Below are 135981 nucleotides of genomic sequence, written 5' to 3' on the forward strand. Positions count from 1 at the left end.
GTAAGCACTAGCACTAGCAGTTATCTCTAGCCTAGCCTAAACCTCTATAAGCAAGAGAAGGCTACGTAGTTAACTATGCTAACCTAGTTATAATTATAAGAGTAGAAACGCGTTAAAAGCTAAAGCTAAAACATATTCTTTTAATTATAGCTAATAATTAACTAATTTCTAGATAACTAATCTTAAATTTATATAAACCTTTAGTTTTTAAAAAATAAATTTTACTAACTTAATTAAAGCTAAAAATTAGCTAGCTATTATAATAAGTAATTTAGTTATGTATAAGGTTTTTAGCTTAGCGCCTATATACTTTTTTAAAAATGTAAAATAACCTATATTATATAGCTATAAAAAGTGTAATAAGTAAAAAAAATATAAAAAGAAATAATTTTACTATCTTTATAGTATTACTAAAAATAAAGTAAGTTATTAGTAACACCTACTATACTTAATATATTTAAGTTTATAAAATATAAAGTTAAGTAAAATCTTTTTTTTAAAACACACTAGTTAGTAATAATTTTTTTAAATAAACTTTAGTAACACTATTTATTATTACTTTATATATTTCTTGTATTCTTTTTTAAAATAATGTATACTTAATATACCTATATTTTTATATTAATTTACATGTAGTTTACTCTAGTATATGTTATATAAAACATATTTAAATTATAGTTAGTTATGTTTATTCTACTTTTTTTTTAGCTATATTAGTGTGTTAGAGATTAGTATTAGCTACGCTTAGTTACAGGCTGTAATTAGTTACATGCTATAGTTAAATATTATTATTATGTGTCTATTACCTATCTAATACTAATTTGCTAAGCATTATGCTATAACTATTCTTTAACCTAAATAACCTACCTTAATGTACTAACTATTTCTCTAAGCAAGCTTTGCTTTTACAGATTATTTATAAACTGTTGTAGTATTTTAAACTTTATTTTGTTAAAGTTGTACATGTTATTATTTTAGATGCTATACTTAGCTTTAATATTCTTTATAAAGTTAAACTAGCTTTAAATTACTATAAAAATTTTATAAAAAGCTTTTTTATAGTTATACTTACACTTAAACTTTACTTTAAGCTTTAAGTAACACTTAATAAATATATTAAGCTAGTTTATACTAACATGGCCTATATTACGCTTAATATGTAAAGAATTAGCTATATTAGCTACAGCTGCTAGCTAGAGGGGAAATCCTTACACATTTAGCTTAAGTATGTACTAAATAATTACTTACTTTTTGTTATTATCTAGCTTTTATAAGTTAGCTATATAATTAGCTTAGAAAAGTTATCTAGTGTGTTAGTTACTTATTATCTTTTAAAAAACTTTATAGATAGCTGTAGTATGTTACTTAAAAAGTATTACATTTTATTTAAAAGCTTAAAGCATAAGCTGCATCTAATGTTCCTTTAACACATTTAAGTAGTGTTATTAGAAATGCATTAGTGTAAGAAAAGTAGTGTAGTAGGGTCTTAGTATAAGTAAGTAACTTAGGTGTGTAAGCAACTCGCCTATGAAGTACGTTAACATAAATATATTATGTTAGGCTACTACATTTCTAAAATCTATGTCTGCATAAGATACCTAGGATGCACTATGCAAATGCTAGATTAACACCTATTAGAGACCTCTAGACTACATTATGTATAACTTTAGTATAAACTTTACTTTAAAAGATTTTTAAGCTTATGTAAAAATTATAAAAGCTATATGTAGGCAGATGTCTATAAAAGCATATTAGGTAGTTAGAAAGGTTAAGCGCGCGCATATACCTCTTTAATAAGTGTTTAACATTCTAAAGACTAAGCTAGGTAACTATATTGTAACAATCCTCATGAATCGTTCCATCTCGGATGGCTCGGAAGGCCCCTGTATCGGCCCCGACCCCGACCTGGCCCTGACCCCTGCTGTTACCCCTATTCCCTCATGTATTTAGTTGCACCTCGCCCCTGTAGCTAGCTTAGTAGTTTTCTAATATCCTTTTGTACAAGGCCTATAGGTGTTAATAGTATTCCTAGGTTTAGAGTCCCCACGCACTTCTATATGCCTCTAAGTGGACTCCCACTGCATTTAGACCTATTGTCTTGCCTGTGCTGTTACATTATATTAGAAAACTTCCTTTTACTAGTAACAGCCTTATTAATAATATTGCATTAATTATTTGTTTAACTATGTCTAACTCTAAGAAGCGTCTAATTTAGTTTAGGTTATAGTTCTTCTACACTGTTACATTAAATTATTTAGTTATTATAGACTAGATCTTATTAACCTCTAGTTAACTAAAGCCTTTAGGTTTAGAACTTTCTATCCCCTGTAATTAAGATTGCCTTTAGAAAAGTTGTAAAGAATGCGCTAAAGTAGAAACTTAAAGACTACTAATAACTTATTAGAATTAGAGATAACTGCTAATGCCTAACTTTTAACCTCTAACTACTAACTACCACTCTGTTAACAGCTAAACCTGCGTCTGCAGGACCTAAAGCTAGACCTACCTAATTTAAAGTTAACCTTTAGTAGTATATCTATGCTTAATTACAAGCACAGCTTAAGCAGCTAATCCACTAAAACACTGCTAGGCAACTACTAACCCCTAACTACTAAATCACCCCTAATAATGCCTTAAATTATCCCTGCTACCCTAATAGCAGAGGACCTTTTATGCACCTCTAATAATACCTAAATGTCACCTTACTAAACGCACGCCTAAGATTAATAACTGTACAGATAGCTAGGAACAAATAGCAAGTCTTAATTAGTAACAGGCTGGACATCTACAGATCACTATTAGAGCAGGCGCGCACGAATGGCGTTTAGTTTAGAGGACACTGCTGGCAGTGCGAAGGAATACTTGGTAAGGACACCTAGCTAAATTAGACTAGTTTTAGTTTAAGAATGCAGAGGACATAACAGCAATACTTTAAACTATAACTACTAATAGAGACTATTAGTCTACAGAGGGGGGGGTAGTGTAATAATCCTCATGAATTGTTCTATCTTAGATAGCCTAGAAGGCCCCTGTATCAGCCCTAACCCCAACCTGGCCCTGACCTCTGCTGTTACCCCTATTCCTTCATGTATTTAGTCGCACCTCGCCCCCGTAGCTAGCTCGGTAGTTTTCTGATATCCTTTCGTACAAGGCCTATAGGTGTCAATGGCATTCCCAGGTTCAGAGTCCCCACGCACTCCCATATGCCTCTGAGTGGATTCCCACCGCATTCGGACCCATTGTCTTGCCTGTGCCGTTACAAGCATGTTGCAGCTGGTCGCGCATAGGGCTAGTGCGCGAGGGACTCGGACCGGAAAAACAAAGCCGAGCAACACGAGCAGAGCAGACAAAAAGAGAAAGAAACATCGATCAATCAATACAATCAATCATCATCCCATACATCATATCCAAAACCCATCATTCATCTCAGGAAGCCCAGAAACAGTGCTTCAATCTGACAATAATAGCTTTATAATATATAAAGTTTTTAACTTTCTTCTTAGCTTAGAGATTATAGCATAGAAAAAGAAGAAAGGCTAGACTAGACTATATAAGATTAAAAGTATTAAAGAAAAAGATGTTATTATTAAAATAAAATAGCCTACTAAAGCTCTAATATACACAGGTTAAACTGTACTATAAAGAAAAAGAAAAAGATAACCTTCTTATAATAAAAAACCTAGATAAACTAACCTCTATATAAAAGAATTCTTTATAGAAGAGAAAAAAAGAACAACTTTATAAAAATGCTGTAAAGGCAGAACTAGAGCCTACTATAAACTAAGCCCCTTAGGATAGCAATGCTGCACTAGTGCAAAGAGAAGATATAATTCATGCGGCAAGCGCCTCAGTCCCGACAAGAGCCCTGTCCGGTCCGTCTAAGCAGGAGTGGCAGGCAGTCACTAATGAGGCGCAATCGTGTTGAAAGAGATGGGATTGGAAGGCCTGTGGGTTGGAATTCATGCGGACACAACAGGATGACGCTGCACTGGTTAACTTGGTGGCTCCTACATTATGCATGTAGCACGCATCACCTTGCTGCTGCATGCAGGCGCCCTTCATCATCGAAAGGAAGCATGGGACCGGCCAGAGCGGAGTCTCTTTGGCGCCTCCCACATACTTTGAGTTGGTAAGAGCACTCACTGGCGACCCACTCTGCCAGTAGCCGTAGCACCTCGAGCAGGCAGTACGAGCCGTCGATAGTCACAGTGCACCCTATCTTAAGCGGCTTTCACATCTCGAACTCGCCCAGAAAGGGCAGCTTGGTCCCCACGTCCCCGGGAGGGCAGCGGCGCAAGCCTAGCTGATTGTTTCCTGATCAGCGATCTCTCCAAAGAGCCCCCCGCGGCCCGCCGAACCCACCGCCCCAAGCCTGAGAGTGTGGCTGAGCTTGGAGACGTACTCTGAGAGCTTTTGAGAACGCTGCCAAGCGGACATGTCGCCAATATCAGTAAGACGGAGCGATTCGATAGCGCCGGCGCGCCAGCGCTTAGAGATCAAATCTGGGAACTTCTCTAATTCTGGGTCTTGAAACGGCACCTCCGGCCTGCTTTCGGTCTTGTGCCGGAAGGGTGGTCAAATTGTGGTTCGGGAACAATCCATCCAGTGATTATGGAGGACTCATTCCGGAACCAAAATCACGGTTCACCGGATGCCGACCCTCAGTATCAGAGGCCCGCCTGATCGCGGTCATGTAGTCACGTCTCATTGGGAGCGAGACCCGTCCCGCTGACTTCATTTCACTTGCTATCGCTGCCATCATTTGGGGTTGAAAATGGTATAGAAGCGAATGACTTGTTGGCCTAACGTACAGGTAGAACAAAGTGAAGCAATTAAGGCTAATATGTGTCTGGGCTTATACTGCACGTTCCACCGACCATTGCAGAGTGACCTGACTCATTCCAAGGTGGACATCGGCGTGGTGGTACGACTGTTTGGTTCCTCTGGCCAGACGGTCAGTGATGAACCTTCACTGTACAGCGAGACTTACGTTTAACGAACTTATATCTGATGCCATAGTACTCCTCTGCCGGACCGGGACCGCTTGTGGCAAGGTTCTTAAGCCAGGTCTTGATGGAGGGCAATCCTAGGTTGACTGCCTTTTGACCGGAAGTCGATTGTGCCCAAAGGGCCATGGTCGAAGTCTGAAGGATCTTTTCTGGATTCGAGGTGACGAAGGTGGTTCGGTCCTCTTCTTTGTACTCATTGCCCAGTTGGGCGATGAGATTTTGGCACTGTTGGATGTCCGACATGTTGGCAGGTTGTGCGGAGAAAGCAGGTCAAGCTTATGCTGAAAGCGGAGCTGGGAAATGTGAGAGGGAGATGCTGGAGTTTCTCGATCGATCTCGCGAGAGCCGGCTGGATTTAAAGTCACGGAGCCACCGTGTCTGCGATTCCATTAAGCGCCTAACACCTGAGGCCGCTGGCGCCGAAGACGAGCTACGCCGCAATCCTCCTAAGGGAGCTTCCTTTGCGGACCTATCAAGCTTTGATCGTCATGATTTCATGAAAAAACGGCAAAATGTATCGTTGCTTCTTCCAAGTGTCCCATGCGACGGGCCGACACCGGATCCGAGAAGAGACTGCGGTTGAGATGCTTCCTCGGCAGGGCCTCAGGAACAGCGCTTAACCGTGCCGCAAGGAGGCTATGGATCCGACGAAAGGGTGTGTGTATGTGCCGCCTCCTTGTTTCAAGCAGCGTCACTCCAGAGAGTTTGTGTGGCGTCTGGCATGACGGTTTAACGCTGCGCTGGGCTCGGTAAATGATCTAATCGGATTGGCTAGAGGGTTTTCAGTGCTAGAGGCTCGTCTCCCGTGCACCCCTTCTCCTTCAGAAGGGCGGCTCGGTCATCCAGGAATGCCTGATACGGGGCCTTCGGAACGGTCTTCTCATCGTTCTCCCACACGTGATATCCGACTTGTTCCCAAACTTGCAGTTGCCGGGTGAGATTGGCACTGGGTTTGACTCTCTGTTTCGACTGGACAAATGCTAGGGCATCCTCTCGCCTTGCGCCGTACTTGCGCATGAGATAGGCAACGATGACGGTCGGAGAACGTGAGATGCCCAAGTCGCAGTGGACCAGGACGGCCTCGGACGGGGGGTCATTCGGCTTGACACTCGATTCCGGGGCGTGTCGGGTCGGTAAGGTGGTCGATGATCGTAGGGCCGGTGCAGCCATCTGGTCAATGAAGTCGCAGATCTCACTCAGACGGACAAGAAGGTCCTGCGTCGATGAATCTCCACACTGAACCCAGAGGTGTCGACGCTCGGGAACACCCGCCTCCCGTGTGCTGCTATTCCACCATACCCACCGGGCATCAGTGAGTGAGACTATAGCGTTGATACGATTCTCTCGAAGCATCTCTCGGTGGTGGGAAGCCTCGACGTTTCCAAGGAGGAGGCCCGGGACAATCTCCCTCATCCGGGCGGCATGAGCCTTCTCCCACTTCTTGATCCTGTCCTCTTGCCTTTCAGCCTCTGCATCAGTCTCCCCTCCCCTGCCCCTCTCTTCGTCGTCTCTTTCGCCTGTTCCTTCAGCATTTTCTCCTTCCCTAAGGCGCTTGTTCTCCATGCTGGCGGGAATTCTGAGTGACACGTTCGACTGTATCTTGTCGACTTAACCGCAAAGGTCCTCTGGGCAGCTTGTTGCGCGTACTTCGTGGATGAGAAGGGGGATGAAAGACCTTCCGTCGTCGCCTTAGGATGTGCGTTGTCGTGGTTTGGGAAGTGGGGTAGCCACCGGCCAAGGAAGCGAGTGCACGTGCGCTGCCTGCAACGCGAGGCCGAGGTCTAGCAATTCGGAGGGTAGGTGGCTGGTGAACAGAAATATAAATCCACAGACCGGTTTTGGTCTATGTAGCAAGTGGTCTCTCCGTGAGAGGACACGCTTCCGACTCATCGCACGAAGGCTAAGCGCTAGCTTGGCAGATTTCTTGTTTACGTGAGAAATTTACTTTGCAGGAACCAATAGGACGAAAGAGACCAGTGATTATATATATATATATATATATATATCTGACCACGATCATGCGGTGACACATCCAGTTCCAGTTCCGTTTCATTTAACCTGATTCTGGATCTCAGAATTCAGAATCTCGGATTTGCCATTCCCCAGCTCCAGGTGGTACGCCGGGAAGATCAGCTGGAGAGCTTCGCTCGCACAAATGGTTGAACAGCTCGGTACATCTCGGCTTGCCTCTCATCACTGGAATGATGAGATGATTGATGCCAAGCAATCGTTGCGGATGGAAATTCACTGGTGCGCTGCCTCGAATCCAAAATCACGTACGGTGATCGCACACGACATATTAGAGTTCGAATGGATCATTGCATGTATCCACCACTTGGAAACACGTATGGATTGGTCTTCGGAAGAAAGGAACATTAGCCCGAAAGACCACAGGAAAGAACAAGACAAGAGAGACGGTTCCATCATTCCAATCTCACGCAAACATTGTCGCTGAACGGTCAGTACGATGGAAATCTCGACTAAACCCTTCGTCGGCTGAGGACGGTCTGCAGGTGAGAAATAGACAGCCTCTCGTTCAGTTCCTGCTGGTGTGATAGCCTTCTCTACAAAAAGCAGGAATTGTATGGCTCCCACTAGAGCCACGGGTCCGTGGCGCTTACCGTATTTCATCGCTTAACGCACGGCCCCTCGTAACGCACACACAACCAAAATCCATCAACTTTTCAATTAAGCTTATCTCCACTAATATGGACCCAATTGAGGCCGCGCTAGCGTCATTTGAATTGCTGAAGCTTGGAGAAAAACCTAATTATAGTGCGACAGCAAAAAAATTTAGTTGTTGTCGCTCTACACTATTAAAGCGCCACTGCGGGGTGCAGGGCACCTATGCAGAGAAGCACAAAAATTAACAACTCCTTAACAACATATAAGAAAAGGAACTCTCTAAATACTTTAATAAGCTTTATGTAAAAAAACTGCTACCTATAAGGCTTATAATACATAATTTTGCCTTAGAAATAGCTAGAAAATAGGTGTTACAATCCTTGCTTCGACAAAATGGTATTTTCGGAAGCACTTGTCAGATTGAAGCACTGTTTCTGGGCTTCCTGAGATGAATGATGGGTTTGGATATGATGTATGGGATGATTGATTGATTGTGTTGATTGTGTTTATTTATCGATCCTTTTTCTGCTCTACTCGTGTTGCTCGGCTTTTTGTTCTGCCGATCCGAGTCCCTCGCGCACTAGCCCTATGCGCGACCAGCTTGCAACATGCTGCAAAATGCTGCAAAATGCAGCAATTTGCAGCAACATACTGTTCGAGCTTATTGCTCGTACTATGTAGCAGCTTTCGTCAAACGTTCCTCCTGTCTTGACAGTAGGTGCGCATATCTGACAGCACTACAGCCTATGTTGTTTTTAGCGGAAGGGGGAAGGACTTAGCTAGATCGGGTGTACAGTCCGTCCGGCAGAGTATAGGTAAGGCGGGAATAAAGAAGGCAGGTTGTAGTTTAACCTAGCAGCTATATAGGGAGCTAGTAAACTAATCTAGAAGAATAGGATAAGAAGTATATATAGTGCAAGATATACAAGGCAGTAATGTCCTTTTTATAAAGGTATTAATGCCTCTTAGTTTATTATGTGTGTAAAGACTAAACAGTAATTACAGCCTTCTAACTATAGTTATAATTAAGATTATATACATAAGGTTACATACAGTTGCATGTCTTTACATGCTTATACAAAGACTTGTTAGTGCGCAATCTGCTGCATGCCTATGCATGCAATTATATGTCTTTTTTTTTATTAGATAATGCATCTTTCTATGCATTTATCTAAAAGCTAAAGCTATTCTTTATCTGTCCTGTTACATAATCTGTCTAAAATAGGTTTAAAGGTTTTCTATCCTTAGTTGTTTAAACTATAGGGCACTGCTAACTAGTTACTTATAGTCTAATTATAAGTTGTAACACACAGCGTCTTTTTCTAGTTAGTGTTCTTACTATTATGTTTACACTATTCTAAGTGTTAGAATTTCTTTTTAATTAGTAAGTGCCTTTTTTTATAAGCTTCTTAGATATTTATCTGTTTTAACTATGCCTTATTAGCATTCTTATTCTTCTGCTGTTGCTTGCTGCCTTTACACTGTTACTTATCTAGATCCTCTGTACTATATAAAAATGCGCTCTTATAGTCCTTATTGTTTAAGCAGTTCTTTCTGCGTAATAACTCTATTATTAGAAAAGTACATAAAGTGCTTAAAAAAAGAGAGTTATTATAACATGTTTATTTTAAACACAGCCTAGGATTATTTAAAGCAGGAACATAAAAAGCTTCTAAAGAAAATAAAGAATGTTTATTAGAAAAAGTAAAAAAAGTGTAAGGGTTTTTTAAATAAGCAGGCCTACTATACTACTTATTAGGCTTTTTAGGTGTTAGAGCTTTAGTTCTTAGATGCTTATTAAAAGTAAGCATAAAAGCAGCTTAATTTACTAGTAGATTAAAAGGCAAAATATCTAGAAAAAAAACCTCTCTTTGCTAAATAAGCTTAAAGTGCTTAAGGTAAAGGCTGCAGGTCTTCCTCCTCTGCAGCCTATATTAAAGGGTTGCGGACCTCCTACATTGCAGCTAGGTGATGCTGCTGTGGTTTTAACTAATGTTAATGTTTTCTAGTCTAGGGAGCTTTCTCTAGAGTAGTTTTATTTAAAAGGGACTCTAAGTATTTATAAAGAATTAAAGAGGCATTTAATAGACTTTTAATAAGCTTTTAAGTACTTTTACTAGTAAGCTATTTTTTTTACTTAATTAAGTACTTATTTCCTTAGTAGTCTAAGATTTATTTAACTTTATATTCTTTTTTTTCCTTCTTTTAACTAGTAGTTACTAGTAGGATGCTCTTAGGCGTAAGTTTAAGCTTAGAGACATAGAACTAAAAATATATTTACATCTCTTTTAGTAGTTTAAGTTTATAAATGCCTAGGCGTGTCTATATAACCTAATAGAGTCTTATGCGTTTTTTAGTAAGCTTTCTAGATGGCCTAGAGGTCTTAATATTCTTTGTATCTAGGTATATATAGTTGTTTAGGTGTATTTCTAGCGCTAGTTGCTGTTTCTAGTTTGCTGATTTTTCTATAGCAAGTTATGCTATTAGTAGCTATTCTGCCTAATTATTCTGTTTGTTTAACACGTATTTGCGCAGGTATTTTTCTACTTTTGCGTTTTCCTGTTCTGTTTGTCTGTCTGTTTACAGGTAGTATGCTGTAGAGAGCTTATAATTAATCCCTAAATGCCTAACTGCTGCTGCCTAATACTTGCTTGTAAATAGTTTGTTACAGTTAGAGATAATAATCTCTAAGCAACTATAAGTAGCTAAGACATTCTTTTCTAGTTTAAATATAAATTCTTTAGCAGTTATGCTTTTTTCTAAGGGCTATAGATAAATAAACTTTATAGTTTTATTAATAACTTATGTAATTATATTACAGAGCCTTTCTATACTAGATTCTTGTAATAGTAGTAGTCTAGTAATAAAATCTATAGTTATTATAGTCTATAGTTAACTTAGCGCTGTATTTAGTTAAAGTAGTCTATAAGGTTTATGCTGTTACAGATTATTCTTATTATAAATATTACATTCTTATAAGACTTTAGTACATAGATGCTTTAGTTAAGGCACTTTTTATAGTATTATATCTTTAATCTTTTTCTATAGTAATTCTATTCTAGGGTGTCTAAATATAGAAGCTTTATAATATTCTTTTATTAGGTTCTTCTATCCTTGTTTAATAATTATAAGAGAATATAGTAGTTTTTTTTAGTTTAGTCCTTTATAGACTAGGCCTTCTAGAGTTTTTTTAAATATTATAAATTTTTTAAAATTTTCTTTGTTCTTTACAAAGTAGTTAGAACGTTAGCTAAGAGTGTCTGCTTACTAGTTGCTGCTTCCTGCTACATGTTTAATAATAAAATTAAATTAGGCTAACTCTATAGCCTATTATATATGCATTAGCAAAAGTTTTTTATGTGTAAGGAAAGTAACAAAGTTTATGTAGTTAGTAAAAATTATAAATTACTTGTTAGATTAAAGCACTGTTTCTAGGCTTCCTAAGATGAATGATGGGTTTGGATATGATGTATGGGATGATGGTTTATTGTATTGATTTATCGATCCTTTTTTCTGCTCTACTTGTGTTGCTCGGCTTTTTGTTTTGCCGATCCGAGTCCCTCGCGCACTTGCCCTATGCGCGACCAGCTTGCAACATGCTGCAATTTGCTGCAAATTGCTGCAAAATGCTGCAACATGCTGCAAAATGCTGCAACATGCTGAAAAATGCTGCAATTTGCTGCAACATGCTGTTCGAGCTTATTGCTCGTACTATGTAGCAGCTTTCGTCAAGCGTTCCTCTTGTCTTGACAGTAGGTGCGCATATCTAACATTACTACATAAAACTTTAAAGTTTAACTTCTTAGTTTCTACATATATTAACTATAGCTTTTAATTCTTTATTAAAGATAGCGTATTTTTGTTTTAATAGTGTAAACTTTGCTAAGTAGTATACTATAAAGTGCTATTAGCTGTTTTCTTATTTCTAAAATAGTGCTGCTGTCCGTACGCAGCAGCAGCGTCGCGGCCTGGATACGAGCGATCACGCACGAGCAGGATCACGTATCTATGTCACATGATGCTCGTGCGCGAACCTCCGTGCGCGAACATCTAGATATCCCCCTTTTCCTCTGTACAGAGGAAAAATAAGAAGCAATTAACACTAGTTACCTAACACCCCTGTGCGATGTTTACACTGTGCAAACCTCTCTGTCTTGTACACATTTGCTAACACTAAGTGCTAGCTAGCAGAGAGTCTATTTAACACTAATTAGTAGTTTAAATACTATAAAAAAGAAAGCTCTTCTTATACCTTTTTATTTAAAAGTTTATGTATAAAAAGAATCCTTTTTCTTACTACTTTAACTATAAATTAGTAAGAGTAAAGACAAAGTCTAATTTACATGCAAGTAGCTGTAAATCTTTATTTAGTTACTTAAGTAAAAGCAAGAAACCTGTCTATATAATACTATTTAAAAGTATTATATAAATAGTAGTGCTTATTTAACACTAGAAGGTCTGTTTTATCTTTTTACATAAGGCTGTTTAGAGGCAGTGTATAATAAGAAGTAAGACAGCGCGCAATAACACATAATTAACTACTATAAAGCAACAAGCAATGCTAGCTCTATCTATAACTAGCTAACATAATGTATTAATATATAACTAATATATACCTTTTATAGGCATCTTAGCAAAGACCCTAGCAAAGTAAATAAATATTAAAAATTAAGTAAATAAAATTAAACTATTAAATAACACACTTAAAAAGAAGCTTAATTTATATATAGCTAACTTAATTATAAAACTCTACATGTTAAGTGTAATAAACATATATATGCTTAAGAACTTTTAAGATAACTTTATAAAGTAAAAGCTTATACACTTTAAAAATCTTAGCTAACTATTTTTATAAAAACTAATTACTACTCTATAGAATAAAAGCATTAGCTTTAAAAAGGACATAATAAAAGCTACTACACTATATAGACTTATAAAAAAAAACATATGTTTACTATTTTACTAAAGCATTATATAAAACTATTACTACTATTGCTAGTTTTAATGTAATAGAGAATATCTTTATATAAATTACTTATAGACTTAATACTTTTTTTATAATTAGTATAACTACTTTATAATAGCTTACTGTATAAGAGTATAACTAGGCAGCTACATGTTCCTGTAGCTACAGCTCTACATAAGATTCCCTAAAGCTTGTACTTACTATATATAATTTAATTACTATACAATCTATACTAACTTCTACCTATATAAGATATTATAGTAGAGAACTTTATACCTAAAAAGGTTATATAATTCTAGAAGGCATAAAAAAAAAAGAATAACTACATAAAGCAACTATATAATATTTTAGCTAATAAGGCTATAGTATTTATTAAGCTCTACTAACACCTTACTATTTTTAAAGCATTATATATAAGCATCTTTCTTAATATTTTTAAAAAGCGCGTACATATGTTCTACCTTTATAATATTAGTCTAGAATAATTATAGAAGTTACTATATAAGTAGCTTAGTAATTACTTTAATACTAACATAAACTATAACTAGTATTAGATAAATTAGATAATAATAAGCTTTATATAAAGTAAGTAAAAAAACTTTATAAAAACTTTATATAAAGCTTTTAAAGCTATAATTAATAAACTTACTTTTATATAAAAAGCTTTTAGTTTATAATTTTAAAGTAAGATACTACTTTACACTACTATTATATAAGTATGCTAAAGGTAACTTAAACTTAAATAAGTAATGTTTTTAATTAAGCCTATATATAAAGCACTATATAGTAACCTCTATTTAGCACTTTAGGTTATAATTAATTAATAGAATAATACATTTATAAATAAATTCTAGAATATGTACTACACTAATAAGTAATATAGCTTACTATGTACATATAGCTATTAATAACATAAAAGAAGCTTAAAAAGATATAAAGAATTATTTAAACTATAGTTCTTTATATAATTAAAGTAATACTTTATTTATTATAAGAAAAAATATTAGTTAATAAATTATCTTTATATAAATTAATTTTATATAAAATGCTAATATATCTTTTTATATAAAGAATTTTATAACAAGACACTAATATATAAAAAAGTAAATATGTATATTTAAAAGTTTAAAAGTAAACTAAAGTAAAAAAAAAAAAAGTTGCATAATAATAATAACTTAAATAAAAAAAAGGTAAAAAGATTATTAACTACTTTACTAATACTACATTTCTTTACTGCATAACTACAGAAGACATCTACAGCCTAGAACCTAAAAGATACGCAGAATAGTTTATCCTTAAAAATTAATACTATATAGTATACTAAAGTAAACTATAGAATACTAGCGTAGTAAAAATCTCTACTATAAAGAAGTTATAACTTAAAGTATACTTATAAAAATTTTTTTATATAAAAGTAGACTAGACACTAAAGAAGAAAAGTATTAGCTTTAAAAAATAAAAATTAATAAAATTAATTAGTACTATATAAATTACTAACTTAGTTAGTAACATAACATATTATATTTTAAACACTCTAACACTGTTCCTACTGTCTCTAGCAGACATAGACTAAATAAGTGTATACTTTAATAACATTTTAAATATTATTATATGTAAAGACAAAACTACTATTTTTATTATATAAAAATAAAGACACTTTTTTTTAATATTAGTAAGAAATATTTATGTTTTTTTTTACTAAATTAAAACTCTACTACCTCTACTACTAATTTAAACACCCTTATATAAAGAGACTTTAAAAGATGCTAACTAGCGCTAGCTATAACATTAATGCTGTAGTGCTAGAAAAGATTAAGAAGTTTTACTACCTCTACTAATTATATAACTAGGCCTTATAAAGATTTAAGTTTATAATTAAAAATTACACCTACTTTAACTATAAAGTTATTATTAATATTATATAAATTAATAATAAAAATGTCTTATATGTTATTAATATAGACACATTATTTTAGGCTGCTACATTCCTAAAATCTATATTTACACAAGATACTTAAAATACACTGTGTAAATACTAAATTAACACTTATTAAAAACCTTTAGACTATATTATATATAACTTTAGTATAAACTTTACTTTAAAAAATTTTTAAGCTTATGCAAAGATTATAAAAGCTACATGTAGGCAGATGCCTGTAAAAGCACATTAGGTAGTTAGAAAAGTTAAGTGTGTGTATACACCTTTTTAATAAGTGTTTAACATTCTAAAGACTAAGCTAGGTAACTATACAGATAATAAGGCTATTCTATAAATAGCAGTTAAGGCTCTAAACAACACAGCTAGCCTACACAGTCTAGTACCTACGCTGCTAGTTTTTAAGGCATACCTAAAAATTAACTTAAACTCTTTACTATTACTAAATATTATTATATAAGTAAGCGCTATATAAAAAGTAATAAAAATACTTTAAAAAAACTATATAAAAGTAAACATTAATTATATAATTAACACTTATAATAGCTTTATAATATATAAAGTTCTTAACTTCTCTCTTAGCTTAAAAATTATAGCATAAAAAGAAAAAAAAAGCTAGACTAGCCTATATAAAATTAAAAGCATTAAAAAAAGAAACATTATTATTAAAAAAAAAATAGCCTACTAACGCTCTAATATACATAAGTTAAACTATACTATAAAGAAAAAAAAATAACTTACTTATAATAAATAACCTAAATAAACTAATCTCTATATAAAAAAATTTTTTAAAAAAAAGAAAAAAAAAACAGCCCTATAAAAATATTATAAAGGTAGAACTAAAGCCTACTATAAACTAAGCTTTTTAGAATAGTAATGCTGCACTAGTGTAAAAAGAAAATATAGATACTAAAAAAAGTAAAAAGTAAAAAAAACCTGTATAAAGTCTAAACTAAGTATTTCTAACCTAAAAAAAAAAATATAATTAGGCTTTATTTATTAAGCTTTATATAAATAGTGTAATTACTATACTTAAAAAACTATTTAAGAAATTAAACTATATAAAAATAAACACTTTAATTACTAATAGCACTTTTAAAGTTATAGTGTATAACTTAAGAAAGCATAAAAGTTAGATTTTTAACCTTTACTTTATATAAAAAGTAAAAAGCAAAATAACTTAACTATATAAAAAATCCTGCCTAGTGTTTACTAGCTACTTAAATAAAAAAAAAGAAATTCTTACTTAGTTACTAACTATTTAAAAAATAAGCTAGAAACTACTTTTAGCTATAAAAGTAAGCTTAAAAGCTATGTATAAAATGCATTTTAAACTATATAATATTATATAAGTATACATCTAATTAATAGATAAGCTTATACGCACACTATACATAAAGCTACTAAAGAAGATACGCTAGAGCTTTCTACTAAATATAATACTCTAGGTTGTATAACTCTTATATAAAGCTACTAAATTAGAACTATATTAGTTTAAAACATATTATAACTACTATAAAAAAAAAGCTATATATGCACATCTTTTTATATAACTTTTACTTTTTAATTACTAATAAAAGAGAGCACACTTTTAGTATTACTAGCTTATAAATAGATAATACTTTAAGCATTATAATAAAAAATTTTATATAAAAAAAAAAAACTATAAAAAGTAAAGTTTTATATAAAAAGTAAAACTATTCTAGTAAAAAAGCAACTTATTAAGTTTAATAGGAAAAAAATTAAACTTACATATAACATAGTAGTTTTTACTTAAAAAAAATAAGTAAGCTACCTTTATATAATTAACCTAAAAAACAAAAATGCTGCATAATAATATATTAAGTAATATGTAAAAAAGGTATACATTATATTTATATGTTAACTAAAAGTAGTATTTAACCTATTTATTACTACATAAACTATAGACCTTTTATATAATAATATTAACACACTTAACACATAAATCTAATAGTAGATAGATAATAGTAAGCACAGTTTTACTTTTTTACTATTATAGCTTAATTATATAAAGCTATTTATCTTTATAAATAAATTATTTACTAATAATAAAAACTTTAGCTTATAGCTAAAATTTTTAATTATATTAAGTAATAAAGACTATATAAAGTAAAGTAACTACTTTAAAATACTAAGTAACATTATATACTAGAATTTTACTAAGTATAAAAGAGTAACTAGAAGTGTCTTTACTAGTAAACTATATAAAATAGTTAAAAAGTTTAATAATATAATTACTTTTAGTATAACTTTATAGTAAATTATATAAATGCTTAAACTACTACTAATTTTAGTAGTAACTTATATAAATTTAAAGTTTTTATATAATTACTTTATTAAGCTAGGCACTACTAGTAAAAAGTAACTTATAATTAACATTATATTACTTTATAAATTATATAAGAAAAAGAAAATTACTAAAATAAAGTAAATTAATAGTAAAAATAACTTAGTAGATATATATATAAAAAAAACACTAAACTAAGCTTTTTAATTATTAGTTCTAACTAACTGCCTCTCTGTCTAAATAGAAGCATTTATAGACTAGCTAGATTCTGTGCGCAAAGATGCTTTAAACTAACTAGACTAATAACACTTTTATATAAGGCTTATTTTTTTTTATTTTTTTTATTTTTTTTTATATTATACGCACTTATTTTTTTTATTATAAGGATCTGTTACTGTTAGCACTATATAAAAAGAAAAAAGAGCTAAAGAATTATATAGTAGAGCTTAGAAAGTAAAAAGTAAAAAAAAAAAAAGCTATTTATATAGCATAACTAGCTTATTCTAACACATAGCATTACTAAGGCAAGTCTTAATAAATAAAGTAAAGTAAAAGTAGAATATAATTAAATAGACCTATATAAATAAAAGAGAGGTAACATGTACAAAAGGTAACTTTTTAGATAAAAAGAAAAGTTGCTAGTGTCTGTACACAGCAGCAGCGTCGCAGCCTAAATACAAGCGATTACGCACAAGCAGGATCACGTATCTATGTTACATAATGCTTGTGCGCAAACCTCTGTGCATAAACATCTAGATATCCCCCCTTTTTTTTATATAAAGAAAAAATAAGAAGTAATTAACACTAGTTACTTAACACCCCTGTGCAATGTTTACACTGTGTAAACCTCTCTGTCTTGTACGCATTTGCTGACACTAAGTGCTAGCTAGCAGAGAGTCTATTCAACAGCTGCTTCTTCTGCTCTTAGAGAGGCATTAGTATGCACTTTTATTTCTAGTGTAGGGTTGTACATTCTAAGAATAGGGTAGCTTGTTATAGTCTGTTTTAGTTCTTAAAAAGCGTTTTTTTATTTCTGTTATTTATAAGAATTTCTAGGTAGATCTTTTTTGTAATATAGCATCTATAAAAGGTAGCGTAATCTTTAAATAGTCCTTAATTATTCTTTGTATGTACCTAGTAAGGCCTAGGAATTCTTTAATTTTTATAATAGTTTCTAGTGTTAGCTATTTAAGTACTTTATTTACCTTAGTAGAATCTATTTTTATTTCTTTTTTATTAATAATAAATCTAAGGTAATTAGTTTTTTATACATTAAACTTATATATTTTTAGCTGTAGATAAAGTCGATATTCTCTAAGCTTATCTAGCACTAGTTGTACCTTTATTACATAGTCTAGTTTATCTCTTTTTATGTAGATAAGAATGTTGTCTAAATAGACTAGTACAAAGATATCAAGGTATAAGTTAAGTGCAGTGTTAATTACTCTTTAAAAGGTTGTAGAGGCGTTAGTTAGCCTAAATAGTATAATAAAAAGCTTATAAAGTGCTTTTAAAGTTCTAAAGGCTGTTATCTATTTATGTTCTTTTTTTATTCTTATTTTATTAAATCTGTCCTAGACGTTAAACTTTGTAAAGTGTGTAGTTCCCTTTAGTTAGTTTATAATATTTTAGATAATAGAGAGAGGGAACTAGTTTTTTATAGTGTTTTTATTTAGAGTCTAATAGTTCTAGCAGACTTTAACCTTTCTGTTCTTCTTTTTTACAAAGACTACTGCTAATGCTATAAGGCTGTTGCTTTCTTAGATATAGCCTCTTACTAGCATACAGTTTACATATTCTTGTAGTGCTTTCTTTTAAGCTGCTATAAAGGGGTGTAGCTTATGCGTTTTTAGCTAGAGATTTAGCTTAAGGTTAATTATATAGTTCTAAGGTTAATATAAGAGAAGTTCTTCTAGGTTGTCTAAAGTTATAAATATGTTCTTATAGCTCTTATATTTTTATAGTAATCTCTTTTTAAGTTCTTCTATAATTTAGTGGATTCTTACCTAGTCTAAGTCTTTTTTTTTAAATTTTTTAAAAGAGATTTTTTCTAGCTTTTTTTATTATGTAGACAGCATATGCTTTTAGTTTTTAGTAAAGGAACTTCTAAAGTTTCCTTTTCTTTAGAAAGTAGCCTAATCCTTGCTTAGCCTATAAGTATGCTAGGCAACTATTATTATAGCATGCTAACTACGTTATCTATGCGTGCTTAGATTTAGGTTGTATTATTATTATCTTTTAGTTAATCTTAAAGTTATGTTTATAAAGCTAGTTATATTCTAGTATAACTTAGTATTTTTCTCTAAGTAGTAGTATGTTTAAGGATAACTAGTTGTTAGTAGTTTTAGTTTTTATAGTTAGTTTTTTAGTCTTAAGCTAGGTTATGTATCTGTTTTTATGCTTAATTTATAGTAACTTCTTTTGTCTAAATTATTTGCAAGGGGTAACTCCTATACTTGCATTAAAAGTTGTTAACGTACTTCACAGGCAAGTTGCTTACACACCTAAGTTGCTTACTTTTACTAAGACCCTACTAAACTACTCTTTCTACACTAATGCATTCCCTACAACACTACTTAGACGCGCTAAAAAAATGTTAGATACAGCTTACACTTTAAGCTTTTAAGTAAGACATAAAACTCTTAAAAAAATGTGCTATAGCTATATGTAAAGTCTTATAAAAAATAATAAATAACTATAGCGCTAGACAACCTTTATAATCTAATTCTACAGCTAAATTATAAAGGCTAGGTAATAAAAAAAAGCAGGTGATTATTAAGACTATACTTAAGCTATATGCGCAAGGAATTTCCTCTTAGATAGCATTTATAGCTAATATAGCTAATTCTTTGCGCGCTAAGTGTAATCTAGGCTATGTTTACATAAACTAGCCTAGTATGTTTGTAAAGTGTTATTTAAAGCTTAAAGTAAAGTTTTAAGTGTAAGTATAGTTAAAAGATATTTAGCTAATTATAAACTCTATTTTGCTAAAGTTGTACATGTTATTATCCTAAATGCTATACTTAGCTTTAATATTTTTTATAAAGCTAAACCTGCTCTAAATTACTCTAGAACTTTTATAAAAAGCTTTTTTATAGTTATACTTATGCTTAAACATTACTTTAAGCTCTAAATAACGCTTTATAAACGTACTAGGCTAGTTTATGTAAACATAGCCTAGATTACGCTTAGCGCGTAAAGAATTAGCTATATTAGCTATAAATGCTATCTAAGAGGAAATTCCTTGCGCATATAGCTTAAGTATAGTCTTAATAATCACCTGCTTTTTTTTATTACCTAGCCTTTATAATTTAGCTGTAGAATTAGCTTATAAAGGTTGTCTAGCGCTATAGTTATTTATTATTTTTTATAAAACTTTATATATAGCTATAGCATATTTTTTTAAGAGTTTTATGTCTTATTTAAAAGCTTAGAGTGTAAGCTGTATCTAACATTTTTTTTAGCGCGTCTAAGTAGTGTTGTAGGGAATGCATTAGTGTAGAAAGAGTAGTTTAGTAGAGTCTTAGCAAAAGTAAGCAACTTAGGTGTGTAAGCAACTTGCCTGTGAAGTACGTTATGTTACTTACTTTTACATAAAATGTAATATCTATAGTTTTGTGTTACAATCCTTACTCCGGCGAAATGGTATTTTCGGGAGTACGTCGGCCTATGGTGATGTGTTAGCGGAGAAGGGAGGACTTAGCTTGATCAGGTGTACAGTCCGTTGAGCAGAGTGTGGGATAGGAGAAGAGAGAGTAGGCAGGCTTGTGGTTTAACCTAGCAGCTGTATAGGGAGCTGGTAAACCTGATCTGTAGGGATAGGAATAGAGGTATATATAGTGCGAGATATATAAGGCAGTAGTGTCCTCTTTAGAAAGGTATCACAGCTTCTTAGTTTAGTTAGGTAAAGACTAATTAATAAACTAAACAGTAATCACAACCTTCTAACTGTAGTTGTAATTAAGACTATATACATAGGTTTGCATGCTTTGCATGCCTGCATGCTAGTTCTAAAACTACCTGCATAGCCTGCAAGCCTGCAAGCCTGTATGTCTTATTAGATGATGCACTTAGCAAGGCTTTTCTCTAAAAGCTAGAGCTATTCCTTATCTGTCCTGTCACGTGATTTGCTTAGCGCAGGGCTAAGCGTCTTCTATCTAACGTTGTTTAGGCTGTGTAGGACAGCTAGTTAGTTTATTACAGTCTAACTGTTAGCTATAACACGCAGGCTTCCCTCCTAGTTAGCGTCCTTACTATTACGTTTTTTCTGTTGTAAGCGTTAGGTTTTCTTTTTAGCTAGTGCGTTCCCTTCTTTAAAGGCTAATCCTATGTTAATCCTTCTTAACTATGCCTCGCCAGGCTTCTTGTTTGTCTGCTGTTGTCTGTCGCCTTTGTACTGTTACTTGTCTTAATCCTCTTTATTATACAAAGATGCGTCTGTGTAGTGCCTGTTACTTAAGTAGGTCCTCTTACGCAATGTCCTTATTATTAGATAAGTGTGTTAAGTGTGTGCAAAAGAGCAGCTACTGCAATGCCTTTATGTTAGATACAGCCTAGGATTAGTTAAAGTGTGAGCGTGAGAGGTTGTTAGCAGAGGCAGAGACAGCCTAAGAGGACAGGATGCGCAAAAAGAAAAAGTTAGTAAAACATCTTTAATTAATTATTTTCTATAAAAAGAGGATTTAGAAGTAGTTAAAGGTACTAAAGAATTAAAAAGTAAAGTATCTAAAAGAAGACCTTTTATTACTAGATAAGCTTAAAGCGCTTAAGGCAGAAGCAGCTAGTCTTCCTTCTCCTTAACCTATGTTAAAGGGTTGCAGACCTCCTACATTACAGCTAGTTAATGCTGCTGTTGTTTTAACTAATAATAGTGTTTTCTAGCCTAGGGAGCTTTCTCTAGGGTAGTTTTGCTTAGAAGGGACTCTAGGTATTTGTAAAAGGCCTAAAGGGCGTTTAACAGGCTTTTAATAGGTTTCTATGTGTTTTTACTAGTAGGCTATTTTTTTTATTTTACTAGGTACTTGTTTCTTTTCTAGTTTAAGATTCTTTCTACTTTATATTCTTTCTCTTCTTCTTTCTATCTAGTAGTTGTAAGTAGAATAGTTTTAAGTGTAAGCTTAAGTTTAAAGACATAGAACTAAGAGTGTATCTGCATTTCTTTTAGTAGCTTAAGTTTACAAATGCTAGAGCGTGTTTATATAACTTAGTATAGTTCTATACGTTTTTCTGCTAACTTTCTTAAAAGTTGTAGTGTCTTAAGATTTTTTATGTCTAAGTATATATAATTATTTAAGTGTATTTCTAGCGCAGGTTTTTTTTTTATTTACTGCCTTTTCTATAGCTTTCTAAGCTAATTAGGCTTCTCTAGTAAGTTTCTAATATAATTCTAAAAGTTTTATTATGTAATCTATAGCTTTTAGGGGATTAGTTAATTACAAGCTATAGAGCTTATATTATAAAGAGTAACTAAAATTAGCTTTATATAGGGTTTCCTTAGTTATAGCTAATTCTAAGGTATTAATAACAAATTACGCTATTAGCAGCTATTTTGCCTAATCTATTTATTTATATAAGACGTATTTTTATAGAAATTTTTTAACTTTTATGTTTATTCTTTCTGTTTGTCTGTCTATTTGTAGGTAATAAGCAGTAGAGAGTTTATAATTAATTCTAAAGTGTTTAACTAAGGCTGCTTAGAATTTACTAGTAAATAATTTATTATAGTTAAAGATAATAATCTTAGGGCATTTATAAGTAGTAAAGACATTCTTTTCTAGTTTAAACATAAACTCTTTAGCTGTAATGCTTTTTTTTAATAGCTATAAGTAAATAAATTTAGTAGTTTTATTAATAACCTATGTAATTATATTACATAATCTTTTAGTACTAGGTTCTTGTAACAGTGGTAGTCTAGTAATAAAGTCTATAGTTATTATAGTCTATAGTTAACTTAGCGCTGTAATTGCTTAGAGCAATCTATAAGGTTTATAGCGTTAAAAGTTGTTTTTATTACAAGTGTTACACTCTTACAAGACTTTAGTACATAAGTGTTTTAGTTAAAGTATCTTTTAGAGTATAGCAGTTTTAATCTTTTTCTATAGTAATCTAATTCCTAGGTGTTTAAACATAGAGGCTTTATAGTATTCTTTTATTAAGTTTTTCTATCCTTATTTAACTATTATAAGGGAACATAGTAGTTCTTCTTAGTTAGGTCCTTTATAAACTAGTCCTTCTAGAGTTTCTCTAAAGATTATAAACTTCTCTAAGTTTTCCTTATTTGCTTTAAAGTAGTCTACACGCCTGCTTAGAGCGTTAGCCTGCTAATTACTACTTCTTGCTATATGTTTAATAATAAAGTTAAACTAAGCAAGTTCTATTACCTATTATACATGCATTAGTAAGAGTTTCTTAGTAGTAAGGAAAGTAACAAGATTTATGTAATTAGTAAGGATTATAAATTGCTAGCTAAGGCCTTAAAGCTTAACTTTCTAATTTCTACATGCATTAACTATAGCTTTTAGTTCTTTGTTAGAGATAGTATATTTTTATTCTAGTAGCATAAACTTTACTAAGTAGTAGGCAACTAGATGCTATTAACTATTTTCTTATCTCTAAGAAAGTGCTGCTTCTTTAGCTCTTAAAAAAGCATTAGTGTGCACTTTTGTTTCTAGCGTAGGGTTGTACATTCTAAAAATAGGGTAGCTTGTTATTATCCTTTTTAGTTCCTAAAAGGCTTTATCTATCTCTAGTATCTATTAGAACCTTTAGGTTGCCCTTTCCTTTAAAGTAGCATCTGTAAGGGGGAGTGCTATTTTTAAATAATCCTTAATTATTCTTTATATATAGCTAGTAAGGCCTAGAAATCCTTTAATTTCTATTACTATTATTAGTATTAGCTAATTAAGTACCTTACTTACTTTAGTAAAGTCTATTTTAATTTCTTCTTTATTAATAATAAATTCTAGGTATTTAGTTTTTTATATGTTAAATTTACATTTTTCTAGTTATAGATAAAGTCTATATTATTAGAGTTAATTAAGTATAAGTTTTACTTTAGATATGTAGTCTGTTCTGTCTTTTTTAGTATATATTAGAACATTATCTAGATACATAAGTACAAATATATCTAGGTAGGGGTTAAGTGCAGTGTTAATAACTTGTTAGAAGGTTGCTAGGGCGTTAGTTAGTCTAAATAGCATAATAAAAAGTTTATATAGTTCTCTAGGGGTTTAAAAGGCTGTTATCTATTTATGTTCTTTTTTAATTCTTATTTTATTAAATCTATCCTAGATATTAAACTTAGTAAAGTGTTTAGTTCCTTTAAGTTAGTTTATAATATCTTAGATAATTAGTAGGGGGTATTAATCTTTTATAGTATTATTATTTAGGGTTTAATAGTCTTAACATACCTGTACCTTACTATTCTTCTTTTTTATAAAGACTACTGCTAATGCTACTAGGCTATTACTTTCTCTAATGTGTTCTTAAGCTAGCATCCTGTCTATGTATTCTTACAGGGCGTCTTTTTAGGCTTTTGTTAATAGCTGTAGTTTATGCGTTTTTAATTATAAGTTTAGCTTAAAATTAATAGCGTAGTCCTAGGGCTAATGTAGCAGCAGTTCTTCTAGGTCCTCTAGGGTTTTAAACATGTCTTTATAATCTTAGTATTCTTTAGGTAGCTTAGTTGTTTCTTAGGTTATTTAGTAAATTCTAACCTAATTAAAGTCTTGTTCTTTCTTAAATTCTTTAAAAAAAAATTTTCTAGTTCTTTTTTTATTAGGCAGACAGCCTAAGCTTCTAGTTTCTAGCAAGGGAACATTTTTAGTTTTTATAGGTTAGTTTTGTTAAAGTTCTTATAAAATGCTAATTATACTGCTTCTTTATTATCCTAGTTAGATAAGGACATAGTCTACTAGTTAATTACTAAGTTATGCTTATAGAGCTAGTTATAACCTAATATTGCCTAGTATTTACCTTCTAGTAGTAATATGTTAAAGGATATCTAGTCCTTTGTACCTTTAGCTTTAGTAATAAGTTTTTCTGTTTTAAGTTAGATTTATCCTACTTTATATTCTATTAATAAGGCGTTAGCTAAAGATACTCTAAAAAGGTTTTTTTTTTTTTAAAAGAGTATGTTATTCTAGTTAACCTATCTTAAATTAATTACTATAAATGTGCATCTACTGTTAATTAGGGCAAGCCTCTCTTATTTCTAGCCTAGTTGTTTAAGGGTAATTTTAGTTATTAGGCTTTAGCCTAGTCCTTAGCCTACTGTAATAAGGACGCAGAGTTTATAGAGTGTTTCTTTATAATCTATTTTATTATTTTCTTTAACAGCTTTAGCTGCATCTTTGTATTTTGCAGTTTAGTCTAGTTATATTTTATATTCTTAATGTCCTAGTATTATGCATTCTGTTACAGTGCATTAGGCGTTTTCTATCTTATAGTAATATAGCATCTAGTTATTTTACTAATATGCCTTTTATTAGAAGTAATAGAACATGCACGTTGTTCTGTTATTGCATTCTGTCTATAGTTTTTGTTTATAGACTATACAGTTCTTGCAATAGAGACAGTGTAGTGTTTTATAGGTAGACGTTATACCTGTTAATGTGTTAGTTTCTGTTACACTTTCCTGCGTTCTGTGTAGCCACTAGCTAGCTCTGTGCTTAGTTAGCTAGTGTTTAATGCAATACTTGTTACTGCATAGGTACTAGGTATAAAGACATTTCCTTAGGTTATTTTATACTAGTATTAGCTAAACCTGTGTCTATTTAGAGTATTCTTTAGTTCTAATAATTTGTAATAAGTAACTCTAGTAAGTACATTAGAACTTGTTATGTTACCTACTTTTACAGAGAATGTAGTATTCTTTGTCCTGTTAGGTTTCTAAGTCTTTGCAGGTAATAGCTAATATAAGGGGAAGCGTGTTAGCTTGTTCTTAACATAGTTTAGGTGTTATTAGTAGCGTACACTACTAGTTAAGACCTTCTTCTTTATTAAGAATTTTCTTAAACATTTTCTATTATTCTTCTTTATTTATAACTATGTAATGTGTTTTAGCAATTTCTTTTAGTATATTGTAAGTTTTAACATTATTATTAATATATACTTTATACATTAATTTTTTGCAGTCCTTTAAATAATGTGTGTTGCTACATTTCTAGTAGTCTTTATAAGTAAATTAATATCTTAGCTCTTAAGCAGAGATTTCTGTTATTAGTTGTTCTAAAGAAAACTTTTCTTTCCCTTCTCTAATGTTTGCAATGTATGTTGCAGCTTAGGTATAGCCTTACTATTCTTTATAGGTGGCAGCTTGTTCTAGTGCCCTAAAGACTTTATTAGTGTCTTATACCTTAACTTTCTAGTATTCTATTAGGCACTCTTTAGATTTGTGATTGTCTCTGCATTACTAGTAGAGGCGTTTATCTAGCTAGTCTAGAATCTCCTGTTCTGTTAGGCCTTATTCTATATGCATTACTTTTATAGTTAATCTGCTATCTTTATTCTTTAGTTATTTAGAGTCTAGGCATTTCTAATAAAAGTAACCTACTTTTTTATAGTTAAAGCATGCTTTTTTTTAAGCTATTTCTTCTATTCTTTGTTTAGGGGTAGCCTTACACCTTTAGAGGTATTGCTTTTTTTTTTAGAGAAGCTACATGTATGTTTAGCGTAACTAAGGTCTATAGGTTTACTATTAATTTATAGAGTTTCCTTCTTTTTTTAGAACTAGTTAGGTTTTCTAGTTATCTAGCTTTTTTCTTTTTTACTACATTGTTTAGCATGTCTTTTATTATATGTAAGTGCTTTTTTAACGTAATCCTTAAAGCTCTTAGGCTTCCCTATATAAGTAAATTTGTCTTTAATGTTGTCTAAAAGCCCTTTATAGAACATTTATCTTATAGCTTTCTTGTCTGTCTATCTGCAAATAGCTAGCAGTTCTCTAAAGTAAGCTGCATATTGTTATACAGAGCTGTTGCCCTGTTAGAGAGCGTTTATCTTATTAACTACTTATTTTTCTTTATTAACTAGCTTATAGATTATAGTTAGAGCTGCTTTAAATAAATTAATGTTATTAAAGATTTTCTATGTTTCTAGTAGTAAAGGTTTACTATTAGTTTTGTAGTTTATCTAGTTATTAGTGTGTAGTTAGAACTAGATAGCAGGTAATCTTTCTAAGTGTAGGCCTATTTATAAAATTATTTCTTTGTCTGTTCTAAAAGCGCCTTTGTTATATTGCATGTAAAGGTAGCATCTAGTAAAGAAAGGTTTTAGATCCTTAGCAGAACTGTTAAATGCCTTAAAAAGGGCTAGGCGTAGAGTCTTTTTTAACTTAATACTAGTTTTTTTTAAGTAATATTTCTAAGGTTAGCTACTTCTAGCTATAAGGCTTAAATCTAATAAATGTTTAAAGGTCCTTACTATGCTTAAAGCTAGAGGTGCTGTTTAAGCTGTTTAAGCTTGTTTTAGAGGTAAAGTATTTACTAATTCTGTGCTTCTTTAGTTGCTATAAGGGTCTAGCTAGTGCCAGCAGCTAAAGCGCCTGTTATGCTGATATCTAAGGTGGTAGTAGCTATACTTTACAGGTGGTGGTGATTACTGTTATAATCCTTACTCTAGTAAAATAGTATTTTTAGGAGTACATTAGCCTATAGTAATGTGTTAGCAGAGAAGAGAGGACTTAGCTTAATTAGGTGTACAGTCTGTTAAGCAGAGTGTAGGATAGAAGAAAAGAGAGTAGGCAGGCTTGTAGTTTAACCTAGCAGCTGTATAAGAAGCTAGTAAACCTAATCTATAGGGATAAGAATAGAGGTATATATAGTGCAAGATATACAAGGCAGCAGTGTTCTTTTTAGAAAGGTATTACAGCTTTTTAGTTTAGTTAGGTAAAGACTAATTAATAAACTAAACAGTAATCACAACCTTCTAACTATAGTTGTGATTAAGACTATATACATAGGTTTGCATGCTTTGCATGCCTGCATGCTAGTTCTAAAACTACCTGCATAGCCTGCAAGCCTGCAAGCCTGTATGTCTTATTGGATGATGCACTCGGCAAGGCTTTTCTCTAAAAGCCGGAGCCATTCCTCATCCGTCCTGTCACGTGATTCGCTTAGCGCGGGGCTAAGTGTCTTCCATCCGACGTCGTTCGGGCTGTGTAGGACAGCCAGTTGGTTCATTACGGTCTGACTGTTGGCTGTAACATTTTGTTACTCTTTTAGTTCTTTTCTTATTACTGCTAGAGCTAGAGGCAGTGTGTCTGCTTATTTGTTTAATAGAGTAGAGGTCTAAAGAGGTGTTTAGAGCTAATTAAAACTTTTTTTTTTTGCTAGTATTTTTCTAAAGAACTTTTGTTATTCTTTTTTGTTTAGTATATTATAGTAGACTATAGCAATCCTTCTTATAACTTTATAAGTGTTATAGTTGTTATCTAGAATTACTTTATAAAGTCCTGTTCTATAAAAATTATAGTTATAAAATTCGTTACATTTTTAGCAGATTTTTTACTTAAATTATTATTTAAGCTTTTTTAGTAAGACGCTTATTCTTTCTTATTAGATAAAGTACTGTTCTTTACTTTTTTTACATTTTTAACATAGTTAGCTACTTATGTTAGATTCTACTATCTCTTAAAGACTGTAGCTTGTTTAATAGCCCTAGAGATACTGTTTCTCTTTTAGACCTCTACCTTCTAGTAGTCTACTAAATAGTTAGAGGATTTATAATTAGCTCTACATCTGTAGCAAAGTTATTTATTTAGCCTGTTATAGAGTTCCTCTATTATTAGGCCTCTATTAGCGTACATAGCTTTTATAGCTAACTTATTATCTTTATTTTTTAGTTTTTTAAAGTCTAGGCAGTTTTACTAAAAATAGCCTACTTTTTTATAGTAAAGGTATGCTTTCTTTTTAAGCTATTTTTTTTATTCCTTATTTAAAGGCAGCTTTACGCCTTTAAAGAAACTACTCTTTTTCTTAGAAAAGCTATGTGTATGTTTAGTATAGCTAAGATCTATAGGCTTACTATTAAACCTTAGAGTCTCTCTTTTCTTCTAGAACTATTTAAGTTTTAAAGTTATAACACCTACTTTTTTTTCTCTATGCTGCTTAGCATGTCTTTTATTATAAGTAAGTGCTTTTTTAATATATTTCTTAAAGCTTTTAAGTTTTCTAGTATAAGTAAATTTATTTTTAATTAGTTTTAAAAGCTTATTATAAAACATCTGTTTTATTACTTTCTAATCTGTCTATCTATAGATAGCTAGTTACTCTCTAAAGTAAGCTATATAGTGCTAGACAGTGCTTTTTTTATTATAAAAAGTTTATTTTCTTAACTACTTACTTTTCTTAATTAACTAGCTTATAGATTATAGTTAGAGCTAATTTAAAAAAGTTAATGTCTTTAAAGATTTTTTATATTTCTAATAGTAAAAGTTCTTTATTTATGTAGTAGTTTATCTAATTATCTGTGTAGGGTTAGAACTACATAGCAGGTAATTCTTCTAAGTGTAGGCCTATTTATAAAATTATTTTTTTATTTGTTTTAAAAGCGCCTTTATTATATTACATGTAGAGGTAGCACTTTATAAAAAAGAGTTTTAAGTTTTTAGCTAAGCTATTAAATGCCTTAAAAAAGGCTAAGCATAAAGTCTTTTTTAACTTAATACTAGTTTTAGCTAAAATTGCTAATTTTTTACACACTAAGCATAATTTAAGCTATATTAGCATAAACTAGTTTAGTATGTTTATAAAGTATTATTTTAAGCTTAAAGTAAAGTTTTAAGTGTAAGTATAGTTAATAAATATTTAGCTTATAATAAAGCTTATTTTACTAAAGTTATATATATTATTATTTTAAATACTATACTTAGCTTTAATATTTTTTATAAGGCTAAACTTACTTTAAATTACATTAAGACTCTTATAAAAAGCTTTTATATAGTTATACTACACTTAAATGTTACTTTAAGCTTTAGATAACACTTTCTAAACATACTAAGTGTTGAATAGACTCTCTGCTAGCTAGCACTTAGTGTTAGCAAATGCGTACAAGACAGAGAGGGTTGCACAGTGTAAACATTACATAAAAGTGTTAGGTAACTAGTGTTAATTACTTTTTATTTTTCCTTTATATAAAGAAAAAGGGGGATATCTAGATATTTGCGCACAGAGGTTTACGCATAAGCATTATGTAACATAGATACGTGATTCTGCTTGTGCGTGATTGCTTGTATCTAGGCCGCAACACTGCTGCTGTGTACAGACACTAGCAACTTTTCTTTTTATCTAAAAAGTTACCTTTTATATGTGTTACTTTTTTTCTGTCTGTATAAGTCTATCTAATTACATTTTACCTTTACTTTACCTTATTTATTAAGACTTGCCTTAGTAATGCTATGTGTTAAAATAAGCTAGTTATGCTATATAAATAGCTTTTTTTTTCTTTATTCTTTACTTTTTAAGCTTTACTGTATAATCCCCTAGCTCTTTTCTCTTTTTATACAGTGCTAATAGTAACAGATCCTTATAATAAGAAAAATAAGTGTGTATAATATAAAAAAAATAAAAAATAAAAAAAAATAAAAAAATAGGTCTTATATATAGGTGTTATTAGTCTAGTTAGTCTAAGGCATCTTTACGCACAAGATCTAGCTAGTCTACAGATGCTTCTATCTAGATAGAGAGGTAGTTAGTTAAGACTAATAATTAAAAAGCTTAGTTTAGTGTTTTTTTTATATATATATTTACTAAGTTATTTTTACTATTAATTTACTTTATTTTAGTAATTTTCTTTTTCTTATATAATTTATAAAGTAATATAATGTTAATTATAAGTTACTTTTTACTAGTAGTGCCTAGCTTAATAAGGTAATTATATAAAAACTTTAAATTTATATAAATTACTACTAAAATTAGTAGTAGTTTAAGTATTTATATAATTTACTATAAAGTTATACTAAAAGTAATTATATTATTAAACTTTTTAACTATTTTATATAGTTTACTAGTAAGAACACTCTTAGTTACTCTTTTACACTTAGTAGAATTCTAGTGTATAATGTTACCTAGTATTTTAAAGTAGTTACTTTACTTTATATAGTTTTTATTACTTAATATAATTAAAAATCTTAGCTATAAGCTAAAGTTTTTATTATTAGTAAATAATTTATTTATAAAAATAAACAGCTTTACATAATTAAGCTATAATAGTAAAAAAGTAAGACTACACTTACTATTATTTATCTACTATTAGATTTATGCATTAAGTATGTTAATGTTATTATATAAAAAGTCTATAGTTTGTGCAGTAATAAATAAGTTAAATGCTGCCTTTAGTTAACATATAGATATAATATATACCCTTTTTACATATTACTTAATATATTATTATGCAGCATCTTTATTTTTTAAGTTAATTATATAAAAGTAGCTTACTTATCTTTTTTAAGTAAAAACTATTATGTTATATATAAGTTTAATCTTTTTACTATTAAACTTAATAAGCTGCTTTTTTACTAAAATAGTTTTACTTTTTATATAAAACTTTACTTTTTATAGTTTTTTTTTTTTTTTATATAAAATTTTTTATTATAATGCTTAAAGTGTTGTCTATTTATAAGCTAGTAATACTAAAAGTGTGCTCTTCTTTATTAGTAATTAAAAGGTAAGAGTTGTATAAAAAAATATACATGCGTAGCTTTTTTTTATAGTAGTTATAATATGTCTTAAACTAATACAGTTCTAATTTAGTAGCTTTATATAAAAGTTATATAATCTAGAGTATTATATTTAGTAGAAAGCTCTAGCGCATCTTCTTTAGTAGCTTTGTGTACAGCATGCGCATAAGCTTATTTATTAATTAAATGTATACTTATATAATATTACATAGTTTAAAATGCATTTTGTATATAGCTTTTAGACTTACTTTTATAGCTAAAAGTAGTCTTTAGCTTATTTTTTAAATAGTTAGTAACTAGGTAAAGATTTCTTTTTTTTTTATTTAAGTAGCTAGTAAACACTAAGCAGAATTTCTTATATAGTTAAGTTATTTTGCCTTTTACTTTTTATATAAAGTAAAGGTTAAAAATCTAACTTTTATACTTTATTAAGTTATATGCTATAACCTTAAAAGTGCTATTAGTAATTAGAGTGTTTATTTTTATATAGTCTAATTTTTTAAATAGTTTTCTAAGTATAGTAATTACACTATCTATATAAAGCTTAATAAATAAAGCCTAATTATTTTTTTTTTTAGGTTAGAAATACCTAGTCTAGACTTTATATAGGTTTTTTTTACTTTTTACTTCTTCTAGTATCTATATCTTTCTTTTACACTAGTGCAGCATTACTATTCTAAGGGGCTTAGTTTGTAGTAGGCTTTAGTTTTACTTTTATAATATTTTTATAAAGCTATCTTTTTTTTTTTTTCTTTAGAGGATCTTTTTATATAGGGATTAGTTTATCTAGGTTATTTATTATAAGTAAGTTATTTTTTTTTATAGTATAGTTTAACTTATATATATTAAAGCTTTAGTAAGCTATTTTTTTTTAATAATAACATCTCTTTCTTTAATACTTTTAATCTTATATAGGCTAGTCTAGCTTTTTTTTTCTTTTTATGCTATAATCTTTAAGCTAAGAGAGAAGTTAAGAACTTTATATATTATAAAGCTATTATAAGTATTAATTATATAATTAATGTTTACTTTTATATAGTTTTTTTAAAGTATCTTTATTACTTTTTATATAGTGCTTACTTATGTAATAATGTCTAGTAATAGTAGAGAGTCTAAGTTAATTCTTAAGTATGCTCTAAAAACTAGCAGTGTAAGTACTAGACTATATAAGCTAGCTATGTTATTTAGAGCCTTAACTGCTATCTACAGAATAGCCTTATTATCTATACAGTTACCTAGCTTAGTCTTTAGGATGTTAAACACTTATTAAAAAGGTGTGTGTACATGCTTAACTTTTCTAACTGCTTAATGTGCTTTTATAGGCATCTGCTTACATATAGCTTCTATAATTTTTGCATAGGCTTAAAAATCTTTTAAAGCAAAGTTTATACTAAAGTTATGCATAATATAGTCTAAAAGTCTTTAATAAGTGTTAATCTAGCATTTATATAGTACATCCTAGGTATCTTGTGTAGACATAGATTTTAGGAATGTAGCAGCCTAAAATAATATGTCTATATTAATAATATATAAGACATCTTTATTATTAATTTATATAACATTAATAATAACTTTATAGTTAAAGTAAGTGTTATTTTTAATTATAAACTTAAATCTTTATAAAGCCTAGTTATATAATTAGTAGAAGTAGTAGAACTTCTTAATCTCTTCTAGTACTACAGCATTAATGTTGTAGCTAGCGCTAGTTAGCATCTTCTAGAGTCTCTTTATACAAGAGTGTCTAAATTAGTAGTAGAGGTAGTAAAGTTTTAATTTAGTAAAGAAAAACATAAATTCTTCTTTACTAATATTAAAAAAAAAGTGTTTTTATTTTTATATAATAAAAATAGTAGTTTTGTCTTTACATATAATAATATTTAAAATATTATTAAAGTACACACTTATTTAGTCTATGTCTACTAGAGATAGTAGGAACAGTGTTAGAGTCTCTAAAATGTAATATGTTATGTTACTAACTAGGTTAGTAATTTATATAGTACTAATTAATTTTATTAATTTTTATTTTTTAAAGCTAATACTTTTCTTTCTTAGTGTCTAGTCTACTTTTATATAAGGGAATTCTTATAAGTATGCTTTAAATTATAACTTCTTTATAGTAGAGATTCTTACTATGCTAGTATTCTATAGTTTACCTTAGTATACTATATAGTATTAATCTTTAAGAATAAACTATTCTATGTATTTTTTAGGTTCTAGGCTATAGATGTTCTCTGCAGTTATATAGTAAAGAAATATAGCATTAGTAAGGTAGTTAATAATTTTTTTACTTTTCTTTTTATCTAAGTTATTATTATTATATAACTTTTTTTTTTTTACTTTAGTTTGCTTTTAAACTTTTAAATGTATATATTTACCTTTTTATATGTTAGTGTCTTATTATAAAATCTTTTATATAAAAAAATATATTAGTGTTTTACATAGAATTAATTTATATAAAAATAATTTATTAACTAACATTTTTTTTTATAATAAATAAAGTATTACTTTAATTATGTAGAGAACTATAGTCTAAATAATCTTTTATATTCTCTTAAGCTTCTTCTATGTTATTAATAGCTATGTGTACATAGTAAGCTATATTGCCTATTAGTATAGTATATGTTTTAGGATTTATTTATAAATGTATTATTTTATTAATTAATTATAACTTAAAGTGCTAAATAGAGGTTACTGTATAGTGCTTTATATATAAGCTTAATTAAGAACATTACTTATTTAAGTTTAAGTTACCCTTAGCATACTTATATAATAGCAGTGTAAAGCAGTATTTTGCTTTAAAATTATAGACTAAAAGCTTTTTATATAAAAGTAAATTTATTAATTATAGCTTTAAAAGCTTTATATAAAGTTTTTATAAAGTTTTTTTACTTACTTTATATAAAGCTTATTATTATCTAATTTATTTAATACTAGTTATAGTTTATGTTAGTATTAAAGTAATTACTAAGCTACTTATATAGTAACTTCTATAATTATTCTAGACTAATATTATAAAGGTAGAACATGTGTGCACGCTCTTTAAAAATATTAAAAAAGATGCTTGTATATAATGCTTTAAAGATAGTAAAGTGTTAGTAAAGCTTAATAAATACTATAGCCTTATTAGCTAGAATATTATATAGTTACTTTATATAGTTATTTTTCTTTTTCTATGCCTTTTAGAATTATATAACCTTTTTAGGTGTAAAGTTCTCTACTGTAATATCTTATGTAGGTAGAAGTTAGTATAGATTATACAGTAATTAAATTATATATAGTAGGTACAAGCTTTAGAGAATCACATGCAGAGCTGTAGCTATAGGAATATGTAGCTGCCTAGTTATGCTCTTGTACAGTAAGCTATTACAAGGTAGTTATACTAATTATAAAAGAAGTATTAGGTCTATAAGTAATTTATATAAAAACATTCTCTATTATATTAAGACTAGTAATAGTAGTAATAGTTTTATATAATGTTTTAGTAAGATAGTAAACATGTGTTCTTTTTTTATAAGTCTATATAGTGTAGTAGCCTTTATTATGTCTTTTTTAAAGCTAATGCTCTTATTCTATAAGGTAGTAATTAGTTTTTATAAAAATAGTTAGCTAAAATTTTTAAAGTGTATAAGCTTTTACTTTATAAAGTTATTTTAAAAGTTTTTAAGCATATATACATCTATTATGCTTAACACGCAGAGTTTTATAATTAAGTTAGCTATGTATAAATTAAGCTTTTTTTTAAGTGTGTTATTTAATAGTTTAATTTTATTTACTTAATTTTTAATATTTATTTACTTTACTAGAGTCTTTACTAAGATGCCTATAAAAGGTATATATTAGTTATATGTTAATATGTTATGTTAGCTAGTTATAGATAGAGCTAGTGTTGCTTGTTGCTCTATAGTAGTTAATTATATGTTGTTGCGCGCTGTCTTACTTCTTGTTATACACTGCCTCTAAACAGCCTTATGCAAAAAAATAAAACAGACCTTTTAGCGTTAAATAAGCACTACTATTTATATAATACTTTTAAATAGTATTATATAAACAAGTTTTTTACTTTTACTTAAGTAACTAAATAGAGATTTATAGCTACTTATATATAAATTAAACTTTATTTTTACTCTTACTAATTTATAGTTAAAGTAGTAAAGAAAAGAATTCTTTTTATATATAAACTTTTAAATAAAAAAGTATAAAAAGAGCTTTCTTTTTTATAGTATTTAAACTCCTAATTAGTGTTAAATAAACTCTCTACTAGCTAGCACTTAGTGTTAGCAAATGTGTATAAGATAGAGAGAGTTGCATAGTGTAAACATTGTATAGGGGTGTTAGGTAACTAGTGTTAATTACTTCTTGTTTTTCCTCTGTACAGAGGAAAAGGGGGATATCTAGATGTTCGCGCACAGAGGTTCGCGCACGAGCATCATGTGACATAGATACGTGATCCTGCTCGTGCGTGATCGCTTGTATCCAGGCCGCGACGCTGCTGCTGCGTACGGACACTAAGCTAGTTTATGCTAATATAGCTTAGATTATACTTAGTGTGTAAAGAATTAGCTATATTAGCTATAAATGCTATTTAAAAGAAAATTTTTTATATAGATAGCTTAAGTATAGTCTTAATAATTACCTTTTTTTATTATTACTTAGCCTTTATAAGTTAGCTATAAAATTAGCTTATAAAAGTTATTTAGTGCTATAGTTATTTATTATTTTTTAAAAAACTTTATACATAGCTATAGTATATTTTTTTAAAAGTTTTATATTTTATTTAAAAGCTTAAAGTGTAAGCTATATCTAACATTTTTTTAGTATATTTAAGTAGTGTTATTAGAAATGCATTAGTGTAAAAAAAGTAGTTTAGTAAGGTTTTAGCAAAAGTAAGCAACTTAGGTGTGTAAGTAACTTACCTGTGAAGTATGTTGCAGCAAATTAGTTTGTACTAACTACAACTTGTAGTCCCCTCTGCTCCTCTAGTAATCGTATAATCGTACTAACAAACTGAGTCGTAGGGCGGTTGAAAACTCCGAGTCGAATCGTATTACTTCTGATTGGTTACGCTGCCGCTATCTCTGAAGACGTTGAATTTGCAGTTGTTCGGGGCGAGATGACAAGGACATTTTAGAACTTAGCTCTACTCCCTTCTTAGCTCTCGACTCCACTAGCTAGTCTTGTTAAGTAGCTGTAAATAATAAGGGAAAAGTACAAGTTTACTAAACAAGAAGATGCGCTACTTACCAAGCCGAAGGTGAAACAGAGTTCTACCTTGAACCGAGGTCAGCCGACGGTAGAGCATATCCTCTGGTATGATGAGTGGCGCCGCGTCGTTCTCGTAACCTTTGCAGTTAAGATGGGTCAAGCGTATGCCAGGTCAATAGAGTTGGAGTGCGTGTTGTAGAAATTTAAGATTGGGTGGCTTGTTTGGCCGAGCGAGGCAATACAAGTTGTTCTTTAGCGTGGCCACATCCAATCAACATCACTAGCCACAGCGCCTTCTAGTTAAGGTAAGGTGTGGTTTAGGTGACGAGTTGCTGAATCAACTAAAGAGATCTATCTCCTGAACCTTAACTAGTTCTCACAACAATTACCGCGGAACTTCGCGAGGTAGCTCCAATTTGAGGCTTGACGTACGGATATGTCTCCATTACAGGCTATTGAGAAGGATACTTGTATACAACACCGCCTTGGAGTTTGGTGCGCCTTTGACCTCCTGAGAACACACGAGAAAACCGTAACTCAAGCTCCCTAAGTCATCACGTTTTTCGAAGTCATCGAGGCTGGAACATATATCAAGCAACACCCAAGGGCCAAATTAACCCCATAACGAAAGGATTGGTGTCCTCCTACCTCATCCTCATCCCCTGAGTAAACCCAAATTAGAATGTTGATGGGTCGAACACTCAGAGGCGCCCCATTAAATCAAGCACAGCCACACCCTACATTAGACCCTTCCTTGAATAAAAGTACGTTACGGACCAAAAGGCCGTGAAAATCAGTGGGCAAATTCCTCGAAAGAGGCTAGTCTTCTCACCAATACACATATTCAGCCAGCTGTTTGGCTTCGGAGGGCTGGTTGTGGTTCTACTGTGTGTGGATCTTGGGAATATCCAACTTGGCAAGATATCCCGCCGCGGACGCGACGTTCACGTGGAGCTCGTCCTCATTCCTCTTCATTTGCGAGCCGTTGCACTCTTTCCGATCTGCCATGTTGATATCACCGAAGAAGAGATCGTCTGCGCTGTTTGCACAATAGCGTTGCGGTCATCTCCAGGAAGAGTTATGTACCAGAGTCCGATTGTCAGACTGAGGGCAACTGGCCAGAGGCTGTATAAAATAATCTTCGAAACCTACTTGGCCCCGAACAGGACAGCCCACGACAGCGGCGTCCGACCAGGTTTGGCTTCTTTCGACTCGGCGTCGACTCTGCCTTTATCAAGGAGCAGGTTGACGATAGCCTCATGCCCGTTCTCAGAGGCCCATGACAACGGCGTCAGACCATGTTTGGTGTCTTTCGACTCAGTATCGACACTCCCTGTGTCAAGGAGGAGCTTGACGCTAGCCTCGTGCCCATTTTCGGCGGCCCACGACAACGGCGTCAGGCCATGTTTGGTGTCTTTTGAGTCGGCATCTACTTTGCTTGTGTCAAGAAGAAGCTTAACGACTGCCTCGTGCCCGTTCTCGGCGGCCCACGACAGCGGCGTTCGACCGTATTTGTCCCTGGCGTCGGCATGAACTTTGCTTGTATCGTGCAATAGTCTAACGACGGATTTGCGCCCGAACAGGGCGGCCCACGAGAGTGGCGTCCGACCATTGTTGTCCTCAGCATCGGCATTGACTCTGTCTATATCAAGGAGCAGTTTAACGATAGCCTCGTGTCCGTTCTCGGCGGCCCGCGAAAGCGGCGTCCGGCCATGTTTGGCGTCTCTTGAGTCGGCATCAACTTTCCCTGTGTCAAGAAGCAGCTTGACAACAGCCTCATGTCCGTTCTCAGCGGCCCACGACAACGGTGTTAGGCCATATTCTGTATCTTTCAACTCGGCATCGACACTGCCTATGTCAAGGAGCAGCTTAACAATAGCCTCATGCCCGTTCTCAGCAGCCCACAACAACGGCGTCAGACCATATTCTGTATCTTTTGACTCGGCATTTACTTTGCCTGTGTTAAGCAGCGGCTTGACGACAGCCTCGTACCTATTCAAGACTGCCCACCACAGGGCGTCCGACCATATTTTGTATCTTTCAAATTAGTATCAACTCTACCTGTGTCAAGCAGTAGCTTAACGACAATGTTATGCACATTCAGGGTAGCCCACCACAGAGGCGTCCGACCATATTTGATGTCTTTTGAGTCAGCATTGACTTTACCTGTTTCAAGCAGCAGCTTAACAACAGTCTTGCGCCCGTTCTCAGCGGCCCATGACAGCGGCGTCCGACCATGTTTAGTGTCTGTCGAGTCGGCATTGACTCTGCCTGTATCAAGGAGCAGCTTGACGATAGCCTCATGCCCGTTCTCGGCAGCCCAGGATAGCGGTGTCCGACAGCTTTTCCTTAGATTCGGCATCAAATTGACGTGAATCAAGGAGCAGCTTAACGACGGCCTCGTGCCTATTCAAAGTGGTACACCACAGAGGCGTCTGACCATATTCTGTATTTTCTGAATCGACATCCACTCTGCCTATATCAAGCAGTAGCTTGACGACAGCGCTATATCCATTCTCAGCGGCTCACGACAACGGTGTCTGACCATTTTTGGTATCTTCGGAGTCGGCATCAACTTTGCCTGAATCAAGCAGCAGCTTAACGACAGCATTGCGCCCGTTTAAGGTGGCCCACCACAGCGGCGTCAGACCGTTTTTATCCTTAGCTTCGGCATCAACTTTACGTGAATCCAGGAGCAGCTTAATGACGCCCTCGTGCCTGTTTAAAGTGGCCCACCACAGAGGCGTCCGACCGTGCTTAGTGTCTTTCGAGTCGGCATCAACTTTGCCTGTGTCAAGAAGAAGCTTAACGATAACCTCGTGCCCGTTCTCGGCGGCCCATGAAAGCGGAGTCCGATCATATTTGGTGTCTTTTGAGTTGGCATTGACTCTCCCTGTATCAAGCAGCAGCTTGACGACAGTCTTGCGCCCGTTCTCAGCGGCCCACGACAGGGGCGTCCGACCATGTTGAGTGTCTTTCAAGTTAACATCAACTCTACCCGTATCAAGCAATAGCTTAACGATAGCCTCGTGCCCATTCTCGGCGGCCCACGACAGCGGCGTCCGACCGTAGTTATCATTCGTGTCAGGGTCGACTCTACTCCTCTCGAGCAGCAACCTAACAACTGCCTCATGGCCCTTCTTCGCAGCGGGGAACAATAGCTCCTTACTAATATTGTCCTCTAAATCAATTTGAGAATCTCCTTTGGCCAGTAGCTTAATCAACTCCTTTTGTCCACTAGAGAAGGCATAAGATAATGGTGTTCCTCCAATTTCATCCTTTAGGCCCGCCCGGGCCCCCGCCTTAATTAGCAGCTTGACCGCAGCTATGTTCCCATTCCACACAGCATATGATAATGGCGTTCGACCATATGTATCGACTGAGTCGACTTCGGCCCCCTTCCCTAACAGTAGGTTGAGGAATAGGTTGAAGTTTAGCCCGGTATAGGCGCGTTTGATCAATAGCTTGACCACGGTGTCAAAGCCATTTCCTGCAGCCCATGATAGCGCTGATCGCTGGTATGTATCATCCCGAGAATCCAGGTCGATGCCATCCATCTTAAGCAGATGCTTCACTGCTGTGCTCAGTCCGAAATAGGATACAACCATAAGGGTGGTGAACCCCTGGGGGAGCTCAGTGTTTGTACTTGTCCAATAGATTCTGAACCAAGTCAGGCAACGCTGTGAACTTACATCACAGATTCTCAATATTGATGGGGTAATTGCATCTTGTATCCCAATTTGCAACTCGCGGAGGTGAGCAGCCCAATGCTTAGCAGAGTAGTCAAGGAAGACATGGTCCTCAGTGTATTGGGATGGTGGTCCGTTTCTGTAAAGAGGATGCGTTTCAAATTCTGCGAGGAGTAGGTGCCAGATGCAGATCTCAGCAAGAATACGATGGGATTCTTGCGGTCTTAGTGAGTTTTTCCATTTGAGATTGCTGTGCACGTCTTTGGGAGAATTCACCATATCCTTCTGAACCAAGAATTCCTTCGCTGTTTGGTGAAGTAGGTAAATCCTCGAGTCAATGATTGTCACAAAGAGGCCACAGATGTCTCGTACATCCTCTCGGAAACGGTCTTCGGGTCTGAGATTGAGGTCATCATAGGACTGATGACTTTCTTGAAGAACTAACACCAAGGTCATCTCTCTCAGGGTCAGGGGCCGTGCTGCCGCCACAACGATGTATAGTAATTTTTGGGCCCTTTCGGAATCGCGGCTCTTAGAGAGGATCTTGTCGTATGCCTCGTCAACTGTTTTGGGGAGCTGGGAAGTGGCCTCGAATATTCCAGTTTTGTCGATATCGATATCGCTCTCGATCAAGTCAAGCGTAAGATGTACCCATAAATACGTTCTGTTAGGAACACGCATAAGCTCTCGTAATAAGAGGTCTTGCTCGTCATATGTAAGCTTCAGTCGTGCTCCAATATCCTGGACTCTAGCTCTGATAAAAACATTGATCTCTCGGGAGATCTTTTCCATCTCAACACCGCTTTCTCCGCTCAAATGGATCACCGGCAGCCCTGGAATCTCTAGAGGCTGGAAACCACGGCGGATTACACCATAGGGTCGGCTCGTGAGGAGAAACTTCAAATTAAAGTCCCTCCTAGTGCCATAAAGTTGGCATAATTTTCGAGCGAGCTGAGACCTCCCCTGATCTTCGCATTCGTCAATTGCGTCGAGAAGACAGATGATTTCGCCGGCATTCTCATCCTCTACGGCGCTGATAAGTATGTCCCAAAGGCCATTAAATGAACTAGTGAAGGTTTCTCCGTCGATGTCGAACTGATCGAGAATTGCATCAGAGAGTAGGATGCGTTTCTGCTTGAAAAGTTGGTGTAGGATACAGCAGAGAGCGCTAACCACATTTCTCTGGTCCTCAAAGTCGTCCTTGAAGAAGAAGTAACACACCGTTCTGGATTCTGTTGTCGGTAGAATAGAATCAACCAGGTATTTTGCCAAAACCGACTTTCCGCATACGGGATCTGCAGACACCCAAAGCATTCTCGATGACTTACTCTCCTGCCAGTCCCGGAAAAGCTTATGAGACACGAACCAGTCACATGTCCTGGGGACCCGACCAGGGTTTCGGTCTTTTCGATCTCGGTATGGTGATGCATTGAGGCACCTCAGAATCTCTATTTCCTTCTCCCTCCGGGCCCGGTCTTTCTGCGTGTCCCTAGTTCTGAGGTGGGCGGATGGTGATTGATCTTGCCGAGAATTAGTATGTAGTTTCAACTCGCTTTAGATCCCGGCGTGTGAAGTCAGCCAGATTTAACAATCTAGATGAATTATCATGATTTGTGCTAACCGTACCAAAATTTCTTACCGAAATGCACAGGCCCATTGAATTTAGGCCTATGAAATTGGTTGCCTGGGCCTGTATTGTTGTTCTGAATGCCCCCTGGAGCGTTGAATTTGGGCCCGGGGTCGTAGCTGTTAAAGGATTCACTCCTGGAAGGCCGCCTCGAGGGTTCCGTCTTACCATGTAATTGCGGACTGTGTTGGGTAGATGCGCCATTTGCTTGTGGGTGCTCGCTTTCCGACAGGGAGGCAGCATTCTGGGACTGCTGCCGCGACCGAGATTTCGCGTCTAGGGGTCTCTCCATTGTCTAACGTACGTTGGATTAATTGACAAAGTGCCGATTACGAAGTTGTGCTAATCAGAGTTGTGCTTGAATAAAGGAGGCCATCGGAATCTCGTCGTCTCTGCCGGGAGAAGGAAAAATGCGAGAAGATGTGAAGTTGCCAGTTAGGAACTATCAAGGACGGGGAAGGGATATTCTTCTGTTGCGAGAGTGTTGACACTCCTGCGAAGGCTGAAGCACCTTAGGCGTCAGATTTTAGGTGACGCTTGGAAAGCCAGCCACATTCTGCCCTGCAAGCTAAGACGAGATGTTTGAGCGCGGCACCCTCGGCAGGAACAGGTCGTAGAGTATAGATAACTGCTCTTCACCAATGATGCACTAACCGAGATGATACGTTGTAGATCGACTCATGAAGTGACTTGATATCTTCTCTGCGCCTCTCGAGGCTTCGACGGACATGCCAGCTGATCCAGGGATGGATGGGGTCCGTTCGTAACACGAGATGTGACATATGCTTCACGCAATTTGAGCACTCTAATGTGGCATATCTTCGCCTATTTCGGGGCTGACCAATTCAGTGAGGCGATTCAGCCGCACCACAACTGTGGCCGTCGTCACATCTGACTTCAAGACCGCGATCGGTCCCATCAAGGACAGGAATTTGCAGAGCGATGGAAGAAAAAAGGAATCACGGGGTCCAGAAACATCCTTCGTCGGGGTGAACAGCAGTGTAACGAGAAGGGAGTGCGAGGGTTGCATATTGGACTGATGATATCATGTGGGTTCCTCCTTGGCTCGCGACCTTGATGCTGCATTTGGAAACGATCCCATCAGGAGCAGTGGGGGCCAAATGGTCGGCTTGTTTCTGACGTTTCTCTTTGTTGGACTCTTCCGCAAAACTTGGTAACTTCCCCTTGTGGCTCACTGTAAACGCTCGGATGCCCTGGACCGGATAGGGTTAGGGCCTGTGCATTTTGGCTCGAGCTAGACGGATGTGTCTGAATATATCTGAGTAGAGATTGATCGATATGGCTATGAACCAAATCAGGTATGTATGTAGTTTGCTACACTTCATCATAGTATAATTTATTCACATAAGCCCAACACTGTCGAGGAAGTGACTGTTCTTGAACTATGGTACCAAACGCGCAATAATGCCTGCTTGCACTGCCCAGACATCACAGCCCAGCCAAAGAATGACATACCCTGTCAGGAATCCAGGCTTCGGTTCCTATCTGTTACCGTACCATGGGTAGTTTTCCAACAAAAAGTAGTCCTCATCACGAAGTTCTGCCAAAAGTCACACTCCCACTGAAAATAGTCCTGGAGAATTGGTTGCCACTGCCTGTATTGATATCCTGAGTACCACCAGGGGCATTGAACTGGCGCGAATCGTCGTAGCTGTTAAAAGTGTTGCCCGAACCCTCTTTCGGCACGGACGGCTCCATCTTTAACAATTTATCGATCGCATCACGCAATCCCTTAACTTGATTTTGCATTATTTCTTTAATTGTATCATTCTCGGCCAGCTCACATACGTCCTTCATCATCCACAACGTCAAGACCTCCGCCGTCTTTCCTTTGCCTTGCTGTTGCACGGCCGCTTTGTAACTCTCGAACCTCGAAGTCTCGGGTGCCTCAGCGACGTCCTTGAATATGCTCTCGGACAACGTTGCTTTTGTGTTGCAGGCCTCCAGTGAACTCATGGCACTCTGGGGGTCTTCGGCTGAGCCGCGTGCGTCTAGTTGAATTTTGGCAGTCTGGAGAGCCTCCTCGACAAGGAGCAGCCCTCTACCTGCTTCATGGAATGCCTCCCGTAGGCCCTTGTCATCTTTGACAATATTGTAATTTTTTGTAGTAGCCTTGAGAATGGCAATCGTGCTAGAAATCAAGTTGGTGACGTTGGTGCCTGCCATCCTTGTACAGAACACGAGATCAGGGATATCGATATGGGTGAGAGGTATCAGATCTGCTGATGGAACTCGAGAAGGAATTTAAAAACCCCGTTCACAGTGCTTAAAATAAGATATCTGGAGGGAGCTGACCACCTCCTGCAGTCTCTTTGCACGTGCATTCTCGATTCTCATTTGCTGAGACTGCATGCGTGGCGTGTTTGGGGCCTTAAATTGTTGTTTGCTGCGTTACTACGCTTAAGAACTTGATTAGACTGTTTGCGCAAGGATCCTGCCTCCTGCATCAAAATCCTAGCAGTTGGTGAACTCGGCAATTCCCAACAAGGATATAAGCGAGTTGGCCAGACAAGCGAGTTGGCCATCCCACTACTTGTTATAGATTACCTCTAGGGTATTCTAGCCCTTAGTCTAGATTGGGGGATATACTGGATGTAAGTCTAGTAGTCTAGGGACTTTGGCAGACTTCTTCAGCTTGGTAGGAATAATCAGCCAGCAGTTGATATCGGGTGCAGAATAGTATATATGCCTTAAAGTTGTGTTTTAGCACATATATATCCTTCCTTCCTTAAGGATTTATCTATTAATACCATTCTATACCCCCTTCTGCGCCTTATACATACTGCATACAGTGCTCTTACAAAGGGAGTCTAAAATACTTATGGGGTGCTAAGAACATCAGTGCAAATGTTGCAAATCTGCTCATATTTGCTAATACGCGGATATACGCAATAGAGGGAAAGGCAAGCAAATGTTTAAATATATGGGAACCGCGGATATCCATAGCGGTCGCAGCATTTTGTACACAAGTCGAAGTTCAGGCAGAGAGCTTAATCGCGGGTGGGAAGAACAATTGTCTTCAACTAGCTCTGGTGATACCAGTACTGCGCATGACCCACAATTCGTCAACAAGAGGTAAGAATGCAAGTGCGCAGCTACTGCAGAGTATTGACTTTGATCATAGTCAGTAGCACGACTATGGTCGATTTTGTGTCTTTCTTCGAATGTATGCTTCCAAAAACTCAAATCCTTGCCAATTAACACGACATGAGGGACAGCCGGAGAGCCTTTCCCCAGAACGTCGAGCGAATCCAGTCTTCCAAAAGAGGTACCAATTTAACTGGGATAAGCACGAGCGCTGTAGGCTTTTATCGGAAGAGCAATGCCTCCTGTGTCCTCACAGGGTTTGGGGTTACGCTTTAAAGCAGAAACAGTGGGCACAGCTCCTTGTGGGCAGACTGGAGGAACCGGACGCAGGTGAATGCAAGGATTTCATTCGCAAGTCGGTCTTAGCGCACCAGGAAGGGAAAAAAATGCAAAACAAGGCTAGCTACTTCTGAGCAATCGGAGACTTTGTCCCAGATAAAGGGAGAGGGTTGATCATTACCCTCTATGGTAAATATATACCATTCCACGCTCACATCACGTTTTAATACTGACATTTCAAGGATACCCCTTGTTGGTAAAACCTTGACAGCGGAGAGTGTGACGTTGGTTGCGCCAAATCATTGCTTTCCATCGGTGTGTTAGATATAGGGATTGAAGGCGATAATGTTGAAGAGAACTTGCAGAAGGCCTTTGGTCTTGCTGGGAAATGGGAGGCTGTCTTGCTTTTTAATTGAAACAACCCAGTTCCATCTGTAGGTTTCCTTAACGATCACCCAAGTGACGAGCCGGATGGATTTCTCGAAGCCTGGGGTGAGGGAAAACGACCTCAAAAGAAACGCTTTAGTCTCAAGTAACATCCGTTGATCCAGACGCTTCAGCCAGATATGAACTTATCTAACTTTAATAGTTCTCCTGCGAGTGCCTCTATCTGTCAGCTCCATAACGCACCATGCGATAGTTCGGACACTCTATCGGAGATAGGGATAGGTTGTGGAATTAAGTCAGTTACTTGTTTTGTGATTATCTGTCGCACATGCATTTTATCCGCCCATATTCTTCTAGTGTCCATGGTACTTGCAGCAATATCTAGTTTTGCTACGTGCATGAGGGGGAAACGAAGTATTTATTTCTCGAACGCGAAGGATGGAATACAGAAGATTTCAGCTAGGATTGGAATCTGAAGCATCGAGGAGGCAGTAAAAAGCAATCTGTATGACAATCATTCGCAAAAAAAAGAGTACAGGGGATTCTGGCAAGAGAGGATAACCTCTCCCCAAATTTACGCTTACAAACACTTGTCAATTGACTTCCACCTTTTCCTCCATTGCTCAGGCTCGTCTGGACGGTAGGCGAGCGACGATTCTCTGAATGATATCAGAATCTGTCGGAGATACTGGAGTCTCAGTGCCGAACGCCAAATTGGTAGCTCCCCGTGGCGTCGTACACGTATTATCTCTCGAAGTCGTCACGTCCTCTAACTAGTCGCTACAAACAGCAATAGCCGTAGATTCGGCGTCGATTTCAAACTCAGCTCTTCCTGTCCTAGTTACCACTATTTCGCTTCCTTGACTGTTCTCTCATCGACTTCCATTGTTATATAAGGAATCGGGTGAACAGTGTCCACTGAATAGAAAGTAGAGCCCTCGGGCTCACCATGAACAAATGCCACGGTAACCACATGACGCAGCCCTGCCGTGGGCCCAAGATTTGTCTTTTCCGCGGCGACGGCATTTAGGGCACAGGGGCGGCTGCCTGAAAGTGGCTTCTTTCCCTACTTGACTTAGTTGATTGCATACTTAGGTTAGAAAGCTTCCTATATAGGTTTAACGCGTCCTAAATAGGCATAGCTCTTCTCTCTGACTATACACTTGACTTGCTCATTGACAAGTCTGCTAGTTTTGCAACTGAGCGAGATTCAGCGCATGGATCTTTCTGTGGACGCTCTTCACCGTGGAAATGCTTCAACATGTTATCACGTCACAAGGAAGATGGCCAAGGGGAAGCCTACCTATTAAAAAACTTGCTAGAAGCAAAGAGAAGGTTATGGCGATACAAACTCCAGTCCGTTTCCATCCCACAATCACGCCAAAAAGCTGTAAATTCTCAAAGAAACTGTCTCCCAAATTTCAACTACGCATCCCTTTTCTCTTACAGTTTACCCATCATCCTGCTCAACCCACACACCATCCCCACCAACTTCGGCTTTAAACACGAAGCCGTCCCCATCCCTAACTCCTAGCTTAACCCTCCAACACTCAAATCGCCCTTGACTAACCACCTCCCACCGCTGCAGACGCTCCATCTCAGCCTCTTCTACACTAATCGCCGGGGCAAACTTATTAACATCAACCCTCCTCACCGCAAGCCGTGTGCTCGTCGTCCCAGACGGCCAGGACATTGGAAATGGCGTGCGGAAAGGATGGATCATCGTTATTGAGTGCGAAGACAATATAACGGCACAGGACAGCATGTGCGACAGCTTCTCCAAACCCGCGGTAAATTTGGAAGATTCAGACGCAACTTTCGCTATCGGGTTCGCAGACATCGTCTTCGACTCGGGTATAACTGTCTCAGCATCCGCCCTCATCGTCCAGTAAAACGCATCAACGCCCTCAATAATAATAGCATGAATTCTCCGACCTATAGACTGGTGCTTGGATCCTTCTCCGTCAAAAAGATACTCCGGAAGAGTCTCAAGCATTTCCATTAGCGAATCCCAGCTTTGTGGTCGGAAGATGTGGACGTGGGTTAAGGCTCTCTTTACGCATTGCTTCACCTCATTCTTAACAACCCCAACCCCACCTTGCCGATTCCCATCGGTAACCTCTTCAGCTTCCCGGAATTTGGAACATATGAGCGAAATACAAACCTGCGCCAGCCGTGAAACTGAGAAGTGGGAAAGCGGGTCTAGGAGCACGATCGCAGCGTTCTTACCCCCCAACTGCGCTGAAGAGAGGGTTGGAGGGAGAATAGCAAGAGCAGTGATTAGATAGATGAGCGATGTTTTCCCTGAACCTGAGGGGTGGTGGGATGGTGGTGGGGAAATGAGCTCGATGATTGGTCCAGGGCATTTCGGGGCGGAAATTTTTGGCACGGGAGAGTTCTGTGCTGGCGGCGGAGGAGGGCCTAGGTTTGGGGGAAACGGATTGGGTTGGCGGGATTGTGTTAACTGGGGTTGTTGTTGTGCTGGGAGGGAGGCTGGTGCTAGTGGATGTTCGGGTAGCAGAGCATCGAGTTCCGGGATCCCAAAATACGACATCGTCGTTCCTAAAGTACTTAGATATCGTAAAGAGCTCAGTAACTATCATATCGTCGGCTCAAAAGTTGCGATAGAGTTTTGCTGGTGGGTAAAATACCTCGCCCAAACCCTCAACCGTCACCTCCCCCAGCAACCTTTCTCCCAATCTCTGCGCACACATCTCTTCAACCCACTTCACCCCCTCTCACCGCTTCCACAACAGCCACTCTTTAATACCTAATGGCGCCCCCTCTCCAGCCCATCCCCCTCTCCGCCCTCGAAACAGAAATATCCCGTCTCGCCAACGGCAAACCGCGCAAACCCGCAGCGGCAATCTCCAATGTACGCGACTGCCCGCTGAAAGAAATGGTGCAATACAAATGCAACATATACCCGCCGAAGCCGAGCGAAGGGGCGGAAGGGGGAAAGAAGAAACAGAATAAGGCGGAACCGACGATTATCTGTGAGCCTGTTGTGCGGTTGTTCCGGCAGTAAGTTTGATTTATATATGTTTGGAAGTTGGGGTTGTGGATGGAAGGGCTTGGCGCGCGTGGGGGAAAAGTTAGAGGGGTAAATTGGGATTAGATTTGAGAAATTCTAGGGGATTTATGGCTGATGATTTGTGGTAGGTGTGAAGGGATGACGGTGGAAACGACGGCTTGGGAGGCGTGGAAGGATAGACAGGGTCGGAAGTGAGGGGGCGAAGGGATAGTCAAAGTAGACAAAAGCTTCGACTGGCACTACGACATCAAATGCTCAGCACGACAGCAGCGAAACGGTGTATAGGAGAGTGTGTTGTATGCCATATAGTGTGGTGAAGGAGACTCGGACATGGAGGGGCAGGTGGATATTTCAAGGCTAGTCGGTGTATAACTACTGCTACTCCTCACCTCACAAAGAACATGACAGAGGGGTAGTTCAGGACAGAAATTTTGGGCTCTGTTAGCCTGTTCACTAATTCACTCCAGAGGGGGGTTGAAAAATACCCCCTACCGTAGTTGCATTCTATGTTATGTAATAACGTGCTGTAGGGCCTGGTGATTTATCAACGAATCCATTTCTGCAATATCATCTGCAGAGTAGAAGATCAGATTGATTCTTTTCGGCTCCACGGCTCTGCTAGTGGCCAAAAGTGCAAGTGTAACTTGGAGTAACACTGATCCCCGCGCCGTGCTATGCCATCCAGTTCCGAGGTATACATGCAGTCTCGCCACCCAAAACGCCGTACCTGGGAATCGTAGAAGGTACAATTGTGGAAGTTAGCCACCTGCCACCAGCCATCTCACCTAAAACCCTGATTTGACTTCTCTAGCGGCCTTCCTCCAATACCGTTGATCATAATTCGCATGCACCCCTTCTTCCAAATTAACCTCGTTCCTCGGCCTCGGCCTCATCTCCAGCCCAATACAATCTTCATCCTCATCCTCGCGATATGCTGCATCGCGCTTTTCTTCCTCTTCCAGGAGGCTCTTCATGGCATCCTGCCACAGCGCATCGCTCTTCTTCCGCGTTGTCGCCCGCCTCTGTTCTGTCGCCGACTTCTTCTGCAACCCCGCCTTCTGCGCCGCCATGAGTTTCCGTAGCGACTGCTCCGCCTGAATCCCCTCCTCTGTTGCCTTCTCTCGAATCTTCCTAGGATCATTTTCCCTTTCGGTGAACACTGGTGTGGCTTTCCACGTATGTTTACTCGGGAAAGGGGGGAAATGCTTGGGGATCCATTTCCGGGTTTCCTTCTCTGCCTTCCCACTCAACTCGGGTCCTATCAAGCCTTCGAGATCCGGGGGCGGCGGCTCGGCGGGCTCTGGCGGGGCGAATCCGGGTTGCAGGAATGGCGGGGGGAGTTCGCCGGAGTCGAGGTGTAAGGCGAGGGTGGAGGAGCGGGTGATGTCGAGGGAGGTGAGGGCGTAGATCCAGTCGTGGGGGATGGTGGAAGTGCGACGGGCGCTAGCCATGGACTTCCGCACGCGCGCGAGGAAGTCGGTCATGAAGTTATCGACGAGGCCATACATCCTTTCCATAGCCTCTGGTCGCGCGGAATCAAATCCTACGGCCTTGAGCTCGATGGCGATTCCGCGCTTGAGTTGCTGGGTGAAGAAGTCTTTGTGCTGGCCGGTGGTGTCGCATTCGGCGTTGAGAGTCTCAACAATGTTCTGCGTTGGTTGGAGGTGCTGGAGCCTGTGTACGACCCTGCGCTTCTTTGCGTGCAGCCCACAGGAGGGGTCGGCGTCTCCCGCGTGCGCTCTCTTCAGGCCCGCGATGGATGTTGCGCCGGCCCCGCTGGGTGCATGGCGTATGCCCGCCATGTTGACGCCGTTACTCACGATGGCGCGAGGTGTGTCCTGTCGTTCGAGTCTTCGGGTGGTGTGGAAGTCGTCGGTGCGAGCGTTCGAGGAGAGAGAGGTAAGAGTGTTGAGCAGAAGGTAGTCCGAGGAGGTGCGACTCTAGTGGGTTTGCGCGAACAATACTACAGGTGGGTATTAGGTGAATAAGAGCCTTCACCGCGATGGTGTCTTTCATCTGGAGCTCCCATTGCGGCTCACAGTCGGAAAGAACGCACGTCCTACCATCAGCTTGGCACATTGCGGAAGTTGCCGGGGTTCACACCACCAGCCAGAGCCCCCCCCCCCCCCAGCAATCGCTCACATCAGCTCTTCACTTTCACATCCCGCATCCACTTACCACCACTACCACCTCCACCACCCGCGCTCCCACCCCACAACACTCTCCACTCACGAATACCGAATACTGAAACACACAATGGCCGTTAAACCAATTGTGGGCGTACGTGCTGCAATTGCGCTTCTTGAAAGAAAGGGATTGAGTCGGCATGCTGATTAGAGGATTGCAGATGCTCCGACGAGCCGCCGTGCTTGACATCTCCGTTGCTCTCGGTACGATCTCCCTTCTTCAGCCCTTCGGCTCAAGTTGCAGCTTCTAGGGGCCTTTTTATGTCGTTGGGCCGAGTGAATGAGCTTTGTTGACAGTGTGCATCTAGGCCTCGGCACAGCGGCCGGCTACGGCTTCTGGTATGGTACGTGAACACTCAACCCTTCGCCATCCATCGCACAACTTCAATCTCACGAGTCTAAGGCTATCACGTCCCCTCCGTGCGCCACCGTGATGCCTTCTACCAAAAGATTGAGGACGAGCGGGCCGCTGCTCTTGGCAGATAAACCTCTCTCCGCTCGCCCATCAAGATCTCTTTTGTGCTGAGGTGGAATGGACTTATAGAAGCAGGATCATGTGAGAAAGGGGAATTGTATCATAGGCGGCGAAGAAGGAGCGGATTTTTGGGCTCCGAGCAAGCTAGAGCAGATGAATCAAATCAAGTCAATCAAAGTCAACCAATCAACCAAGTCAACCAAGTTAATCAAGTCAGTCAAGTCGATCAAGTCGATCAAGTCAATCAAGTTGATCAAGTCAAGTCAATCAAGTCAATCAAGTCAATCGAGTCAATCGAGCCAATCAAGTCAATCAAGTCAATCAAGTCAATCAAGTCAATCAAGTCAATCAAGTCAATTAAGTCAATCAAGTCAATCAAGTCAATCAAGTCAATCAAGTCAATCAAGTCGATCAAGTCAATCAAGTCGATCAAGTCAATCAAGTCAATCAAGTTGGTCAAGTCAATCAAGTTGGTCAAGTCAATCAAGTCGATCAAGTCAATCAAGTCAATCAAGTTGGTCAAGTCAATCAAGTCTATCAAGTCTATCAAGTCTATCAAGTCTATCAAGTCTATCAAGTCTATCAAGTCTATCAAGTCGAGCCAACCAAGCCAGCCAAGCCAACCAAGCCAATTGAGCATCGGGAAGTCGGATTGCATTTCGATTCATGTCCGCCGTCACTTTTCTTCGTGAAGTCGTCTTGCTCTCGTCTGGAGCTGGCGGTCCCAAACAGGATTTCCGAATCTGCCTTCCATTGATGCGCCTCATGCCATCAGTATCATAACCCCAAGACCCACAGCACCATGCAATGCACCTACGGCAGTATCCAGACCTCACAAGCGTTCTAACGTCGACTCTCCACTCCCAAGCCTTCTAACGTCCTCCCTACTCCCAAGCCTTCTAACATCGACTCTCCACTCACAAGCCTTCTAACGTCGACTCTCCACTCACAAGCCTTCTAACATCGACTCTCCACGCCCTTCCTACTGACACACAGATACTTGACACCCTTATACGGCGTCACGCCCGCGCCTAGCCCTTTGCTCTTCTTCTGATCTACCATCAAACTCTCCACCCGAATCCCACTCGCCAGCCAGCCCTTGACCGAAAAGCTCACCGTCGCGCATGACGGCATCAGAACCTTGTTCTGTCTCACCCTCCTTGCATCAGCCTCTGGTCCCTCCTTTTTGGGTGGCGAAACTTCCGGCGCTTGATACGAAGACGCAGTATCATCATCATAGTCATACGGATTGGACAGTTCCCCAGCACCACCACTACCCCCACCATCCCCATCCTCGTCCACGCCCGCACTAACCACAGTACCCCGCATCGAAGCAACAGCCCCCAGCCCCGTCCCCCGGTCACCGGCCATTAACATACCAACCTCCCTCGCACTAATCCTCCACTCAATACACCGATCGCCAGCCGTATAACCCGCATCCCCAGGCCCCTTCGTAACCCTCAATTCCGCGACATTCCTCACACCCACCGGCAGCGGAACATGCACGACCAACTCCTCGATACTCGGCGACGCCGTCGTGCCCTGCGATCCGAATCCCGCACTGCCACCTATCCCTCTACCTAACCCCCCTGTCCGCGGGAACGAGGAGCCTGTCGCGGATGGCAGCGGGGAAGGTGCTTTTGCTTTCCCCATAAACCGCGGGTTTAGCGTTAATCTGACTTCGAAGTCCGCGCCCGTGGGGCCGAGAGATGGGATCACGGTTGCCGTTGCAGGGACATTGAGTCTCGGACCTGCAGCCCCTTTCGTGGCTGTGGAGAACGCATCCAGAGCCGAGGATCCGAGGAGATCGACTTCGTAGCCTGCGAGCACAAAGCGGCCATCTGGTGGTACGAATGATAATTCACCGGGCCGCTCTTTCCATCTGTTTAATCTAACGCAGGGGTGGAAAACTGGGAGCGCAACTGTGTTGGCGATGCCGCCGGGACAGCTTAGATGTAGGAGGAGGTCAGGGACTCCGGATACTTTTGCCGTGAAGGCGATGGTGCCGTGTGAGAGGGCGGAGAGGGGTCGGCCGGAGGGGGAAAGCGTTATGTGTAGCGTTTCGACGATATCGACGTAGAGTTCGTTGCTCGTGTGGCGGACGTTTGCGCGGCGCCAAGGGACAGGGGATGCGTTGTTGAGGTTTGCAATTGGGCGGGGGAGGGAGGGGCGTGATGAGAGGGAGAAGGTGGTGTTTGAGGGATTGAGGGGGGAGGGCGTTGTGCTGTATTCAGGTCAGCTGCGCCTTCACTGAACCCGACTCAGTCAAGGTCTAGGCGTTGAAGGAGGAGTATCAGTGGAAATAAGATGTACCTAGGCAGCCCCACACCTCCCAGTATACTCTTCATGAAACTCGGCGCCTCAACAACATCCCTCAGAGCATTCGGTTCCGTGCAATTTATGACCCCTCCATCCACCATCTCACTCAGCAACTGCGCAACCACATCGTAATTACCCTCAATCTTACTCGCTAGCAGGGGCGAGCCGAGGAAGTCTTCCAGCGCATCAGCAACCCGGTGGAGGAATTCCAGAACCTGAAGTGGCTCCGTGTCGGTCGAGCATGGGGAGAGATAGAGCAGCCGATCCTGAATTATCGAGTAGAGAAGTGTCGGCGGGGTTGTGTTTGGGAGATATATTAGCGACGGCTGTGGAGAAGGGTGCTGGAGATAGAGTGGGAGGATGGTGCTGCCAGGCGGCGGTCGGCCGGTATAGGTGTGTTCGAGGAGTGGTATGCTGCAATCTAGTGTTAGTTCCACCCAGCTGTGAAAAGCGTGTAGACTTACTTGTGCTCGTCAAAGATATATAGCGCTTCTACTACGCTCATACTGTCTAAAATGTCACCTCAAATTCGTATGAAGGCCCGAATTGGAGAGCCTGGTGAGGTGAGTTTAGCGGGGATCGGAGCTCTGAATGTCGGGGGGGATGCGATCTTACAGGGGGGGGGGGGGGGGGGGGGCCCTTGCCCCCCTTGCCTCGGCGGATTTTCCTCCGACCTTCAACCACAAGAGCAGCCGCAACTCAGCTTGCAACTTCAATCAGCTGTACCGTGACGTTTTTAGGGGCGCAAAGGACGAGTGCAAAAGAGCCATGGCCAGGGATCAGATATTTCAGGGTCCACCGGCCGTACCGACCATTAAAGAAGCGCTGAAAGAAGACAAAGCAGAATACGACGATTGCACTCCGTGTCGTGTGATGGGTGAGTGCTCTCCAGAACTTAGCAGGGCTTTCTCCAACAGTCTTCATTTGAACGAAGGAGCTGATCCATGTTACTGCCTCAGGCGGCGCTGCGTTCGTCGGCCTCGGCACATACACTTATTTCTCCGGACACTCGCAACTCAAGTTGCAGGAAGCAGCTATACTGAAGAGCAACAGCATGTTTAAAATGGGGTCCAGGAGGGCTGGCATCACGGGCATGGCGGCTACGCTGGTGGGAATTGGCATCTATCGGTGGCTTGCATAGACAAGCAGGCCAACCCAATTGCCTGGTGCAGGCAATGAAGAGGGAGGGGCGTTTCGACTGCTTGGCGTATGTGACAAAAAATAGCCCGTTGGCTTTGGGCAGCGCGGATACGATAGCAAAAGCGTTCCAGCGCTAATCTTCAGTTTTACTGCGTCTTATCACCTACCGCGGAGTATGGCGGGGGAAGTTGGCATGGAAATTCGCGTCCTGTTGTCTCTCTCCTTTATTCTATGAAGCGGTTTAACGGGTAGATTCTACCCAAGCCATGTTCCGCGTTATATGGTATTATGCGGTAGCACTCGGAGAGGGGTGTACGATCAATGTAATATCACGTGGCAGAGAAACAACTCAGATCAAAATACTCTCTATTCCAGTCACCAAGCAGTGCACCGAGAGATGCTAATACAAGTCTACAGTAGTAAAGCCCCGACTGATGCATTGGACCGTGTATGGTATCTTCCTCCTCGAAGAAATGAACTCCTGTTTATGCACCCCGTAAACATGCTGGCTCCGTCAAATGCTGAAGAATGTCCGCCCGATTCCCTAGAATGCACTGTCGCTCGCTCTGTCGTGTGAAAAGCCGTATCAGGACCGTCGTTTCTGTAGAGCAACCATGTGTCACAGCATGCGCCCCCGCTTTCCTCCACCATTCCCATCGCGTCGATCGCTGAAGTTGTCGATATTGAAAAATTCGCTCATCAACTTTCGCTTCTGGCCCGCGCCGTTTCCCAAGGAGAGTAGATTTGAGGCTGCTGACCGCTGGAGATTGCGCGATGACGAGCGAATTGAGGTGCGGCGTGGGGTGGCGAAAGCGCGACGGGCGGCCGCAGACAAGTCGGGACCAGCAGAGTCGTTGGCGCCATTGGCAGGGTGGACATGCGGTGACGAGAATTGGAATATGGCCGGAGGCGCCATGTCGACATCAGTTGCGGGGGGTTCGGTGTGTATGGGCGGGGGTGCAGAGTCTGAACGCTGGGGAGCCTCCACATGCGGCGGCTCCGATGTGTGGACGTCCTCTAGGCTGGAGTTTCGACCCAATACCGGGGAGGAGCTGCGGGCGCGTTTCTCTTCTGCAACGTCCTCATCGCTGTCGCTGGTGGCCGGACCGGTAAAAACTTTGTCCTGACGCTCCGTGACCCACTGCCGTATCCGCCAGCCCTCACCATCACCCACACCCAAGTTCTCCTTATCAAGAAAGCCAAGCAGGTCATCCAGCGCTTGCTGATATCCCTCAGCATGCGTGTTTTCCGAATCCGCCACCGCTGCCTTGTAGAGGTTGGTTACGGCTAAAGCGGCCATTCGGAATGTCTGCGATAGGTCTGGGGGCGGGGTTGGCTTCGGTTTGGTCGCTCGCGGGAGCGACGTGTTGAGGCTTCGCATTGAGTCCATGTTGGTATAGGGTGCAGAAAGGATGGTAGAAGGTGTGTCTATAGCATGTCAATGTCTCTGTTGTGGTACTGCATTCTGGCCCGGAAACAGGGCGCTCCGTACCTGGAATGGGCCCTGCACAGGGAAAAGAGCGTGACAGCAGTGGTGTTTCTGATGCTGGCAAAAAAAAGAAAAAAAGAAAAGAAAGACTGTTGGGTGCTCTAGTATGTGTGGTTATTTTCACGAAAGGTGCAGGGGTGGAGTGCAAGTGCACAGGTGGGGTGTGTGGTGTAGAGTGTTGGCTCGATCGGGGCCGCTTAATCCTTAAAATCGGGCATGTGCCCCCATGTCAATCACCATCATCGCCTCACGTGGAACATGACAAGGGTAGCTTAGGAGAGAGACATGAATCCTATTAGCCTTCTACCTAATCCTAAGCAATGGTTTTTACAGCAAAGCCGACTCTAATTACGTTCCAATTGATGGGGCAGCATGCTATATGGCACGTGCACCGCCACCCGAGAGCCACACTTCGACTCCTACTTGCTCGTTCCCAGCCAAGTGCTCCCCACCCCTCCTCTTTGACTACACCTCCTTCACCACGCTCACCACGCTCACCACACTTTCTAAGCCTTACAAGCAGTGGCGGAGTGGTGGACCGTCCCTCCTCCGTTTGTCCTCCCTGACAGATCTTGGTTTGCTTGATCTACTACTACTGCTCATTTCTGTCTGAGAGGGTCGGAACTGCCAGTTGATGGTACACCAAGCCCCGCTCCATGGCTGATTTTACGATAATTGGGAATCCTTAAATTACGCTCTCTCCATGAGATGCACACTCGGCTGTCTATCATGGCCTCCTTCATCGAGCGGCTCCCTGCAGAGCTCCTGGACCTCATCACCGCCAATCTGGAAGCTACACCATATGGCTCCTTCCGTCTCGCATCACGGCTGCTGTATTTAACCACGCTCCCCGAATTTCGGCGCAGATTCTTCTCAACGATCAAATCTTCACTGAACTCATCGTCCTTGACCATGCTAGTAGAACTATCGCAATCGCATCTAGCAGGAACCGTAAAAGAACTGTGCATCCAACCGCGCCGCCGCCCAAAACTTCCACTTGCTAAAACGCGCGAAAAGCCTTTCTTTAGGGGGAAATCCGAGTTTCTAAAGGCGCAAGAGATCGCCAAGGCGAGCAAAGAAAACGCAGAGCGTGAGCTCTTTGATGATTTCATGAATGGTACATCGCTCGAATTAAGAGTCGCACCACTTTCCACCGCTCTCCACGGGTTTTTTAACTTGACCCTCATTCGATTCTACCTGATCGATTCGCTTGCAGTCCAGGGCCAAATGTTCAAGAAGTCCTCCTGCATAGAATTCCAGTCGCGCTGTTTTCGATTGATCCTTGATGCAATCCTCACTAGCGGCGTCAAATTAGAAGAGTTTAGCATGGCTGAAATTGATTTCATGAGGGACAGCTGCGCAATTGTCCCTCACCACGCTTTCAAGCTACCGACCCCTTATCTTGTTACGTTGAGCGACGCCTTCCACCGCCTTCAGTCTCTCAATCTGTGTATCAGCGCTACATACAATGGGACTGCTCGCCTCCCTGGGTGGGAGGACGGTATATCTCAGTTTATATCAGCCGCGTCGGAGTTGGAAAGCCTATCCTTACACCTTGATGGACCGGGGGCCTATTCACGTTTCACCCTGCCAATCATGGATTCTCTCGCTCGCTCGACCATCCTTCCAAAGCTGAAGACATTCCAGATTCAGGGGAGCATGTTCCATGAGCATGACTTGGCTAGATTTGTCCTACAACACAGTGCAACATTATCTGACGTCTCTCTTGCATACTCCAGGCTTCAGAACGGGTCATGGAAGTCTCTCTTGACGACGTTTCGAGAGTCACTAAATCTACAACGCTTTAGCCTTATTTTCCCAATGCAAGGGGATGACCGACTTACGTTTCCGGACTTTGACAACATGTGGTGTCTTTACGTTGATACTACAGACCAAGAGGAGGATCGCACAATGTATGATGCGTTGACAATGGCCATCGAGCACCATGAAATTGGATTTGAGCAAGACCCGGAATGTGAAGCCCATTACGACAGTGACAAGGATCCACCCGATGCACCCTGGCCAACCCATCATCAAATAGAATCGGAATCTGAGTGATTGGAACCCCCAAGACTGTCTTTGAGACCGGAGAGAGAGAGAGTTGGTTGGGTGCATTCTTCTACGCCGAGCCTCAACATCGGGCGCTGATATGCTTGCTGGCATCCAGAAGAGCACTAGGGACAGGTTATGCTAGCCGAGACCCAACCAGGCGGTCCACTACAGCATGTTATCACGTACGTAGAACATGATTAGAGCAAATTGAAATCTGTTAGATCAGATACCAAATTCAAGGAGAGCGTCAAAAGCAAGGAAAATATCTGTCCTGAATTTCCCACTCTTGTCTTTTTCCACGTTGGGTGATATGAAGCAGATATAAAGGATTATTGGCGTGTGAGCTTTGTTGGCGGTCGCACGAATCTGCGCTGTTCCTGTGGATATCAATTCCCAATGTGCCTTAGGTCCATTGCTCGCACTTAGTATAAATGACATTCACGCCCTCGCACCATCAATCTCAGTGATCTTTCGGTCCCCGTCTACCTCGACGACTACCCTCTGAGGTGATACGTGTGCCTCGTATGGCGGCAAACCCGCAGACGTCGCATCCAAGTCCTCCAATTCCCATAGCTGAGCTTTCGCACCCACAGCTTTCGCCCCCGCAACTCTCGCCTTCTCTGTCATCCTCCTCTCTTGTCGTCTCCAAATGAGAATCGACAAAACCAGCAAACAGATGAAGAAGGCTATCACGCCCAGCACAATGCCGACGATCATGGGAATCTCATTCTTCGATCTGTCTTTTGGAATATTTGAATCAAAAGTCCGTTGTGCCGGCGATGTTGTTGATGTTGAGGTCGATCCTTCGGTATCCCGGACGGCCGTAGAAGCGATTGAGGTCCCGAGTCCCTGCGTCCGGAATCAGCAATATCCCCGATTCATCGGTGCACAACCTACCTGCGCGCGGCAAAATAGTGCTAGAAAAATGACTGACGACGCTGGTGGTATAACCACACCGGGGGAAGAAAGTGTGTATAGCGACATTACGAATATGGTCTGAAATCGTCCGATCTCGGGAGTGAGTGATCCTCTTCAGTACCTCATCCTCCGTAAGGCTCTTCTATTTCTACCATTTCATCCGCACCTACTGCGCGTTCCGCAATATTTGGAGGACTATTAAGTGTTCGATCACTGTTTCAACATCTCATACCTCCTGATAATGGTGGCCAGAGCTTCGAGGCACGAAAGTTGCTACGCCGGACGTCTGATCCCTCCATTCTGATTGGGCTATCCCCATCTCTGGAACTGTAACGCTTTGACGTAACTCACCTCTTTCCCAACCCTCGGTTCAAACCTGTCAGATATTGACATTACTAACATATCTCGGTTTCCTCAGGCACCTCTGCGACTTGACGCACAGCATAGTCACGCGCATGGGATTTGCAGGGAAGATTTAAATCGTTCAGCCTCTTGCTCGAATCATCGAGATACGATCTTCAGTTATGAACTACCCCTGCCGTGTCCTACGGAAAGCGGTGAATACGAGAGGAGCAATTGACTGAAGCGCAACCGTTTGATGTAAGTCGCAATCGCGTTTCTCGTTAATTGATTGGCTGCGCATCCCATTTAACCGCTCCTATTATATTTCACACTTCATAGCATAACATTTTACGTTTCTTTACAGTTCACAAGCCAAAATGCCTTCTCTTTGGTTTTCACGACGTTCTTTCACCTCGGTCATCCTCGCAAACTCGTCGAAGGATGTTCGTTCATGCCTAACTAAAACGGACAAGAGCACTACTGACTCGCGGGCACTCACGCTACATCACCTCTACAGCATGCTAGTATATCACATGGTATGCAAATGGGGGTATAGTTTACCCAGTAGATCTCTTGTTAGAATGAAATAGAAGGCTAACGTACTGTGTAGATTTCTCTCTTAGATTACCCTCTCGTTGTGTTCCACACTAGATGACAAGATACAATATATCCTAGAGTCCTAATTCAAATCACAGGGGCTCCGCAGGTTAGACAGCTTCCATACTTAGAGAAATATACTCCCTGGCCAGCACAATTGGGACTGTTTCAGCGAACGTTGTACTGTTTCGCTCCATGGTGAAACGTTTTTCTACCATCCCTGGGCGCTCGTCTCCTTACCATTCAGCCATAATTGCGCAAGCGGATTCCAAATTTGGGTATGAAGTTCTGACTGATGAGGATATGTTCCTGGATTTGGTTTCGACTGAGGTGGTGAAATTCGACGGGGCTATTGTGAGAATTTGCTACCATGGGGGTCGTAGTGTTCTTTCAATGCTGTTGTTATAAGGAGTAAGATTTTGACTATGTTTAGGTCCATCCGCTTCTTTATCTCCTACAACTGTTGCTGTTTTTATACCTCCTACCTCCTCGTCTACATATAATGCTATCCGACCACGAGTAGCTCTGACTCACTGGTGACGATACTTCTCGCTTACAGTCGAGTCTATGGATGGAGGGAAAGTCTACAAGTCTGTCAAATAACAGGAACCCCAACTCGTAGACCCAGGTGAAAAGCAGACGATCTAAACTCACCTCCACTATAGGTACCAAAGATGCTAGAGATGCCAGAATCATCCGAATTCAATACTGGTATATCCCCTGGGGCCATTGCAGTACACCATCCCATCAAATGGCAAGCGCATCCTCTAACAACTTCTCCTAAAGCACTCCGTGCCTGTGCTACGAGTAACTACGAAGCTACAGCCAACGCTAACGTCATCATCACCCGGGAATCTACTGACGCCGGCAGAATTTTGTCAAGATCCCTTCTGGCAACAATTTCTCCCTCTGATTCCCCATGACCTGAGCCCTGGACAGCATCTGGGCTCCCGCCCAATCCAAATACCTCATCCTTTGGACGTGCACTCACAAGGAAAATAGCTGTTATATCATGACCTCCTACCCTCCGACTTTAGAGTCTTCTCCATCGTTGAGAGATTCCTTAACGGGTGGCGTGATGGACGCTACCATCGTGCTCGGCGAATAGTTAAATACGTTCTACTAAAACAGCAAGATCCATCTAAACGAGCTCATCGAAGAATCTAAAGCGACGTTCCCCTCTGGCCCCTGAGCTGCGGTCAAATTATATTAGCAGTAGAGCGATTTCCAAGAGAGAAGACCTGTCAGTTTTCAAGGGTAGCACGGCTGCCAGCAAGTGGTACTTGTTTATTGATAATTATACGAATGGAATGAGGTATTTGCATTTTTAACACGATGGGTGTTGCAGGTGGGACGTGGACGTTGGTGAGGAAACGTTCGCCACCGAAGGGTAGGCATGGTAATACTGGTTAGATTACGGCGGAGGAGGAGGTTTTGGAGGAGTGAGTGAGTGTGATGGTTGGTGGCCAGACCTGGTTGGTACGGTGCGCTGAAGCTGCAGTCGTCGTGCTCGACCTGCTCAGTCTAACAATCTCACATGGTGCACAAGAGAAGTAATTTAAGACAAAAATTGATGTCCTGTTAAATCTCCTCTCAAATTCTAGCAGGAGGGTTAACAAGTTAAGTCTATTTAGTCATATTCTCTGATAAGTGATAACATGTTGCAGATATCGTATTGTCATCACTATCCTCACTAGTGCAAGCTTGAATTCCGTCTTTCACTCAATATGATGGGCAGAAACTATTCGGAACCGTTGATATACGTTGGCGTAGCGGTTTCACTGCAGCTACCCGTCACACCACGTCATAGCTGTCACCGTAGTGACACCGGAATCTGCTGGAAGTCGATTGTAAAAGCCAGCTCGTTTGCATTTTCAATGAGACCTACCTTCACTAAGCGGCTCATACCCATCGTCGCCTCCACCGTCAACAGCCCACCCTCCTTCACCTGCACTTGATTGCCCCACCTTCCCATCGACCTTCTCACCTCAACCAGGATGGATGTCGCAACGATGGACCCCGAGACTGCTAAACTAGCAATTGAGCTACAGCTCACCGATGTCGATGAGCTCCTCGAGGGCCTTTTCGATACGCTCCCAGGCCAACGAGCGGGCTTAGAATTAATGAGGGGAGATATGCAGCGCCAGCTGTCTCTCCTCGAAGGCCAAGTTCTCGCGCTCCACTTGCTAAAGACAGAGCACGACAACCGCGTGGAATTCGCAAGGCTCATGCAAGAAGAGAAGCAGGCCATTCGCGACCATGAGATGGCGATGCATCTTGCTGGCCTGAATCCTGGGGACAAGCTCAGCCAGGACTATCAGGAGAAACTCCGTGACGAGAAGGAGTGTGTGGGTGATGATGAGTGGACGAAAGTCAAGATGAAGTTTCCAGCTGTTGACATACGTACGCAATGCAGCGCTTGCTTGGAGCATGTGCCGAACAAGCTCACTATCAAGCTTGAGTGCAAACCGGAGGCTCATGTTTACTGTCACGAGTGTTTACTCAACTTGTTCAAGAGTGCACTGAAAGACAACGACCTATTTCCCCCACGGTGTTGCAGGGTTCCGATCCCGCTCGATACATGTCGGGCCATACTTCCGAAAGCGATGATCAAGGACTTTGATCTCAAGGTCGAGGAGATGGCTACGCCGAACCCGACCTACTGTCACAACCCCGACTGCGCAAAGTTCCTCCTGAGCCGGGATATTCGAGCCAAAGTCGGCACATGCCCGTTCTGCAAGAGCAAGACTTGCGTTGAATGCAAAGCGAAAGATCATGACCGTGGGCTATGTGAGGAAGATCCCCATGTCCAACTACTCATGGATGCCGCGAAGCGAAGCAAGTGGCAGCAATGCTTGCGTTGCAATAACATGGTTGAGCTGGCTGTGGGATGTTTCCACATGACGTAAGTCTTCTCCCTCGCCTCATTATGCCTTTACGTAGGCTCACTTGGGGTTAGTTGCCGGTGCTCCCACCAGTTTTGCTACTTGTGCGGCGTCCAGTGGAAGGAATGTCGGTGTCCACAATGGGATGAGAACTATCTCGTTCGCCCCCACCCGACTGTCGCTCACACCGCGGCTGTTCGAAGCGTTGGAGTTCTCGTTACCGCCAATAACGCTATTCAAGCCCAGGGCAACGCCCAGAGTCACGGAAACTGCGTCGACCATGACTGGTCCCGTACTTATGGTGAAATCTGCCAAGTCTGTGATGCCCAATATCTTCCCTGGATCATGAAGTGCGATACCTGCGGGTTCAGGAGCTGCTGGCGCTGCATTCGGAATAGATCCTAGATGTCTTTCAATGCAAGGTGCCAATATGGGTGAAAAGGACAGAATGACGGCGTTTTGGGAAAGTAACGGCGAACATGACTGAAAGGCTGCTAGAAATCTGGAGGAACAGATAAGTAACATGGAATGGCGAGGGGTATGTGGAGTAGCTCACTTATAACATGGGAGTAGTGAATCCACATTATCATGCAGCCATATCCTGAGAGGACTTCATCACAACGGGTTGAATACCACCGGAACGGGGTCCGCCTGCTGAAACTTTTGCCAGAATGAAGAAAAGCGTTAGCAGGATGTTAACCTCTATCCCCAATTTCGCCCCTGATATGTTCCACGTTAAATGGCCAAATGCATTAGAAAAGTAAAGCGAATAATGAAGGTTTGCTGGGTCGAAAGGGGTGAAATACTTTGGGAGCTCCCGGAGCACGTCCGCCATTGTTAATAGGGCCACCCAAAGCCATGAAATCAAAGACGAATTACAACCTGTGTCAGACAGCTTCCACACCTCGGAATATGCCGTGGGCGGTGGCGGAGAATAGAAAAAGAAGTCGATGCGGATATCTCCGCGCGGCCTGGGCAACTGCGCTGAAGCTGCGAGGTAGAAAAGCAAATTCTTCGAGCCGACGGGCCAATGATTCGGAATGTTCGCCCCAACTTCTGACGAAATTCGAACGGCCAATGGCTCCGAATGTGTCGTTGCAATGAGGCGCATGGATTTACGGGTTATGACATCTTGACAGTTGCGGATAGGACTAGTGAATGCAGTAGTGATCGTAGATAGCCAAGTGGAACAAGGCGCCCAAGGCTGTGCGATCAGCACAAATATGTCCAGTTAAGGAGGCCGTGCATGTTTCGAGTCAGAAGCCTGCCGCGACAAGTCCATTTCAGGAACACCCGATATTTTTGGGACGAATTTGTTCCCTTGACCCTGCTGATCCTTTCGCACTGAACGGATCCAACGCCATGGACAATGACATCGGCCAAAGGGGTTACCCCTAGGAAGCTTTCCAAAAACGAAGGCGGTGCCAGCAGAAACCTCTACGAACCGTGTGCGGTAATATTGAATTAGACGAACAAACATGTTTGTTTTGTTTGTGGAATCAAAGGCGCTAAATGAGAATTTGCTGTGGTCTGTGGACCTTTTACTCCCGGCAAGGACGGGTGGATACGATATGGCTGGCGTTTGTGGCGGGCCTCAGCAGGCGAGCGGTTGAGAAACCACGCGTAAAGTTTCTCGGCCCGTGCACGGTGAAGACAATGGCGGCGTCTTGTAAGAGGATAGGAATTGTGACTCTGAGTGCCTCATCATGGGGCAAAAGGGGTGTGAACGCTCTCGCGAGTACTCAAGTGTTCTCGGTGAGAATGTGAACAGCAGTAGAAAAGAGGGGCTTAGTGACAGTAAGTTTCATCAAAGGGGGCGTTAGTGATGAGACATATGTAAAGTCCTAAGCTGAGCCGCACTGCTCATTCGTTATCAGGAATACCATGTGTGGCTTGTTCGTAAGTTGTGGATGTCTCGGCGGTTCCCGGGGTGCGCTGATCATTGGGCCTTCTTCGCGGGGAATTGTGCAACAGTTGAGAAAACTCAGCCACCGATATATCCCCAATCATCCTAACCCTACCATGATCTGTCTTTTTTTTTTTGAGAGAGCCGACCAAGTCATGAAAACAGTCGGGAGGCGTGGGTGGCAGGTACAAGGAATCGGGATCGGCAGCAGGCCCCTTTTCTGGGTGCTGGCCTGTGCCGAAGCTTGTTTTCACGCCTCAAATCTCCATGCACCAACACCACGGCCGGCTCTCCGCTCCTTTGTCCGGATGTTTCTACCGCCCTTCTCTTAGACAGTGCCATTGAAAGCCATCGCCCGATTTTTGAAGTTCATCGTGGGTCGCTTTCTTCTTGTCAAAACCGTAATTGTCTAGTGCTTATCACTGTGCATACAACTTTGAACCGTTAGGCCCCGTTGGATTTTTTGAACCCAGGTGCCAGCTCCGAAGATGACATCTTGACTCGCATGAAAAATTCCTTTCAGAATGGCCCCTTTTGCCTCAAACACTTTCTGGTAGTTTTTGAAGGTTTCAATGGCCAATATGGGGGTGTTGCTGGGCATCATCGCTATCACATCTTGGCCCCAACTTTGTCTGGGGAAATGCTGTTATGTCAAAAAGCAAGTTAAGCCCCCCTCCTGTATCCCCTGCAGACACGTATTTTCTCGATCGATGGCTTCATCTCTTTCATTTCCACCATCAGAAGCCACACGAAGTCTGCTCTACTTTGACTCGCTCTAGCTCTTTGTATGCGCCGGTCTTTTGCTCGGCGCACAATCGCCCGTTTCAGCCGTTCTAAAGCTGACCTTCGTTCGCGCTACGTTCGCGCTACGTTATTCCGTTTCTGGGTAAGATGATGGCGTACATTTCTAGCCCGAGCCACTCGACCGGCGTGACCCGCTTGTAAGGCGTTCACACAAAGTTATTGCTGCCAAAGCAAACCTAATGCAGGTACAAGCACGAAGCGACTCAGGGACGATTCTGGGGGCTTGAGGATCTTTATATATCATACAATTCCCTCAAACATGCTCAAAGTATCGAAGCATCAGGTGTCTTGCCTTGTCACTCGTTAATCATTTCTTTCTTGGTGAATTTTTTTTGAGAGTCCCTACACTCGTTTAATCGCTGCTTATAATGGTAGCCATCGCTCCTTACGCTGCCTCGGTGGCGACAATCTCGTCTGCCGCTTATTATACCGCATCTTCCTACCTCCCTGTACCGCAGAACTACACCACGGCTGTCATCGTCAAGACCTTAACCATCTGCCCTTGTAATATCGATGGACAATGCGCGACGGGAACTTCAGTTCATGTAAACAGCTACTCTACATCGGCTCCTAAAGAGCATGGTGGCCCATACGACAACCCGTACAACGACATCCCTCTACCTTACTACTGGCCCGGAAAGCCCTCTAGTGGTGAGGTAACCCCTCCCCCACAGCCAACTGAACCATACTCATACGGAGGGCCGGCCAAGGGGAAGTACGACGCTCCTGCCTGGATTCCGAAGGGCTATGGGAAACTGAAGGGCTCCCTGCCAGAGGGAAAGCAAAATGGAAAGTCCTATTGGGGTGACATCGATTGCCCCCATTTGCCAGTTTCTGGTCTGCCGGGGGCCCCGTCCTACCCTCCTCTTCCGCCGCCTTCGTCGTATCCTACTTCCGTCAAATCATACCCAACTGCGCCGTATCCTACTGGCTCTGGTTCCGTCTCGTACTCTACCAATTCCACGAAGGTCACTGCATCCACGTCCTATAGCAGCAAAAGCACTAGCACCCCGGCCCCAGCTTGCCCAACTATGCCTGATACTGGTGTAACAAGAACGTATGACTTTAACGTGGCCTATCAGACAATTGCTCCGGACGGTGTCACGAGGAATGCTTTGACGGTTAACGGACAGTTTCCTGGCCCTCTTGTTGAGGCGAATTGGGGTGATTGGATCCTGCTGCGAGTTACCAACGACTTGACCAATGAAGGTACTGCTCTTCACGCACACGGTCTTTTCCAGCAAGCCACCCCCTGGTATGATGGTGTTCCGGCCGTTGCTCAGTGTCCGCTCACCCCTAACGGTGGTAAGTTGGATATGCTTTTCCGTGCGGACCGCTATGGAACTTCCTGGTACCACAGCCACTACAGTGCCCAGTACTCTGGAGGTGCCCAAGGCCCCATGATCATTCATGGCCCAAAGCATGCCGAGTATGACATCGATATTGGCCCGGTTCTCTTGACCGATTGGTACCATGCAGACTACTACACCCTAGTGCAAAACACAATGGCTGGGAATTTCCCACCGTCGAACAACAATTTGATCAACGGCAAGATGCAGTACCCTTGTGCCAACACGACACTACCATGCAATCCCAATGCCGGTATTTCTAAGTTCAGGTTCCAGTCTGGCAAGAAGCACCTCCTCCGTCTCATCAACACTGGAGCAGAAGGTACTCAGAAGTTTAGTATCGACAACCACACTTTGACAGTTGTCGCTCAAGACTTCATTCCGATCGAGCCGTACACCACAAACGTCGTGACCCTCGGCATTGCTCAGCGTGCTGATGTCATTGTTGAGGCAACTGGTGATGCTGGCGACGCTTTCTGGATGCGATCTCAGCTCGGCACGGAACGCTGTACCCTTAATGACGGCATCTCTCCTAATGCCGTTGCCGCTGTCTATTATGAGGATACTGATGAAGAGTCTGTTCCTGAGACTACCTCTGATGTAACCGCCGCGCAGCTTGCGTTCTGCGCTAACGATCCCCTCAACCAGACAGTTCCCCTTTGCAAGATCCCTCTGGACGAGCCCACAACCACCGAACAGATTGATATTGAAGTGCGATCAAACGGTACCAACTTCATTTGGTATATGAACAACAGCTCTTACCGCGGGGACTACAACAACCCAATCTTGATCCAGGCCAAGAACGGGGATTTGGACTACCAGCCTCAATGGTAAGTGCTATGGGAACTTCTCATCAGCGAGTTTAGTGTTGACGACCTTGATTTAGGAATGTTCACAACTTCGGTACGAACAAGACAGTCCGTCTTCATCTGATTAATCATGGTCGACTCGGCGCTCACCCCATGCATCTTCACGTAAGTCCCTTTTAAAGATGTACCATGCAACACTTGATTAACAGTTTTCTAGGGCCACGACTACCATGTTCTTGCCGAAGGTTTTGGAGACTGGGATGGTACGATTGTGAACCCAGAAAATACCGTCCGCCGAGACACGCATATTCTTCAGAACGCACGGAGCGCGACGGTGCCTGCTTTCATGGTCCTTCAATACAACCAAGACAACCCGGGTGTGTGGCCGCTCCACTGCCATCTTGCATGGCACGTATCTGGCGGCCTCTTCATGAATGCCCTCGAGCGCCCAGAAGATATTCAGGCTGAGGATTTCGACCAGGACATCTTTGATGGCTGCACGGCGTGGGATGCCTACACCGCGGGTAATCCGCCGAACCAGATTGACTCGGGATTGTAAGCCCCGGTCATCAATCCGCATTGCCCCGCTTGTGGGGAGGAATTTGTACGCTATGTCGGAAATTTGGGACCATGAAACGCCTTTCATGTAATTATTTCGCATGATACCGTTATAGTAAATTTTAATGGGCCTTGAGGTTGGGCCGTCAAAATGGGGAAGCTTTTGAAACTGAACAGCCGGTTTTCATCAATTATGTTTCGCGTGGAGCTCCTCTCATCTTTCATTACTTAACACTAGCTTTTGCCCTTGCTAGTTGTCCTGTTTCCTGATATTCTTCCCTCCTCGTAGGTCATAAATGATGATGGTAGATGACGCCAAACCTTATCCGTCTAGCACGATCTTCCACCTTGTCATCAAGTTTAGTCTCTAGATATGGACTTTGACATTAGCAGCCTCATAATTGAACTTACTCTGCAAACAGGGCTTTGGAATTCGTCTAAAGTTCACCAGTTCCATCGTCGAGTAGCTTCCGTCGTCTACCGGCAAGGGAGGCCCCCTGCTCAATACGAGGCTCCATCGCTTATCGATATGACTCAGGCGGAACCTCAGCTCTTCGTTCAACAGCTGTCAACATTCACTCTACTATTGACCTCTGCAGAAAATCGTCATGAGCGACACCTCTATGCATGCCAAGCGATCATACGGAGAGACTGGCCAGTCAGACGCAGAACCGCCCACCAAGTCGCGAAAACTTAAGGAAGAAGCCGAACTCCCGACACAACCACCACATTTTCTGCAACCGGAAAGGTCTGACTTGCAAAGGTATCTAGATGAACCGCGACCGAGTTTAGCGAGGCGTGGAATGAGAAGGAAGAATAAATCCTCCAAACAGACTTTGTGCAATGCATGTGAGAATATGCTTGCGACCACTCTCGGTGGAACAAAAGGCACCGGATATTCTCGAAATTTTCGCATCGCATCCGCACTCAAGTCGTTAGAGAGGGCTTGCCCTATATGTCGTTTGTTGCTCTTAATTCTTCGTGGGAGTGACGGTCTGGTACTTGAGTAGATAATGGCGTATGGGGATCCATCTTTCAACCGCACAGACCTCGTAGACGAATACGGTTGCACGACGATTGGTGAATTGAAGAGATTTGGCGACAATGTCACAGTCATCCTACGCGCTTCTTTAAGAAGCCCGCCAGTAACTAGACAGCAGTCTATTACCTCCAGTCGTCTATCGGTGCTATTTGATATCAAGTATCGCACCAATACACTTCCCAAATCGGCGGCCGAAAGAAGATTTGTCGAAGAGGAACTTGCTATTTTCCTCTGCCCTGGTATGTCCTTGAGACCCGATTCATTCTAATACCCCCTGACCACTTACGGGCAAGCAGGACCATGCACGGGATATGACCCACCACCAGCTCTTCTGTCTACCGACCCGAGGTTAGACTGTAACAAAAAATTAGAGCTATTTCACGAGTGGCTGTCAACAGATATTGGTAATTATCCCTCTACCTCAAGTGAAATCCGCCCCACTCGGCTTCTGGATCTCGGACGGGAGGGCAAAGTTCGACTCGTTGAGAGTGACCCATCCAAAAATGACTGGACATCTGGATCTAGGGTGGCTAGCGCCATCCTCGAATATGTTGCGTTAAGCCATCGCTGGGGTTCTTCCCACCATCTAACAACCACCTTACGCACTTTGAAGCAGCTCAGAGATGGAATCCCGATTGACCGCTTGCCTCAAACGTTCAAGGATGCTGTATTCCTCACGAAGCAACTAGGCTTCCAATATTTATGGATCGATGCCTTGTGTATCATTCAAGACAGCTTTGAGGACTGGCAAAAGGAGTCTGAGAAGATGGGAGATATTTTCAAAGCGGCTTCCGTCACATTAGCGGCTCACTGCGCAAGAGACGATTCGGAAGGGTTCTTACTGGACGCTTTTGCAGCACCAACCGCCATAGAGCATCAGGTCCAAGGGCACCCCATCGGAATATGCCGACCGCCAAATTTGGAACTCGATGTTACTAATAGCCGATTGTCGAGAAGAGGTTGGGTTCTCCAGGAGAGATTTCTCTCTACACGAACGCTTCACTTCACCCCTGGCCGCATTTATTTCGAAACTACAAGTGGAGTCTTCTCCGAAGACGGCCCATCTAGTGGATTACTACAGGCGGCGAGCGCTCGACGCAGAATGTATCACGGAAGCTCGCGACCCACCTTTTTCAGCCCTTTGGCTTCGCCTGAGCTCCGAGCAACATTTGGCCTAGGGGGCATCGGAGACGCGAGTTTAATAACAGAGCAGTCGCATGTCACACCTTTGGAGTGGCTAGATCTTGTTGAGATGTATTCACATTGTGGATTGACTAAGGAGAAGGACAAGTTAATCGCGATCCTAGGCATGGCACGCAAGATACATTCTCGGACCGGAAGTAGCTGGTGCGCTGGCATTTGGAGTGACCGGATCTGCGAAGGCCTTCTCTGGCTTCCAAAGAATGCTGATTTATTGGCACCATCAGCGAGTCGCGCTCTATCTTGGTCCTGGGCATCTTGGGATGGTGGTATTCAATACCCAACTAATGTGAAATGGTCTAAACTCCATCCTAGATGTACTTTTATCTCCTTACATAACCCTCACGATACCAGGAGAAAGGAAGAAGTTGCTTGGCTCAACGGACCTGGCTATCTCAGAGTCCGAGGCAGACTCATCAGCTTGCATGGGCTATACTTGGGTGAGGCGGTTCAGCTTGGGCCTGGGCCTCCTCGAAAAGGTCCTATCACCGAGGAATCCCATGATCTTCCTCGAGCGCCACTTCAACACTTTGTCCACGCTCGGAGGATCTGCGCGGGAAGTATGAGCCAAACCGCGGGCTGGATTGCATTCGACTCTCGTGGACGTCAATTCCTCTCAGATTCTGCCTCGCTTTCGGGATCTTCTAATGGCCAGCCCTTCCCTAGCCTGCTTCGGCCAGATGATCGTTACTGGTTTCTACCCGTGGGCACTTTTGGGAAAGCGATGCATCTCGGAATCTACGTCACCGTTTCGAAGGAGGAGCCAGACGTGTACGAGCGCGTCGGATTTGGCCAAATTACCCATTCGACTTTACTCGGTGTTTCCCCGCCGAGCGGGCCGGATGTTCGACCGCTCCCTTCGGATTTCTTTATTGATCACAACCTGAGGATGCTCACCCTTGTATAAGTGGTAGTGCGGGGAAAAAAAAGCAAATCATTAGTGCTCTAGAGTTATTAGCAGGGGTATGTGTCGATTGAAGACACTCCTCTGGCACTACTACTGTCTAGATCGAGTACACCTAAGTGGAACGCTGTGTACAACTTCTTCAATCCATTGGCCCTGTACCTTCATTCTCAAGACAATCGACTTTCCCACCACGAATTTCTGCCACGAGTGGCAGTTAGCACTGAAATCGCTAGCAGTCTAGCATATCGAGGGAACAAGGCTGAACTGAGACGGCTTACGAATATCGTTGTTGGCGGGCTCGAGCAATCTTCTGGGGGCTGTTTCTCTACTTTTCCTCCCCTGGACTCAATTTCATCGTCTTGGACTCAAATACAATCTAATCGGGCCACGTCTTAGAGTAAAAGTAAGCCTGGAATCTCCCGAAACACTATGACTTCGGTGGAGTGTAACGTAATCTGACTATGCAAGAGACATTGTACAACCAATAGTCTTCATTGAGTGGCAGCTTTTTAAGGGGAAGGTCGGCGGGCTCATCAAGACTTCCAAGTCTCCCCTCTCGCATACATGGAATGGAAGTAGAACTATGGAAATGACGAGGGCCGTGTGATCAAAGAATGGCATGGACGGATTGCAGTGGGACTAACCGCACTATCCCTAGTAGCTGACCATTCGTTACTCTTCTCACAAGTCTCAAGGATGGCTGGCCACTCGACTACATGATGATCGTCTTCTTAACCCGCGCCTGCCAATTCGAGGTAGACCATGACACATACTCGGCGACCGACGCTAGTATACTAGGCGTGTCGCAATCAATAGCCGTTTGTCTCGGTTACCGGAACAAGATTCGTGTGAAGGCCATCTTATGGGGCTGGATTGACGTCACGAACGAGACCAAACGCGCGGGCATCCAGAGTTTGAGGAGGGCCATGTGATGTTAGTCGGATAAGAGCAGTGACATCTCGCGAGGCGAGTGGGCGATGTTGAGTATTACCAAGGCTGTATAGTGTCTGGTTGAATTTGATTTAGTGACTAGACAAGAGAATATTGCCCACGAGGGTGTAAACCATTCTAAGGCGCTATTATCTAGAGTCGCAATCAGCCGCAGAGGGAGTTGTATGCTATGGGGAATATGACGCAGGACAAGTTGCGATAAGCTAGAGAAACGACATGCATTTGGAATGGCCCACCCACCCTTCAAAGTGGAGTCCGTCGACCACCTAACTAAGTATCTTTGTCACTCTAGGTGAAATCGCTTCTAACCTTGCAAACAACTCCTTGTTGAACCGTTGCTGGAGTAGCTGTCCTTTGGCGCTCTCGACGCTTGAACCGTTCCTACATGGTTGATTAGATTTGTTTTATGTTAGAATGATTCGAAAATCACTTACGGAACCACCCTGCAGTCCATCAGAAATGCACCATGGGCTTCATTGCTAAGATCTGGCCGTACGGCGTCCGTCAAGGTCCGACCGCCTACCTCGGTGGTTCGGGCGAAAATTGCCATCATAATTCTTTGGACCATAAAGAAAACCCAGGATAGGTCGTCTCGAAAGAGATCGCTCTTGCATGCACCCGGTGTCATGAAATTGATAATGACATCCGAGCCTGGCGTTGGCGGACTTCGAGCAGCCATCTCCCGGACAGCATACAGAAGCAAAAGCTTCGAAGTTGCATACCTTTGCATCAGATCGTAAGCTCGAGACAACAGTATAGATCCTAGAGACATGTAGCTCACCTATCTCCCATATTCGCCTCTTCCTCTCTATTCAACGCGTCGAACAATGATCCTGTTGTCCGTGCTTCTTTGAATTGGGCAACATATTGCATATCGGATCCAACGAACGAAAGCCTGGTCCTAACATGAAATCTCTTCGATGTTTCCTTCAGCTTTGGGAGAATCAGCAAGCCCAGCATTACTGCCCCAACAACATTTACGCCGATATGTGCTTCGTTTCCTTCTACGAGTCCAAATCTCTGCGTTAGAATACCAGCATTTTGAACTAGCGCGTCTAATCGGTCTAGTCTCGCTGCTTTCACGGCAAACTCCTTGATAGAACTAGAGCGAGATAAATCGAGTGGCCAAACTTCAATCGTGTTCTTGGTGGCATTGGTGGATTTGAGGATATTGGCCGCGGCGGCTTCGCCTTTGGAGATCGTGCGTACTGCAAGGATGACTTTTGCAGCACCTAGGCGAACAATGTGGCGCGCGGCCTCGAGACCAAGCCCTGTGTTGGATCCAGTTACGATCACAGTTTGCCCTGCGAAGGAAGTTGTCGGGTATGGGATGCTCCGGAGAAATTGAGAGCGGAGAAGCATGGGAAGGTAAGTCCCCCAGCTCATTGGAGTGGCCATTTTGCTCTAAATATTGTTTGAGGGCAAGGATCTGGTGTTATGAATATTGTTAGTTTCATGGCATCAGTGGGCGTTTAGTTATTTAAAGGTTAATTGTGAAGCTTCACATGAAAGAGTTGGGCAACATGCCAAGTGGAATTGAGACCGAATAGCGAGGGGCTTATAAATCTGAAGGCCAGAGGCAGCCATTTTGTAAAATGAGAGTTTGGTGTTTTGTGGCCGGTAAGGTTTCGAGCCGAAGTTTTGTCCGTTCGTTAGAGATCTATGACGAATAGATTAATTCCTGGTTAGGACGAACTACGGACGAGATCTGTCTCTCTTGCACATCGTCAATATGCATTCAAACGCGTTAGGACCACTGCGTGCACCGAATGGGGTATTCCCACCACGGCCATCTTATTGTTGATAGGAGATTGGTGTTGATAAAACGCCAAATGTGCACCATCGGAGGGTCGGCATTGCGCCACCCGACGACCTCCGATCTATTGTGTGCGTTGATCTGTGAAATGTCTTGGCATTCGCGTCGCGTCTTTTTCGCCTTACTAAATATATAAGAACTTTAACAAAGCAATAACTTGCCTGCAAATATGCCTAAATATCTACTATTTTAGTTAGATTTTAAAGATGTATGTGCTTTTTAGTTAGTAACGTACTTCACAGGCAAGTTGCTTATACACCTAAGTTGCTTACTTTTTTAAGACCCTACTAGACTACTTTTTTTACACTAATGCATTTCTAACAACACTACTTAGACATGTTAAAAAAAACATTAGATATAGCTTATACTTTAAGCTTTTAAATAAAACATAAAACTTTTAAAAAAACATGCTATAGCTATGTATAAAGTCTTTTAAAAGATAATAAATAACTATAGCACTAGATAACCTTTATAAGCTAATTCTATAGCTAACTTATAAAGGCTAAGTAATAATAAAAAGTAGGTAATTATTAAAACTATACTTAAGCTATATACATAAAAATTTTTCTTTTAAATAGCATTTATAGCTAATATAGCTAATTTTTTACATGCTAAGTGTAATCTAGGCTATATTAGCATAAACTAGCCTAGTATATTTAGAAAGTGTTATTTAAAGCTTAAAGTAATGTTTAAGCATAGTATAGCTATAAAAGAGCTTTTTATAAAAGTTTTAAAGTAATTTAAAGTAAGTTTAGCTTTATAAAGAATATTAAAGCTAAGTATAGCATTTAAAATAATAACCTGTATAACTTTAGTAAAATAAGCTTTATTATAAGCTAAATATTTATTAACTATACTTATACTTAAAACTTTACTTTAAGCTTTAAATAACACTTTATAAACATACTAGGCTAGTTTATGCTAATATAGCCTAGATTACACTTAGCATGTAAAAAATTAGCTATATTAGCTATAAATGCTATTTAAAAGAAAAATTTTTATGTATATAGCTTAAGTATAGTCTTAATAATTACTTACTTTTTATTATTACTTAGCCTTTATAAGTTAGCTATAGAATTAGCTTATAAAGGTTATCTAGTGCTATAGTTATTTATTATTTTTTAAAAAACTTTATACATAGCTATAGTATGTTTTTTTAAAAGTTTTATATTTTATTTAAAAGCTTAAAGTGTAAGCTATATCTAACATTTTTTAGCACATCTAAGTAGTGTTATTAGAAATGCATTAGTATAAAAAAAGTAGTTTAGTAGAGTCTTAGTAAAAGTAAGTAACTTAGGTATGTAAGCAACTTGCCTGTAAAGTACATTAGATAATAAACCTAATTTCTAGTAGTTTAAAAAAGCTCTTAGTAAACATTTTCTACTCTAAGGCTACAGCTAGAGCAGCTACGCATTTAAGAACTAGTACTAGCTGCTAAATGTTAGCTAGAGCCCTTGCTGTAGCAGCCTCTAAAGCACTTTCTAAAAGTTAGAGAGCTAGTAGACTAAAGAAGCTAACACAAAGAAAAGTTACCTATATAAATAAGTAGCGCATTATAGCTTTAATAACTGCTACTAAGATTCTATTATTACTACTAGTAGTAAAGCAAAAGCGTTAACTATTGCTCTAGTAGTAATTATCCCTACCTTCTAAAAAGCCTAACTATAAGATAGATATAAAGTATATTCTATGTATATAGAGAAACTAGGTAGTTAATAATAGTAATAACTGCTAGTAGCTAGTTGTTTTTATGTTACTTATAAAAAATAAAGTAGACTTAGTGCTTACTAACATAGCTTTTATAATTAATAGGTAGAAAGTTACTTAGCTTAGATACTTAGTTAGCTATTAAGCTAAGCACTTGTTATAGTATCCTCCCTAGATCCCAGACATAACTGTATTAGACGCGTACTAGAGTATTATTAGTGCACGTCTGACATAAACACAACACAACACAGACATAAACTTAAGCATAAACTGCCTTAACACTAACTAAACCTAAAATAGGCTTAATTTATACTTAAAGCGCTTAGACTTTTAAGCTAAGTATTTAATTACTAATTTTATTCTAAACTTTCTTATTTCTTACATAACATTTTATACTTACTATAATACTTTATATAGTAATTAAACTAGACTTCTATAAAGCTTTATAACCTTACTTATGCATAATTATAACATTATGTTATGTTAAAACTTTAGCTAAGAATAGCCTCTAAATTTAATTTAATAAGCTTAGTACTTATATAACTCTAAGCTATTAAAGTAAGCTAAAAAGCTTTTTAAAAAGCGCTTACTTTATAGGAAAGCTACTATGTTACAAGCTTAAAAGCTTTTTAAAAAAACTTTAAAAAATAGCTTTATATTATTAAGCAGTCTATTTCTACTTTAACTTTTATTATAGTAGTAGGAACTAAGAACTTACTAGCTTTAAAGCCTACCTAGAAGTCTAGAGATAGCTTAACTCCCTCCTGTCTAATGCTGCCTACAACTTGTAACTTTTCTAACTTAGTAATAAAATCTAACTAACTTTCTAATCCCCTGCTGTTTAATAAAAAATAAAAAAACTTACTTTTCTTTTTATATAAGCTCTAATATAAACTTAAAAAAAATATAGACTAATTTTTTTCTAAACACTTTTAGTTACTATATGCTTACTTTTAACTTAACTATAACATAACAGCCTTAATTAACTTACTAATAAATAAAGATATTATTAACTTAAATTAATTTATAGTGTTTCTATAAGTAACTTATAAAAACTTAAATAAAAAGTTAATAGCCTTAAGTTACTTAAACACTTTATAATAAAAAAAAAAGCTTTACTTTATACTTTACTAAGTTCTGCTAACTTACATTTAATATAGGCCTAAATAAAATAAGTTTAATTATAGCTTTATATAACTGCCTCTTAACTAAACTGTAACGCGCTATAGTAGAAGAACCTCTCTTAAACAACTTTAACGTGTATGTAAACTTAATTACTACTTATGTTGAATAGGCTCTGACAGCTAGCTGCTTATAGTATAAGCACTTAAGTAGCAAGAGTAAGAGTGGTGTACAGTGTGCACAGCGTACAAAGTAGGTAAGGTAAGAGCAACATGTTTCTAGTTTTATTACTCTTATTTTTCCTTTATATAAAAGAAAAAGGGGATATTTAAATGTTTGCGCATAAAGGTTTACGCATAAGCATTATGTAACATAGATACGTGATCCTGCTTATGCGCAATTACTTATATCTAGGCTATAATACTGCTGCTGTGTATAGACACTAGTAACTTTTTTTTTTATCTAAAGAGTTACCTTTTATACGTGTTACCTTCTTTCTGTTTGTGTAGGTCTATCTAATTATATTCTGCCTTTACTCTACCCCTATTTGTTAGGACTTGCCTTAGTAATGCTGTGTGTTAGAATAGGCTAGTTATGCTATGTAAATAGCTCTTTTTTTCTTTATTTTTTACTTTTTAAGCCCTACTGTATAATCCCCTAGCTTTTTTTTCTTTTCTTTTCTTTTTTTTTTTATACAGTGCTGGCAGTGACAGATCTTTATAATAAGAAAGATAAGTATGTATAATACAAAAAAAAATAAAATAAAAAGAAATAGGCTTTATATAAAGGTGTTATTAGTCTAGTTAGTCTAAGGCATCTTTGCGCATAGGATCTAGCTAGTCCACAGATGCTTCTATCTAGACAGAGAGGTAGTTAGTTAAGACTAATAATTAAAGAGCCTAGTTTAGTGTTTTTTTTATATATACATTTACTAAGTTGTCTTTACTATTAATCTACTTTATTTTAGTAATTTCTTTTTTCTTATATAATTTCTAGAGTAACATAATGTTAATTATAAGTTACTTTTTACTAGTAGTGCCTAGCTTAATAAGGTAATTATATAAAGACCTTAAATCTATATAGATTACTACTAAAATTAGTAGTAGTTTAAGTGTTTATATAATTTACTATAAAGTTATACTAAAAGTAATTATATTATTAAACTTTTTAACTATTTTATATAGTTTACTAGTAAGGACACTTCTAGTTACTTTTTTACACTTAGTAGAATTCTAGTGTATAATGTTGCCTAGTATTTTAAAGTAGTTACTTTACTCTATATAGTCTTTATTACCTAATATAATTAAAAATCCTAGCTGTAAGCTAAGGTCTTTATTATTAGTAAATAATTTATTTATAAAAATAAACAGCTTTACATAATTAAGCTGTAATAGTAGAAAAGTAAGACTACGCTTACTATTATCTATTTACTATTAAATTTATGTGTTAAGTGTGTTAATGTTATTATATAAAAAGTCTATAGTTTATGCAGTAATAAAGAGGTTAAATGCTGCCTCTAGTTAACATATAAATATAATATATACCTTTTTTGCATATTACTTAACATATTATTATGCAGCATTCTTGTCTTTTAAGTTAATTATATAAAAGTAGCTTACTTATCTTTTCTAAGTAAGAACTACTATGTTATGTGTAAGTTTAATTTTTTTACTATTAAACTTAATAAGTTACTTTTTTACTAAAATAGTTTTACTTTTTACATAAAACTTTACTTTTTATAGTTTTTTTTTTTTTTTTATATAAAATTTTTTATTATAATGCTTAAAGTGTTGTCTATTTATAAGCTAGTAATACTAAAAGTGTGCTTTTCTTTATTAGTAATTAAGAGGTAAAAGTTATATAAAAAGATGTGCATGCACAGCTTTTCTTTATAGTAGTTATAGTATGTTTTAAACTAATATAGTCCTAATTTAGCAGCTCTATATAAGAGTTGTACAACCTAGAGTATTATATTTAGTAGAAAGCTCTAGCGCATCTTCTTTAGTAGCTTTGTGTACAGTGTGCGCATAAGCTTATCTATTAATTAAATATATGCTTATGTAATATTACACAGTTTAAAATGTATTCTATACATAGCTTTTAGGCTTACTTTTATAGCTAAAAGTAGTCTCTAGCTTATCCTCTAAATAGTTAGTAACTAAGTAAGAATTTTTTTTTTTTTTTATTTAAGTAGCTAGCAAACACTAGGTAGGATTTTTTATATAGTTAAGTTATTTTGCCTTTTACTTTTTATATAAAGTAAAGGTTAAAAATTTAACCTTTATGCCTTATTAAGTTATACACTATAACTTTAAAAGTGCTATTAGTAATTAAGGTGTTTATCTTTATATAGTTTAATTCTTTAAATAATTCTTTAAGTGTAGTAATTACACTGTCTATATAAAGCTTAATAGATAAGGCCTAATTATTTTTCTTTTTTTAGGTTAGAAATACTTAGTCTAGACTTTATGCAGGTTTTCTTTGCCTTTTACTTTTTCTAGTATTTATATCTTTCTTTTGCACTAGTGCAGCATTGCTATTCTAAGGGGCTTAGTTTATAGTAGGCTTTAGTTCTGCCTCTATAACATTTTTATAAAGCTGTTTTTTTTTTTTTTTCTTTAGAAAATTCTTTTACATAGGGATTAGTTTATCTAGGTTATCTATTATAAGTAAGTTATCTTTTTTTTTTCCTTTATAGTACAGTTTAACTTGTGTATATTAAAGCTTTAGTAGGCTATTTTTTTTTTTAATAATAATGTTTTTTCTTTTAATGCTTTTAATTTTATATAGGCTAGTCTAGCTTTTCTTCTCTCTTTATGCTATAATCTTTAAGCTAAAGAGAAAGTTAAGGACTTTATATGTTATAAAGCTATTATAAGTGTTAATTATATAATTAATGTTTACTTTTATATAGTTTTTTTAAAGTATTTTTATTACTTTTTATATAGCGCTTACTTATGCAATAATGTCTAGTAATAGTAAAAAGTCTAGGTTAATTTTTAAGTATACTTTAAAGACTAGCAGCGTAGGTACTAGACTATGTAGGCTAGCTGTGTTGTTTAGAGCCTTAACTACTATCTATAGGATAGCCTTATTATCTGTATAGTTACCTAGCTTAGTCTTTAAAATATTAAACACTTATTAGAGAGGTGTGTGTGCGCGCTTAACTTTTCTAACTACCTAATATACTTCTACAGGCATCTGCCTATATATAGCTTTTATAATCTTTGCATAAGCTTAAAAATCTTTTAAAGTAAAGTTTATACTAAAGTTATGTATAATATAGTCTAAGAGTTCTTAATAAGTGTTAATCTAGCATTTACATAGTGCATCCTAGGTATCTTATGTAGACATAGATTTTAGAAATATAGCAGCTTAAAATAATATATTTACATTAATAACATATAAAACATTTTTATTATTAATTTATATAACATTAATAATAACTTTATAGTTAAAGTAAGTGTTATTTTTAATTATAAACTTAAATTTTTATAAAGCCTAGTTATATAATTAGCAGAGGTAGTAAAACTTCTTAATCTTTTCTAGCACTATAGCATTAATGTTGTAGCTAGCGCTAGTTAGCATCTTTTAGAGTCTTTTTATGCAGGGGTGTCTAAATTAGCAGTAAAGGCAGTAGAGTTTTAATTTAGTAAAAAAAGACATAGATTCTTTTTTACTAATATTAAAAAAAAGTGTTTTTATTTTTATATAATAAGTATAGTAGTTTTATCTTTATATATAATAACATTTAAAACATTATTAAAGTATGCTCTAAGTTAGTTAGCATTTACTAGTAATAGCAGAAATAGTGTTAAAGTCTCTAAGATATAGTATATAACTAAACTAATTAGGTTCTAGATTTATATAGTACTAATTAATTTTTTTAGTGTCTAGCCTTTAAAGCTAATATTTATTTAGCTAGGTATCTAATTAATTTCTATACATAAGTTTTTTTATATATACACTTTAAGTTAGGACTTACTAATAGTAAAGATCTTTACTGCGCCTATGTTCTATAGTTTACCTTAGTATACTATATAGTATTAGTTATTAAAGATAAACTGCTTAGCATATTTCTTAGGTTTAATGCTGTAGATGTCCTCTCTTATTACACAGTATAAATAAGTAGTAGAGGTAAAGTAGTTAATAGCTTTTTTAGCATTTTTACTCTTTTATTTTATTTTTTTATATTATGTAAATTATTTTTTTTCTTAAGGTAACCTTTAAAGTTTTAAATGTATAAGGTAATAGCTTTATATAATAAGGTCTTATTATAAAAATCTTTATATAAGGTAATGTACTAGTTCTTTGCTTATATATAGTTATTATAAAAGTAGTTTAATAACTAACATTTTTTTTTATAGTAGACAAAGCACTTCTTTATCTATATACAGTTGTCTCTAGATTATAGCCTAAACCTAAATAGAGATTTTTTATGTTATCCTCTTCTATATAAAAAGAAGCTTTTTTTTTATTATGCAGACTCTTATTATGCAAAGTTATATTAGCAGTCTATGTAGTATACATTAGGCAGTTCCTAGAGGTATTAGTTTACTCTTTAGTTTATAGTAACTTAAAGTAATGCCTATAAGTTACTAAATAAGGCTTTATATAAAGGCTTAATAGTAAACATAGCATGTTCTAGTTCTAGTTATCCTTAATAAGCTTATATAATAGTAGTGTGCAGTAAAACATTTTTTTAAAATTTTATTTTTAGTGCTTTTTATGTAAGTGTAAGCTTATTAATTATTATTTTAAAAACTTTATATAAACTTTTATTAAAGTTCTTTTATTAGTATTATGTAAAGGTTATTATTATCTAGTCTATCTAGTACTAGCTATAGTTTATATTAGTGTTAAAGTAACTACTTAAAGTGTTATATAAATACTTCTAGTTATGTCTAGAGCTTATATTATATATATAGTATATATTTACCTAACCTTTTAGAATATCTAGAAAAATGTTTATATACTAAGTTTCCTAAATATTTAGCTATTAATATAGATTAATAAAAAATTTTATTATATTTATAAAAATGTTATATAGTTAACCTATATAGTTATTATTTTTTTTTATGCTTTTTAAAATTATATAATCTTATCTGCTAAAAGTTTTTCTTTAGTAATTTCCTTTTAAAGTAGAAGTTTATACAGGTTGTAATGTAGTAGGGATTGTACAGGTAGCATTAGTAGTGCATACACTACTGCAGGCAGTAGTGTGTACAATTAAGGGTGTGGAGCAGGTGTTAGGTAGGGTGGCATGTATTGTTTATATAGTGATTAGTGTAGTGCTAGCTAAAGTATAGAAGTAGGTAATACTAGTATGTTTAGTGTTAATAGCAGTATTATGTTTAGTCTACTTCTGTGTAAAGCCTTATATAGTAATAAAAGTTATGTATAAAGCTTTTTTAGTGTAATTACTTTTTCTTATGCTATATTATACAGCTTCTAGGCTTAGGTACCTTTAGTGCCTAGCTATAGTGTAATTCCCTTATCCTCTAGCACTTATATAAGCTCCCTTTTAAACACGCAGCTAAGTGCTAAGAAGTTTTATAGTGTCTATTTTTTAAAATTTTTTATGTATACACTTAGAAGGGTAGCGCCTTTTTAAGTTATTATGTGTAAATTAGTAATTATGTAACCTATATATAATTAAGTTTATAGGCTTATTAAAGCCTTTAATATGTTAATCTTATTATTCTAGTACTCTAGGCTAGTTTTGTTTTATAGTGTTACCTCTAATATCTTTATATCTTTTATAAGTTATTTATATAATAGAAATTATTCTTTATTTTTTTTATTATTATGTAGAGTTGTTAGTTACTAATAGAATTTTATTATAATAGTATAGTTAATTACTTTTTTAGTAGATTACACAGGTACTGCTGTTATCTAGCTACTAGATTATACAGCTTTAATAGCTTTAGTGTGCGCTTTATACTATCTTCTTCTTACTTTGTACAGTAGCAAAGCTTGCTGTATAATATAAAGAATTAATGTGCTATTATCTAGCTGCTAGGTTATACAGCTTTAGTAGCTTTAGTGTGTGTTTTACACTATCTCCTCTTTACTTTATATAGTAGCAGAGCTTACTATATAATGCAAAGAATTAATCTGCTATTTTAAAAAATAAGTAACTAAATAAAGTACTTTGTAAGGTGTAAGTACTCTACTGTTACTTTTTCTAAGAAATAAGTAATAAAATAAAGTACTTTATAAAGTATAAGTACTTTATTATTACTCTTACTAATTTATAGTTAATTAAATTAACTACTAATTAGTATTAAATAGGCTCTAATAGCTAGCTGCTTATAGTATAAGCACTTAAGTAGTAAAAGTAAGAGTAGTGTATAGTGTGCACAGCGTATAAAGTAGGTAAAGTAAAGGTAACATGTTTCTAGTTTTATTACTCTTGTTTTTCTTTTATATAGAGGAAAAAGAGGATATCTAGATGTTTGCGTATAGAGGCTTGCGCACAAGCATTATGTGACATAGATACGTGATCCTGCTTGTGCGCGATCGCTTGTATCCAGGCCGCAACGCTGCTGCTGCGTACAGACAACTTATAATAATAATATAAGGTTTCTCTTTATATAAGCTTTAATACGCTTCTAAACTAGTGCAGTTATAAATAAAAACATTAATATAATAAAAATTAATTTAAATTATGCTTTAGTTAGTTCTAGAAAGTGTAAAGATTACAAAAAAAAAACTTAATACTTTAAGTGTAGTAAGTATAGTTATATTTCTTAAAACTACTTTATTTCTTTTTTTTAAGTCTACGTAAGTAGCGCTGCTAGCACTTATTAAAAATTTTTAACTATTCTAATTTTATTTTTATAAAAGCTTTAACTTATATTTAAGCTTTAATTCTCTTTACTACTCTTAACATAGCTGCAGCTATAGCAGTAGAAGCCTATAAAAAGGCTTGTTTTAGGGCTAAGTTGCCCTTTAGAACTAATTTAACACTAGATCTTTACTAACTTATAGGCTAAGTTCTCTACTAATAACTAAAAGTACTAAGTTAATATTTTTATATATTTATAATAAAAAACTATATTAGCTTTAATATAAGCTTTTATTAACTTAAAAGTAAATAGCATAGGTTACATTAACAAAGAACTAGTGTGTAAACTAATTTTTAATTAACACTACTTACTTAAATAATTTACTTAACTAGATTTAATAAAAAATAACTTAAAAAAGGTTTTATCTTTTATACTATAACTATTATAATTACTTACTAACACTATAAAAAGTAGATTAAGCTTTATGTAATAAATATAAAATATTATAACCTAATTTTAAAATAACTATAGCCATATTAGCATAAGGTTACCTTTAATTACTAAGAGTAAGTTTTAAACTTTAACTTTTTTTTTAATGCTAAAATGTATGCTTATGCTTACACCTAAACAACACCTAAGTAGCACTTAATATAAAAGGTCTTTAGACCTACTTTCTAATAACCTAGAGAAGAACTACTTAAGCTAGGCTAATAAGCTAAGCCTTTTACTAAAATAGGCTATATAAAATAATTTAACAACTACTTAAACTTAAAAAAAAGAAAGCCTTTAAAAAATCTTTACCTACTTAATTTAAACATAAACTAGGACTTAAACAGTAGATAGACATCTGCTATATAGAACCTGCCTTATTTATAACTCTAGCTTAATAACTAGATTATAAAATCTACACAGTTATAATTTCTAATATAGACTAAGCTTTAGCTCTCTAAAAACGCACTAACTTAGAGATAATAGTCTCTTAAAACTACTACAACTTATTATATGTCTTCTTTTAAAATAAGTTTAATAAGCTTTTAATATAACATTTATATAATTATTAAATAACTTTTAAGCCTAGTAAATAACTTAGTTATAGGCTACTATATAAAATGTTACTAAATAAATTAAAAGTGCTTTAAAAATACTTTAATAAGAACTTAGAAAAAGGGTTTATTTAAGCTAGCTTCTTACTAGTAGTGTTACTTATACTATTTATAAAGAAACTTAAAAGTAGGCTTTAATTTTATATTAACTACTAAAGACTAAACACTATTACTATTAAAAACTAATACTTAATTTTTTTTTATAAGAAACTCTAAGCTAACTAAGTAAAAAAAAGTATTTTATAAAGTTAGATATTATTACTGCCTTTAATAAGCTAAAAATAGTAAAAAGTAATAAGTAGCTAATAGTGTTTTAGACCTAATACAAACTATTTAAGTACTTAGTAATGCCCTTTAGCTTAGCTAACACACCTAGTACTTTTTAACATTTTATAAATAACTTGCTCTAACCCTACCTAGACATGTTCTACACTATATATATTAATAATATTTTAATTTATAGTAATAGCCTTTTAGAGCATAAACAGCATGTACGCCTAGTGCTAAAGGCTATAAAAGAAGTAGGTCTATAACTTAATATAAATAAATGTAAGTTCTACTAATTAAAGGTTACATATTTAAAATATGTAATCTTTATAGATAGCATCTAAATAGACCCTATTAAAGTTTAGACTGTGCTAGATTAGTAATACTTAAAGAATATAAAAAATATTTAAGCTTTTATAAGATTTACTAACTTTTACTAATAATTTATTAATAACTTTTTATAGCTAGTAAGCCTTATAATTACACTTACTAAGAAAAAGATTTAATTTAACTTTAACTTAAATTACTAATAGTTTTTTAACTAGCTAAAAAAAAGCTTTTACTAAAGCCTTAATACTCTACTACTTTAACTTTAAACTACTAATACTTGTAAAAGCTAATGCCTTTAACTATATAGTAGTAGAAGTTCTTTTCTAGACTAAGCTAGATAGGACTATTAAGCCTATTACATACTTTTTAAAAAGAATAAGCCTTATAAAAGGTAATTATAAGATCTATAATAAAAAATTGCTTACTATAGTACACTACTTTAAATAATAGCAACCTAAACTAGAAGGTGCAGCGCATCTAATACAAGTTCTATCTAACTATAAAAACTTATAGTACTTTATAACTATAAAACAACTTAGCTACTAATAAGCCTGTTAGTTTAAATACTTATTTTATTTTAATTTTAAGATTACTTATTATCTTAGTTAAAATAAAAAGAAACTAGATGCCTTTATAAAGCAATCCTAAAACATCTTTACTTAAAAAAAAGTGTAAAAGGCTTAACACTAAACTTTACTTTAACTTAAGCTATTTTTAAACCTTAACCTAAATAAAATAAATTAGATAATTAATTAAATTATTACTAATAAGTATCTAAATAATAAATTTATCTAAGAAACTTTAAACCTGCTCTAAAACAGCGCTAGTTAGTTAAAGAAGGTAACACTAGCTAACTATAAAAACTAAAATAGTAAGCTATATTACTATAACTAACTTATAATTTTTAATTTTAATAAACTAAGAATTAAACTACTTTAAATTATATATAACTTACCTATTAGAGAACACCTAGGCAGAGAAAAGACTCTTAACCTACTATAGAGAGAGTACTACTAGCCCTACATGTTCTATACTGTACACTAATATGTATTATGTTGCTATACTTGCTATAAAGTAAAAGCCTTTTAAAAAAAAGTATAATAGCCTACTTAAACTACTCCTAATTCTTAAATAAGCTTAAAAAGATATATTAATTAATTTTATTATAAACTTACTTTTATTTAAAAGGTATATAAATATTATAGTAGTTATTAATTACTTAACTAAGTATTAACACTTAATACTATGTTCCTTTATAACTGCCCCTAATATAGCCTACTTATTCTACTAATATGTATAAGTTTACTATAGCCTGCCTAACATAATTATATTAGACAAAGGTACACAGTTTATCTTAGCCTTCTAAGATAAACTTTATAAATAGCTTTAAATTATCTTTTATTTATTTATAGCTTTTTACTTAGAGACTAATAGCTAGACTAAGAACATAAACACTATAATAAAATAAGTTCTATAAGTGTACATAAACTACTAGTAAGACAACTAGGTAAAATAGTTAGCTATAGTATAGTTTAAAGCTAATAACATAACATCTAAATTAACATAAGTATCCCTATTTTTAGTAAACTATAAATACTACTTTTAAATAGAATTTAAACTACTTTTAAATACTTCTTAACTAACTTATTAATCTATTTAAATAATAGATGTAAATAAACTTATTAATAAAATCTAAAACATATTTAAATATGTTTATAAAGAGCTTATATAGGCTTAAGCTTTTTAATAAGAGTATGTAAACTAATTTTAAACTTTTACCCCTGCGTATGCAGCTAGCAAGAAAGTCTAGCTAGATACTAGAAATATCTAAATAAACTAATAATTAAAGAAACTTAATTAAAAGAACCTTAGCTTTTTTATAGTAGCCTATATAGTTTTATTACATGCTTACTAATTAATCCTACCTAACAGCATAAAGATACACCCTGTATTTTATGTATTATTACTGCGCTAAGCAGCCTCTAAATTTAACTATCTACTTAAACAGCTAAACTTGCTACTTAAACCTGTTATTATAAATAACAAACTAAAATATGTTATAAAAAATGTTAAATAAATCTAGTTTAATAAAAAAAAACATATCTATAAATACTTTATAAATAGACTAGATATAACAAACTATTATAAGAACCTATAAAAGCTCTATAAAAGAACTCTGCAGTAACTTAATTCTACGCCTAATACCTATTTAAACTAAACCTGTACTCTAATAAAGACAACCTAATGCTAGAACTGCTAATGTAAAGGATTCCCTTTTTAATAAAAAAGGGGGTACTGTTACAGTATCCTCTCTAGATCCTAGACATAACTATATTAGATGTGTACTAGAGTATTATTAGTGCATGTTTAACATAAACATAACATAACATAGATATAAACTTTAGTATAAACTACTTTAACACTAACTAAACCTAAAATAGGCTTAATTTATACCTAAAGTGCTTAGACTTTTAAGCTAAGTATTTAATTACTAATTTTGTTTTAAACCTTTTTATTCCTTACACAACGTCTTGTACCTACTATAATACCTTACATAGTAATTAAACTAGACTTCTGTGAAGCTCTATAACCTTACTCGTGCACAATTGTGACAGCACTCTAAGTTTCTCTAGTAGTATATTACTTTAGCTAACTTTAGTTTTATAAAGAGCGCTTACTTACTAAACGCAGCTAATTACTATGTTAAGCAGTTTACTAAAAAGATTAATTAAGTAAATTTTAAAGTAAAGCTTTATATTAAAGTTAAGGCTTTATAAAAGGTGTTTCTACGCAGGTAATTAGCTAATAAGCTATTATTAGATCTATATACTACACTAATAATACTAAATAGCTGTTGTACCTAGCAGCTGCTGTGTAAAGCTAGGGTAGCAAAGCAAGTAGAGGAGATATCTAAGGCAATAGACTATTACTTAGCAATTGTGTGTATGTGGAAGTGCTAGACAGAGCTTTGCAATACCTATAAAGAGTAGTTCTATACTTACCTAGACTAATTTTACTACACTATTTAAATTTAACTTAAGGTGTTAGCTAACTTTGTTAATTTAAAACATTTAAAGCTTCTAAGGTTATAGAAATGCTTTTTAACAAAATCTTTCTCATTTCCTCTTTTCTAAATGTAGCTGGCAATGTGCATCTAGTTTTAGGTGTTTGTGACGCTGCTTCTAGAGGCTAACTAGCTACAAAACCTCTCTATACTTGCTTAATAGGACTTAAAGGCACGTACTCTTTGGATTTCTATTCCTAATTACTGTATACCTAGTTACGCTATTGTGGAGCGCATCATTAGAGGATCGTTTCCTGTCCCCGCAACATGCTCTCCCTTCCACGCCAGCATAATGTCAACCTAAACCGAGGCCGCCCAGCCAATCGCGCATTTAAAGATCTTTCTCCCTCTCCTCTTCTCTAGACCCTCAAACAAGGATCGCCTCCGCTTCAGCCTGACAAGTCTAAGAGTTCAGTAGAGAACGTTGCGGATTGCAGACTCCCGGCAAAACGTTCTAATAAGCATTTGGAAAACTCGCCGACTCGGCGAAAGCGACGCAACGCTAATGTGACAAGCGAAAAAAAACCCTTGATACGGATTCCCTATTCAATAATGGGCGAGACCGCGGCTATGACCATGAAGGCTAAATATACGTGTGGATAGTGGCCGCATTAAGGAGCTGCGGTGTACTGATTTCCAAAAATTCGAGGACGAACATAAGCAAATTATCACCCAAGATGGTGCCCCGCTAGATCGCAATACAGTAGCCAGAAGTATATTACGATTTGAAATGCTAGCGCCAGTTCTCAAGACATGTCTCTCTATCCTCTAACTGCGTATAGCGTAGCGTATCTCTCCACAACATGGCCCCTTTGGCGGGGTCCTTGGCTTCTGGATTTCGAGCGCCCAGCTCCGAGCCGTTAAGGTATAGACCCTTCGGTCTTGCGCTGAGTGGTGAAGGTCCACCCTTCAACGCAGCGGTAATGATATCACTCGCTGATTTCCTAGCTGGGCGAAGGGGCCCATTAGGAAAGAAGTAGACCAGAATAGCTGCTACGGCTGGCAACAAGAACTGCCATAAAAGTACGCGCAAGAACCAGCTCCCGCTCCGGCGAACTATACCAGTATTAACTAATCCAGGATCGATTCCAAGGACGGAAATGTTTTTGAGAATTGAGTCCTGATCGAGACGACGTTGAAGCTCGGATCTGTATACAGAAAGGTCAGATGGTTGTAAAGATCAAATCGATGGAAGAAGGTGGACTCACATAGTAGTTACGCAGCACAGCTTAGATGCGCCATACCGCCTATATCCGGCAGCCCATCCAGTCTTATCATCCTTGCTTAAACTCCAGTTGCCTTTAGCAATAGCGTCAATGCTTCCGGAGTTGAAAATGGTGTTGTATTTAGCCTCTTTAAAAGATCCGTTCCACGAGTTACACGGGTCATGCGGGCTAAAAATGTTAGCTTATTGCCATCTTGAGACATTGGTGCTTGGAAGCTCTCAAGTAAACTCACTTGTGAGACCAGCTACTGATCCAGAGCACTCGCCCTATCTCCCGATCCATGCTCTGCAGCAGCAATACCGTGAGAAGCCAATGGCCCAGATAGTTGGTTGCGAAGGTCGTGTCCAACCCATCTTCAGTCCACGTCTGCTTCTCAAACTCCTCATAGCCGGCATTGAGGATGATAGCGTGGATGCGAGGGATTATACCAGCAGCGACGCGCTCGTTAATTTCGGCCGCTACCTTCCGGACATTATTGTCGTGTGCGAAATTCTCTGGATCTATTGTGTGCGTTAATCCGTGCAATGTCTTGGCAACACCTTAAACTTTGCTTTCCGCCACCAAATTTGTATAAGAACTTGAAATTTTGCCTATAAAACCCTACAACTACCTAACATCTCTTAATTTTAGTAAATATTTAGGCGCTGTACGTACTTCCTATTTAGGAAATAATAAGGCTAGGTTTTAATGTTTAAAATAGCTTTCTAGCTATGTTTTAAGCTTATAGAGTCTCTTGTTGCCTACTACCTACTTAGCAACCCCTAGCGCTTACTGTAAGCGCCTGTAGCCTATCTAATTATACATATATTAATATATGTTATTTTTTACTGCTTAGATAGAGGCTATAGGTAATTGTTAATTAAAAAGGGTGTAGTAACTGCGCAGTATATAATATAATAGATAATCTAAAGACGCACAGCAGCGTAAGAGCACCTATCTAAGGTAGGCTTAGTTATTTACTAGTAATTAGTAAAAAAGATGTAGATGCTCTTTTTAGTAAGCTTATTTACTTTAGGTAGATGTACTAGAATAAGATTACACTCTAGTTATAAGTAAAAAAAGGCATTTAAATTAATTGCTTAAACATATCTTAGTTTCTCTTTTAATATAAATAAAGTTGCTAAACACATTAAGCATTCTCTATTAATTAAAATAAAAAACTTTATAACTTATATTATAACTTAATAAAACGCTTTGCAGCAGAGGATCTAGTGTTTTTTAATAAGTTAATTTTTAATAAAAAGACTAGCTAGTAGCACTACATGTATAGCCTAGTTAGCTATGTCTTTTAGTATACTTAGAATATTACTTAAGGCAGTACTTAGTTAATTCTCTCTGTGTATATAATTAACAGCTATCTCCCTTATACAGCTGTAAAAAAAAGGCTACTGTTAAATAAGCTCTGACAGCTAGCTGCTTATAGTATGAGCACTTAAGTAGCAAGAGTAAGAGTGGTGTACAGTGTGCACAGCGTACAAGGTAGGTAAAGTAAGGGCAACACATTTCTAGTTCTATTGCTTTTGTCTTTCCTTTATATAAAAAAAAAAGGGGATATCTAGATATTTACACATAGAGATTTACATATAAGTATTATATAACATAGATACATAGTCCTGCTTATGCGCAATTGCTTATATCTAGACTGTAACACTACTGCTATATATAGACACTAGCAACTTTTCTTTTTATCTAAAGAGTTGCCTTTTGTACGCGTTACCTCCCCTCTGTCTATGTAGGTCTATCTAATTATGTTCTGCCTTTACTCTACTCTATTTATTAGGACTTGCCCCTAGTAATGCTGTGCGTTAGAATAGGCTAGTTGCGCTATGTAAATAGCTCTTCTCTTCTTTATCCTTTGCTTTCTAAGCCCTGCTGTACAATCCTCTAGCTTTTTTCTCTTTTTATACAGTGCTTGTAAGGACGGGGCTCCGCACCACTCCGCTAATACAACTAAAAAGGTGCGAATAATTAACCAACGTTGATTTTTAGGTGCAGAATAGTATATATACCTGTCGCACGTAAGCGCCATCTTGGCCTTACATTATCTCCCTTCTTAGCAGACGCATGTCCCAGGCGTCACATAACCTACCCGCAGCTTAGAGGTAGAGTTGGCAACAATTAAGTTAACTTAATAACTTGACTTAATTAACTTAATTAATAGCTGTTAATTAAGTTAATTAGCTAGGCAAAATTTACTAAGTTAATTAAGCAAATTGTGCCTGCTTAATTAACTTAATTAACAGACTTAAATCCCTAGGATCTTAGGTTTACTAGGAGATACAGGATCCTTTAGTGTGCAGGAGTAGTAAATATAGTATAAGGCAGCTTAGCTTTAAGGGACTTTAGAGTTGTAATAGTTGCCTAACTAGGCTTAGCGCTATATATCTAAAATTCCTTAACTTCTACTGCCCACTAACTTACCTGCCTCTACCACGTATACAAAGGCTGGCTAGACAACTGCCACCTTAGCTTTTAACGCTTGTGGGCAGAGTTTAAAGACACCGCCTCTCCTGTCAGTACTCTAGAGCCTCCGCCAAAGAAGGCACGTACAGGGCTAGCTGGGAGCTGGTTAGATTTTATAAGAGCTGCTCTATAAGGTGACAACGCCTGCCTAATTGCGCACAAACAGGGACTTCTTTAGTACAGGTGACTTAATTATCTAGCGCTTAAACTTATTACAGTAATAAGTTTAGAAGCGCCTTAGCTTAAAGCCTACAAAGTTAGCAAAAAGTCCACGTAGTAATGCTATCTCTCCTAAAGACCTAGAGACTATCTATAAGATATATAGCAGTTAATTTACTACGTAATCTATTAATTAAGTTAATTAAGTTAATTAAGTTAAGCCTTATTTGTGCTATTAAGTTAATTAAGTTAATTAAAACGTGCTAGATCTGTTAATTAATTAAGCAATTCACCCTAACTTAATTAACTTAATTGTTGCCAACTCTGCTTAGAGGCGCCATGCGCATGTCTTGGTTACCGGCTAGAGGCTGACCACCTGCGGCCTAGAGGCGCGGGATAAATAACAACACAACGCTTAGTGGCCCACGCCAGCTAAGCCATATACACTAGACCTCCTAGCAGCGACAACGTGGCGCTAGAAGAGGCCGCCTTACGTTTTAGTCTAAAAAACTAGCTAAGCTGTCTAAGGTGTGGGTCAAACGCGCGACTGTCCTTGTTGTTAGTTAATTATTATGTAAGGACAGGGCTCCGCACTACTCTGCTAATACAACTAAAAAGGTGTGAATAATCAACCAACGTTGATTTTTAGGTGCAGAATAGTATATATACCCGTCGCACGTAAGCGCCATCTCGGCCTTACAGTGCTAGCAGTAACAGATTCTTATAATAAAAAAAATAAGTGTGTATAATATAAAAAAATAAAAAAATAAAGGGAAATAAGCCTTATATAAAGGCGTTGTTAGTCTAGTTAGTCTAAGGCATCTTTGCGCACAGGATCTAGCTAGTCTATAGATGCTTCTATCTAGACAGAGAGGCAGTTAGTTAGGACTAATAATTAAAGAGCCTAGTTTAGTGTTTTCTTTATATATACATTTACTAAGTTATTTTTACTATTAATCTACTTAATCTTAGCAATTTCCTTTTTCTTATATAATTTATAGAGTAACATAATGTTAATTATAAGTTACTTTTTACTAGTAGTGCCTAGCTTAATAAGGTAATTATATAAAGACCTTAAATCTATGCAGATTACTACTAAGATTAGTAGTAGTTTAAGTGTTTATATAATTTACTATAAAGTTGTACTAAGAGTAATTGCATTATTAAACCTTTTAACTATTTTATACAGTTTGCTAGTAAGAACACTTTTAGTTACTCTTTTACACTTAGTAGAATTCTAGTGTATAATGTTACCTAGTATTTTAAAGTAGTTGCTTTGCTTTATATAGTCCTTATTACTTAATATAATTAAAAATTCTAGCTATAAGCTAAGGTTCTTATTGTTAGCAAATAATCTATTTATAAAGATAAACAGCTTTGCATAATTAAGCTGTAATAGTAGGAAAGTAAGACTGCGCTTACTATTATCTATCTACTATTAGATTTATGTGTTAAGTGTGTTAATGTTGTTGTATAAAGGGTCTATAGTTTATGCAGTAATAAATAGGTTAAATGCTGCCTCTAGTTAACACATAAATGCAATGTATGCCTCTTTTACATGTTACTTAACATATTGTTATACAGCATCTTTATTCTTTAGGTTAATTATATAAAGGTAGCTTACTTATTTTTTCTAAGTAAGGACTACTATGTTGTGTGTAAGTTTAATCCTTCTGCTGTTAAACTTAATAGGCTGCTTCTCTGCTAGAATAGTCTTGCCCTTTACACAGAACTTTGCCTTCTGCAGTTTCTTCTCTTCTCTTTGCGCAAAATCCTTTATTATAATGCTTAAGGTGTTGTCTGTCTGCAGGCTAGTAATACTAAAGGTGTGCTCTTCTTTATTAGTAATTAAGAGGCAGGGGTTGTACAAAGAGATGTGCATGCGCAGCTTTTCTTTGTAGTGGTTATGTACAATTAAGGGTGTGGAGCAGGCGTTAGGTAGGGTGGCATGTATTGTTTGTACAGTGATTAGTGTAGTGCTGGCTAAGGTATAGGAGCAGGTAATACTAGTACGTTTAGTGTTAATAGCAGCATTGTGTTTAGTCTGCTTCTGTGTAGAGCCTTATATAGTAATAAAGGTTGTATATAAAGCCTTTCTAGTACAATTGCCTTCCTTTATGCTATATTATACAGCTTCTAGGCTTAAGTACCTTTAGTGCCTAGCTGTGGTGTAATTCCCTTGTCCTTTAGCACTTATATAAGCTCTCTTTTAAACGCGCAGCTAAGTGCTAAGAAGTCTTATAGTGTCTATCTTTTAAAATTCTTTATATATAAACTTAAAAAAGTAGCGCCCTTCTAAGTTATTATGTGTAGATTAGTAATTATATAACTTATGTATAATTAAGTTTATAGGCTTATTAAAGCCTCTAACATGTTAATCTTATTATTCTAGTACTCTAGGCTAGTCTTATTCTATAGTGTTGCTTTTAATATCCCTATGTCCTTTATAAGTTGTTTATATAATAAAAATTATTTTTTATTCTTTCTATTATTACACAGAGTTGTTAGTTGCTAATAGGATTCTATTATAATAGTATAGTTAATTACTTTTCTAGTAGATTGTGTAGGTACTGCTGTTGTCTAGCTGCTAGGTTGTGCAGCTTTAATAGCTTTAGTGTGCACCTTATACTATCTCCTCTTTACTTTGTATAGTAGTAGAGCTTGCTGTATAATGCAAAGGATTAATCTACTATCCTAAAAGATAGGTAACTAAATAAAGTACTTTATAAAGTGTAAGTGCTTTATTATTACTTTTTCTAAAAAATAAGTAATAAAATAAAGTGCCTTATAAGGCGTAAGGTTAATTACTTGTGCAGTAAATTGCGCAGGTACTGCTATTATCTAGCTACTAGGTTGTGCAGCTTTAATAGCTTTAGTGTGCGCCTTACACTATCTCCTCTTTACTTTATACAGTAGCAGAGCTTGCTGTATAATGTAAAGGATTAATGTGCTATTGTCTAGCTGCTAGGTTATACAGCTTTAGTAGCTTTAGTGTGCGTCTTACACTATCTCCTTCTTACTTTATATAGTAGCAAAGCTTGCTGTATAATGTAAAGGATTAATCTACTATCCTAAGAGATAAGTAACTAAATAAAGTACCTTATAAAGTGTAGGTGCTCTGTTGTTACTTTTCCTAGAAAATAAGTAACAAAATAAAGTACATTATAAAGTGTAGGTACTTTATTATTACTCTTACTAATTTATAGTTAATTAAATTAACTACTAATTAGTGTTAAATAGGCTCTAATAGCTAGCTGCTTATAGTATAAGCACTTAAGTAGCAAAAGTAAGAGTAGTGTATAGTGTGCATAGTGTATAAAGTAGGTAAAGTAAAAGCAACATGTTTCTAGTTCTATTACTCTTGTCTTTTCTCTGTATAGAGGAAAAAAGGGATATCTAGATGTTTGTGCACAGAGGTTCGCGCACAAGCATTATGTAACATAGATACGTGGTCCTGCTCGTGCGCGATCGCTTGTATCTAGACTGTAACGCTGCTGCTGCGTACAAACAACTACTTTAATTAAAAGCAGTTTCTTAAGTAGATTAAAAAGAGTCTAATCTCTACACTTTAGGTTGTGTATAGTAAGAAGCACTTAGTAATTATTCTAGATAATGTCTTAATTTATATAAATAATAAAGTAACACAGATTATTAAGGCTAGCAGGTATTTAGTAAGGTATTTGCTTTTATACTTGCTTAACTATAATCTAATAAAGCTTACCTTTACAGTGCTTAAGGCGTAGATTAAGAGAAACTATTTATATGTTTAAAAGTGTTTTAGTAGTAACTTTAGTGCCTTTTTAAAAGCAGCTATTTAAAAAAGTAAATGTAACTGTTTTACCTAAAAGCACTTTAAGTACATAGTAAGAGGGCTATATATTAAGCAGGAGGAGCTAAAGCGCGCAAGGAGAGAGCTAAAAGAGCTTAAGAAAGTAAAAGAGTTTAAATTTAAATAAATTATTTAGCTATATTATTTCTACTACTAGTTCTGCCTTACTTACTACTACCTATCTTAAGCAGGCTGCTAGCTGTATAATATATTAGCTTAAACTAATAAAGATCTTTATAGAGATAGTAAATAAGCCTATCTTTAAGCCTAAACTAGGTAACAGTAATAGTATACAGGTTACCTTTAACTCTGCTTATCTTGCAGAGATCCTTTATAGTCTATAGCTCCTTAGTTGCTACCTTTTACATGTAGAGGTAAAGATTTTTTTTATCCTCTAGCTATTGCTTAACTAACTACTTAAAAAAGTTTTTTACTATTTTTTAAGTATTTTATTTACTACCTTTTATTATAAGACTTAAAGAATAACCTAAAGATTAAGGCGCTGTTAAGGTAATAACTAGTAGAGCATATAGCTACTAGTAGTAAGAGAGTAGAGCAGCTCCTATAGAAGAGATACTAGCCTGCGCTTAAAGCTGTTAGAGATAAAGCTATTAAAACTCTTATTACTTTACTTAAGCAGCTTTTTTATTACTTATTCTTACTATTTAGTTAAGCAACTACTGCTAGCTTATTTACTTTACTAGCTTCTTAAATAACAGCTTATTTAATAATAATAAGCTTAGCCTTTTCTTTTTATCTTTCTGCGTGTAAGGGTTTACTTAGAGCTTATTACTTTCTTACTACAGCGCCCTAATAATCTTATAACTAGGTACTATAACAGAAGACTCTTCTATAACTATAAACCTTCTCTATGCTTTAAAGTTAACTAGTTTAATAGCATAGTAAGATTAGTCTAGGTAGATATAGCACTACTTTTTATAGTTATTGCAAAGCTCTGTCTAGCACTCCTATGTACACGTAATTGCTAAGTAGTAGTCTATTACCTTAGATATCTCCTTTACTTGCTCTGCTGCTCTAGCTTTACGCAGCAGCTGCTAGGTACAACAGCTACTTAGTATTATTAGTGTAGTATCTAGATCTAACAATAGCTTATTAGCTAATTACCTGCGTAAAAATGCCTTCTACAGAGCCTTAACTTTAACATAAAGCTTTATTTTAAAATTTACTTTATTAATTCTCTTAGTAAAGCGCTTAACATAGTAATTAACTACTTTAAGTAAGTAAGCGCTCTTTATAAAACTAAAGTTAGCTAAGGTAATATGCTGCTAGGTAGATTTAGAGTGCTTAGCTTAATAGCTTACTAAGCAACTAAGCTAGGTAACCTCTTACTTATTAATTATAAAAGCTGCATTAGTAAGCACTAAGTCTACTTTGTTCTTTATAAACAACATAGAGAAGACTAGCTGCTAGCAGTTATTGCTGTTGTTAACTACCTAGTTCTTATTTACGCGCAGAATATACTTTATATCTATCTTATAGTTAGGCTCTTTAGGAGGTAGGGACAATTGCTGCTAAGGTAATAGTTAACACTCTAGCTCTACTACTAATAGTAGTAATAATAGTATCTTAATAGTAGCTATTAAAGCAGCAGCGCGCTGCTTATCTATAAAGGTAACCTTTCTTTTTATCTGCTTATTTAATCTACTAGCTTTTTAACCTCTAGAAGGTGCTTTAGAGGCTGCTGCAGCAAGAGCTCTAGCTAATAGTTAACAGGTAGCACTAGTACTTAAACGCGTGGCTGCTCTAGCTATAGCTTTTTAGCTAGAAATTGTTTGCTAAGGGCTATTTTAAACCTCTAAAATTTAGCTTTATTATTTCCTAATTAGGAAGTACGTACAGCTTTAAGATCTAACTAAAATAACAGATATTTAGGCATAGATAGGGGCAAATTGTCGCTTTGTTAAAGTTCTCATAGATTTAGTGAGGCGGAAAAGACGCGACGCGAATGCCAAGACATTGCACGGATTAACGCACACAATAGATTCTTGGCAATGCCAAGTAACAACTTTCCCCTCACAAATCTCATAGAAATGCAGGTCACTGCACATATCGCTCCATATAATCAACCACAACGCTTTCTACTGTAGGTGAAGCTTTTTAAATGTATAGATAGGGCCTATCCTACTAATTTAACAGAGTTTTAGATTATAGATCTAACTGTAGGCCTCTTACAGGCCCCCTAGGGGACGTGTTTTATAGAAGCGCGCATCCTTAATCTAGAGGCCTTGCTACTAGCCTCCTCCTACTTAAAGCACAGCTAGAAGACTGCTTATAGTTGTTCTATTGTGTATTATCTTCTTATGCTTAGCGTCTTTATCCTAAAGGTTATTACTTACTTGCGCGCTAGCTGTAGTACTGTCTATGCAATTTATTAGAACCTTATAAAGTATAGTACTATTACAGCTCTGCAGGTGCAGCAGTTAGGGCGTCCTCTAAGACTTACCCTAGCTAATAGAGAGGCTCTGTTTAATAAGCTTGTTGCGCACAGCTAAATGTACTAGAACAAGATAAAGTAGTAGTTATTTACAAAGCGTAGAATGCTTATTAATTAATTAAATATCTCTAAGATGTTAAAGAAAAAAGGCTAGAATAAAAAAGTAATTAAACTACTATTAGTTAAACATAGTAAAGATCTTTATAATAACTATTACTATATTATAATAAACTATACTATAGATTAATTAGTCTTTATTAATAAGTTAAATTTTAATAAAATAACAGGCTAAAGGCGCTACGCATATAGCCTAATTAGTAACAATAATTAATACGCTAGGGATAGAGACTGCAGGCGCGCATGGTTAGTTCTACTAGTGTACACCCTTCTTTATAGATATCTTAATTATACAGCGTTTTAGTAGGGATACTTTAACACTAAGCTTTTTATTAATTAGATAAAGAACTAGCTTCTACTAACTATTAATTATTAGTTTAAAAGGCGCATAATGTATATTATTTTAAATAACTGCTTTACTTACTGTAACAAGAGAATACTAGACACTGTTTAAAAAGAAGGGCATATAGTACAGTTTCTGCTACTGTACTTGCCTAACTATAATCTAATTAAGCTAACTTTCTTAGTGCTAAAGGCCTAAGTATAATATTACTACTACTATTACTAACATAAGTTTAACACATTTAAAGACTTTCTAAGATTTGCTATTAGTAAGAGTTGCTGTAATTAATTTACTACTAAGCACTTTTAGCACACTAGTAAAGAAAAACTATATATTAAGGATAAAGTATTTAATAGAGTAAACGCGTAGATAAAGGCGTATAAAAGAGGTAAAGTTAATAGGTAGCAGCTGCAGTAGTAGTCTAATTTTATAGTACTATTATGCACTAGGACTGCAATAACAAGCTGCCCTATTATTATATACTATCTGCTATATAAATCTAAGATTTATTATTTAAACTAACTAATGTTACTTTTTAGAAATCCCTCTTTACTAATCTGTAGATTAATAAAAGCTTCTGCTGCTAGCGCAGCTTTTCTTTAATAGTGCTTTAGTTTAAACTTACCTAAATAGCATCTAAAACTACATATAATTCTATTAGGCAGATAATAATCTGCTGTTGCTAGTTTATATAGTTTAAATGCTAAATTTTTTATGCCTTTAAAGTTATCTAAAGTTTAAAAGTTTATAGTTACTGTCTCTTTTATGCATTTAAACTAAAGGCTTTAAGCTTTAGTTTTCTGCTGCTTAATTATCTAATTAAAGAACTTTTTCACTAGATTATATTTATTTTATAATAAATTTATAGGGCTTAAATTTTTAGTAGGTAATTAATTAACAGCAGTGTTTACATAAAAGGCGCTAGGCAGAGGATTATACAGTAGGGGCAGAGGCAGGTTAACAAGAGGAGCTGCAGGAGCTGCTAGAGCTGCTAGAGCTGCAGTAACTGCAGCAATTAGTAGAGTAAAAGGTAGATAGCTAGAGGCCTAGTTATAGTTAGAATTTAGGTATAAATAAGGCTAGCGCTAATTAGCTACTAGCTTTTTATTAAACTCTAGTTTCTTAAGCTTTTTATAATAGCACTGCTTTTTTTTCTTCTTTTTATTATAGCACTACTCTCTATCCTTAATTTTTTTTGTATACACTTAAGTTTTTTTTTTATTATTATATTTTAATATATCTTTTACGCCTTCTTTATATAATTAGCTATAAAGTTTACCTGCGCGCTATAGCGCTAGGCTAGTGTCTAATAACTAGGTGTTAGGCTCTCTTAATTAATTACGCCTTTACTATAGTTAATAACCTTATAGCTTATAAACTTAACATTTTTAGCACTATATTTTTTAAGAACTATTTTAACTACTATCTTTTTAATTTACAACTAGACCTTAGTAAGAGCTGTTTAGTAATTATTACTTTTTAAATAGTTAAAAATAGTAGCCTTATTAACCTAAACTTATATAAAAGGCTGTATAATATAGTGTTGCGTTTGCCAAAAGGTCAACCTCCTAGCTAGCACAGCAGAAGGATATATGTAGACGGATAGCTGTACGCGACACACCCCCCAGCTCAAACCGTGGAACAAGAGAGGTGAAACATGGTAAAACAACCTTAACACACCCTTCCTCTTTAGCCTGAGCAACAGAACTTAGAGACGGATCTAAATGCAAGGTAGCCTCTGTAATAGACGCACTGCCTAAATGCTCTTTGCTGAGCGTGGGAATCGAACACGCAGTGCTCCGGGATAATGCGATCCTACTAGTGGAGTAGAGAGAGCAGGGATGCGAAAATTTTCGTGCGCTAACCATCTACACTACGCTGCGAACTGGGCTTATAACTGTTGCGTTTGCCAAAAGGTCAACCTCCTAGCTAGCACAGCAGAAGGATATATGTAGACGGATAGCTGTACGCGACATATAGTTAAATATAAAATTATAATTAACATAGGCATTAACTACCTTCTTCTTTATAAACTCTATAGTATTAAAAGAATTAGGCGTTTTTTTTATGTAACACTTTAACTTTTACTATAAGTTTTTCTTTATAACTTTAAGTTACTAACGTACTTTACAGGCAAGTTGCTTACACACCTAAGTTGCTTACTTTTGCTAAGACCCTACTAAACTACTCTTCCTACACTAATGCATTCCCCACAACACTACTTAGACACGCTAAAAAAACATTAGATACAGCTTACACTCTAAGCTTTTAAATAAGACATAAAACTCTTAAAAAAATGTGCTACAGCTATATGCAGAGTCTTATAAAAGATAATAAATAACTATAGCACTAGATAACCTTTACAAGCTAATTTTATAGTTAAATTATAAAGGCTAGGTAATAAAAAAAAGCAGGTAATTATTAAGACTATACTTAAGCTATATACACAAGGAATTTCTCTTTAAATAGCATTTATAGCTAATATAGCTAATTCTTTACGCGCTAAGCATAATCTAGGCTATATTTACATAAACTAGCCTAGTATGTTTATAAAGTGTTATTTAAAGCTTAAAGTAAAGTTTTAAGCATAAGTATAGTTAAGAGATATTTAGCTAATTATAAACCTTATTTTACTAAAGTTATACATGTTATTATTCTAGATGCTATACTTAGCTTTAATATTCTTTATAAGGCTAAACCTGCTTTAAATTACCTTAAGACTCTTATAAAAGGCTCTTTTATAGTTATACTTACGCTTAAATGTTACTTTAAGCTTTAAATAACACTTTATAAACATACTAGGCTAGTTTATGTAAACATAGCCTAGATTACACTTAGCACATAAAAAATTAGCTATATTAGCTATAAATGCTATTTAAGAGGAAATTCCTTACGCATATAGCTTAAGTATAGTCTTAATAATTACCTACTTTTTTTTATTACCTAGCCTTTATAATTTAGCTATAGAATTAGCTTATAAAGGTTGTCTAGTGCTGTAGTTATTTATTATTTTTTATAAGACCTTACACATAGCTGCAGCATGTTTTTTTAAGAGTTTTATGTCTTATTTAAAAGCTTAAAGTGTAAGCTGTATCTAATGTTCTTTTAGCACGTCTACGTAGTGTTATAGAGAATGCATTAGTGTAGAAAGAGTAGTTTAGTAGGGTCTTAGCAAAAGTAAGCAACTTAGGTGTGTAAGCAACTCGCCTATAAAGTACGTTATATTTTTTTTAATAAAAGCTAACTATTATATCTGTGCGTTCTAGCAGGTCTTATAGTAGACACGTTGTAATAATAAATAACTAGAGGTGTCTGCTTTTTATATGCTAGCTTCTTAATATTTTTATTATTATTATTATTATTATTTTTACTAGTAACACCTTTTTTACACAGTAATCTACGCAACTTAATAAGCTTTTAGTAGTATATAGCCTACACTTCTACCTTTTCTAATTAAGCTCTTAAACTACTTATAGAAGCTTTTTTTTATATAATAAATAGATTTAGTAACATAGGGCGTTTAGTAGGAGCTTTAGTAGGTGCTTTTAGAGGAGCCAGAGTTAACGCAGCACGCGTGCTACCTTGCGCAACTCTACTAGCCCTCCCACTGTGTGCAGCGTTCCTACCGCGCAGAGCTAGTGCTAGAGTACTTATAGCGCGCTCTTTAAACATAATAATACTCTAAGTGTTACTTCTTTATTTATTATAAGTTAACTAATAAGTAGTAGAAGTGTTTTTAGCTATTTATTTATATTAATAATAAAAGTAAGTAATTTAGGGTATAATTAGCAGTAACTACTCTACAAAAACAGTTAGATAGGGCTAATAAGGCCTATTAAAAAGCCTTACTTACTATACAACGTCCTTCTTCTATTAGGCGGATTATATGGAGCGGTATGTGCAGTTACCTGCATTTCTATGAGATTTGTGAGGGGAAAGTTGTTACTTGGCATTTGTTAGGACAATAAATCGGCGTTTTCTCTTAGCGCGCATCGCGTAATTCCCTTACTACTTAGTTTTCCTGCCTAAATCTGTAACTTTTGTAAATTTAACTATAACGCGTTAGTATCCACACCTACACTTATAATTAACCCTAAGTAAGTTAAGGCTATAGTTGCCTATATAAAAGCCTTATCCTAATAATTTTTTAGAGTTATAGAACTATAAGTATAGGACTAAATCTGCTAGTAGCGCTGCCTGCTAGCTTAACACGTTTAAAGACTGTTAGGGCTCTAAAGTTAGCTATATAAAAGAGTAAAAAAAAAAAAAGCAGCGTGTTATAGGTACATATAATTATAATAGTAACTAGTTGCTTACTAGCCTTTAGCACTGCCTAAGCCTAAGACTGCTCTAAAGCTTAAAGTTTTAAGAGTTGTTGCGCCTGCTCCTGCGCCTATGCTTATAATCCTTAAGCAGCTATCTTCTATCTAGGTCCCTTTATTACTGCTACTGCCGCCTTAGGTTAAAGTTAACATAAAGCCTAAAATAAAGCTATAGTTTAACATAAAGATGCAGTACACCTTACAAGTTAACAGCTTAAAAGTTATAGAAAATAAAAAGGCCCTAAACAGCTACTTATTTATGCTATTTTTTATAAAGGATAGATTTATAGCTATAATTTTAAAGCCTATATTAATAATTAAAGAGTAGCTATATTACTAAGTTAGCTATATAATTAACTTTAAAATAAACACTAATACTGCAACCTAGTAGGCTAACATAATTAATAATTTTAGTAACACTTTAGGCGTAGTAGTGCTTAATTAAATAAGTAGACTGTTTAAAAGTTATCTTAAAGCTACTTAAGTGCTTATAAAGGTAGAGGTGTAGCTTACCTATAAGCCTTTATAAAAAGCCTTTTTTTATAAATCTACTAACAAGCCTTTATCTAATGTCTCTAATACACTAAGTAATCTAAGACATATATAGTAGCTGCTTAATAAGGCGTGTAATTATAAGCACGCTAATGTAATATATACTACTATAAACTACATTAATTTAATTTATAAGCGCTAGGTTTACATAAAGGCATTATGTAATAACTATAGTTACTAGTACTAAGTAAATCTATTAACATATTATTACTATATTATTAAGCCTTATAATTTAGAGATATAAGTAAATAAAAATTTTAAAAGTCTTAATAGTGTTGCTGTTAAATATCTGCCTACTTAGTTAAAAAAGTATTTATATAGTATAAGTAATAAGCTCTGCGTTAATCTACATAATTATTAAAGTAAAAAAAAAAAGTAAGAATTATTATTATTATTATTTAAAAGCAAGTCTATAAGTAAGATAATAAAAAAGATAGAAAAGTGTTAACTACATAAGTGTATAATAAAAATAAAAAAGGAAGCTAAAGAGCATATAAAACGCGCAGAGCAGCATAAGCTTAATTATAAGTAGCGCTGTAAGCAGCAAACTCTTTATATAATGCCTACTAGCGTTAGTTATCTTTTTACTTTTAAAAAGCTGCTGTACCTACCTATTTAGCAACAGCTTTATCTATAAGCTCTATTTCTTAGCGCATTTGCCTAGCCTTTAAAACAGCCTACTAGCGCCTCTACTTTAACTGCTTAGCGCATAAGAAAGCTTCCTATTATGTTATTAAGTCTAGTAATAAAAAAAAGGATATAAAGTTAATAGTAAAGTAGTTTTTTATATAGCTAATTACTTAGTAACTAAAAAAAGATATAAATAACTATGCTACAGCAGGTAAAGTAGCAATTATAAAGAAGTAGACTGTAAAAGATCTGCGTAAGATAGCAGATGTTAAAGGTAATTTATACACAGTTACTATTAGCAGGTTTAAGCTTAAAAATAGAATTATTTAACACTTTTATAAAAATCTTTATAAGTATAAGCTAGTTATACACGCAGCAGATAGGCTTATTTTAATAGGCAGAGGTGTGTAAAAGTAAGGTAGTAGATGTTATAAATATAATGTTATGTAAGCTACATATTAATAATATGTGCCTACATTATTTGTAACAATTCTACGAATCGTTCCATCTCGGGTCGCTCGGATCCTATCCAAAGGGTCCCTGTATCGGCCCCGACCATGACTTGACCTAGTCCCTTGCTGTTACCCTTATTCCCTTATGTATTTAGTCGCACCTTGCCCCTGTAGCTAGCTTAGTAGTTTTCTAATATCCTATGTACAAGGCCTATAGGTGTTATTAGTATTCCTAGGTCTCTAAGTCCCTACGCACTCCTATATGCCTCTAAGTAGATTTATACTGCATTTAGACCTATTGTTTTGCCTGCGCTGTTACATTATATTAGAAAACTTACTTTTACTAGTAATAGCTTTATTAATAATATTACATTAATTATTTATTTAACTACATTTAAGTTCTAAGAAGTGTTTAATTTAGTTTAAGTTATAATTTTTTACACACTATTACATTAAATTATTTAGTTAGTATAGATAAGATCTTAAAAACCTTTTATTAACTAAAGCCTTTAAGTTTAAAACTTTCTATTCTCTATAATTAGAATTGCCTTTAGAAAAGTTATAAAAAGTGCGCTAAGGTAAAAACTTAAAAACTACTAATAACTTATTAAAATTAAAGATAACTACTAATGCTTAACTTTTAACTACTATTAGATTTTATTGTAAAGACTGTAACCTATTCTAGCTATAGCTAAGGCAAAATGCTTACTTTTAGAACTAAATAACTACTAACTTTAATAGCTAAACTTTTTTTTATAGGACCTAAAGCTAAAAACCTACTAGATTTAGAGTTAAACTTTAGTAGCTTAGCTCTTAAGAACTAAGTTGCTTAATTAAAAGTATAAATTAAATAGCTAACTAGATTAAAAACTCTTAGTCCTAATTATCTCTTACTAACTACTAAATTACCTTTAATAATGCTTTAAATTACTTTTACTACTCTAATAGTAAAAAACTTTTTAGGCACCTTTAAGCTTTTTTAAAGCTACTTTACTAAATGCACGCCTAAGATTAAAAACTTTATAAATAGTAAAGAACTTATGTTTAAATAATAGCAAGCTTTTATTATAAATAGACTTAATATTAATTTAGATTACTATTAGAGTAAGCGCACACGCATAGCGTTAGTATAGGGACACACTACTAGTATTGCAAAGGAATACCTAAAGCCTAGATACCTAGCTAAATTAGACAACTTTTAGTTTAGAAACATAAAAAAAATAATTAAGCTTTTATAAATATACTTTATTACTAGTAATAAAGAGATAAAGGTGTAACAGGTGTTTTAGACTTTAAGAATAAGTAAAGAAAAAGCATTTTCTGCCTTTAAAGCTTACTTTATTAGTGCTGCTGTTAAAGAGTTTATATTAAAAGCAAAATAGTTTTTTTACTTATAAGAAAAGATACTACTTAGCTTAAAAGTACTAAACTTAGGTTTTAAGCACACTTAGAAAGGCTTTTTTAAGTTAATAGTATCTTACCTAATAGCCTATAACATAGAAAGAAGAAATACTTTTACTATTTTAGAATAAACTATTAATCTTACCTAACAGTCTATTATTAGACCTAGTATAGATTAGTCTTAGAAAGTTTCTAGTAATATATCTAAGGTAGTATACTATTCTAGCGCACCCTAACCTGCACCTTTGTTAGTACTCTAGTCTACCTTAATTACCTATAGACAATCTAGCTAGACACCTGCTCTAGAAAGATAGACAACTTCTAGTAACTATTATAATTATAAAAAACTAAAACATTTTACTAGCAACTGCCCTATCCTTAGAGTATAAAAAATAAAGGTAGAGTAGTAAGATTTTAAAAAAGAATTTATAAACATAAATAATTTTAATTTAGATGCTTTTTAAATAAAAAATAGTAACACTTAGAGAAACTTTTTATTTTAAGCTTAAGTAAGTATAATTTATTAAATATTAATTTATTACACTTATTTAAAGAAAAACACTTTTAAGTCTTTACTATTTTATATTTAAAAAGCATTAAAGTCTATTTAAATCTTTTAGTTAATACTAGCGCTTATAGTTTTTTATTTATTAACTTACTAACTACTAAATTATTATTTTAATGCTTTTATGTTTTTATTTAACACTTACTATTTAAAGTTATAGTTAAAGGCTTTTAAGATTAAATCTAAGTCTCTGTCTACTAGTATATCTGCCTGCACATGCAAATTAATAAAAGAAGCATCTAAAACTGCTTTTTTATTATTATAAACCTTAGCTTCTAAGATTGCATTATTAGTATTAAATAGTTATATTATTTTAAACTTTATTTAGATATAAAAAGAAATTAGATTATATAGCCTAGCAAATATCTACCTACTTATAAACCTTTGCTACTCTTACTTATGCAATTAACTTAGCCTACATGTAATAAAAAAGTAGAGCTAAATGTTAAATAATATAATATACTATAAAAAAAGAACTAATTTTAGTAGTTATACAGCTTAATAATTTACTGCATTAAGGGTTTACTAAGGCTACTAAAATTATATAGATCTTCTATTATCTATAGTCTAAAGACACTTAAATTGTTTTTCTACCTATTTATTAAGAAGTCTAGAATAAGTCTAAAGAAGGTCTATTTAGCTACTATTACCCTAATTTTAGTAAATGCTTTTTATTTTAATATAAAAAAAAACAAGTTCTTTTTAACTTTTATCTATAAAATTAAGTAACGTACTTCATGGGCGAGTTGCTCACACACCTGAGTTGCTTACTTTTGCCAAGACCCCACTAAACTACCCTTCCTACACTAATGCATTCCCCACAACACTACTTAGACGCGCTAAAAGAATGTTAGATACAGCTTGCGCTCTAAGCTTTTAAATAAGACATAAAACTCTTAAAGAAATGTGCTATAGCTATATGCAAAGTCTTATAAAAGACAACAAATAACTATAGCGCTAGACAACTTTTACAAGCTAATTCTACAGCTAAATTACAAAGGCTAGGCAATAAAAAGGAGTAGGTAATTGTTAAGACTATACTTAAGCTATATACACAAGGAATTTCCCCTTAGATAGCATTTATAGCTAATATAGCTAATTCTTTGCGCGCTAAGCGTAATCTAGGCTATGTTTGCATAAACTAGCCTAGTACGTTTGTGAAGCGTTATTTAGAGCTTAAAGTAATGTTTAAGCGTAATTACAACTATAAAAAAGCCCTCTGCAAAAGTCCTAGAGTAATTTAGGGCAGGTTTAGCCTTGTAGAGAATATTAAAGCTAAGTATAGCATCTAGGATAATAACACGTACAACTTTAGCAAGATAGGGTTTATAATTAGCTAGATATCTCTTAACTATACTTGCGCTTAAAACTTTACTTTAAGCTCTAAATAACACTTTACAAACGTACTAGGCTAGTTTATGTGAACATGGCCTAGATTATGCTTAGCGCGTAAAGAATTAGCTATATTAGCTACAAATGCTATCTAAGGGGAAATTCCTTGCGCATATAGCTTAAGTATAGTCTTAACAATCACCTGCTTCTTTTTATTGCCTAGCCTCTGTAATTTAGCTGTAGAATTAGCTTGTAAAGGTTGTCTAGCGCTATAGTTATTTATTATCTTTTATAAGACTCTGCACATAGCTACAGCACATTTCTTTAAGAGTTTTATGTTTTATTTAAAAGCTTAGAGCGTAAGCTGTATCTAACATTCTTTTAGCGCGTCTAAGTAGTGTTGTGGGGAATGCATTAGTGTAGGAAGGGTGGTTTAGTAGGGTCTTGGCAAAAGTGAGCGACTCAGGTGTGTGAGCAACTCGCCCATGAAGTACGTTAGTTAATTAAAGATAAGTAAGCTTTATAGTTAGATACTAAATATAAAACTAAAGTATTAGTAAACCTTTAATTACTATCTAAATACTGTTAGTACTAAGATGTATTTAGCCACACTACAGCTTACTAGCTACTAGTACATTGTCTATATAACTACAAGATTGTCCTTATAGAGCCTCTCTCTAACAGTTACAGTCTGTTGTACAAACAAAACCTTAAAGAGCTAGAAGTAATAAAGAAATATATTATAAATAATCTAAAATATAGCTTTATTAAGTAGAGTTAGAGCCTTTTTATATCTTTTATCTTTTATGTACAGAAACTAAATAGCAACTTATGTATCTATGTTAATTACTATAAACTTAACACTCTTACTTGCAAGAATATGTATTTAATACTATGTATAAATAAACTTTTATTAAAACTTACTAAAGTAGTAATTTTTACTAAGTTTAATATTTACATAGCTTTTAATAAGATTAGAATAAATCTAAGCTTTAAAAGTGTACTACCTTTTAAACATAATATAGAACTTATAAGTGTAAAGTTTTACTTTTTAGATTATATAATAGTCTAGTAACTTACTAGCGCTATATAAACAACATATTAATTAACTATCTAGATAATTTTTACATTACTTATCTTAATAACATTTTTATTTACTTTAAAGACAAAGTAACTTATATTCTTTATATTAAGAAAGTCTTAGAAAGGCTCTAGTAAGCAGAATTATAAGTAGAGATTAAAAAAAGTAAATTTTATATTACTTAAATAAAGTATCTTAGCTATATACTTTTAAATAAAGGACTAGAGGTTAACCTACAGAAAGTAGAGGTGCTACGCAACTAGCAGGCGCCTACTACTATAACAGGTGTGAAATCTTTTCTAGGCTTTACTAAATTTTATTAGCAATTTGTTTTAAAAATTTTTTATATAGTAAAACTAATTATTATGCTTTAAAGCTCTACTACTTTTTTTATATAGACTTTAAAGTGTAACATAGCTTTTAAAAAGCTAAAGTTTATGCTACTAAGTATACTTACACTCTACTATTTTAACTTTATATTATAAACTAAAATTAAAACTAACACTTTTAATAAAGTAGTAGTAGGAGTCCTTTTTTAGAAACAAGTAGATAGAAATTAGTGCTCTATATTATTCTATAGTAAGGTCCTATCTAGTTTAGAGCTAAACTAGGAGATACATAATAAGAAGCTATTTGCAATTGTTACTATGTTTAAATAATAAAAAGCTAAGCTTACATCTATAGTAATAAGCACTCTAGTATATACTAATTATTATTTATTAAAGTACATTATAATAATAAAAGTGCTAAATGCTTATTAGGTCTATTAAGCTAAAAAGTTAGCTTAGTATTGCTTTTAAATTAAGTACACCCTTAGTAAAAATAACACTAGGGCAGATATTCTTAGCTATTGTAAATAAGACATAAAGAATTTAAAAGCAGCTTAAACTAATAATAAGTTAAGAGTTTTACTAGAACTGCACTAACTACACCTCTAAATTAACTCTAAACTAGCCTAGTACTATATTACTTAAATAACAACTTAAGTAGCTACACTAAACATTATAAAAGAACTAGACTAAGTTATGTCTTTAAATTCTTTAAAATTAATTAACATATTACTTTAAAAAAATTAAGCTTTTTTTACATAAAAGTAAAAACTTTTACTTTACTATTATTAGATAAGAAACAGACTACTCCTTTATGCTAACTACTTATATATGCTAGTAGACTTATTACTGTGTACCTAACTTATCTAAAAAGTTTATAACTAAGTATCCTTAGCACACTTAAGTGCTACTAAGACTTATTAGTTACTAGCCTAAAAGTACTACTAAAAGAGTATAGAAGCTACTTATAAATAATATATATAAAATTATTTTCTTTATTATAAAGCTTATTTAAAATAGACCTAAACTTTAGAGTTTATCTACTCTTTTTTAATTCCTAATTAACTAATGCAGCACTTGTGTATTAACTTTAAGAATTTTTTTAAAAACAAGTCTAGTTATAACTAGATTATAGTTATAATTAATTATATATTTAAATAAGCTATTTTTATTCCCTACTATAAAATAATTAACACCTAAGGAATAGCTGCTTTATTTATTTAATAAGTATACTATTTTAGCTATACACCTAAAACTATTATTTTTAATTAAGGACTTTAGTTTATATCTAGTTTTTAGTCTAAATTCTGTTAAATTTTAGGTGTAAAAGTTAAGCTTTTTACTACTTATTATAAAGAAATAAATAGCTAAATAAAGATTATAAATAAGTATATTAATTAAAGACTAAGGCTTTTTGTATTTTTTTACTAAGACAACTAGAGTTCCTTACTGCCCCTAATTAATTAGGCTTAGATAACCTTACTTTATGTAATAATTAAAATGTTTTTATATTAAGTTTTATATAGCTCTAAACTATGTTAAAGCTAGGACTAGAAACATTCTATAGAACCTATTACAGCTATAGACAAGCTAAATTATTAGGATGCTCTAGCATTAGCAACCTACATGCATGCAGCCTAGAAGTTAGCTAAGACCTATATAGAAAAGGCCTAGGATTAGATGCAAACTGTAGTTAACTGCTACTACTAGCTAGTTAACTAGAAGGTTAGCAACATAGTCTACTTAAACACTAAGAACCTTACTGTTTAAAGACCTAGCTAAAAACTATCTAAATAATAAAAAAGCCCTTTTAAGGTACTTAAATAAGTTAGAAACTTATACTGCCTAAAGCTACTTTTAGAGTTAAAAATACATAACATCTTTGCACTAAATATGCTTTATAAAGACCTTTAAAATCTACTTCTAAAACAAAAACTTTTAAAACTCCCTAGAATTACTATTAATAGAGTAGAGAAGTAGAAAGTAGAGGAAATACTTACTAGTAAGCTCTACTAGAAAACACTTAAGTACTAAGTAAAATAAGTAAAACATAACTCTAATCTAGTCTAGTATAAGGCTTTAAATTTTATAGGGTCTTTTTATAAACTAAAGGCTTTTTATAATAAGCATCTAAATTAGCTAGGACCTCTAAAGGCCTTATGTAAGTAGATTAAGGCTTTTAAAGCTAGTGTAAAAGGTATAGATTACTTAGTAAATAATAAGGTATAAAAGTAAGAAGTTAGATTATATTTTTATATAATATTATTATAACTTTATAGACATGTTACTTAGAAGGTCTAACAGTAAGCTATTAGACACCTCTAGACTTTTCTTTTCCTCCTCCTCTGCCCTTCTTTCTCTTCTTTTTCTCCTCCTCTCTTCTCTTTAGACTCTCTTTAAACCCCTTTTACTTTATCCTTAGCTACTTAAAAGCGCTGCAATGTCTGCCTAAAGGTTAGACACTAAAGCCTCTAAGGCTAAAACCTATTAAAGCAGCTTAGTATTCTAGTAGAATAAGGCTACCTAAACACTAGCTATAAGAAGCCTAGCCTTCTAGCTCTTTACAACCTGCGCTACCTGCGCTAGGTTCTAAGTAAACTTTAAAATAGCTTTAAAGGCTCTTTTCTTATTTTTTTTACTTTCTATGTTTTAGGCTGCTGCCTATAGCTTAAGATAGCTCTAAAAAACTAAAAATTTCTCTTTATAATATAAAAGGACTTACGCACGCATTAGTAAACTATACCCTAGCTATATTAGACTATATTTATATAAAGTTATATTTTTTATTATGTAAAGTGTAATACTTATATTTCTTTAATTTAAAAGACTAAAAGGAAAACTTAACTTAAAAGCTGCAGGTAAGGGCGTAGGCAGCCTAAAAGCAGATAACTTAAAACACCTCTAAAAAGGCTCTAGGAGGGGGGCAGAGCAGCATAGTAATTTTCTTTAATGCTATAATTAGTTAGCAGACTAAGCTATAAGATGTTAGGTGCACAATAATACCTATAAAGTAAAGATTTAAATAATAGCTAAAAAAGAAACTAATAATATTAACTAGACTATATAAGTAAGGCAAGTAAACACTTATTGCTATAAATAATAAATTTGCTATATTAATAATAACTACACTACTAGTTACTACTAAACAAAAACATTATAACAAAAGCATTATATTAGTATTAGGTTTTTAGTTTATTTTTTAGTAACAGGAAATTTTAGTTAAAATAGTTATACTTATTATATTTTATTTAAATTAGTTTTAAATTAGTTCTAAATATTTTTTACACACTGCAAATAAAAACTATTAGCCTATAGAAAAAGGGGTAGTGTAACAATTCTATAAATTATTCTATCTTAGGTTGCTTAGATCCTATCTAAAGGGTCTCTATATTAGCCCTAACTATGACTTAACCTAGTCCCCTGCTGTTACCCTTATTCCCTTATATATTTAGTCGCACCTTGCCTTTATAGCTAGCTTAGTAGTTTTCTAATATCCTACGTACAAGGCCTATAGGTGTCATTAGTATTCCTAGGTCTCTGAGTCCCTACGCACTCCCATATGCCTCTAAGTGGATTCATACCGCATTCAGACCTATTGTCTTGCCTACGCCGTTACATTATTAAGTTAAAGTGCCTGCAGTAATACCTAATTATATGTATATTTAGCTGCTATAGAGATCTATAATAGCCCTTTTACTACTTATTATTTAGATTATTTAAATTAAACTTTACTTTATTACATAGGTTGTAACATGCCTAATTAAGCACTTTCTGCTTAATGTAGAGGCCTCTAGCAGCGTGTTTAAAGTGCTTTATTATAAACCTATTACACCTGCTTTTGCGTAACGCTGCTTTTAAAAAATTACTAAATTTACTAGCAGAATATTAAGACTATATGTACATATAATTTCTCTTAATCTAAGCTTTTAGAACAGTAAAGGTAAGTTTTATTAAGTTATAATTAGGCAAGTAAGGTAGTAAGTAGCGCATAATATAGCTAGCTTACTTAAGAATTTTAGTAATCTTATAATTTATATAAATTAACATATTATTAAAGACTATTACTCTAAGTTTTTTACTATATATTACTTAAAGTGTAAGGATTAAACACTTCTCTATTTAAACTATAAACTCCTCTTAACTATAGTATTCTTTCTTAATGCCTGTGCAAGGGAGATACCTATAGTAGGTATAGGCAGGCAGGATTGCCTATGTGTCCCCTCTTTTTAAATCCTGCGCGTAATAAGCTTTATAGCTAACTAAAGCATATGCATAGTAACACTAGCCTATTTTTTTTATTAAATATTAACTTATTTAAAAACACTAAATTATTAGCTGTAAAGCGCTTTATACTGTTATAATAAAACTTTTAAAGCTAATTATTTTAAGTAATGTAGAAAAGCAGCATTATATAATAAAACTAATTATTATTTTTTAAGTACTTACTAATAGTTAATAATAACTTAATCTGCACACCTTTTTTTACTTCTAACTACTGCTATATCTTACTGCAATACATCTAGCCTAATTAAATTAGCTTATTAAATAGAGCCTTACTGTTTTTAGGAGTTATCTTAGGCCTAGCACTAAGGGCGCGCTGTACTAGTTTACGCACACAGCTATACTTTTTTAAGTTCCTAATAACATTACAAACAGCTGTTATACTACAACCCTCTTAGTCTACTATAGCCTCTAGGGTCTATCCTAGCTGTACAAATTAGTGTATATTTATCTAGGTACGCGTAGAGAGGCTACAGGAAGTGAATTAGGGGGGTACAGGAGTACTAGGAGGTGCTTAACAAGGTAGGCGTACAGAAACACTATATAGGCAATACATGCTAGAATTGCGCTTCTACAACTCTAAAAATTTGTTAAGATAAGCCTTTTATATAGGCAACTGCAGCCTTAACTTACCTAGGGTTAATTATAAGTATAAGTGTAGATACTAATGTGTTATAGTTAAATTTATAAAAGTTGCAGATTTAGGTGGGAAAACTAAGTGGTAAGGGAATTACGCGATGCGCGCTAAGAGAAAACGCCGATTTATTGTCCTAACAAATTGCCAAGAATCCAGAGAATTTCGCACACGACAATACTGCGCCGCGACAAGTCAAGCGAGATCTTCTCGTGCGAATGTAAAGAGGCGCTGTTGTCCTGCTGCGGGCTGCGGAGTGAACCTCGATCGACAAGGACGGCATCAAGAGAGTCTGCAGTGGCGACATTACGGACCGTATACACTCCGTGGTAAGATGCGTTCAGCTGTGGCGATGAAACGATTTAGGAAACCATGGCGCAGCCAAGACCTCCATTTGCCCCGGTCAGGATAATTGTACCTTTCCGATCAGTCATGGTTGATTTAAACGAGGCAGAAAGGTTGCTGTTTAGTAGATGGGGAAAACAGGAGGGTGCAGATTATTAAATCTATGCATCTACTAAATCCACCCCAGGGAGGCAGCGGGTAAAAACTACTTGTACAGCCCACGCGCCGTGTTTCTCGGTACCGAACATATGGTCAATATCGACCCCTCACCAACGCTATACTGTCGTATCAGATGGATGGATGTCTTTATTACGCCCGGCTCTAGCCTAGAGGGCACTAGTAGTTTATTACATAAGCAATTCCTTAGTAATAGCATACCTTTTAATAGCCTATACATGTAAAATATCTATCTCTCTGTATTTTCCTAGTAAACTTTTTTATACCTCTTATATTTAGTAAGTAGTAAGTATTTTTAAGGCTCTCTTTTTTAAGTGTTTAGTGTCTTTTTATTAGTAAATAAAGCAGAACCTACTAGCGTATAAGTGTTAGTATAGTGTAGAATTATTCTTAAAGTTATAAGATCTTAGGAGTTTTGCAATTATGTGCAGCAGCTGTGCAACAGCAGCAGTAGGCCTTGTTTATAATAAGTAATAATAGTGTAGGTTTTAAAAAAAGTTCTAGTTACTCTAGAACTAGAGTTCTAGGTTGTAGACAGAGAGAATAGGCAATAATTAATATAGCAAGCTACAGTAGGGCAGCGTAGTTTTTAAGCTTAATGTTCTAGCTTTTAGAGTAAGAGCTAGTAGTTTAGATGCTAAGGGTTAGAAAAGGTAATATAAGTGTAAGAGAAATAGTAGTAGTAAGGTGTTTTTACTAGTGCTAGATAACATACTAGTAGCCACACTTACATATAACAGCTAAAAAGGTATATGTAATAATAGTAAGTAGAATAGCAATAGGCATAGTAGTAGTTAGTGTAGTAATAATAAGCGCAGCAATAGTAGGTAAAGTAGTAATAAGTGTATTAGTAGACATAACTTAGACTACTAAGATAAAAATAAGTTAAAATAAAAAGTAGATAGTAGTCTAGCTATTAGTGTTATTTAAAGGCTTTAAAAAGTAGCAGCAGAAGCAGTGTTAATGTCTTAGTAGCTAAGAAAATCTAGTATTATATCTACTAATAAATAGTCTTACTTATAGAACTTAAGTAAATCTTTATTACTTAGTTTTACAGCTTTATAGGGTAACATAATCTCTATTTTATAGATTAAGTAGGTACATATATATTCTTAATTTTTATTCTTTTTTGCGTATATAAAGCTGCATGTTGCTAGCTGCGTTAGAGATGCAGCTACACATTTCTATGTAGATAGGAATGTAGTGTAATGTAACTAAATTATTTAGAAAAATTATAACATGTTAAATAATAATAGTAAATTAGTTTAGCATAGGTAAGACAGTAACAGTAAAGCAGTTTAGTGTGTATACGTGTTTAATAGCAGCGGCGAGGTAGGTCGGCTTGATGGAGGTGATGCAAGTGACAATAGAGTCTTAAATATATTTGAATTTGCTCCTGCTGCCATTTTTCCTCCGGGAGAGAGAGGTAGGGGGGGGGCGCAAATTCTGAAGTCGTGGTCGACAGCCGGGCTACTGTCGTATCAGGCATAAGCAGTGTGCGTGGTCGGTGCGGTGGCTAGGCAAATCAGCAGAATATCGCCCATCCATTGTTGAAAGTACTCGACAATAGCCTTTGTTTATCTCTGCGCCGCATCGACCAAGTACATTCACAGTAATCTCCAGTACCTTAAATTAGCACTATCTAGATTTAGGGGTGCTCAATTTCCGCAGACTTAGAGTACAGGCCCTTGTACAAAAAATAAAGCTAAAGAAGATTCAGGTGAGTAAAGAGTTTGAACCCGCCTGGAACTTGGTGTTGGAATGTCCCGTGAGGGTCCCACTTGGCTGCAATCTCACGCAAACGGCGCATGTTGGCATCTGTGTAACTAGATAGAGGATCCTGGTACGGTGCCGCATAGTTCAAGGACAAGTATGGATCAAATGCGTCCAACTTCTTCATATCTTGGCTGATTGCATCCATGAGTGAGTGGCCATATGTCTTGATGATCTGGTCATCATTCGCGAATGTGTAGCTGATGCTCAATAAGGCGATGACTAGCGACTGGTTCAGGTTCTCTCTATGGCCGAAGCCAAGGGAGTTGGAGGCCTGGTGACGCGCATAAAGTGCTGGTGGGAGGGGCTCCAGGGTGGGCGACGAGACAATGCCTGAAACTCGTGCTATAGTTGGGAGGCTTTCATTGAAGCGGAAGAATGTGGCGTTGATGGCTGCCTCAGTAGACACAAAAGTAAGTGTATTCCAGAAAATACCGGGGTCAACACAGTCAGAACCGAACAAGGAAATGTAACACAAAGCGATGATTTTGAACACTTACCGTTGGCCACTCGCCGCCTGATCCCTCAAGTCCTTGGAAAGCTGCGTGACGTTGGAGATACCATCTCTACGAAACAATACGGGCAGGCTCCTTGTCTTCGCAAAAATGGGAGGATCCTCTATAGGCTTGGTATATTCCAGCTGGTTTGCAACAACAAGGCCAGCAGAAGCGGAGAAACCCCAGGTCAATGTCAGGTGTGCGAATTCGTCGTATGTCACTGGGTCGTTGATCCTAATAAACTCGTGGACTACATCGACCCAAACATCTGGCAGATAGTACGCAAAACCACCAAAAAAGGTTCTTGCTCAAAAGTTTGCATGTCAATGCGGGTGACGATGCCGAAGTTGTTGCTACCGCCCCGTAGAGCCCATAAAAGATCTGAATTTTCGTTCTCATTAGCGTTAACAATAGTCCCATCTGCCAGCACCACCTCAAAGTTGAGAACGGTATCTGCTGTCCAGCCATAACGAGTCCCGAAATAAGAAATACCGCCTCCGGTACTCAAGCCCCCAATGCCCACGCCGGCCGTGCGGCCGCCATTGACGTTGAGATACATAGGGTCCAGCTTGGAGTAAACCAGGTCCCATGTACCGCCTGCGCCAAGTGACACGGTCGCCGTAGCTGAATTCACTTTGACTGTGTTCAGCTTTCTTAGATCAAGAGTTACACCGCCTTCAATATTAGCAGCGCCCGCCCAAGCGGTTTGCCCTCCTGAGCGGATGGCGAATTGGCATTCCTTTTTCGCCTCATCCTTGAGATCCACGTAGAGGCCTGTAAGAGTTTCAACTAGTGACGACTCTATGATCGTCTTTTCAACAGGTGGTGGCTCAACCTTACCTAGCTTCTCCCACTCACTGAGAGTCTGCAATTCATTACCAGGCGCAAATGCAAAGGGAGCTGAGAATGGATATAACGTTTGGAACTCGGCAGCCAACCGCATAGATAAGCGAACGGCCACCCGAGCCGCTTTTAGATCGTCCTTGTGGCCGAACATCGGATGCGTTATTCTGGGATTAATAAGGGGGTCCGTACTCGTTATCTCAAGGCGGCCTGGTAACGGAGCGTTAGTGATTACTAGTCGTTTGCCTCTATGGGAGTGGATTTGAAACTTTACCTGTGGCCCGAGGTTGCAGTATAGTGGGATAGATAGAAAAGAGCGAGCGCCCTAGCACAGCGCGTTCAAGTGAGTTGAGGGGTATGATCATAATTTCGATATTAGGAACTTCATGATTACATGATGAGTCCTCTATGTGTGATGTCGTAACTTGCATGGCTGCCTCGTCGATTGAGTCTGTATGGAGGAAGATGGCAGCTGGCGCCGAGCTGAAGCTCATCCATCCTTTTCCGGTGAAGATCCATAAAAGTATATGCCAAAGGCCCCATATTGCGCTCTCAAGAAAGTGTAGTGTCTCCTTCTTGGGTAGCTCGAGCATAATTGGGATGGCGTAGTGGTCAGAAAAGTCAGCTCCTACGCCAGGCAGCTCCTTAATGAGGGGAATGCCTAGACTTGACTCAGTCGAGTTTTCCCCACCGGGTCCAATGCCACTCAGAAGCAGTAACTGAGGAGTATTCATGGCTCCGCAAGTTAGAATGACCTCTCTTTGGGCTTTGACGAGATAGTGTTTGCCTGTTTTTGGACCAGTGGAAGACCGAATATATACCCCAGTGACGGCGCGCCCAATTTGTTCATCGCCAGCTATTTCCAAGCGGGACGCAACTGTGCCAGTGCACACGCGCAAATGCTTAATCCTCTCTCGAGCAATAGTTTTGCTCAGGTACGCCGTCAAGGCTGAAACCCTTTCCCCATTCTTGTCAATGGCAGTTTCGAGGGGAAAGTAGCCGCATGAAGGGGCGCCTGGGTCGTTGCAATCGTCCAAAATCGAAATACCAATGTTTCTAGCCGCTTTCTCAAGACTGCGGGATGAATATTAGTTTAGTTTCGCGTTCGTTCTAAGCTCCAAGGAGGCTTACTACTTTAGCCACTTGAACGGATACGGTGGCTTGCGCAACTTGATGGGTCCACCACGGCCTCTCATATGAGACCGAGACTTATCTAACGGCTCAGTAGCATTCTCAAGTCTCCTAAAGTATGGCTCAACCTTATCCCATGCCCAATCTTTCAACCCCATATTGCTCCACATGGTATAGTTTCCTGGGCTGCCTCGAGTCCAGAGCATGGCATTGAGACGAGAAGCACCACCAATGCCGTTGACTGTCCAAAGCTGATTGCTCCTCCCGTGGGCGTGATGTATCGGCTCTGACCAGATCGTGCTTTGGACCTGCAAGGTATCCGTCCAAAACATATTCTGACTTAGTAATGGTATTCGCGAAACAAGATTGTTCTTCACACGTCCTCTTTCAATTAGAAGAACAGAAACGTTTGGGTCCTCAGAAAGACGTGAAGCGAGAACACAACCAACCGTTCCACCTAGAATGTTCGCGTTTCCGCAGTTAGAGAAGGACCCCCTGTAAAGTGAGTCCAACCTTACCTCCAACAACAATGTAATCGTAGGCTTTTCCGTCAACATCTTCCGGTGAGCACTCTGGGTATGACACAAAAGGCCACATCATGGGAGGTTTCTCTTGATTTTCGCTGCTATTGTCCTGAAAAGGGCGAAAGAGCTAGAAGGAAAGGGAATGACCGCGCCGATCCGTAGGATCGCGGTCTCACGCGGTGGAGTGGACTGGTACCGTTAGGCGGTGACTGTCTCCGGGCTTATAAACTTAGCTACGTAAGGCCGTCTTGAGATACTACAAAACAATCTCATCCAAGAGCTCTCCAGTGCCCAAACGTTGAGGGGCAGGGTAAGGAATAAAGGCATTGTAATATCAAGGCAACACACATATGATTGGCAGAGGAGGAGCGCCAACTCCTGGTAGGATTGTACTGCTGTGCCACGTGGATGCATTCACCAAATCACAGCACGGCCTAAGATAGAGACTGCAGCTGCAAATCGAGGGTAGATTCGCACTAGGCAACGAGACCTGCTCCGAATGCGTTCGCGACCCCATAAGATATTCAGGTGTCTTTTCGGGACTAGGATTATTGCCATTTACTATTGTGTCAATAAAGCTTCACACGGCGTTCGGTCTCGCCGTCGTGTTCCTGCTATAATACATTGGCTGACGCAAGGGCTGGAACCAATAAGACATAATGCGCAGGAGCTGAGTATCAAACCCCCAGGACTTTAGTCAGATCCCTTATTATCCAAACTGCGGCGTAGTCCACTACCATTATTAAAAGCTTGCCATAACAAGTTTAGTTGGATATAAGCAATGTCAAAGTCCGCTCTCTGTCTTGTCTCCCTTCCTTATGAATCAGGAAAGCGCCGAGGCATGATGGAGGCACAGTTCACCGAGATGAACAGCCCAGACTGAGTCTGCATGCTTCAACATCCGAAATTTACGTAGCTCACTAAATTAAATATCCTGTGCACAAGAGGGATCTGCTGTGGTCAACGTCATCCGGCTAGACAATTGCCCTATTAGCCATAGGCTTTAATGCTCTTAGAGGCCTATAAAAATATGTTTAATAAAGTTTATTATCTAGTTTACACTAATCTAGCGTAATATAGCTTAAAATATAATAGCTTATAGATTAGAAGCTATACGTTTTAGAACTTAAAGTAAAAAAATAATCTTATAAATCTCAGTACATGCTTTATAATAACTAATTTTTTTTAAGTTAGTTATATTATTATGTTATAAAAGTTTTGTCACATACAGCTATCTATCTATATATATCCTTCTGCTGTGCTAGCTAGAAGGTTAACCTTTTAGCAAACGCAACAGCTATAAGCCTAGTTTACAGTGTAGTGTAGATAGTTAGCGCATAAAAATTTTTACACTCTTATTTTACTAATAAAAATGCATTATCTCTAAGCACTATGTGTTTAATTCCTAAACTTAGTAAAAAGTATTTAGGCAGTATGTTTATTATAAAGACTATCTTATATTAAGATCTATCTCTAAGTTCTATTGCTTAGGCTAGAAGAGAGTATGTTAAGGTTGTTTTACCTCTCTTGTTCTATTGTTTAAGCTAGGGTGTGTGTCGCATACAGCTATCCGTCTATATATATCCTTCTACTGTGCTAGCTAGAAGGTTAACCTTTTAGCAAACGCAACAAGTTTACTATTATAGGTTTTAGTTAGTGTAGTTTTAAAAACTCTATAAATTACAATAGTAGCTTAAATTACTTGAAGAGCTAAAAGTGTTTAACTTTTTCTAGTAGTATAACATACTCTATAAGCAAGTTGCTTACACACCTAAGTTGCTTACTTTTGCTAAGACCCTACTAAACTACTTTTCTTACACTAATACATTTCTAACAACACTACTTAAACGCACTAAAAGAACCTTAAATACAGCTTACACTTTAAGCTTTTAAATAAGACATAAAACTCTTAAAAAAACATGCTGTAGCTATATATAAAGTTTTTTAAAAAATAAAAAATAACTATAGCACTAAATAACTTTTATAAGCTAATTCTACAGCTAACTTATAAAGGCTAGGTAATAAAAAAGAGTAGGTAATTATTAAAACTATACTTAAGCTATATATATAAAGATTTTTTTTAAATAGCATTTATAGCTAATATAGCTAATTCTTTACACGCTAAGTATAATCTAGGCTATATTAGCATAAACTAGCCTAGTATGTTTAGAAAGTGTTATTTAAACCTTAAAGTAATGTTTAAGTGTAGTATAACTATAAAAAAGCTTTTTATAAGAGTTCTAAAGTAATTTAAGGCAGGTTTAGCCTTATAAAGAATATTAAAGCTAAGTATAGTATCTAAAATAATAACATATATAACTTTAATAAAAATAAGCTTTATTATAGGCTAAATATTTATTAACTATACTTACACTTAAAACTTTACTTTAAGCTTTAAATAACACTTTATAAACATACTAGGCTAGTTTATGCTAATATAGCCTAGATTATGCTTAGCGCGCAAAGAATTAGCTATATTAGCTATAAATACTATTTAAAAGAAAAATCCTTACACATATAGCTTAAGTATAGTCTTAATAATTACCTGCTTTTTTTTATTACCTAATTTTTATAAGTTAGCTATAGAATTAGCTTATAAAAGTTATCTAGTGCTATAGTTATTTATTATCTTTTAAAGGACTTTATACATAGCTGTAGCATATTTCTTTAAAAGTTTTATATTTTATTTAAAACTTTAAAGTGTAAGCTATATCTAATGTTTTTTTAGCGTGTTTAAGTAGTATTATTAGGAATACATTAGTGTAAAAAAAGTAGTTTAGTAGGGTCTTAGTAAAAGTAAGTAACTTAGGTGTGTAAGCAACTCGCCTGTAAAGTACGTTATAAGCTTATTTACCTTTTATCTTAATTTAATACTTTACACTTTTTTATATAATTTAAGCTTAAATTAAAGTTAACGTACCTAACAGGTTGGCCGGCCACACAGGTTGGCCAGCTACTTTTGCTAAGCCTCTACTAAAACTACCCTATTCTCTTGCAAAACAGCCTACTTTAGCCCTATATAAAGTAATACAACATAAGATATTATTTAGAGTCTACTTTTACTACTTACTTATATGTATGTAAGTTATGCCTAGTTTAATTACACTACTTATATTACTTTTAACTTAGCTTACTTTCTTTAGCGCGCACCTGCGTTTTTAGCTTCTTTTTATTACTATGTGCTCTAAACTTCTTTAAAGCAGTTAGATAAGCCTTATCTTTAACTATTAAAGTCTTTTTTGCTTAAATTTACTTTCTTTTATGTAATTTATATTATGTAGCAGCTTTATTTACTGCTTAAAGCTTTATAATCTTATAGCCTACTTTGTTATATTAATGCCTTAGATAACTATTATCTACTTTTTATTACCTTACTATATTACCTTTAGCTGTTTTTATCTCTTTAAAGCTATAACAACTACTTTAGTTAATATCTAGCTTATTATAAAGCTTAACTTATTAAAGTTATACCTGTTTTTATTCTAGATACTGTACTTAGCTTTTATGTTAGCTACTAGGCAAAACTAGCCTTAGATAACCTCTAAATCCTTATAAAGCACTCTTTTATAATTATACTTATAATTAAACTTTATTATAAACTTAAGGCAGTGCTTAACTTACATACTAGTCTAGTTTAAGCTAACCTAGCCTAGATTACGCTCTGTAGGCAAGGAATTAGCTATATTAGCTACAGCTATAAGCCTAGAGGGAAATCTACGTGTAATAAGCTTAAGTATATACTTAACAACTACCTCTTTTTTAAGCTTAGTTAGATTCCTTAATTTAGGCTAGCATTTTGCTTATAAAGGCTGTCTAGCGTGTTAATTACTTAGTGTTGTGTAAAAGATATTATAGATAGCTATAGCGCGTTGTAAGAAGAGTTTTAAGTCTTATTTAAGAGCTTAAAGAGTAAGCTGTATCTAACGTTCTTTAGAAAATTTAATCTAGTGTTGTTGTTAAGGCATTATGTAGATAGGTAGAGTTTAGTGGGGGCTTAGCAAAAGTGGCCGGCCAACCTGTGTGGCCGGCCAACCTGTTAGGTACGTTAACACCTTTATAAAAAAGCCTAAGTAGATAAAGTTAGTATAGTTTAAAGTTAATCTTAGGACGTTCTTCTACGTTGCTACTATACTATAAGCACTTGTACAATGTAACTATTTAGAAAACGCTTACTAAGCATTATAAAATTAATGTGTATAAACATATATAAAATAATTATAAAGTTATAAGTAGCAATTAGGTGCAGGGTAAAGAATTTTTAAATTCGCAATTAGTTTTTTCCCTTTACCAGCTAACAGTCCGCCGTAGGTACCGCTTGTATCATTCATAGCACCTCCCCCTTCCAGAACAACACAACGAGAATTACTATCTCAACTTTATTGCCTACTTATCGCTGTGAAAGCTCGCCCTCAAAACATACAAAATGGCGCCAAAAACCATTTCCATTATTGGAGGATTAGACTATGATCTGATTATGATTGCGAACCGTATCCCCGATGGCGGTGAAAGTCTCCTGGCGAATGAGTACTTCGAAGCTCTGGGTGGAAAAGGTGCCAACTCTGCAATCGCGACATACCGTACCTGTCACAAGAAGCCTATGGATGCCCACGAAACACCAGCAATAGAGACCTTAGAGAAGCCAAACGATGATCAAGCAGAGCCGACAACCGCCGAGGAGCTCCGAGCAGCCCAGGATCAACTCATCAACCTCTCTGGCTATGAGCTGGAAATAAATGTCAGAATGGTCGGTGCAGTTGGTGATGATAAATACGGAGAACGGTTCTACGCTGAGTTGAACAAGAACGGCGTTGACTCTTCCGGCATCGTCACGGTGCCCAATACTCAGTCGAGCATTTGCTTCGTTATGGTGGAGAACTACACACGCGAGAATAGATGTCTTTTCACTCTCGGTGCAACGGCGACCTGGACTAAAGAGCATTTCTTGAAAGTGGAGGATCTTGGCCATGGTGTACGACCAGACCTCTGCGTCGCCCAAATGGAGATCCACAAGGAAGTGGTCGAGCAGATGATAGAGACGGCTGGCAAAGCTGGCATCGATTTCTGTTTGAATGCAGCACCAGCAAGCCCGATAACAAAGCGCACGTATCGGTATATTACTCACTTGTTGGTCAACGAGTCAGAAGCAGCCATCATGTCTGGCCGCGACTTGGATGAGGTGAACAAAGATACTTGGCCCGTCATTTGCCAGGAATTCCTTAACCGGGGGGTTAAAAACGTTGTGGTCACTCTTGGAGAAAAAGGAGCCTACTACGCAACTGCAACGGATCGTGACCATTGCCCAGCGTACAAAGTTGAGGTTGTAGATACCACAGGTGCAGGGTGAGTTTTCTGCACCCCCAAACTATAGCGGCACTGATTGATTCGTCAGGGATACGTTTACTGGTGCATATGCTTCCGACTATTTACGGCAGAAGGAAGTAGGAAGGTGGGACATCAGGCGCGCTGTCACTCGTGCGAATAAAGCTGCTGCTCTAACAATTACGAAGCTGGGCGCTCAGAAGGGCATTCCTTGGGCCGATGAGATCGATCGTTTCGATGTTCCGTTCAATGATCCTGATATTTCAACGCTCACCATCACTGACGAGGCTTCTGTGGTTCTATGAGAGAAGACCTGTAGAAATAATGTGCGGCCAGAGGAAGATATTGACAAAGGAGCAACAAATTCTGTGGGTAATGATGGATTTGCATTCCCACTTATAGAGTGAGGATTTCGTCCAATATACCAGTAAAGGTGTCAGCCAATACTGGCTGTTGAGATGTAATCCCATCGTGACCGTCGTGACCTATCGACGAAACCCCATGTTGATACCCACACTCCTTGCAAAAAGACAAATTCAGCATACCACGCTCATCGCGGGCAATCAAGATCGACCAGGTAATCCCCTCCAGGCAAAAAGAAAAGATTCGTGGACTATATCACCGCAGCCTACCCTCTAATCAAGTGAGATCTTGTTATATAGCAGAGCTTGAAAGGCCTTCAGTGACCCATCCATTTTGACAGACCACCCGTTAGAAGCAGGTTGAACAGAAAACAGTATCCCCTTCCAATCGGAGACCTCGCTTGATGTCTTTCGCTTCTTTCCTTCTGGGCACATTGCGCTCCAACATCTTGAAAGTCTGCTCCTTTAGTAAGATCCCGACAGAATCACTTTGGGGAACTATGTCGTCTAGCCAATCGATAACCTTATCCAGGTTCTCCCGGAAAGCATAAGCATTATCGCGATGTTGAACATATCGAAAGGCTTGGTATTCTTCCAGACTTCGTTTGTGTCTGACTGTGAGCTTTCGCTGAAGACACATCCAAGAGAGAAGACATCAGTGCTTCGTCCTCGTGGCTGGCCTTCCGGAGCCCAGTACACTGGTGTTCCAAATGTAAGGGTGTCTAAAGAAGTTGAACTATCCAGCCCTGAAAAGTCCTTTGCGCAGCCAAAGCCAGCGAGGTAAGGCTGGTGGTCCTTTATTAAGATATTGCCAGGCTTGATGTCTTCGCGTTTGATGTGTTTGGAATGTGCAAATGCTAGCGCGCCAACGAGACATCCAAACCAGGACGTGAGGTGAGTCAGGTCTGTTCTTGGAAACTGTGCGTCGATGCATCGGCGCGGGTAGCGCCGAAGGTCGCATTCGGCGACTGGCAACATGATGATGCTGTATGTATCAAGCTCGAAGACGTGGAACTGAACTGAAGCGATATGGTGATGGCGAAGCTTTTGCATGATGGACACCCCGTTAAGAACCTCCTTTTCTACTCGGGCTTTCGACCTAGGATCGGTGACGCGGATGATTTTTTGAGCATAGAACGTCCCGGTAGATGTTTCGCGGACCTTTGATACTTGTCCATATGTGCCTTGCCCTAATGTCTCCTGCCACTCAAATGACGCTCTTGTCGTGTAAGGATTCATTGGGCCGAGTGTACCGTTGTAGTAGCTGTATTGAGTGGGTGCCGCCGGGCCGCTGCGAGTTCTTTGGCAGCTTCGTTGACCAACCCTTCCCACTCCTCCTTTAATGTAGCTATCGTTCCGGATGCAGATTCGATCTGTTCGAGGAAGGTTTCGAATTCGACTACTTTCATTATTAGCTTAGAGGTAAACAATTCGGTGGCTTGTAAACTCACGGGCGGTTTGCAGTGATACAATGTGTTGCAGCATCTTTTCGTAGCATTCCATATATATCGCAAAAATTTGCTGAAGTGGTTTCTGAACCTTTTCATTGTCTGGGAATAGGGAGAGCTCAGCACCGTACGTCACCGAGCTTCGGGAGATACTGTTGAAAGAGCGTATCTTTCTGCCGTGTCTTCAGTGCTGCCTAGATTGACACTAGAGAGCAGGTCCAAGTGGCATTGCGATCTAGTCTAAGTGTCTTACGAGGACTGTTTCGAAGGCCTTGGACCAGAAGACCGAACTCAGACTGTTGGATGTGTCGAGACCGGTTGATTCATCTAACGCGCCAATGAATGCTATAATTTGGTCATGATGTCTGGAGAACCTACCCAGCAATCGCTGAGGGTCGCGCTCGCGTATTTCGGCGCAGATTTGTACAAACGCTCAATGGAAAACGTCTTCGCTGTGGATCGCTGTGGACTCATCCGATGCCGACAGGTCCGACAGAAACGTGGACCAAGTGGAAGCGCTGTCCGTCACTGACATGGCATAACGGGCCGCAAGGAACGCAGGGCGAACGAGCGACGTCCACTGCTGCGCTGGCTATGGTGGGCGCAGGCGCGTTTCGTTAGGTATAGGATTCTTGACATGAAAAACCAACCCGCAATGTGCTGTCTGTACGGGATTTAGAAGCTGACAAGCTATCGCAGGGCTATCCGCGGGGTCGGGTGTGGCTCCGTCTTGGCCCCCAGGGGCGGGTAGTCGGTGGAATGTCTTGGCATTCTCGCTTCGTCAGAATCCCCACCCAAATACTAGCCGAGTCAGACCCGCGCGCAACTAACGCGCATCGTCGCCTCCTTCTCGTATCCACTAGAGCTCGTAAGTTGATCCTAAATTACTGCCTAATTAGGTAGCTAAGTTTTCTTCTAGTTTCTAGGTGTTTTTTTACAATTTTCTATAGTTGTCTTCTTCTAACTATTTTATTAAATAATTTAACGGCGCAGGCACGACAATAGGTCTAAATGCGGTGTGAATCCACTTAGAGGCATATAGGAGTGCGTAGGGACTTAGAAACCTAGGAATTCTATTAACACCTATAGGATTTATACAAAAGGATATAGGAAAACTACCTTGCTAGTTGTAAGGCCAGATGTCCTAGAACAGGCTAGTATGGCCTCACCCGACCTGTTTGGAGGTTACATGACCTGTGCTTCGTTTATTTAGCTCTGCCCTACTAGCCAGCGCTGCTACAATGGAGACCTATACAGACTCTATGCAGTAGATAAGTATACTAAATAGCATAAGACACAGCTACTCTACTATAAATTATCTGCTGTACTAGTGCCAGCTATACTTTAATTTATAGCAACTATATAATGTTAATTTAGCTTCCTAGTTATTACTATTAGAGCTAATAATAAGTGTAGATGTGAAAACTTTAGTAAGCTTAAAAATCTAAGCATTAAAGTAAAATTCTACGCTAAGCATATAAAAAAGTAAAATAGACTTATAGAAATTACTAGTGTAACGATTCTACGAATCGTTCCATCTCGGGTCGCTCGGATCCTATCCGAAGGGTCCCCGTATCGGCCCCGACCATGACTCGACCTAGTCCCCTGCAGTTACCCTTATTCCCTCATGTATTTAGTCGCACCTTGCCCCTATAGCTAGCTTAGTAGTTTTCTAATATCCTTTTGTACTAGCCTATAGGTGTTAATAGCATTCCTAGGTTTAGAGTCCCCACGCACTCCTATATGCCTCTAAGTGGATTCCTACTGCATTTAGACCTATTGTCTTGCCTGTGCTGTTACATTATATTAGAAAACTTACTTTTACTAGTAACAGCTTTATTAATAATATTACATTAATTATTTATTTAATTACATCTAACTCTAAGAAGTGTTTAATTTAGTTTAAGTTACTATTCTTACACACTATTACATTAAATTATTTAGTTATTATAGATAGGATTCTAAAAACCTTTTGCTAACTAAAGCCTTTAGGTTTAGAACTTCTTATCCCTTATAATTAGAATTGCTTTTAGAAAAGTTGTAAAGAGTGCGCTAAAGTAGAAACCTAGAGACTACTAATAACTTATTAAGATTAAAGACAACTACTAATGCCTAACTCTTAACTACTCTTAGACTTTAGTACAAAGCTTGCAACACGCTCTAGCTATAGCTAAGGCAAAATGCCTGCTACTAGAGCTAAATAACTACTAACTTTAACAGCTAAACCCCCTTTTATAGGACCTAAACCTAAAAACCTACTAGATTTAGAGTTAAACCCTAGTAGTATAGCTCTTAAGAACTAAGTTGCTTAATTAAAAGCATAAATTAAACAGCTAACTAGATTAAAAACTATTAGTCTTAATTATCTCCTACTAACTACTAAATTACCTCTAATAATGCTTTAAATTACCTTTGCTACACTAATAGTAAGAGACTTTTTAGGCACTTTTAAGCTCTCTTAAAGCTACCTTACTAAACACATGCTTAAGATTAAGAACCTTATAAATAGTAAAAAACCTATGTTTAAATAATAGTAAGCCTTTATTATAGACAGACTTAACATTAATTTAGATTACTATTAGAGTAAGTGTGCACGCATAGTGTTAGTATAGGGACACACTGCTAGTATTGCAAAGGAATACCTAGAGCCTAGATACCTAGCTAAATTAAATAACTTTTAGTTTAAAAACATAGAAAAAATAATTAAGCTTTTATAAACTTACTTTATTACTAGTAACAAAGAGACAGAGGCGCAATAGGCGTTTTAGACTCTAAAAATAGGTAAAAAAGAAGCATTTTTTACCTTTAAAGCTTGCTTTATTAGTGCTGCTGTTAAAAAGTTTGTATTAAAGTTAGAATAGTTCTTCTACTGTCTGTACGCAGCAGCAGCGTCACAATCTAGATACAAGCGATTGCGTATAAGCAGGACCACGTATCTATGTCACATAATGCTTGTGCGCGAACCTCTGTGCGCAAACATCTAAATATCCCCCTTTTCCTCTATATAAAGGAAAGATAAGAGTAATAGAACTAGAAATATATTACCTTTACTTTACTTACTTTATACACTGTGCACACTATACACTACTCTTACTCTTACTACTTAAGTGCTTATACTAGAAGCAGCTAGCTATTAGCGCCTATTTAACACTAATTAGTAGTTAATTTAATTAACTGTAAATTAGTAAAAGTAATAATAAAGTTGTTAGATATGCGCACCTACTGTCAAGACAGGAGGAACGTTTGACGAAAGCTGCTACATAGTACGAGCAATAAGCTCGAACAGTATGTTGCTGCAAATTGCTGCATTTTGCAGCATTTTGCAGCATGTTGCAGCAAATTGCAGCATTTTACAGCATGTTGCAGCAAATTGCAGCATTTTGCAGCATGTTGCAGCAAATTGCAGCAAATTGCAGCATGTTACAGCAAGTTGCAGCAAATTGCAGCATGTTGCAAGCTGGTCGCGCATAGGGCTAGTGCGCGAGGGACTCGGATTGGCAGAACAAAAAGCCGAGCAACACAAGTAGAGCAGAAAAAGGATTAATAAATAAACACAAATTAATACAATTAATTAATTATCCTATACATTATATCTAAACCTATTATTTATCTTAGGAAGCCTAGAAACAGTGCTTTAATTTAATAATTAAGAGTCTTAGTGCCTCCATTAATACAAAATGGCCACCCAGCCTCCTCAAGACGCGACAGTCGTCCTTCAAGACCACACCGACTACAGAGCCTGGATGATGCAGCTGCAATTGAGATGTGTAGCGCACAGCATCTGGCCGCAAGTAGATCCTAAGTTGACCATCCAAATGATCTCTAAACCAAGAGCTCTAGAGATGCCGCTAATAGCTGAGTTTTCACCAGCCTCTAATGTTGAAACGCCTACGCACATAAACAAGCTATTAACAAGCAGTGTTAGAGCCTTTAAAGAAGCCATTAAATACTACAAGATTAAGGCTAACAAGTACAAGAGTGATAGACATAATTATAAAAGAGAGCAATTAAGCCTTTAACAGATTATTGTCTTTATCTAGTTAACAGTTAGCCCGCATCTGCAGTGTACATGCTGTTCCCTAGATTAACTACTTAGATAGTAGATTACAAACTTTAAAGCTATAGTAGGTGTTAATAACTAATTTAAACAAGAACGTGTGCGCAACTAATATAATGCATCCCTAAAGCTGCTAAGAAACGCGAGCATATAGGACCTATGGCTAGCAGAGTATGACTACGCTGCTATAGAAGCAGAGACACAAAATGTTCTAGAAACAACGCAGTTTAATGCTGTAGCAAAGGACTTTCTAACTACTATAAATAAAGTTGCCCTTTATTAGTCTATAACTTTTTAGAAAAGCAGACAGTTTACACTAAACATAAATTAAAAAGAAATAATAAAGCACTTTTAAAAACATATAATGTTAAATTATCTAATATATATAGGAAAGCATAAAGCTGCCTTTACAACAGATAACTTATTATATTTTACTAAAAGTAGGAAAACTACCTAGGGCATAAACAGGGACGCCTGTAGTGCAGAAGTTGTAACATTAAGAAAACAGAGTAGACCTTAACATTAACATTATTAAAAAAATAACAGGAAGTTATTTTTAAGCTAGAAACCTGCTAAAATAAAAGGCACTAAATGTCCTGCATGCAGACACATTTATGCGCTAAAGGACTGCTTCTATGTCTATCTAGACAGAGCACTAGACTAGTAGATGCTAAATAAGAGAGTTAAAAAGCTTATAGCATTAAAGCGTAAGCACAACTTAGATTTTTAAGGCCTACTAAGAGGGCAGCGCAGACATAATTTAAAAATACTAACTCTAAAAAGTTTACATACACCTACACTAGAGATACAAGAAAACTAACTTAAAGGCTAGGAAGTATTAAGAGTTAAGGCAGCTGCATTGCTAGCTATAGTTAATTTAAACTAAAACAGATATCTGCTAAGAGAATTATTTATCCTTAACTTAAGCTTAACATGCTATATTATAAATAATTTTAATTAGATCTACAACTATTATTTACTAACACTAAAAAACTTTATCTAGTCTAGAAACTCTTGCATATAGATTTAAAGCTATAAATTAATTACACTAAGCTTAAAGAGTAAGCATAGAACACATAGTTAAGCATACAGTCTTGTACTTTATAACACTGCACTGTGCCTAGACCTGCTGTGTACCCTAGTCTTGTTCTGTTTACTGCAACAGAAAGGAATCTAGTAGGACACATAAGCAGAGCTAACTGCTTTAAAGGCTCTAGACAGGATAATAATTAGAGATCTTACAGAGATCTATAGCTAATAAGTGTTAGAGTACTATCTACTACAGGAGGGCTTATATTATACATACATAATTAACACAAGAACTAAACATAGTCTATAAAAGGCATTAGCAGAGCTATAGCATAAGTGTTTAGGACACTCTAGACTAGCTACACTTTAACACCTTATATAGTAAGCTAAAGGGGTGTAAATTAAAAAAATTATAACAGTTTAATATAACTTATGTAGTAAAGCTAAGATATAATAATAAATTAGCTGCGCACTATAAATTAGTAACAGCAGACCTAGCAAGAGACTATTAATTAATTTCTATGTATACAAAGCATAGAGCATTATAAAAGAGCAGAGTTAAATGCTAATTACTAACAAGTATTCTAGCATCTAGTAAGACCTCTACTTTAAGAATAATAAGCCTACTAAATTAATTATTAAAGCTCTTATAATCTTTATTCTTTTTCTAAAGAACTATTATAACATTACTATAAAAGTTATTAAAGCTAACAACAAGATTATAATAGTAAAACTAGAGGTAAAACGCTAGCTAGCATTATATAGAATAACTGTTAAGCCTTTAGCACTAGATACATAAGCCTAGAACAGAGGAGCTAAACGCTTAAAGGGTGTAAATAAGGAGAAGTTACAGGCTATGTAACTAGATGCTAACCTACTATAAGACGTATAGCTATACATTACTAAAGCTAGCGTATACCTATATAATTAGACGCTAAACTATGCTAATAACTAGAAGACACTATACAAGATCTTCTTTACATAAGCAGCTCTAAATAATAAAGTTGTTATGTTAATTTAAAAGCTAAGCTTTACACATTTAAAAGCTTATAGCTGTAAAGCATTTATAATAACTAATAACACACATTAGAACAAATCTAGGCTATAAAGGCTAGACCTAAAGGCGTAGATTAGATATCTAGTTAAGTACTAATTATTAAACATCTACTATGTATAGATACTACTACTAGCAAAAGTAATCTATACATGTAATGTTATTTTTAATAAACACTTAATCTTTAGCAGTAAGCCTAAAGACCTAATAGATAACCTTATACATAATATAGTAAAAAAAATTACTACATATATTAGAATAATTAAGCTTCTAACACCTAGTTATTAGCTAGAGATAAAGTTATTTTATAAAGACAACACTGCAGATAATATATTAAATTTTAACAAAGTAGACCTACTAGGCTACTATTAAAGAAGGAAGATTAGAGATAACTATTTATCTCCTTTAAACACTCTGCTACCTATAGCATTACTTATGCAGTTAATAGCTAGAGCAGCACTAAAGCTAAGCTAAATAAAGTTGTTAAAGACTGTACTATAGGCTGCAGCTTTTATAGCTAGCATAAGATCTAGAAGTGTAGAAAAGCATAGCACTAAGACACTAGATAAAGCAGCATTAATAAAAATGCTATTTAAAAGAAAGACACCTTATAAAAGCTAGCTGCTACCTTTGCTATTAACCTAAAAGCAACTAGAGAAGCACTCTCTACATAAGATGTTTAAGGCAGCAGAAAGAACGCACCTAGATAGTTATTAGACAATAAAATTCTAGACAGAGGTCTAGATAAAGCTAATTAAGGCAGCTAGACAGCAGATCCTAGATTGTATGTAGGTGTACACCTATAAGCTTAATAAGCACTATAGATTGCAAAGATGCAAGGCGCAACTAGTAGTCTACAGTAATTAATAGAGAAACATTACTATATAAGATACCTACGCTGCCACTCTAGCAGGACACTTATTTTAAATGCTAATAGCAATATCTGCACGCTTTAACCTAGAGCTTAAATAATACAACGTAACTAACGCGTTTGTACATGCAGCAATTAACTGCAATATCTACATGCAGATGCTAAGAGGCTATTAGAAACTAGGTATAATACTAAAGCTTTAAAAGGCACTATATAGCTTATAAATTTTTTCTCTACTTTAGCAACACTACTTTATAATAACCCTTAAAGGCCTTAGGTTCTTAGCTGTTCTACATAAACCCTACTGCATAACTAAAGCTAGAATATTTGTCTTTTTCTAAGTAGACAACCTTATTATTGCGCATAAGAAAGGCTTTAAAGCAGATGCACAGCGTGTAGTAGACTAGTTATAAGAGAAGTATACTCTAATAGGAGGTAAGGACCTACAATAGTTCCTAGGAGTTAAGATTATTAAAGATTAACAGTAATAAATAATTTAGCTGTTATAGGCCTTATATATTAATAAGATAGCTAGGCTAGCTAACAGAAAGAACCTGCAGCATGCTACACCTATAAGTAGGATTAAACTTATGCTGCAATCTAGTTTTACAACCTTATTAAAAGTAAATTAATATTAGCAGAAGATTAGATCTCTGCTCTTTGCAGTAGTTACTACAAGACTAGACATTGCCTTTGCCACATCACGCCTTACACAGTTTCTCACAAATCCTGCATCTGACTATTAGGATGCAGCTAATTAAGTTATTCTATACCTACATGCGACACAGACGTACGCACTCTAATTAGGAGGAGAAGACTACTTTGTAGTAGTAAGTAATGCGTTATTTGTAGACAATACACTAGATAAAAAAAGCTCTTAGGGCTATGTTATTTAACTATTTAGCAGATAAATTATATAGTAAGTAAATAAATAAGATACAGTTACAATGTTAACAACAAAAGCAGAATTACTTGCACTATCCTAAGTTGCTAAGGAAGCTATGTTTACAAAAATGCTCTTTAATAAACTGTAGGTTAAGCTGCCTAATTTAACTATTATAATCTAGTGCAACAACAAGCAGACAATCTAACTAGTAAATAAAGAGATATCTTAACTTTAAACTAAGCTCTAACATGTCAACATCCACAACTACTAGCTCTGACAGGAAGTCTCTTAACAAACAATTAAGGTTGTCTATGTCCCCTCTAGCAAGATGCTTGCGGACAGACTCACTAAAGCGCTTCTAGCCAGCAAATAGCCAAGCTTTCTTTAGCAAATTCAGCTAGTTGACGTCAGGGAGAGGATAGTCAGTCAGGAAGCAGATATGGAAGAGATTGAAGCAAGAATGGAAGCCCTGGAAGCATACTAAGGTTGCGCAATTAGGAACCAGCTTAAAGCATGTC

At 36.8% G+C, this 135981-nt stretch overlaps 28 protein-coding genes across 28 annotated transcripts; 13 read left to right on the forward strand and 15 right to left on the reverse strand.

Annotated features, from left to right (window-relative positions):
- Positions 1-4979: 4979 nt before the first annotated feature.
- Positions 4980-5189, reverse strand: BDR25DRAFT_199445 (uncharacterized protein; the record flags this gene model as incomplete). Its single annotated transcript, XM_033684371.1, has 1 exon — positions 4980-5189. A coding segment is annotated over one exon (210 nt), but the record flags the coding sequence as incomplete, so codon positions are not given.
- A 591-nt stretch (positions 5190-5780) lies between these two features.
- BDR25DRAFT_158947 (dual specificity phosphatase) lies at positions 5781-6437 on the reverse strand (the record flags this gene model as incomplete). The annotated part of the gene is made up of 1 exon (XM_033684004.1): positions 5781-6437. A coding segment is annotated over one exon (657 nt), but the record flags the coding sequence as incomplete, so codon positions are not given.
- A 1289-nt stretch (positions 6438-7726) lies between these two features.
- On the forward strand, positions 7727-7879 carry BDR25DRAFT_159544 (uncharacterized protein; the record flags this gene model as incomplete). The annotated part of the gene is made up of 1 exon (XM_033684014.1): positions 7727-7879. A coding segment is annotated over one exon (153 nt), but the record flags the coding sequence as incomplete, so codon positions are not given.
- Positions 7880-36443: 28564 nt separating this feature from the next.
- BDR25DRAFT_349055 (uncharacterized protein) lies at positions 36444-37007 on the forward strand (the record flags this gene model as incomplete). The annotated part of the gene is made up of 4 exons (XM_033694503.1): positions 36444-36459; positions 36531-36619; positions 36782-36909; positions 36959-37007. The coding sequence occupies 4 exons, from the start codon at positions 36444-36446 to the stop codon at positions 37005-37007; spliced, it is 282 nt and encodes a 93-aa protein (XP_033553996.1).
- An 864-nt stretch (positions 37008-37871) lies between these two features.
- Positions 37872-38312, reverse strand: BDR25DRAFT_209033 (ankyrin; the record flags this gene model as incomplete). Its single annotated transcript, XM_033684592.1, has 1 exon — positions 37872-38312. A coding segment is annotated over one exon (441 nt), but the record flags the coding sequence as incomplete, so codon positions are not given.
- A 43-nt stretch (positions 38313-38355) lies between these two features.
- On the forward strand, positions 38356-39693 carry BDR25DRAFT_208776 (uncharacterized protein; the record flags this gene model as incomplete). The annotated part of the gene is made up of 2 exons (XM_033684585.1): positions 38356-38741; positions 39363-39693. Coding segments are annotated over 2 exons (717 nt in total), but the record flags the coding sequence as incomplete, so codon positions are not given.
- Positions 39694-39719: 26 nt separating this feature from the next.
- On the reverse strand, positions 39720-41879 carry BDR25DRAFT_203294 (ankyrin; the record flags this gene model as incomplete). Its single annotated transcript, XM_033684415.1, has 2 exons — positions 39720-41445; positions 41509-41879. Coding segments are annotated over 2 exons (2097 nt in total), but the record flags the coding sequence as incomplete, so codon positions are not given.
- Positions 41880-43590: 1711 nt separating this feature from the next.
- Positions 43591-44226, reverse strand: BDR25DRAFT_208321 (uncharacterized protein; the record flags this gene model as incomplete). Its single annotated transcript, XM_033684561.1, has 1 exon — positions 43591-44226. One exon carries the CDS (start codon positions 44224-44226, stop codon positions 43591-43593), a length of 636 nt encoding a protein of 211 aa, XP_033554000.1.
- A 2951-nt stretch (positions 44227-47177) lies between these two features.
- BDR25DRAFT_251739 (uncharacterized protein) lies at positions 47178-48536 on the reverse strand. The gene is made up of 2 exons (XM_033686139.1): positions 48465-48536; positions 47178-48409 (listed from the first exon to the last, which is right to left on the reverse strand). The coding sequence occupies exons 1-2, from the start codon at positions 48525-48527 to the stop codon at positions 47264-47266; spliced, it is 1209 nt and encodes a 402-aa protein (XP_033554001.1). The 5' UTR covers positions 48528-48536; the 3' UTR covers positions 47178-47263.
- BDR25DRAFT_300186 (uncharacterized protein) lies at positions 48526-49145 on the forward strand. The gene has a single exon (XM_033689316.1). The coding sequence runs from the start codon at positions 48587-48589 to the stop codon at positions 48839-48841; it is 255 nt and encodes an 84-aa protein (XP_033554002.1). The 5' UTR covers positions 48526-48586; the 3' UTR covers positions 48842-49145.
- A 200-nt stretch (positions 49146-49345) lies between these two features.
- Positions 49346-50858, reverse strand: BDR25DRAFT_300187 (uncharacterized protein). The gene has a single exon (XM_033689317.1). It carries the CDS (start codon positions 50647-50649, stop codon positions 49633-49635), a length of 1017 nt encoding a protein of 338 aa, XP_033554003.1. The 5' UTR covers positions 50650-50858; the 3' UTR covers positions 49346-49632.
- Positions 50859-51028: 170 nt separating this feature from the next.
- Positions 51029-51730, forward strand: BDR25DRAFT_300188 (cytochrome c oxidase family protein-like protein). The gene is made up of 4 exons (XM_033689318.1): positions 51029-51127; positions 51195-51237; positions 51342-51377; positions 51437-51730. The coding sequence occupies exons 1-4, from the start codon at positions 51104-51106 to the stop codon at positions 51517-51519; spliced, it is 186 nt and encodes a 61-aa protein (XP_033554004.1). The 5' UTR covers positions 51029-51103; the 3' UTR covers positions 51520-51730.
- A 383-nt stretch (positions 51731-52113) lies between these two features.
- Positions 52114-54381, reverse strand: BDR25DRAFT_251750 (clathrin adaptor, mu subunit). Its single transcript, XM_033686140.1, has 3 exons — positions 54292-54381; positions 53822-54241; positions 52114-53732 (listed from the first exon to the last, which is right to left on the reverse strand). Exons 1-3 carry the CDS (start codon positions 54330-54332, stop codon positions 52466-52468), a joined length of 1728 nt encoding a protein of 575 aa, XP_033554005.1. The 5' UTR covers positions 54333-54381; the 3' UTR covers positions 52114-52465.
- Positions 54382-54519: 138 nt separating this feature from the next.
- BDR25DRAFT_251755 (uncharacterized protein) lies at positions 54520-55291 on the forward strand. The gene is made up of 2 exons (XM_033686141.1): positions 54520-54704; positions 54787-55291. The coding sequence occupies exons 1-2, from the start codon at positions 54596-54598 to the stop codon at positions 54966-54968; spliced, it is 291 nt and encodes a 96-aa protein (XP_033554006.1). The 5' UTR covers positions 54520-54595; the 3' UTR covers positions 54969-55291.
- A 66-nt stretch (positions 55292-55357) lies between these two features.
- BDR25DRAFT_300190 (uncharacterized protein) lies at positions 55358-56619 on the reverse strand. The gene is made up of 2 exons (XM_033689319.1): positions 56460-56619; positions 55358-56395 (listed from the first exon to the last, which is right to left on the reverse strand). Exon 2 carries the CDS (start codon positions 56355-56357, stop codon positions 55587-55589), a length of 771 nt encoding a protein of 256 aa, XP_033554007.1. The 5' UTR covers positions 56358-56395; positions 56460-56619; the 3' UTR covers positions 55358-55586.
- Positions 56620-56925: 306 nt separating this feature from the next.
- Positions 56926-58748, forward strand: BDR25DRAFT_339166 (uncharacterized protein). Its single transcript, XM_033693352.1, has one exon. The coding sequence runs from the start codon at positions 57165-57167 to the stop codon at positions 58512-58514; it is 1350 nt and encodes a 449-aa protein (XP_033554008.1). The 5' UTR covers positions 56926-57164; the 3' UTR covers positions 58515-58748.
- Positions 58749-58946: 198 nt separating this feature from the next.
- Positions 58947-59492, reverse strand: BDR25DRAFT_309449 (uncharacterized protein; the record flags this gene model as incomplete). Its single annotated transcript, XM_033691091.1, has 2 exons — positions 58947-59357; positions 59406-59492. 2 exons carry the CDS (start codon positions 59490-59492, stop codon positions 58947-58949), a joined length of 498 nt encoding a protein of 165 aa, XP_033554009.1.
- A 653-nt stretch (positions 59493-60145) lies between these two features.
- On the forward strand, positions 60146-61893 carry BDR25DRAFT_349064 (uncharacterized protein; the record flags this gene model as incomplete). The annotated part of the gene is made up of 12 exons (XM_033694504.1): positions 60146-60304; positions 60379-60405; positions 60480-60719; positions 60749-60792; positions 60889-60955; positions 60988-61099; positions 61125-61242; positions 61305-61472; positions 61516-61680; positions 61714-61730; positions 61760-61811; positions 61836-61893. The coding sequence occupies 12 exons, from the start codon at positions 60146-60148 to the stop codon at positions 61891-61893; spliced, it is 1227 nt and encodes a 408-aa protein (XP_033554010.1).
- Positions 61894-62770: 877 nt separating this feature from the next.
- On the forward strand, positions 62771-63412 carry BDR25DRAFT_158520 (uncharacterized protein; the record flags this gene model as incomplete). Its single annotated transcript, XM_033683999.1, has 2 exons — positions 62771-63270; positions 63325-63412. Coding segments are annotated over 2 exons (588 nt in total), but the record flags the coding sequence as incomplete, so codon positions are not given.
- A 2802-nt stretch (positions 63413-66214) lies between these two features.
- Positions 66215-68848, forward strand: BDR25DRAFT_251761 (uncharacterized protein). Its single transcript, XM_033686142.1, has 3 exons — positions 66215-68139; positions 68196-68283; positions 68336-68848. The coding sequence occupies exons 1-3, from the start codon at positions 66329-66331 to the stop codon at positions 68675-68677; spliced, it is 2241 nt and encodes a 746-aa protein (XP_033554012.1). The 5' UTR covers positions 66215-66328; the 3' UTR covers positions 68678-68848.
- A 1224-nt stretch (positions 68849-70072) lies between these two features.
- Positions 70073-71805, forward strand: BDR25DRAFT_331015 (uncharacterized protein; the record flags this gene model as incomplete). Its single annotated transcript, XM_033692586.1, has 2 exons — positions 70073-71523; positions 71753-71805. Exons 1-2 carry the CDS (start codon positions 70485-70487, stop codon positions 71803-71805), a joined length of 1092 nt encoding a protein of 363 aa, XP_033554013.1. The 5' UTR covers positions 70073-70484.
- A 1243-nt stretch (positions 71806-73048) lies between these two features.
- BDR25DRAFT_251768 (retinol dehydrogenase 12) lies at positions 73049-74252 on the reverse strand (the record flags this gene model as incomplete). Its single annotated transcript, XM_033686143.1, has 3 exons — positions 73558-74252; positions 73211-73498; positions 73049-73157 (listed from the first exon to the last, which is right to left on the reverse strand). Coding segments are annotated over exons 1-3 (1014 nt in total), but the record flags the coding sequence as incomplete, so codon positions are not given.
- A 15457-nt stretch (positions 74253-89709) lies between these two features.
- Positions 89710-90819, reverse strand: BDR25DRAFT_339170 (uncharacterized protein; the record flags this gene model as incomplete). The annotated part of the gene is made up of 4 exons (XM_033693353.1): positions 89710-90124; positions 90185-90370; positions 90435-90702; positions 90813-90819. 4 exons carry the CDS (start codon positions 90817-90819, stop codon positions 89710-89712), a joined length of 876 nt encoding a protein of 291 aa, XP_033554015.1.
- Positions 90820-115250: 24431 nt separating this feature from the next.
- On the forward strand, positions 115251-117285 carry BDR25DRAFT_349073 (uncharacterized protein; the record flags this gene model as incomplete). Its single annotated transcript, XM_033694505.1, has 7 exons — positions 115251-115367; positions 115423-115476; positions 115514-115637; positions 115688-115794; positions 117006-117029; positions 117100-117147; positions 117190-117285. 7 exons carry the CDS (start codon positions 115251-115253, stop codon positions 117283-117285), a joined length of 570 nt encoding a protein of 189 aa, XP_033554016.1.
- An 89-nt stretch (positions 117286-117374) lies between these two features.
- Positions 117375-118815, reverse strand: BDR25DRAFT_321623 (FAD-binding domain-containing protein; the record flags this gene model as incomplete). Its single annotated transcript, XM_033691978.1, has 4 exons — positions 117375-117835; positions 117953-118181; positions 118232-118750; positions 118798-118815. The coding sequence occupies 4 exons, from the start codon at positions 118813-118815 to the stop codon at positions 117375-117377; spliced, it is 1227 nt and encodes a 408-aa protein (XP_033554017.1).
- Position 118816: 1 nt separating this feature from the next.
- On the reverse strand, positions 118817-120685 carry BDR25DRAFT_371151 (FAD/NAD(P)-binding domain-containing protein; the record flags this gene model as incomplete). Its single annotated transcript, XM_033697177.1, has 4 exons — positions 120432-120685; positions 119914-120370; positions 119057-119856; positions 118817-118992 (listed from the first exon to the last, which is right to left on the reverse strand). Coding segments are annotated over exons 1-4 (1515 nt in total), but the record flags the coding sequence as incomplete, so codon positions are not given.
- Positions 120686-124860: 4175 nt separating this feature from the next.
- BDR25DRAFT_276912 (Ribokinase-like protein) lies at positions 124861-126061 on the forward strand (the record flags this gene model as incomplete). The annotated part of the gene is made up of 3 exons (XM_033687578.1): positions 124861-125451; positions 125575-125770; positions 125922-126061. 3 exons carry the CDS (start codon positions 124861-124863, stop codon positions 126059-126061), a joined length of 927 nt encoding a protein of 308 aa, XP_033554019.1.
- A 364-nt stretch (positions 126062-126425) lies between these two features.
- Positions 126426-127742, reverse strand: BDR25DRAFT_44062 (kinase-like protein). Its single transcript, XM_033698577.1, has 2 exons — positions 127570-127742; positions 126426-127520 (listed from the first exon to the last, which is right to left on the reverse strand). Exons 1-2 carry the CDS (start codon positions 127614-127616, stop codon positions 126626-126628), a joined length of 942 nt encoding a protein of 313 aa, XP_033554020.1. The 5' UTR covers positions 127617-127742; the 3' UTR covers positions 126426-126625.
- Between the last annotated feature and the right edge of the window lie 8239 nt (positions 127743-135981).

Source organism: Lindgomyces ingoldianus (genome assembly GCF_010093535.1).
Source record: "Lindgomyces ingoldianus strain ATCC 200398 unplaced genomic scaffold BDR25scaffold_2, whole genome shotgun sequence".
Classification (NCBI taxonomy): Eukaryota; Fungi; Ascomycota; class Dothideomycetes; order Pleosporales; family Lindgomycetaceae; genus Lindgomyces; species Lindgomyces ingoldianus.

Excerpts from the sequence above, each read along its gene's own strand:
- BDR25DRAFT_251755 (XM_033686141.1), top strand. The coding sequence starts at position 54,596 with ATGGCCAGGGATCAGATATTTCAGGGTCCACCGGCCGTACCGACCATT. Across the intron at positions 54,705-54,786 it reads CACTCCGTGTCGTGTGATGG|GCGGCGCTGCGTTCGTCGGC; the intron begins GTGAGTGCTCTC and ends TTACTGCCTCAG.
- BDR25DRAFT_300190 (XM_033689319.1), bottom strand. The coding sequence starts at position 56,357 with ATGGACTCAATGCGAAGCCTCAACACGTCGCTCCCGCGAGCGACCAAA.
- BDR25DRAFT_44062 (XM_033698577.1), bottom strand. The coding sequence starts at position 127,616 with ATGCTACGAAAAGATGCTGCAACACATTGTATCACTGCAAACCGCCC. Across the intron at positions 127,521-127,569 it reads TGTATCACTGCAAACCGCCC|TAGTCGAATTCGAAACCTTC; the intron begins GTGAGTTTACAA and ends TAATAATGAAAG.
- BDR25DRAFT_251739 (XM_033686139.1), bottom strand. The coding sequence starts at position 48,527 with ATGTGTGCGCAGAGATTGGGAGAAAGGTTGCTGGGGGAGGTGACGGTT. Across the intron at positions 48,410-48,464 it reads CGGTTGAGGGTTTGGGCGAG|TTACTGAGCTCTTTACGATA; the intron begins GTATTTTACCCA and ends ACGATATGATAG.
- BDR25DRAFT_300187 (XM_033689317.1), bottom strand. The coding sequence starts at position 50,649 with ATGGCGGGCATACGCCATGCACCCAGCGGGGCCGGCGCAACATCCATC.
- BDR25DRAFT_251750 (XM_033686140.1), bottom strand. The coding sequence starts at position 54,332 with ATGAGCGTAGTAGAAGCGCTATATATCTTTGACGAGCACAA. Across the intron at positions 54,242-54,291 it reads TATATCTTTGACGAGCACAA|CATACCACTCCTCGAACACA; the intron begins GTAAGTCTACAC and ends ACTAGATTGCAG. Across the intron at positions 53,733-53,821 it reads GGAGGTGTGGGGCTGCCTAG|CACAACGCCCTCCCCCCTCA; the intron begins GTACATCTTATT and ends ACCTGAATACAG.
- BDR25DRAFT_300186 (XM_033689316.1), top strand. The coding sequence starts at position 48,587 with ATGGCGCCCCCTCTCCAGCCCATCCCCCTCTCCGCCCTCGAAACAGAA.
- BDR25DRAFT_339166 (XM_033693352.1), top strand. The coding sequence starts at position 57,165 with ATGCACACTCGGCTGTCTATCATGGCCTCCTTCATCGAGCGGCTCCCT.
- BDR25DRAFT_251761 (XM_033686142.1), top strand. The coding sequence starts at position 66,329 with ATGGTAGCCATCGCTCCTTACGCTGCCTCGGTGGCGACAATCTCGTCT. Across the intron at positions 68,140-68,195 it reads TTGGACTACCAGCCTCAATG|GAATGTTCACAACTTCGGTA; the intron begins GTAAGTGCTATG and ends ACCTTGATTTAG. Across the intron at positions 68,284-68,335 it reads CTCACCCCATGCATCTTCAC|GGCCACGACTACCATGTTCT; the intron begins GTAAGTCCCTTT and ends ACAGTTTTCTAG.
- BDR25DRAFT_300188 (XM_033689318.1), top strand. The coding sequence starts at position 51,104 with ATGGCCGTTAAACCAATTGTGGGC. Across the intron at positions 51,128-51,194 it reads CCGTTAAACCAATTGTGGGC|ATGCTCCGACGAGCCGCCGT; the intron begins GTACGTGCTGCA and ends AGAGGATTGCAG. Across the intron at positions 51,238-51,341 it reads TGACATCTCCGTTGCTCTCG|GCCTCGGCACAGCGGCCGGC; the intron begins GTACGATCTCCC and ends GTGTGCATCTAG.